This window comes from Nannobrachium achirus (genome assembly GCF_963921795.1).
Source record: "Nannobrachium achirus genome assembly, chromosome: 17".
Taxonomy (NCBI): Eukaryota; Metazoa; Chordata; class Actinopteri; order Myctophiformes; family Myctophidae; genus Nannobrachium; species Nannobrachium achirus.
Genome location: NC_137824.1, coordinates 22,259,745 through 22,403,923, shown reverse-complemented (window position 1 = coordinate 22,403,923; position 144,179 = coordinate 22,259,745). Strand labels below are relative to the sequence as shown.

General features: G+C 40.7%; 4 protein-coding genes across 4 annotated transcripts in view; all 4 read left to right on the top strand.

The window, feature by feature from the left end:
- The window catches only part of gabra4 (gamma-aminobutyric acid type A receptor subunit alpha4), a gene marked incomplete at both ends in the record, with an annotated part of 15,423 nt that extends 6,771 nt beyond the window's left edge, over positions 1-8,652 (top strand). Inside the window, 3 exons of the mRNA XM_080745681.1 lie at positions 1,481-1,633; positions 6,183-6,439; positions 8,092-8,652. Coding sequence (XP_080601807.1) covers positions 1,481-1,633; positions 6,183-6,439; positions 8,092-8,652 — 971 coding nt within the window. The remainder of the gene's footprint in view (positions 1-1,480; positions 1,634-6,182; positions 6,440-8,091) is intronic.
- A 14,710-nt stretch (positions 8,653-23,362) lies between these two features.
- Positions 23,363-53,293, top strand: gabra2b (gamma-aminobutyric acid type A receptor subunit alpha2b; the record flags this gene model as incomplete). Its single annotated transcript, XM_080746584.1, has 10 exons — positions 23,363-23,404; positions 26,766-26,845; positions 27,867-27,982; positions 36,756-36,823; positions 39,481-39,701; positions 41,313-41,395; positions 42,093-42,236; positions 49,760-49,912; positions 50,939-51,141; positions 52,985-53,293. The coding sequence occupies 10 exons, from the start codon at positions 23,363-23,365 to the stop codon at positions 53,291-53,293; spliced, it is 1,419 nt and encodes a 472-aa protein (XP_080602710.1).
- Positions 53,294-60,643: 7,350 nt separating this feature from the next.
- guf1 (GTP binding elongation factor GUF1) lies at positions 60,644-72,310 on the top strand (the record flags this gene model as incomplete). The annotated part of the gene is made up of 17 exons (XM_080745459.1): positions 60,644-60,933; positions 61,180-61,291; positions 61,635-61,783; positions 63,684-63,764; positions 64,075-64,152; positions 64,370-64,453; positions 65,095-65,159; positions 65,398-65,601; positions 66,376-66,515; positions 67,745-67,868; positions 69,337-69,469; positions 69,975-70,118; positions 70,263-70,396; positions 70,664-70,765; positions 71,354-71,473; positions 72,045-72,081; positions 72,179-72,310. Exons 1-17 carry the CDS (start codon positions 60,739-60,741, stop codon positions 72,308-72,310), a joined length of 2,034 nt encoding a protein of 677 aa, XP_080601585.1. The 5' UTR covers positions 60,644-60,738.
- Positions 72,311-73,349: 1,039 nt separating this feature from the next.
- pigg (phosphatidylinositol glycan anchor biosynthesis class G (EMM blood group)) lies at positions 73,350-138,025 on the top strand. Its single transcript, XM_080745837.1, has 13 exons — positions 73,350-73,664; positions 74,288-74,493; positions 78,141-78,350; positions 78,999-79,187; positions 82,749-82,887; positions 83,980-84,192; positions 89,426-89,643; positions 91,323-91,607; positions 116,241-116,662; positions 118,011-118,202; positions 128,444-128,753; positions 133,351-133,514; positions 137,105-138,025. Exons 1-13 carry the CDS (start codon positions 73,511-73,513, stop codon positions 137,325-137,327), a joined length of 2,925 nt encoding a protein of 974 aa, XP_080601963.1. The 5' UTR covers positions 73,350-73,510; the 3' UTR covers positions 137,328-138,025.
- Positions 138,026-144,179: the final 6,154 nt, after the last annotated feature.

The following is a 144,179-nucleotide window of genomic DNA, read 5'->3' as shown; positions in this document are numbered from 1 at the left end:
CCCCCAGCTTGAAGGAGTACGTGCAGTGACAAATATTACCGACTTCCTTCACCCGAACACGGGCCAATTGTGTTCATATAGATGCTCCTGTATAATTCTTGAACCGAGAGAAAAATAGAAAAAAGAAAAAGTGTGGAAGTCCATTTCAGAATAAGAACAATCAAGCTTTCGTATAAAATATATGTCAGAAATGGCTATGGAGTGTACGAAAATAAACGCTGTTGTTGTATGTTTCTGCAAACCACGGATATGTTGAATCTAGCCGTTTCAAAGTAGTCACACCACATGGTGTGGGCATTGGCTCGTCCACGCCTCCCGAGGCTCGCGCCTGCTGCTGCCGTTTCAGCTGCCTTCAGATTGCTTACTGACAGGCTTGGAATCACTTATATTGTACTTCAAAAAACTGTTCTTAACTTGGAACTCGGACTTGGACTTGGATTTTCAGAAACGTACAGTGCCAACGCTTTTTCTGGGACCAGGCATAGACCACTTTTTTTTTTTTTTATTACAAACAAAGTTAAAACAAATTCAAAACTTTGAACCCTTTCAAAAGTATCAGTCCCCAAAAATGCTCATTTTAAGATGGCACCATTTTGTCTACTTACCGTTATTTGTATTGTTTGTACAGCCAGTAAAACTATATTCTGATTGGCAGACTGTACCAGCCCCTTGAAATCAATCATTGCAGACATGATAACTGGAGCCATTTAAAGGGTTTAAATTCTAACACTGCAAATCTGGCTGATTGGAAGCATTTACACAATTGTTATGGGAGCCGTGCGAACAGAAAACAAATCATTTGAGGAACGTTGTGAAAATGGATGGGAGTTTTTTTTTATCCCCTCCAGGCTGGAAAGGTGGATGTTTTCAGTCCTGTCTGTCTGTCTTTCCGTCTGTCTGTCTGTCTGTCTGTCTGTCTGTCTGTCTGTCTGTCTGTCTGTCTGTCTGTCTGTCTGTCTGTCACCACTGAACCGATCGGCTTGAAACTGTCTTCACTTCACTTCTGCATAATAAAGATAGCCTGATGAGGGTCTAAAAAAGACGTTATGATTTCCCATTAAAATACTTTTTTTTATTTGAAGACAAGTGTGCAAGAGACTTGCTTTTCACTTCTGCCCTATAACTCAAACGCACAAAGTTGCACCGTCTGTCGTACAAACTGTATTTCCACCGCAGCTTCCTCGCATCCCGACAGCTGTGCCACATGACACAGAACTGGGCAATACTGTATGAGAAACTGTATGAGAAGTCAAACCCAATCAAATGTTTGTAACACTTAAAGTCTGGCTATAGCCTACGTACAGTATACAGTATGCGTCTTTTAACACCATACACAGTAAAATATTTAGTGTTCATTTTACCATATAACTCACAGGTCCATTTGGTTCTATTTGTACCTTCTTCAGAGCTCAATTAACACTGGGGCTTTTACTGTGTGTCTTTGTTCATTTGGCTAATGCTATTTTTGTTTCTCCCTCAGGTGAATATGTGGTGATGACAGTGTACTTCCACCTGAAACGTAAAATGGGCTACTTCATGATACAGACTTACATCCCCTGCATAATGACAGTAATCCTCTCACAAGTGTCCTTCTGGATAAATAAAGAATCGGTCCCAGCACGGACCGTTTTCGGTACGTATAACCCGCAAATCCTTTCCTGGCTTCAGGTTGACAGAGCTATCAGTGTTGCCGTACCTAAACCCTCCAGAACCAATGTGGTGGTTGGCTGATTGTGTGGAAGGATGCTGGTTTTGTTCATCATTACATAAAATTCAGCTCAATGTTTTAAAACTGGTTAGTTAAGGATGTAGTAGACAGAGGAGCAATGAACAAGGATACATTCACTTAGTTTATGGTTTGCTGTGATTATGTGAAATGCACAAAATGTGCTAAAAATTGATTGGGTGGAAATAATAATTCCAAGGATTTCCTTGATATAGTCACTTTTCAATGTACAGTAGATTTGACAGTTATATTCTTGTTTACATATAAAGTACTCCCACTACCAGCTATAGTGAGACTACAGTATGTAAAAACAAAATAGTCAAATGCCTTCAAGGTACTTGCCATGTACACGCTTTAAGGAATCACTGCTGCGCTGTCACAGTGAGTAACATGTACTGTATTTAACAGTGACTCAGATGCGGTGCCTTCGCCCAAATGCGGGCTCTATTCTTTCATCAAGGCTAAACTGCCTGCCACAGTATCTGACAGGGGCGCCATGGCAGCGGAAACATTGCTATAACAGGCGAGCATGTGTTGTGGCATTGGAATTTGTGCTGTTCTTTGCGTGTGAATGTTTGGGGTTGTGATGGATAGAGTGTGGCAGAGTGTGTGTGTGTGTGTGTGTGTGTGTGTGTGTGTGTGTGTGTGTGTGTGTGTGTGTGTGTGTGTGTGTGTGTGTGTGTGTGTGTGTGTGTGTGTGTGTGAGAGAGCATGGAAGAGCACTTTGTTAGGACGATGAGCAGGATAGAAATAGGCTTATGGTGGGACCATTTGGAGGGGTCCCCCTACTGGTTTGGATTGAAAGGTATTCTCTGAACAAGCTCTCTCGGTGTTGCACTGTGAGATTTATCTTCTAAATCTGTCATCGCCAGACATTGAAGCTGATGAGATAAATTGAAGAGTTATAGTCCCAAATGCTATAGGGTACATCACATTTGAAAGAAGAGTATTGTTTGATAAAGTTGTACATAGCTTGTAGCCTTTACTTTTTCCAAATGGTCAATATCTCATTTTGGAATAAAACTCTTTATTTAATACCAGAGGGCTTCATGCATGCAGACACATTAGCACCACAAATGAGAAAGCCTGTCCATCTCTAATATCGTCATTAAAAGGATTCCCAGATTAGTTGGCTTAGAGACCAATCATCTCATATGACGATTGGACTGACTGCATGCCTGATTTGGACAATTAACTTAATGAAACTGCCCTGTATTTGAGTTAACCACTTACAGTAAAGGACACCTTTTTTTTTATGAACAAGGGTTCATATTTTAGATTGTGATTCGAGAAAAGAAAAAGTGAGTGTTATAATGTTTTCATTTTCAGTTCTATCGTTTCAGCACGTTTAGCGTGCTAAAATGTGAGGGGTATGCGTACGCATGGGGGCATGTGTACAAGTGGCTAAATATGTCTTTTTAGACACAATTAGCCTAGCCCTATTCACAGGCCGCCCACTCAGCATCCCCCTGGTGCTGAAGTCACGTTTTGAAGGGTAAAACCCTGCTAAAAGCCCATAGAGTTAACACAGAAATCGCAAATTTAATGCAATTTCCGAATAGTAAAGTATAAAATACGGCTAGCATTATCAAGAATACAAGATAGTAAAAGGCACAAAGCATTATAATTTACTTTACCGTTCGAAATAATGATTTGTTGGCTTTAAGTCCAGCTATTTCTGTATTAATTTCCCCTTCAAAACCGACGTCAGCACCAGGAAGTTGCTGAGAAATTTGCTGAGTGGGCGGGCCATGAATAGGGCTAATAAGCCTTTCTTTATTGCTATTTGCAGTAACCCCAGAAGTCACATCTGCCCATGAAAGATTGCGGTGCATCATGGGAATGGGCTTATTCTGTGTAAAAAAGACATATTTAGCCACTTGTACGCATGTCATTGTAATTAATCTCTAAAACGATAGAAAGGAGTAAATGTAAAGATTTTAACTCTCATCTATTATATTCTTTAATTACAATCTAAAATATGAACCCTTGTTGTAAAAAAACAAAGTTGTCCTTTAAGCCCTATTTTATACTTTTGGATTTTATTATTTATTCATTTTTTTGGAAAATGTAATTTCTTTTTCTTTGTATTTGAAAGTCGACATGCCAGAATAGGGATGCCAGGTTGAAGGTGGTTAATATTCTAGATGTGAAGCCTAGCAGCTCACTTGCCAACATCATGCTGCGCCTTTTTGATTGACAGGTAATTATGTGGCGGTCACATAAGGGCAAAGAGGATAAATTCCTGTTGGTCGAGCACTCTGACGCACAGATTGATCTCCATTGAACATAAGGGAGATTTTCTGCAAATCATATTATTTCTATTAATAAATAATTCCAAAGATGGTTGAGTTGGAGGAAGCTTATAAACCCAAACCCTTTTTATTAGGGAATTCAAGTAAAGTTACAGAAACATATGTGCATTTTTGCATGTACAATCGAGTCCTTATTATTATTATTTTTTTTAAGAAACCCACGTCTCTGCATGGAAGAGAAGTTCGAAAAGAACAGAAATAATAGTAAATTGGGGATTGTATACACAGGTTATACTCTTCTGTTATTGTTTTTTATTGATTCTTTTACATACATTTATACATTATAAAAAAAAAAAAAATCTTATATGATGAAAAATATAGAGAGAACAGTTATGGTGTCGTCTACTACTACTGCTGCTGCTACATACTGATAAATACAGTATGTTAAATATTTACATTATTTACAATGAGAAACATGATGGTTTCGGAGTCAGTTCACTTTTACTCGACTACATCTAACTATTCATATACTGAATGTCTGCATTTGACCCTCTGTCTGCATGCTGACATCAGGCATGCTGACATCACTGATACTACACCGTGCATGCTGAAACAATGCGTACATCACAGACAGGTATTGCACAACTGGACGTCAGTGGTGACTGTTCTGCCCAACGGGCACTGGGCTGGGTCCTTACTTCTGAGACTCCTACATTCAATCCCTCATACTGTGCATACCTGAACCCCCCGGGCACAGGACTAGTTAGATATCATTTAAATAAAATGCTAATTTTATAACATGATAAAACATCTTTATTGATCCCATGAGGGGAATTCAGTTTCAGCTTCACCCAGCTGATGGCTGCTTAGCCCAGCAGGGGAGCTATGAGGGGTTAAAGGGCCGTTTATAGTTACGTATGCGTGATTTTGTTTACTTTTTTGGGTGAGAGAGTACGTACGGTAGATCCGTCGACATGCATAGTTCCTCTCTCCGTTATTTACGTGCCGACCCACTCTCCGCTCCAATTCTGCTCCCGTTGGGGCCGCGCGCCACATGGAGGTGGTTTTTTAGCCAAAATATGTAACCACATAATTTCTTGACCCAACGACCGACATGATGTATTGTTTGGTATAAGCTGCTGTCTGTCGGCAACATTATCGTGGTAAATGCAACTCCGCGAGGGACAGAGGTACAGATTAACCACCCGGACTGAGTAATTATAGCAAAACACAGCGCACTGCGCTGTTGGAGGACAGGCGGTGTGAGTGTGTGCGCGCACGCTTGCGTTTGTGTGTATGTTTTCTCATGCCAATAAAGCCGTTTGAGCTGTGAGGAGTTCAGACGTCCTCTCAGTGTTTGCAATGATGTAATTTTTTTCCCGTTTCTTGCTAAATTATATTTCTTGTTGTTGGGACACATAGTTTCATCTCCCCCTCCGTTTCTTGTGTATTCCTGCAGTCCTTATGTACTACTATGCATGGTACTTAAGAGTCTTGCTCTGGGATATGTCGACTGGGCAGAACAGAGGGGCGAACCAGCAACCTTACCTTCCGAATACCGATTCCCAGATCTATGCACTCAGCAAAAGGCTGATAACAGCCATGGCCAATAATAATAGATCCTTCTTTTTTTAAGATTTGTTTTTGGGCTTTAATACCTTTATTGATAGGACAGTAGACTAACAGGGAATGGGGGGAGAGATGGTTAGTGACACGCAGCAAACGTCGTCCGGATCATGAATCGAACCGGCGACGCTGCCAGGCATCCATGCCTACCGGTATGTGGCAATGCCCAAGTGGTATGCGCCTGGACCAGTAGGCCAGCGGGCGCCCCAGCTCCTTCACTTGTTACTATGTTATCACATACCGGTACATACATTATTTACCAAAATGGGAAATGAAACAGGAATGATAAAAGGACTGAGAGGGTGATAAGGGTTATCAGCCCTGGGGCTGGTAACCTTTATCAGCCTTAGAGCTGATACAGCTGTAATTCAACAATCAGTACAAGGTAAAGTGCCACAGCGGGCTGAACGGTCACTGTGGGCGACAAACACGGTTGTTTATTGATAAAATGCATTTTTCCTTTGCATTAAATAAAAAGGCTATACTGTAGGTATGTGTGATAACCTCTTGGGCAACAATGAATGTCTGGGTGATAATCTATTTATACTAATTACGGTATTTTCTTTTCTCTGAAGGCATTACCACCGTCCTGACAATGACCACACTCAGCATCAGTGCCCGCCACTCCCTCCCCAAGGTGTCCTATGCCACTGCGATGGACTGGTTCATCGCTGTATGCTTCGCCTTCGTCTTTTCTGCCCTCATTGAATTTGCAGCTGTTAACTACTTCACCAATGCACAGATTGAGAGGGACAAAAAGAAACCAGCCAGGTGTCCAAACGCCCCCCAATGCACGCCTGTCAAGGACAAGGACATAGGAGAAGCACTGCAGGTGAAGATTTTCATTGAACTCAGTGTTACCTAAATAACCTAATCATGAGTACTTTGGTTTAGAGCCATGTTCTAGACATTCCGCGATACAGGACCACACCAATGTATGGAACAATATTATGCTTTGGTATTGCTCTGTCTTCAGACAGTAAAATCCGAAGTGTTCATTTAACTCTGAAAGTGTAGATTGACCTGTAAGGGTTACTATTCACTATTTTGTCCATGCCTTACCCCTTATCCCTAAAGCTCTTTGCCTTTTTTTTACTATTTTGAACTCACATTTATTACTATAGGACAAAGAGTAGCAAAACACAGACAATATGAATCACACTAAAATACATAAGACATTTATGCTATACAAGCTCTCGTATTTAAGCTCTCGTACTTGTATTATTCCTTATACCGTGTATCTACACTGTAGGTGGCCATAATCATTTGCTTGGCAAAACTAAATGAACGCTGTAATGGTACACCATTATTTAAATAAAATAAATTCAGGTGACCAGTGGTGTAGATGAAACTCAATGCAATGCATATGTTAGTTTCATTCTGACTCCTTTAAGTTGCCCTCAAGTACAAATCCCAGTGTGGAGTAATCGTGCCTGGATACAGTTTAGTGACAACAGCATTTCAGTGGATTAGCAGGTTGCCACGGCAACGGAACCCGGGCACATCTGTACTGTACATTATAGTTTTCAGTATGACTCTTGTGCTGGGGGGGATTAATACACTTTTCCTCGAGAGCAAGGCCCTGTTGGAGCTACTGCAGAGCAAGGCAACAGGGGTCAGAGTGTGTTGGTGCTCCCAGATTCTAAGCCTTTTTACCCCTTCACATGGTGTCACAAAAAGCTGTCCCACGATTTCCCCTGTTGCACATGGGACACAATAACATTGAATCCTTTCAGTGGGCTTTGAGGGAGGGATTATTTCTGCAAATGCGGTGGTACTGTACCAGCATCTCACTCGCCCTGCTTGAAAACATCAGCTTTCAAAGGCTAAGCCCCTTTGATGCTATACTGCATTACCGCCCGATACAGCGCTACCTACTTTATATCCTAAGCTTGTGTGAAATGAGTGAAATCCTTGGTAAGTGACATCTGTATTGCACACAGTACGGTATGCTTCCAGATAAGGGCCAGCTGTGTCAAGATAGAAGAAGACTGTAATCAGATCAATATGATGAGCTTTATATGACCTTACCAAGTTCTTACAAAGAAACAAGTATGACTTTGAAGTATGAAATACTCATAGAGTAGGAGCATGGAGAGAATTAATCCAAATTAGGTGTACTTAGGTGACTTGTTATTGCTAAAAGTATACCACTTAGGCATTGCCACATAGGCATGGATGCCTGGCGGCGTTGCCGGTTCGATTCCCGATCCGGACAACCTTTTCCGCGTGTCACTCTCCATCTCTCCCCCCATTTCCTTTCAGTCTACTATCCTATCAATAAAGTCATAAAAGCCGAAAAAAATAATCTTGAAAAAATATATATATTATTGTGATTATAGGCCCAGGTCTTCTCCATGCTATAGGAGTGTCATGGGAGAAGAAGAATCAGTGATAGAAGAAAAGTAGTCCACAATACCATTTCAACAATACTTCTTCATGTATCCTGTAACTACATTGCGGTACTTTTCTCTTCCATTACAGATAAATCGAGATACAAACGGCAACTTGAGGAAACGGGCAAATTTCATGTCTCAGCCAGAACTACGGGACCCCAGTACGAGAGCCCAGTACGGCACTTACACCTCAGGAGGGGAGTTGAGGCAGCTGCGGTCCTCCGCCACAGGGACCAATGGCAGCGCTTCCACACTCTCGCACTCCAGCCCGGAGAAGTCGGACAGCCAGCTGAGTGTACTCAGCATGGCCTGCTCCTCCTCCAACCTGTTGGAAACAAACACTCCCCAAGCGCCTCCACCTTCCGCACCAGACGTGACACGCGTGGACACGCCGTCCAAGCAGCACGCCAGCACCACCTCTCTCCAGTACCTCATAGGGCCCAGGCTGGAGCGAATCCAGACGCTGGGGACTAAAAGAGAGCCAAAGCAGTCGCCATGTTCTCAGCCCAGCACTGTCGGTATGGGAGGAACCAGTAAAATTGACAAGTATGCAAGAATCCTGTTCCCAGTGTCGTTTGGGGCATTTAATATGGTCTACTGGGTAGTGTACTTATCCAAAGACACACTGGTGGGACACAAAGGTGGTTAATTCACCAGGAGCATGGATGAACGATAATTTCCTATAAAACATTAAAGGGATTATTGGATCTTTTCAGAGGCCAGCAGGAAACTATTATCTGTGCGCAAGTGCTTCCACATCCTGGAAAACACAAGGAGACTACATTTATTTCACTTTCTTAAGGTCCTCAGACGGCAAGCATGGGAACAAAATCAGCTAAACCTAAAAACATGACAACGGGAAGATTCACAATGGATTATACAATGGAATATGTCCCTTTCCTCTTTATAATCATGCTACTTCTGACTTCAACCGCACCATCAAGGCTTCGACTCCCTGATGAGTATTTCTTGCCCACCACCGAAATAAAGCATGAGATTCTTTTAATTTTCCTATTTTTGTACCTTGCACCTGGCAAGAGGTTTGGCGTTGTGTACACTGATCTCCTGAAAGTTTGATGAGTCTGTTTTGTTACGTCTCCTTGTCTTAGGTTAAAGGTTTATATTGACTATCATAGTTTTACTTACATGGAAGCCATGCTTTATTCCAGTAAGTAACCCAGGATGGAAATATTTATGAATTTGACACTGGTAACTCAACAACTAAATTTAAAGACACATTTTCTGTTTGGAAGGAATTGTTCAATAAAGAAGTGGCAAAGTTATAATAGTTGAATACCGGACATTAAAACCTATTTAAGTCACAATAATTAAATAGTTATTAGTTTATGGTTGGACTGAGCATTCAGAAGCCAACTGTATGGTGCAAATATTTTTTACTATAAAGTGGTGTCAGTCCTACCATGTGCATGGTAACCTTGAACTGTACTGTACATAACTTGTCAAATCATCCTGCATATACACAATATATTATCGCAACAATGTATCCTGAAATACTAAAACTGCGACATTTTATGACTCAATCTAGTATTAACAGACTGGTAATGACAAAATATTTTATTTTATATATTTGCTTTCCTGCCATGATGGGTTACCAAAATGTAGACAGAGATTGTTCAATAGAATAAAATACTCTAAAGACACAATTAAAATGAGTTTACTGTCAGAATTGCAGCAGACGCTGATAAGGGCTGTTTGTAGTGATTGAAATTACGCTGACATGAACAATAAAAGATTATCTGAGCTGTTTGTTTTATGCAGATAATAGCGTTAATCTACTTCCCAAGACTTCCCATATCCCTTTATGTTAAAATCTAATTGTATTATGGTTTGTTTCACGGCATCACTGTTGAAGTTTGGAACCATTTATCGCCATATTCGCCATTGGTAACAAATAATGTTTGAGGACTGACGGGCTAAAGAGCATAATGAAGAGCGGGGGGGAAGTGACAACAATATCAAAGGCTGTGTTATTATCTGCTCTTCTTCCCTGACCCAATTGAAATGTTATACCCCCACTAGCATCCACTTTCCCATTGCCTTTTTATTTTTCCATCTACACGATTTGAGCATCTCTATAATGCAGCACTCCATCTGCACAGGGATCTGTCTTGTCGATACTGTAGGTGTTTGAGTCGTGATGGAGATGCCTTGTTTCGTGCTCTAATAGCCGTATCATCCACATAGGTCATTGTTGTTCCCTTGCAAGCTGCTCTGTTTGTCTAATAGGAGTTATGTTTCTACTACGGCAGCCAAAAACACACAGGCTGATGGACAGGTCGAGCTGTCCGCCACCGCCATTCACCTCTTCCAAACGCACTCATGTGTGAAATTGATTTTGCTCTTGTTACCTCCATTTGGTCTCTGTTCTCTCTCTCCCCCCCCCCCCTCTCTCTCGTGCACGCACGCACGCACGCACGCACGCACGCACGCACGCACGCACGCACGCACGCACGCACACACACACACACACACACACACACACACACACACACTCACTCACGCTCTCTCTTTCACTCTCCCTTTCTTTCTTTTTCTCTGTTCACCCCTCTCTGTCTTGTCTGTGTACAAAGCAGACACATGATAATGCTGTGACATTCGCATGCTGGTGAGGACCCTGTCAACAACATATTTATGCATTTGTTCTTTTTCATCCTAAACTGCTCTAAATATCAGTGTACAGTATGATTGATTGAGGAGGTACCAGTGGTGGGTGGTCTTGTGTTTTTCAGCAATCCTGGGCAACATTAGAGACAGATCTGTGATCCTGGGCAACATTAGAGACAGATCTGTGACTGCAAGTGCAACGTCAACATGCTATTTTGTCAAATGAAACAGCTCAGGTTGGTAGTGATGAAAACTCTTTGTGTTGACCCAACCTTTACATTAATTCATTGCTATTCATAATCTGTTTATTTTGTTCATTTGCAGAAGTTGCTATAACATTATTTGATGAAATTAATAAATATTAAACTTCAGCATGTTGCTGCATAATATGACATCTTTTGAAGTTTTGGCACAGAAATGTTGGCATACTCCTCTAATTGTGCTTGTTACTGTATGTCAACAAGACTGTCTAACCTTCAGCTTAGCCACACAAATAATGAGTATTAACTGAAACTGTTTAATCATTCAACTTCTGCCTACACTGCCTATTCTGTTACCTGTGTTAGTACAGTATCTCAGCTCAACAGCTCATCTATGTCAACATGATGTAAAGTGTTTAACCACAATATGGTCTAATGTGGATCAGTGGATAAAGCAGAATACATTTTCACTGGGGACATCCCTTCTGAAAGTATCTAGATTAATGCTGTTATCTGTGTTTATTATGTCTGATGTTATGGCAGCTCAAAAGAAATTTCAGAAGAAATGCTTCAGGATTTACCTTCTTTGTTAGCCTGGCTTGTTCAGCTTGACTCCACCCACTCATTGAGTATACTGCTGCTTCAGTCAGAGGATCAGGCTATGTTAAGAATGCTGGCAATATTTTACAGCTTACATTATTCAGATGTAATCAAAGACTTTAGTTAGAGCAGCGTTTCCCAATGTGTGGGCCAGGGACCACTGGTGGGCCATGAGGATATTGCAAGTGGGTCCCAAAACACAACGATTTGAAGGGCAATATAACATTAATCATAAAAGAATAATACAAAAAAGATGTCATGGTATTTATTTTCTTTAAAACCGAATGGCGTCTGGGTGGTCAGATGGGTGGGTCTCAAACACTTAAGATTTTCAATTGGCCCTGATCCAGAAAAGGTTGGAACCACTGGGTTAGAGCAATATCTACAATAATGTAACCAAATTTGACCCAAGGATTTTTGGCCATAGGCTAGAATCCAAAATCCAAAATTGTCAAAATGTCAAATTAGCCGCTATTGAGCACGCTTTAGAAAATTCTGCTATGGTATCACTTGAAACTGAAAGTAAACATCAATCATCATCATCAGTCACCTGGCTTTCACTATGGGTGCGTGATGAAAATATACAGAGGATTTTACTGCAGTGATGTGGCGCCCAGCATAGCCTATTTTTGTGACAAGGGTGTTGATATATTTATTTTCTATTTTATCCCTGTGCATTGCCACTGCTCACCAAAAAAGCATGACATTCACATTTATTTATTTATTTATGAACAGACTTTCACCCTTGTGTAATTTAAGGAAACATAGTTTGACAACTTGCAGATTAGGTGGAATTAATGCAGCACTTTTGTAAGGATACCATGCAGCCTAGTAGTCTGGTAGTGGCGTGGCAGTGTCTCAGGTAGAGTGGCTGTCTGGTTTCAATCCCCAGCTCTTCCTGAATTTGTTTCGGGGGTCCTCGAGCAAGACACTGAACCCTGGTCCCTAACGGCTCCCGATGAGCAGGTTGATGCTTCGCATGGTTGCCTTTGCAGTCAGTGTGTTGAAGACGGTGTGTGTAAATATGTGAATGTAAGGTACTCTAGATCAGTGGTTCTCAACCTTTTCAGGCCGTGACCCCCAAAATAATCATATTTTAACTGGGGACCCCCTCACCCTGACAAGCACTAAGAGTTGAGGCATTACATTTGGTATAACAAGGTTCTGCGAAAATAGCAGATCTAAATGCTCACAACGCCTCGTGTTGCGAGGTGTTGTAAGCATGTAGATCTGCTATTTTCACAATTTCTGCCTCTAATATTTGACAATTTGTCTAATGTTTAATTTGTCATTTTAGAGTTATTGAAAAGTCCTTACATTGTCACTTTAGAAATTTGCAGATACCCTCTATGCTCTATACACTTAAACTTTATGTTGGTTTGTTTACTGTTGAATGATAAAACATTGTTGCACATTAGGTTAATCATCTGGGGACCCCCCAAAATAATTTGGGGACCCCCCTAGGTGTCCCGACCCACAGGATGAGAACCACTACTCTAGATAATTATCCATACCATTTATTCAGTAATCAGGAGAGGTTACTCCATTCCAGTGATGTGCACTGTGCAGGTATAAATGTAAAACAATCCATTCCTGCACACACTGATTACCTTTGCATTGAATTGATTAGAAACAGATTCATGTTCCTCAAGAAGAAGGCAACCAAAACATTGATGTGTTTTTAATAAATTCAATGCAGAGGTAGTCAGTGTGTGTGAACATATATATTACAATCTATCATAATATTTTCAATCCAAGTTAAAAGAGATTCAAACTTTTGTAATTGCAATATAGTAGCCTACAGTAATGCAGTATAGTAGGCTACAGTAGTGTGCTCAGCAGTCAATCAAACAGAGAGGATGTCAGTACTGTTGTTACTTGAGCAGCCAAGGTCGAGTACATATCGCTGACCCTTGTTTCCAGACAGCCTGGATGATTAAACTGGCAGGACCAAACCTATTGGGATAACATCACAAAAACCTGAACATGACTGATTAAGTTACACAATTGGCCGTCCAGCTGTGCGGCACCGCTTCCTCATAATCATGGAAAGTACAATTTACGTAACACAAATTTGTTCCAAATATTCTGTTCCATGTTTAAACCAAAGAAATGGCTCAAACAGTTCCGTTTCTGCATGGCTGTCAAATCCGCTCAACTCAAGTTTCAATCTAACTGCTAAGCAGCACTGCTATGTTTGATATTTCACACACTTTATCTTAAAATAACTGCTGTTGACACAGTCACCGTCGACACGTGAGCAGAGGGGGGAAAGCACAACATTCAGCCCATGAGAAAATCACAGAAGTCTCAAGCAAATATATCTGAATGAATGGTTGCTCTTTTCACTGAAAAGCGCTTACATTTTCTGACAATGTTCCCCCAGGCTGTGTCTGGGTCTGGGATAAATTTCCTTAATTAACATTAGTGTATGGGTGTTTTACTCCCAACACTGGGTTATAGTGATTTGGGCACTTTAAGATGATTTCTAAGTAAGCCATAGAGCATGCCCAAACATATACCCACCTTGGTGTATTAGATCAGATGTCAGAACAAAAAAAAATACTTTTCAGACCATCAGGGGTTGATGGTGAGAATGTGATAAGTGGCTAGTGTCTGCATCTGACAATTCAGCATTAATGTCCCTCTTCACTCAAAAACATATTTATTCTAAAGCTAACTACTCTTACTTGGAGGCATGACTTTGACTATTCAAAGAGCATCCTTTTCATATTCTTCCAGTCACCGGAGGTCACCGAACTCTCTGTACTTCCTTAACATCCAAAACAATCATTGGAAAGCTAAGACTGCCCATCTCACTTTGCATTCTGTGCCTGTGTGACTTATTCAGGAGACCAGGAGAAGTTTTGCAGAAGTGGAGAAATGAATGTGGTGGGTAGATGAGGGGTTGAAGGGAACGAGTCTGGATGGGTCAAGCACTAATCCGACCAATATGCATATACGGTAGGCATGTGGAGATCTGTTTGTACAGAACCGCCGTATATGCCCATATGATTGTTTAAGTAAATGCAGCGACTTTTGACAATTGCAACTAAGTTTCTTCCTTTTTTTTTACATGTTGCTCAACATACTGTAAATAAGTTTAGGCCTATGACTCTAGCTTCAAACAGATGATTCAGTGTCCAACACTGAGTCTTTGGAAATCATACACAGACAGACAGATAAAGAAATCTCCATATGTGGGCATAAAAGGGACACAGACAGACAGACAGACAGACAGACAGACAGACAGACAGACAGACAGACAGACAGACAGACAGACAGACAGACAAAGTACAATGGGTACTCTGACAACAGGTACACCAGTAAGACGCCCTAAGGGCGAGAAGCAACATGGTCACGTGCACATGGGCGGGTAACAGCAGACTGCGCTTTGGCAGCTGGGTGCTTTGGCATGGGATCAACTTTGACCCAAAAAATGCACAGACCTGGTTGGTTGTTCAAGTGCGCCAAAATGTGGCCATTCCCAAATATGGAGATGAGGCTTCTGACATCATAGATGTTTGACGTCATAGACCACATGAAACTGACACAATATGTCCATCAGGAATCTCCATATATGGGCATAAAAGGGATTTAACAGGGAATCATCTAGGAATGCCATATAATATGGACTAAATATTGACGTTTGCGGGCCGGGTAGGGCCTCAGGCCAGCCCAGTTAGGACCAGGCCCGTTGAGAACGTTGAGCTGGTCGAGTCATCATTGTGATGTCAGAACAGGTCAGCTATATCCTTCTGCTGAGCAGGTCAAGGCATCATTGTGATGTCAGAACAGGTCAGTGCAAATGAATTCTGTCTTGGCCATTCATTTGCATCATTGTGATGTCAGAACAGGTCAGTGCAAATGCAATCTATCTTGGCCATTCATTTGCAACATCATTGCGATGTCAGAGCATGAGGTGTGACAAACAGACAGACAGACAGACAGACAGACAGACAGACAGACAGACAGACAGACAGACAGACAGACAGACAGACAGACAGACAGACAGACAGACAGACAGACAGACAAGCGGACAGACATAAGCTGGAGGTTTTCATAATAGCGACATACGGTCGCACTAACCGGGTGGGGCATACAGTAGGCCTACATTCCCAACTTGCATTGTTCCCGAGTAGTCTTCCTATATTATTAATGTAATTATTCTTTAAGGGGCCATGCCCGAAGTCCTGCAAAGTCTGTAATTTGTTAAGTTTCCATAAAATGCTCATAGGAACTAGCCTGGAAGACTGCACAGCATTACTTTTAGTCTGATGATTCAATTAAATCAGTTGCCTGCCAGGAGTAGCACTCAGTTAAGCTGCATGCGTGCAGCTAAGCATGCATGACCACAAGATGGATAGCTAACCTGATCAGCTTTTTGGGTCAAATGGAAATTTGGGGCTAAAATGTATTTCAGTCTTTGGATGAACTATCACTTTAAGATAGGCTATTTGATCATTTACACAAAATAAGCTTTAATATAGTGCAATAAAATGTCAGTATCAGCTATGAATCAAGCAATAGTATTGTTATCCTTTGGAAATCAGTCTGTGTGTGTGTGTGTGTGTGTGTGTGTGTGTGTGTGTGTGTGTGTGTGTGTGTGTGTGTGTGTGTGTGTGTGTGTGTGTGTGTGTGTGTGTGTGTGTGTGTGTGTGTGTGTGTGTGTGTGTGTGTGTGAACCTCTAGTCTAGTCTAGATAAAAGATAAAAGGCTACTATGTATGTATGTGTATTTGCCCCCTGTCCATCTGTGCAGGTATCTGATCGACATGAAACCTGCACATTAACACACCCTGGATGCCCCACATTTTTCACATTAGCCTGTTAAAGCACGCACAACCAGGAGGCCAATTTTTTTATAAAGACAATGTACTGACCTCAATCCTTCTATGTGTAACGGACGTGATGCAAACCCCCCCTCCCGAGCTTTGAACCCAGGCCTCCCGTGTCAAAGTCCAATATCATTCTTAACCATCACTCCAACAGGAATATTTCTATGGAGTGAGGGAGATACTAGACTTTTGAGGTTTCAAGGCTAGGGCTGCAACTCTCTCCGTCACATATGCATGAGGAGACCAAGTCACTTCTTTTCACCTGACAGGGGGGAGTTTCCCTGGGATGTAGCGTGTGGAAGGAACATGTTATTCCAACCAGTTCCTTTCCCCTCCATCAGGGGGAGGCAGTATGGAGACCAGGATTACTGCATGTTTTTAGGAGACACGGTAGGAACACTTGTGTTTCCTGATGATGTCTCCTAGAGGGAGCATAGAGCGAGAAAAGTGGGGGATCAAGATTATTCAGGACTTTCTCACATCCCACCACCATACATATTTCAATTCAGCCCAATTGTGCTGGTGCTAACAGGTTTGATAACACTAAAACAAGCCACTTCACATTAATAACAATACAATTAACAGTAACTCAAACTCAAAACGACACAATACACTCCCACAAATCTTAGCAATAACTTCATCAACATTAATGTTCAACTTCTACAGATTCCATGCACTCACCCCAATAATGACTGATGTGATGAGTTGCGAACATTGCTGGCCCATAATAACCTGGCTGACCTGGCGGAGACCATGTGTTCTGAGGAATAACAACTGACAATTGAATAAGCAATTCAATTGTCCATTCATCTCACACTGAGGCCAGTACAGAAAGTAATTTTGCTCTTTGAGAATTGTCCACGTTGCCATCCCCCAAGTGACATATCTTATAACACCACACCACCTAGTGGCTTTTTAGACTCAGTTTTTATTGGGATCTGTTTGATGAAGGAAAACGGGTTTCTGAAATGTATTTATTTATTACAGGAATGTGGTCTGGAAGAACATTATTTTCAAACTAACAATGTGGAGGAATTTAATATTATGAATATATTCAATATATTAATTGGATAAATGTGAAAAAAAAAATTGTGTATCATTTTCCCAAAAGTCAGAGGTCACTTCTTTACATGTTGAAACAGGAAGATACAGGTGTAGCGGAGGTTGATAGACTATGAGAATATTGTGATTTGAACAAGGCGGAGAATGCAATTCATATATTGCATTCTCATACAAAGGACAATAGTTATATTGTCCTTTGTATCATGATCAGAGAGAAAAAAAAATGTAAGTCCAAACTCCTGATTTAAATATATAAAACTATTAGTGAGAACAGTGCTTTAATTGAATTTATTTTTATATGTCATTTTCCCATTTTCAGAATATCTTTCTAATGTGTGGGATACTGTAGTGTTGAAAAGAATAGGAGCCTATAAGAAAAAGGCCACTTTACATACCCTTATGAGTTCAACCTGGCACTGCTTCACTCGCCTGTTTTCAGTTTTCTCCGCTTTCTTTTTTTCTTAGCACAAATAACATGCTCTATCACAGGTGGTCACCAGGCTGACTCAGCACCATGGACAGCTCTCCGCTCCATAAGAGCCATCATCACTTCAAGTCCTAAATGATATTGTTAAATAATGTATTATGAATTATAGTGCTTTTATGATACATCAGTTCCCTTAGACTGTTCCCTTTATCCGGCATATGGTTTATTATTATTTATTCATTAAATCTTTGGACAAATCACATTTAATTTGCAATAATATTTAGTGCAATGCTTACTTGAAATGAAACTGTCTTAAAATGAAAATTATGAAGTTGACCATTGTGTGTCCATTTTGTTCTTCCTCATACAAGTTGGGTGAGCAACACCAAAGAGTATGAAGTAAGTCAATATAAAATGACCAACAATGAACCAACCACCAATATGAAAATGGAAATCCTCACAGAGTATACTTACTGTAGGAACAACAGAATTGGCTCAGGATGATGGAAACAGTATGAACAGCAAAACAATTGCAGAAACTAGAGAAGTGCATTTGGTTTAGTTTCCTTGGTAACCTGGGGTAAATTAGCAATAGCAAGAATGCAGAACCACTGGGAATAAATAGCAATGCCAAGGTTATGGAGTCATCTGAATTATGTAACATACAAATAGGATAAAAAAATGTATGCAGATCTACAGTAATTGATTACTATTTGTCTGTATCCAACCTGAGTATTTCCTTTATTAAATTAATCCTCTAGTCAGTTAATCTATAATATAGATTTTAGATAGTTCACATATGATGTGAACTCTCCTTGAACTCCTCTACAACATGTTTACTGCCCTACAACGGTGGGGCATTTCAGTGGAGTTCCCATTTCAAATAAACAGGAGGAAAAAATCAATATACAAAATTACAAATAGAGATAAAGATGAATGATTTATGCGTCTTGAATCATGACCTGTATTGACGGTACTTAGGAGCATAATTTTTGGAGGGAGATAAGAAAACAATTTATCATCCTTTAGAATATATAATATATATATATATATATATATATATATATAATATCATGAAATGACGCAATCGAATATTTATAGATGTTAGATATCCAAAGTGCATTATGCTAATGTTCAGTACAACTAAATTGTACATTAATGCATCCATCTGTTGCCATCTTCCATTATGTCATATAATTCCCGATGTCGGACAATTAATAATAGTATTCTAACTGTAAGACACATCTTTAGGTTAGTCATTAAACTTCATGTTAATATTGTATTCATATTGTATTGTGTTGTATTGTATACATGAAAGATACCAATGGAAAACTGATCTACAAAGATGACATTTTCATGTGAGTTTTCTCAGGAAATGCATGATTACTCATTTACACAGAGCACATGTGAACAAGAAGGCCATCTGCACCCTTCCTTCTGTGAAAAAGAGGACAGAAAAAAGAAGGAAACAGAGGAATCAAGAAGGAGGGTCTATTTGTCACTTACATTTAAATTTATATAGTGCCTTTATCCAAGGTGCTTTACAGAGATTGTGCATTACATTCACAGACCGATGGCGGAGGAAATGCAAGACTGCGCATCGAGAGCAATTGGGGTTCAGCCTCTTGCTCAAAGACACTTTGACAGTAACTCTGTGGGAGCATGGGATTGAACTGGGAACCTTCCAGGTGCCAAGCGTTCACTCTACCCCTGAGCCACTGCCTCCCATAGGTTCAAGCAGATCAATTTAATGTAACAGGCATCAGGGCTGATAAATAATCCCCGGATAAAAACCAAATAGAACAAATGTATAAAATATGGTCCACAGATGGAATGAAGGAACTAGTAAAGACTGCCTCAATATCGGAATTGCTCTGATTCCATATTAAATTGTTCAGTTTGTTAGAACAAGGATAGTTCATGATAGATAGATAGATAGATACCGGTAGATAGATAGATAGATAGATAGATAGGTAGGTAACTAGGTAGGTAGGTAGATAGATAGATAGATAGATAGATAGATAGATAGATAGATAGATAGATAGATAGATAGATAGATAGATAGATAGATAACAGGAACAGGTGACCTATCGCTTTAAGAGTTTCAGCCTCTTTCGGTGTGCTCCTCATTTTTTCTCTCTCACAACATTTGTCTTCTGCCATGCACTGCTTGTTGCCGAGGTAACTGGCTTGAGAAAGCTTTAGCGTTTATCAGCATCGCCTGTTGAATCAACTGATGCTGCTGACATTCTAAGTGCTGTGTTTGTCACTGGAGACAACAACTATCACTGTACTGTACTATATTGAGCTATTATTCCTTATTCCTTATGTCTGGAAAGTTTTTCAAGCAACAAAGTTAGAGCGATAGGCCTACTGAGTGATATCCTCTCATTAAAAATACATTTTCTCAGTTTCTCTTGCTCATTCTTTCAATCAGATGTTATCAGGAGAATAAATACGCTTTCAAATCTCCCTCAATGAAGGCTAAGTACAATAATTTCAAAGAAACATTGGCCAAAAAGAAGATAATTACGACACTGAATTGATTACATTCTTCTTTGTTTATGTGTCCTTCAACAGTCAATTTAGTATGTGTGTAACTGTGTACCTCTAAGTATTGTTTAGAATTTGTGAACCATTTACAATGTGTAAAATTGTCTTGGAATCATTGAACTGAGATATGACATCTTCCCGGTCAAATGTTACAATCTGTTACAATCTGGACTCCACTGACATTGTAGATAAGGTTGAATCACCAGACTCCTATCATATCTGCCTGGAATTCTACCGTCAAATAAGCTTTATGAAAATGAAGTGCAACAGTTCAGCATTATGGTGCCTCTCCAGCAGATGATGCTGTGATCAAAGTGTGTGTGTACTGTACAGTGTGTGTGTGTGTGTGTGTGTGTGTGTGTGTGTGTGTGTGTGCGTGCGTGCGTGCGTGCGTGCGTGCGTGCGTGCGTGCGTGCGTGCGTGCGTGTGTGTGTGTGTGTGACTGTACAGTGTATCTGTGAACTCACTGAACTGTGTCATCCAGGGCAGGAATTTCATGGAGGCCATGAAGTCCATGGCCTTTGTTGCCCCTCAGTTTGGCCGTGTGCCCCTCAAACCAATGGCATGACCTGAGGCCACAGTGGCCTTAATGCCCCAGCTGACTGTACCACTTTCTTGTCAATATGTAAACAGTAGACAACGGTGTCTCTTTCTTGTCATGAAGACACCAGTGTGTCTTTTGTTAAGATTCTGAAATCTTAACTCCCCAGAGTCCCCATCTTTAAACCAATCCAGTGACTTTGATTGGTGCTGGGCTGATTAGGTTATCATCCCCAACCCTTAAATTCAACAAATTCTTTCAATGGACTAAAATCGTGTTTTATTTGATGGCCTTCCTGCCCTGGCATTTGGCCTTTGTGCCCTCAAAAAATGGACAACCTCAAAGGCCAAGTGGCCTTGCCCCTAAAATGACAGAATTCCAGGCCTGGTGTCATCACATGGTTACTAAAATGTGTTTCTATTCTATTCTATTAAGACTGTACTTAAGTGCACTTACTGTAAGTATAGTACTCAAGTAAATGTATTTTGTTACCGTCCACGACTGCATATCATTTTGTTGATGGTTGATTATTGATTTATTGACTGTCATGTACCTGCTCCTCTATAAACTGCAACATCAATCAATTCTCTAACATCATTAACTGCAATTGTCACTCCCTTGGTATCTTTGTTGCCCCATATAACTTCTAGTCAATAAGATATGCTGTAAAAGGAGAACTATACCTTTTTGAGCAGTGCTAACTGCTCCTATACATCTGGCTTTGTTAAGGTGGCCTATCTCCAAGATGTATGGGAACCTTGCAATGAAAGCTCGTGCACAAGGATAAAGCTTAAATAACATTATTTTTTAATTTAAAGTTTATGTGTATAGCACAAAAGGCAAATCAAAGTGTTTTGCACAAGGCATAATACAGGCATTTTAAAATATATAAAATATAAAACAAAATAAATAAAAGATGCATGGGAAAGATAAGCTTTAAAGACACATTCAGCAATAACCTCATATTCATCAGGAGTATCATATTGTGTGTTGTATTATGTTTCTGTTCAGGTACCAACATGAGGAGGGGACCCAGACTCAGGGTCAGGATTCAGAATCATTTTTGGGGTTTTGATGAGATATCAGGTGAGTTGAAAGGGAATACCACTCATTTTCAACATTGAACTATGTCATTAATATACCTTAGATTCTACAAGCTCACAACGCCTCACAGCGCGAGGCGTTGTGACGCTGCGAGGCGTTGTGAGCTTGTAGATCGTCATTTTTTTGGCTCAGATGTTTGGTGTAGAGGGAAAAGAAGAGCAGACTAGTTGACAGTTCAAGTGGTTGAATATATTAATCCAACAGATGATAGTGCTGTCAAACAAGTCTGATCTGTATAAGAAATCCATGAACATTTTAAATCTGCAACACAATTCTTTACGTTATGTAGTGGGGGTCCCTGCTTCATCTCTCTCTCAGCTAAGGGGTCCTTGGCCTGAAAATGTTGAAGACCCCTGACCTACACGTTTGGAGTTACCAATGGATGAGTAGCCTATCTGAAGGGAAGCAAATTCAATGGAGAGAGGACACAAGTGGGGAATGTATAATCTTCAACTCATGGTAAACACATCTACATCTTTGTTACCTGAATCATGGTCTATCTATGGGTTCCATGCAGCACAGGGCTTTATTGCAATACGTTGCATCAGTTTAGTACCAGCATGTCCCAAATGAGCACGATGAGTGACGCTGCATATTGATCAATTTCACTTGAGAAGATGGGAAGGATGGAGATAACAGCAACATGACATTATTTAACACTGACTGATAGCAATCACACAGATTTAACAAATTCCCCTTCTGTACAACACCCATTACAATGATACAATTGGGGACAGGAGAAATTACCCCTCAGTTACAGTATATCTGTGTCATGGACCGTATTTACATGGCATCTTTCTCCAAAGCGCTTTAGAAAGCATTTCACCTTCAACACATTCACACACACTTTAGTACCCTGATCGGGTCAACCTGCTCATCAGGAGCGGTCTGTGTCTTGCTCAAGGCAGCCAGGAGGAGCCAGGGATCGAACAGGGAACCTTCCAATTAACTTCCTGAGCCGCTGTCATAATGTCTTCCTAGTTTCTAGTTTCAGTAGCCAGTATACAGCAGTTATAATAGTTAGTAACGCACATAATTTGTTTGGACATTATTCTTGAGCACTATATTCAATTAAAACAGCTTGTGTAAAAATAAATTCAAGCAAGCCAAAGAGTACATCTTCGTGATGTCACTGAGTGATCACATGACCCCACAATCAATCCTCCGGTTCTAGGCAACACAGAATGGGGGGACTTTTTTGCTTATTTCCACCCAATAATTCTAAGTAGATCTTCTATTTTTTGGCGTCCCCCCTGTAGTAACTCTGAAGACCCCCTAGGGGTCCCGGACCCCCTGTTGAAGACCTCTGGTGTAGGTCCATTTGAATCCACTTTCAGAGTTAAATGAACACTTGAAACTATACTGTAAATTTTGTCTATTTTGCCAGACAGGATTCAGTGCCCAAGGGCCATGGTGATTGAGATAAACTGCCTCATTGATCACCTGTCACAGGTATGGATTAAGGCTGGGATCAATGGAACCGCCTTCTGGACCTGAGTGGTGTCAGGGGGAAGTCTCTGAGCCTGATAATGGGCCTGTGTTTGTGTGTGTGTGTGTGTGTGTGTGTGTGTGTGTGTGTGTGCGTGCGTGCGTGCGTGTGTGCACGCGTGTGTGTGCGTGTGCGCACGCGCGTGTGTGCGCGCGCGCGCGTGTGTGTGTGTGTGTGTGTGTGTGTGTGTGTGCGCGCATTTGCTTGTGCGTGTGTGCGTATGTGCGTGTGTGTGTGTGTGTGTGTGTGTGTGTGTGTGTGTGTGTGTGTGTGTGTGTGTGTGTGTGTGTGTGTGTGTGCATGCCTTCATAGTGAAATTGTACATTACAAGATTCATATAGGCCAATTGTATTGTGTTTTGCTAAATTATATTCATCTGTGTTAAATTAATTTGTATACCGTTAATACATTTACTGTGAAATAAAAACATTAATAGAATAATGGTAAGGACCTTTGACAAAAGCAAGCAATAACGTGTAGTTATCGTTGGAAACAAATTGACACCCCATGTCCTTAGAGCTTAGACCCTCATTCAGGCAAGGAAAAACACCTAAAGAAAACCCCCTTTCTGTGATAAAAAAGAGGAGAAACCCTGGGAAGGCTCACAAAAAAACAGGCATACAAAATTGCTTTGTGGGCAATATTTAAATGCGAAACAAACTCAGCGTACAATCGCAGGGCATAATGAGGGGATTAACATGTATAACAATCTGAGTGTAGTAATAAATAAAACATTAAGAGAGTCAAACTATGAAATTACATGGAAAGGCCTTTCAATACAAGTACATTTTAAGAATGGATTTAAAAGAAGATTTATAATATGATTTATCAAGCCTGTGCACCACAGACAGGTGATTCAGAGTCGAGGAGACCTCAAAGGTATTCAGTCACCCTTTTGTCTTCAGTCTCCACTCGGGAACAACCACCCTGAGGGCCTCAGCCCTCAGGCTATAAGGGGTTACTAACTCACAAATGTAATCAGTGGCCAGCCCATAAAGTGCCTTAATGGTAATCAATCAAATCGTATAATCAATCCTAAAGCAGACAGGCTTTAGTGGGGAAGTTAAAATAGGAGTAATATGTTCTCTTCTTGTGGTTTTATACATCCACCAGCAGTGTTCTGTACAATTTACAGTGAGGCATGTTAAACGTCATCGTTAAAATGGTCAGCATTTCTGTAGCATCTTTATATCACACTTCATACACGTTATGGATTCAGTGTCTAGCTTGCTCCAGGACAGTTCAGCATGAAGCCAGGACTAGCCAGCCTTTTGTTTTCTAAACAACCACTTTGACTCTATACAGAGACACAGCCACCTTATTGCAATAGTCAAGGCTCATAAGTGCATGTATGAGGATTCTGGTGTCTTTAAAATTGAAAATGGATCTGATCCTCTATTCCTGTGATGATAAAACATGTCTGACTCTGAACAAGTGTGTTAAAGTGGCTCTCAAAATTTAGGTTGGGATCAATTAATACACCATGTTTTTTTGGCAACAGGCTATATGTTTATAGGCAGACACCTATGGAGCATACTTGCTGTACATCAAATAGTGAAAATACAAGACACATTGTAGATTTGTAGATCTGTTATTTTCGCAGAATGTTCACCTTTTTTTTGCTGATGTTCACCTAAAGCAGACATATTCTTTCAGAAATCTTAATTTAAACTAACACTGCAAACTTGATTGACAGGTATGTAAAGTCAACTTCAACAACGTTGAACAAGAAGATTTTATAAAATCAGGAGGTGCTCTTTTGTTTGCTTATAAGTGCAAGACATTTGTTGGGTTATGATCAAAAGAGGACAAGCCTATTACTCCCATAATGTAGTACAATATTGTGTAGTAAAAAAAAGATAGGCAAAGAGTAACTTGTGAGTGTGACACATAATTATGAAGTCTAATACGGTGTATCTTGCTCTCAATTTAAAAGTATTACCATTGTGCAATAAGCAAGAGACAATTAATTGCCCAAAGGTTGTAAAATAAATAAATCAATAAAAATGCTGCTTATAGCCTATTAATCTCACATCTCATATTCCCACCCAGCAATGTAGTGTCAGTCAGTGGAGTTATCTACAATGAGATGTGAAATCCATACAATTTAAAATGCAGTTTCACTATCAACCTCAACACCTGATCAGTTTTAGAGGGACATATATTGTGCACATATAATCTTCACAGCATATCGAACATAGAGTGCAGTCCAGAGGCGTCAATTGGGTATGGCAAGCTATGGCAGCTGCCATACCTTGGCTACAGGGGGGAAATAATAAAATGTACTTTTCATCGTGCCTGTTTCTAATTAAGGTATGGCAACATGACTGGTGTCTTGTACACCAGCCATGTTGCCATACCTTAGCTTTTTCTGAACTGACGCCACTGGTGCAGTCTCGTGAGACCTTTCAGTGAACAGGCTACAAAACTATCTTTAGGACCCTGTGTGTATCTTCTGCCTCATCCTTTGTAGTTTTGTGTTGAGAGATGAGGGAGACTGAGATGTGCTTCTTATCACGAATCACATCGAGCTGTTAACAAATGGAGAGGCTACAGTGCAATTTAAAAAAACAAACAAGGATCACTCCAGCTTCAATTATAATTTTCTACTTTGTTTTTTGTAGGTCTAACTTATTTTCTGAAACTATGAGGGCGCTTACATTTCGGCTGTACAACTGCAATTGGCTGAGACAGTAATATAGTGGCGGTTAGCTTTGTTCTTATGATAGACTTGCGCTCAATTAAATATATTTAAAGGGAGAGAGCGTCGAATTGCGCGGAACTTTTTTTTTCTCCTTCCACGGTTTGGCTGCTACTTTCTTCACTTCAGGTTAGTATGCTTTTTCCTTTAAATACGTAGGCTAGTTTTTGTTTATTGTGATTTGTTTATTTGTGTATCCAGATTGCTCTGTCGCGTGGGAGAGAAGCCCATGGCCCGCTTTGCGTTAATAAAAGTAGCCTATTTGCAGGATTCCCTGCTCACAACTAGGCTACACATGGAAACGTTTGATCAACTTGAGCAGATATATGTTTTTCCACGTGAATTCTCATTTAGTGCGAGCAAGCAACGTGTCAGTGCATACTAATTAGTAGCTATATCAATTGGTGTCTCCTCTTTACGCAAAGGCTGGATGTGGGAATAAGCAGATCAATTATCCACTTATCCACTACAGCAAGTAGGTCTATTTCTAAAAGGATAATTGGATTAAAAAAAGAATTAAGGCCTATCAGAATCGCTGATAAAAACTGCACAAAGCCCCGCGCGTCGCGGTGTGATAATTGAACGTGTCTTCATTGCCTCTCTCTTCTTGTGTGTAGGAGTAGCTTCATGCAGCCATGGGGAATAGGGAGTGCGCTTCCACACTTCTGATCTGTCTCGCGTTGACAGCGCTCTGGCAAACGAGGTAAGATGTTTGAATGGAGAATTCCTTAAAGGAATCTGTTTTGATGATCACTCGTCATCATCTTTCACTGGAATTCTTCAACCATGTTGGACTTCAAATCACGTTTCATGATGGAACACGATGGAACATGGGCAGTCTGGGCACGATGCATTGATACATTTAGACCTACTGTTAGTTGAGAACATGAAAAAGAACAGTGCTTTATTCACATTTCCCAATACATGTGACCTGACTTTGACCCTCCAAATCTACAAGTAATGTGACAATGTTTGTTGTAGGAATAATCTGAATTAATTTACCATAAAGCTCCATCCCTGAACACATTTGCATATTCAGTTGTGTTTTAGCCTCCAACTGTCCAAGATCAGATGGCACACAAATGTTCTGCCTTGATCTGGGTTGTCCTTGTAGAAGTGTGTGTGTGTGTGTGTGTGTGTGTGTGTGTGTGTGTGTGTGTGTGTGTGCGCGTGCGTGCGTGCGTGCGTGCGTGTGTGTGTGCGTGTGTGTGTGCGTGCATGCATGCGCGTGTGTGCGTGCGTGTGTGTGCGCTTGCATGTGTTTGTGGGTTGCACTTGCATCTAATTGCTCATGTTCAACAATAACCTCTTTACCAAACCAGGCCATAGAAAACAATAATAATAGATAGTGGCCTAGTTACATTGAAAAAGATTGAAAAAGATAGCCCTGACATATCAGAGATGGTCACCTCAAATCACAGAAGTGTACACTGTATGATTTATAGGGCCTGCATTTCCAGAGGGCTCAAAATTAAGTTCTCAGATCCCAGAGCCATCACTACACCTGCTCTTATCGTAGATAAGGCTACCTCTGGAACTCTGAGGAATCCGACTATTACAGAGCTTCAGTCAAATACTAAATTAAACACCATTACCTAAATTAAACACGTGACGCCAGGTGAATGACATTACATGGCAGAACGGAAAATGTACAGTATAGACTAGAGTTCAGAAGCAGTTAATGGTTGGTCTTCTTACAGTGTTATCTGGACTCTGTTGATTAGGCCAGTGAATGCTGATCCTGCAACCGATGCCTTCAAAAACAACATAACCCTGTTCACAAGAATTCTGGACAGACTGCTGGATGGCTACGATAATCGTCTGCGGCCTGGTATTGGGGGTAAGGAAGAGCTTTAATATTCACCTTATGAACATACTGTATACTGTGTGTGACTGTGTTTGTGCGTGTGTGAGTGTGTCAGGGCCGGATCTCCCCATAGGCAAGGGGGGGCATTGCCCCCCTAAATGCCCTGTCTGCCCCACCAAACAAGATGGCATGAAAAAATAAAAATATATATATTTCGTTTTTTTTTTTTTATATTATGCTACAGCTGTCGCACCACCAAAACCAACACCATTTCATTATATATACATTTTAAAAACTCCGATCGCCAATGCCATCTCTCTCCCTCTGTACCTCAAAAGAAGTAAAACAAATAATAATGTTCCAGCCAGGCCAGCAGCTCCGCCCCCGATATGCGTTGAATGCGTAGGAGGGAACAGCAGTCAGTCTCGTCTCGACAGACAAGTACACGCACCACTTCTGGTTGCCAACTAACTTCAGTTTTGTCCAGCGCATTAAGGAACTAATCGAGAGAAGGAACAGTTTGTTTTTTAGTTGTGCTTGCAGCTTGTTTCACTTTAACTTCTGTTCTCTTTCTCTGGCTCTTTCGGTCAATATGCGTCGATTTCTGGTTTCTAAACCTCGCGACGCGAGTAGCACTGCTGCTACGGCTCCAGTCAGTCCAGAGGCAGGCTCCGAGCCGTCGTCGACTCGGGGTACAGCTGCTCCTCGACCCGACCCAAACCCTAACCCCCAATTGAGTTCCACAAGCACGGCAACAAGCTGAAAGCGTCGCCGTTCGCAACGCAGCAGCGGCCGCCGACAACAGCACACAGGGAGCAGGACTGGAGGTAGAGCTGCTGCTCCTCGACCCGACCCAAACCCTAACCCCCAATTGAGTTCCACAAGCACGGCAACACAAGCTGAAAGCTTCGCCATACACGATACAGCAGTGGCCGCTGCTAACAGCACTGGCTTAAGCACAACAGCACCATCACAGCCCGCTAATCTTGTTTTTCCAAAACGTCATTTTGGCAAGACAGCACGCGCATTCAGCCCGGGCTGGTACCGTGGAGGAAGACCATGGCTGGAATATTCAGTGAAGCTAGATGCGTGCTTTTGTTTTCCTTGTCGCAAATTTGGAGGAAATATAATGTCATTGTCTGTCTAGTGTCATGTCTGTCTGTCTGTCTGTCTGTCTATCTAGTGTCATATCAGTGTATCAATCTATCCATCCAGTATCATATCTATCATCCATCTAGTGTCATCTCAGTGTCTCAATCTATCCAGTATCATATCTATCATCCATCTAGTCTCATAGTGTATCAATCTATATCTATCAGTTATAGTATCGTTTGCATTCATCTTTGTCAATCACATCAGTTTATATAGCTATCACACCAGTAACATGTCTGTCTTTTGTCATCACATTATTTATCATTTCTTTAACCTTTTGTTGTTTTTTTTGTGTTTTTTTTGAGCGGTGGTCACAACGCTCCTATACGTGGCTGTGTGTGTGGGTCTGTCTGTCTCCGTCCGTGTCTGTATGTAGCCTAAACTTCGGCGCGTAACTAGTGCCGCACCATTTACGCCACTCGCGCAATATATACATCAAAATGTGCGGCTCGGCCGGGAATGGTGTGCTATTACCTTTCGTTCCGATCCGCCTTACCATGCCGACGTAATCGGCAAAAACGACGCTTAATTGTCCCCATTGACTTATAATGGGACAATGCAAGAAATCACTTTCAAGTATTTTTCTCTCGTAAACCATTGGAGCTACAGTTTCAAACCTCGGAGAGGAGATTCATAATGATTTTAAGAATGAATCGAAAAATAATTACATCACTCGGCCTCATGGTGGCGCTATAACGGCCCACTTTACGTTTTGCCCCGTAACTCTTGAACCGTAGATCGGAAAATTAAAATTCTTTTTTCCCTGGATTCCTTGGGTCAAGACGCATCTCCCCATATAGGCCACGCCCATTTGCGGCAGGATAGATTTTCCGCCATCTTGAATTTTCTCCAAAACACACTTTTTGCTCCTTTTCCTACATATTTTCTTCAAATGTCACAAAAATCGGTACACATGATCTATGAGGTGGGTAAACCACCGCTCAGTTCACACGGGTGTGATTGTTTTCTTTTTTTTTTTACTTTTTTGTGTATTTTATTTCTTAAGTTCTGTGACTTGTACTGTACACAGCATGGTGTGGTGTGTCATTGGTATAAGTGTGCCAAAATGCATAGGTTTTTATGCATTTCTGGCGTTATGACCCCCTAAAAAGGTTGCCCCCCTGGCATTTCCTCTCGCCCCACCTACTACTAGAGCTTACATCCGGCCCTGGAGTGTGTTTAGTTTTGGGGCTTTTATGCCTTTATTGATAGGATAGTAGACTGACAGGAAACGGGGGGAGAGACGGGGAGTGACACGCGGCAAAGGTCGTCCAGATCGGGAATCGAACCGGTGCCGCCGCCAGGCATCCATGCCTATGTGGCAATGCCTGGACCAGTTGGCCAGCGGCGCATTCTCAGCACTCTAGAGTTTCCTAAAATAATACTACCATTAAAGTGGTTCCTAAACTTCTTAGCTGGAGACCCGAAAGAGAAATTTGATGTCTCCCGGGAACCCAAAGCTAGAGGAAATAGCAGATCTACAAGCTCACAAAGTGTCACATCGTCAAAAGTATGGCATTTCTTTGGTCCCGACTCCCGACCCACTGTTTGGGAAACACTGTACTACTGTATAACATCACTCACATGCAACGTACTGTAATTCATCTTCAGAATCCATCTCAAGAATTTGTGGTTGTAAACAATGATGAATGAATTTTGCAGTAAATACGTTTCAGCCTCTTGGCACCCTTGCCATGTCTGAAAGAACACTGCCCTTACAGTGGTAATGTGTTTAATCACAATCACAATGTGTTGTTGAGACTAGGGCTGTCACAATTTTTACATAATCGTCTAATCGCAGTTATTTTGTGATAATCGTCATAATCTTTTACATGTTGAAACATGTATATGATCAAATATTTAAATAATAGTGGAAATAGCAGATATACAAGCTCACAACGCATCACGATGCGGCGCGTTGTGAGCTTGTAGATCGGCTATTTCCACTATCAACGTTCTTTTTAAAGTGTAAAGTTGTCAAATAAGGTATGTCCTTTATTTCATTGTATATTTAGGTTATGCGTCATAAATTCCATGTGCAACTTCAAAGCCTACAAGCCAAACAGAAATGTAATCGTCAACGACAAAAACACAATTAAATCGTTAATCGTAATTATTTGAGTGCAATTAATCGTCATCGTAAAATGTCATAATTGTGACAGCCCTAGTTGAGACAGAAGAATGATACCTTCTCATATGGATTCAGTACAGCCTTTGTGGCTCTCGATCCATCCTCACCTCCCCGATCATCCTCCATGTTTGGCATCTCATTTCCAACTGGCCCCTCACCCCAAAGCTGAGCTCCTCCCTCAGGATTTGATGCCACTTGAAATTCAAATTCATAGGCCATCAGCCCAGCCCTGGAGCTGCCATATGGGGATAGACCTCCTTTAGCTTGACGGTAGACTTTGCAAACGCTGGACTGATAGCGTGCTGTATTTGCTATTAGCGAATGAAGTTCATTGTCATTCGTTCTGCCCCCGGTTAAATTCGCAGAATAAAATTTGTATTACATTATCTAATCCCTTGTTCCAGATTAGGCTATTATAATTTAAAATAGCCAATTTTATGTATTTATTGGTTGGTTTGTTTGTTTGTTTGTTTTTTGTTTATTTATTGATTCATATTTTAGCATAGTCCTGGAATATCAGTGATTTCACCAGAGATGGTCAGTGAATTCCAGGTTTATAGCATTGAATAGATTAAACCTATTTTTGGACTGTAAATCCAATTCACTGGAGAGCCTCTGTGAAAAGAAACTAAGAGAAAGTGAAATTGGAACAGACATAAGTGCACAAGGCTTTGGCAAAACCCAGGCAAACTGAGCTCACTGAATCCACAAATACTGTTCCCTTTAAGGTCAAGTGGATCCTTATTCCCTCTAAGAGGGTAATTCTGTTGGTTTTCCTATGAGAGAGGAGTTCAGCTGGTGAGGCAACCTCCACTGTGACTTGTGTTGCTGTGTATCATTCCTGGACATGCGGGCTTCTCTACTGTATGTACATGCAGCTCAAACCTTACTTTCAATTCTCCAAAGCGTACCGCAAACAATGAATATGTGAGATCTGTGGCTCATACAATAGGTTTGATATAAAAGTGGTGATATGAACCCAAGTTTAAAGGGAAAGGGGACATAATAGCATTCATAAGTTCAGGAATGCAGATTTAAACCCTTTATCCTATTTAAGGGTTCATTTAAAATACTCCCTACAAAATGTATTTTGAAATTCAAATTCAGATATTTCATAAACCAGGTGCTGTAGGCATTGATATATGAGTTAAAATATATCAGATTTCATTTAGTTTTAATGCAAGCCACTTTGGGAAAGTGCACTCAACGAAAGCAGTGTGTCCCTCTGATTTATGGCAGTAATCTTTCACTGATTTCTGTATGCCACTGGACAGTTTGATTTGTAACCATAAACATACAGTTCTCTGGACGGCAAAGCTTCTACACTGATGTACACTGATGTAATGACTCCAGCAACAATCAATTAGTGAAGCCTTAAAAGATGAGTCTAGAGAATGTCTGAGGCAGAGATCTCGTGGGGGTAGCAAGAAAATGATGGATGAATGAAGTAATTGAGGCTACATAGTACACACATTTTATCCTGCATTAATTCATTGCCAAACATAGCTATAGAGGGCATGTGAGTGACATCATCATCATACCCGGAAGTTATGCGGGAACGCCTACTGAATGGCAAAAAACTACTTCCTGGCCTTGACAGCCCATACATCCAAAAAGAAAATTCCTATCTGATTGCATTAAATGACGTTAAACTATGTGAAACTTGTTTGCCACTCCCTTTGCCACTCGATTTGCCTTTGACTTTATGCATGCTTATACCCTCTATAGAATATGCTTTAAACAGGCCATCGTGAAATCTTCCATTTTCTTTATTCACAGAAAATCCATTATTTTCTCAGTGAACTGTCTAGATTCAAAACTACTCAAGTTTAGCAATGAGTCAAATAGGCTATTTGAAAGCATATGTTCTGTTTAGAATGTTTGCAGTGAATCCAAAGAGAAATCTCTTACACGTTCTTTGTAATCATGCCAGGGTGATGCTGCAACCAGCCAACCACCACATCATCATTAGTGATCTTGCAAGAAAACTCTGTCTTATTTCTGTGAAAGCAAAGATTCTATCCAGACCCAGACTGACATAATGTAACTGCTACCTCACCACACACAATGATCCAGGCGAATAATTCCAAAATGCCATGAAATACACAATCAATCTGCGTCATCAATTTTCATTTTGAATTCCACTTGCCTTTTTATATTGTTCATGTGTTTTAACAGTATGCATGAGAAAATGAAACGGATTATAGATATTAGCCACCTTGATATGGCTTGGTCCTTCTGACCCATCCCAATTAAAAACATTTTTCTTTTCTGCCCAAACTGTCAGCTGTAAAATTAACGTTTGGATACACAGTGGGACTTGTATAATTTCTCAACACAGGCAGGTCACCTCTGACAAATTAGAGATGCCTCAGTGAGCCCATCTGTACCAAATGGTTCACATTGGACTAAAAGCACACATTTATGGGTGTTCTTGCTGAATAAATGAACTTTAAGTATGAATGTTCCTATAAATAAGTAGCCTTACACCCCAAGGCATTAAATGCACTCTGGATCTTTTTAAATAGTAAACAGGATTTCCCCCCAAGGGCTGTTCTTTTGTTGGTTTGCCACTGCAAGGATGTGTCATTTGTATAAATACCGTTGTGTTTGTGCTTTGGAATTAAAATGCACATGCACCGGAACTGCCATGTAGGTGGTCTTTTATGGAACTTTATTTGCCCTGTGGTTTGTACGTTGTGGTAGAACTATTTGTTAAGGTTATGATGTACTGTACTGTATAAGGCAATGCTATTTTACATAGCAGAGATTAGTGAGTGTGAACTGTCTTTAAAGGATAAAAATGAAACTAGTAAAGCATATGTGACTACTAATAGGCCTAATGCATCTTCTTTTCCTAAAGGTAAGCAGGATGATGTGATATTATTTCATGGCAATTTGTACTGTGTTTTACTCATGTTAAACCAGTCAAAAATCCATGCACTCACCTTGGTACAAGGATCTAACCACGTGGGTGATGTCTTTGTATTAGTCGTCATTGAGCCATTTTGCAGTGCAAGAAAACCCTCATTCATTCATTGATTTTATATCTTGTGAAGTATATCTGGTGTATATACTGTACTCTAGTAGTCAGCTTTACCGTATTATCCTGCTATCTGCCAGAATCTTATTATTTACATCAAGGGTCTTCAACGGGGGGTCCGGGACCCCTAGGGGGTCCTCAGAGTTACTACAGGGGGTCCTCCAAATCTTTGTGTGTTAGAAACGTTTCTTCTCCTTTTTTATATGCATGCACTTGAACCCTAGTGTCCATATCCTCAGAACTTTAGCCAAAAATAGCAGATCTACAAGCTCACAACACCTCGCGCTGCAAGGCGTTGTGAGCTTATAGATTGGCTATTTTCGGCAAAGAGGTTTGGTGTAGAGGGGAAAAGGGGCAGACCAAGTACAGAGTGAAAGGTCAAGTTTACTAAGTATTGACGGTTCAAGTGGTTAAATATCTGAAAACACAAATTGACATGAATGCAAAATACACTGATGATTGTGCTGTCAAACAATTAAACTATATGAAATCTATGAAAAGGTTGTGGGGGTCCCTGCTTCATCTCTCTCTCAACTAAGGGGTCCTTGGCCTGAAAACGTTGAAGACCCCTGATTTACATGATCTCATTGATAAGAGAGCATTTTCATTATATGTTTGTGTGCTTGTGGAACTGAGGAGTGCCTTGTGTTGCATTGCCTCTCCTTGCATCAGAGCACTTTACTTAAGAGTAATGATCTCTTTAGATTACAAAATGAGATGCTATTTTCCCTGTAGTACAGTGTAAAGTAAAACATAAAAGCTTTTTTGAATTGACCAAGCTTAAGAGACCTAGCTGCTGAAAGAGACAGTGTAGTGAATGCAAAAGGACTTAATGCAGTGACTCGGTACGACCAACTGAAGATTGTCTGAAAGTTGTTACACATCGCTTCACGAGACCTTTGCACCCCTCATCTCTATTGCATCAGTGTGAGCATTTAGGACACGTTTTATATGCTTGAATCAGTAGCTTACATGGCATTATGGCAGCTCTTTCCCTTGTAATTATCTTTCAGTGTGCCAACCACTCCAGTGTAAGTCAAATTAACTACACACAATCAAATTCCCACTGCCCACAACTGCAAGACAATATGGGTAATTGACATCACGTTTGACGCCTCGGCATGTGTTTTGGACCGTTTCAGCAGAATTGTGTAGTCCTCTGTGAATGGTCTACTTTCCTTGGGGTGTAAATAAATGAAATCAGCTCAACAGTTTATGCTCCCATTTGGAAAATGTAATAGTGGTAGCTTATCGAGCCACCAGCCTCTTCCTCAGAGCCTTGGTAGCTCGAAACGTTACCACAATAACATTTTGCAAATGGGAGCATAAACTGGTGTGCGGATTTCATTTCTTTTCATCACATGTTATTGAACCTTTGATCCAGCACCCAGCCTAGTAGGTCTAGGATGTGCATGTCTTCTGCCTTTTCTCTACTTTCCTTGGGACACATACATACAGTACAGTACATTCATATATATTGTATGAGAGGCCGTGTAGGACTTAAATAATGAGACACTTTGACACAAGCTAACAAGACACTCTTACACATACTACTCAAATGATTTCACATACATACACTCTGTAAATCATCTGAACACTACACATACAGTACATAGTATGTGAAAAACATCATACACACATACATACTGTATGCAATTCTTACATGCATACAAGTTAAACATTTATACATATCTATCTGAAACACTCAATATATATGGCTGAACAACTGAATGTCTTGTATTGTATATGATTTTAAAATAAAAGAATATGTTTAGATACATGTGCAAACGTTTCACATGTATTCATACAAGTAATTTCAGTAGTATAATAATCTTTATTAATAGAGCACCTTTCACACATAAATGTAGTTCAATGTTAAAAACATAGGTCAAACAAAGCAAAGTTCAAATCTAATCAAGTCAAGAGTGAAAAGGCTTTCAATAACAATTATAAATCATTTCAGTGCTAGGCCTACAGTATGTATGCCTTTTCTATTTGGTTATTTCGATTTCTATTTAGTTTGGGGTATCAATGGTCACTTTGGACACAAATGACATGACATCCAACGTTTTTGACTTCATTACCCAAGATTCTCTGCAAGCATGTCTGGTGAGGACGCGCTGTGATTGGCCGGTCGCTTTGACTGTCAGTTCTGCCTTGGTGCCTTGGCAAATGCCTGGATGAAACTCATAGATGATTGTTATTGCTTAAACATGTAACTTTATAATTTTGTGGGACATAATATGCCTATAATAGTTGTAAAAAAAGGACATAGTGCTGTTTTAAGAACAAATGAACATAAAACCAAATGAACATTTGGTTACAACTGGTGACTGAAGTCAAGCTGCACCTGACTGGACTGGAAAGTGACCACTGACCAGTTACTAGTTGAAACCAGAAGAACAAACTGTTAGATAATAATAAATAGATAAACCATCTTGATGTGTGGAATCTTAAAATGTTCTTTTGTTTTCATACAGATCGTGTAACAGAGGTTAAGACAAACATCTATGTCACCAGTTTTGGACCGGTTTCAGACACAGATATGGTGAGACCAAATACAGGACATTCATTCCTGTTTATTCTTCATGTATCCAGTCGTCTTCCTTTTCTTGTATGTCTTCAGCTGAGGCCCTTCCATGTTCATTTTTCAGTGGGAGGATGGTGAAGGAGATGTTCTTCTCACATTAATTACCAGTGGTGGAAGTAAAAGTATCAATACTGCAATATCGAAATACTCTAGGCTGCACCCACACCAAAGTACCTATGAGGGTGGATTCCCCATTCCGCCAATGCATTTCAATGGATTTCTGCAAAAAAAAAAAAAAAACGCCCCATTCTCATTGAAACGCATTGGTGAAACGGGGAATCCACTCTCATACAGTAGGTACTTTGGTGTGGGTGCAGCCTTACAAGTAAAAGTCCGGAATTCAAAATGTACTTGAGTAAAAGCATTGATAACAAAATGTACTTAAAGTACCAAAAGTAAAAGTACTATTATGAAGAATGTCTAAATTGTGTAAAAGTCTTTTGAAAATAGCAGATCTACAAGTGACGTGTTGTGAGCTTGTAGATTGGCTACTTTCAAATAGCCAAGTTTAAACAGGGTTCAAGTGGTAAATGTATGTTTTGTAATAATAATCAAAATCCACAAAGTAACTCAAGTTTTCAAATAAATAGGCTATAGTGGAGTGAAAGTACAATATTTGGATCCGAGATGTAGTGGAGTAGAAGTAAAAGTAAAGTACAAATATCTCAACATTGTACTTAAGTACAGTACTTAAGTAAATGTACTTAGTTACTTTACACCACTGTTCATTACTGTGTTCCTGGAGCGCCTCATCATCACAAACATTCTCTCTGTATTCTCTCCATGCCCCCCCACCCCTCACCCCCATACTGTTTCTTTTTCTCTCTCATGATCCCTCCTCTCACTCTCTCAGTTCCCTGTCTCCCTGTGTTCCTCTTTCGTCTCTCTCTTGCTCAGGCGTGTCGCACCAAATTCTGGGCCTTGGGTACAAGGATTCACTGCGGCCCCCCCAAAGAATGTTCTTCATACGGGTGGGGGTTTAACCCATTTAGACTGGGAACGCATTATTACGCAATATTTTGTGTTTTAACTATTGTAAAATAGCAGATCTAAGCTCACTGCAAGCTTGTAGATCTGCTATTTTTGAAAAATCGTGAAACATTTGTGCAAGTCTTTGAATATTTCAAAGGTTTTTTGAAGAAACAAAAAAAATATATACACCGGTATATATGTTTCTCTGCCAGTGGTGCTCAAACTTCTTCATGTGACCCCCCCAGAAGAAATTTGAGATAAAAAAAAAATACAAATTTTTAAAGTGCCACGCTGTGAGCTTGTATATCTGCTATTCTTCAATAGCTAAGGTAAAATAATTAAGGCCCCTCCACCTTGGGCCCTAGTAACTCAGTCCCACTTCCCCCCCCCTTGTGACGCCCCTGCTCTTGCTCTTCCCCACCACCGTCTCTTCTGATGTGAGACAATTGCTTCTCCATGCAAGGGAATGATGACTATTCCTCTGACAATGTTCATCTGATACATTATTGAAAACACTCTCATTAGTCAAGTCAGTTCTATGTTTATCTACAGCTTTTCTATTAGTCATTCCGAAACATCCGCTCATCTACTCATCTGATCATAATCATCAGGGCCCCTTAAAATATATACATCCTCTAGTCTTAAGCCTTTTATTGAACAGTTGATTTAATGGTTATGATGCTGGAACACAATGCAATGGTCCTCTCAATAGAAAATAGACTATTACTTGATAAGGGCACAAGTCTTGAATTCAATAACCTATAAACTAAAGCGCTACTATATCCTATTTGTAGAATTGTCTCCATGGAAACATGTGGGGAATTATGGCATCATAATTTATTCATGGGAAATGTGCATTTATGGGACAGTGGTGAGTTATAGAAACTGGCACATGGCTGGCAGCAAGTGATTTGGGTGAGGCATTGTGTCCAATAAAATTAAACTAGGACAAAGGATATTCTCCTCTGAGCCTCTGATTGATTTATTCACATGCAGTGGGTTTTATGGGATACAGGGCCAATAGTAGCCAAAGCTGAAAAGTGAAAAATGAATAAATAGCCTCTAGTCAGGGGCAAATTTGTCCATATTCACACGGTGGCCGTAGTGCTCTTGAGTTTGACTCTATTCATCTAGATTCAAAGAGCAACACTTGCAAAGAAATAACACAACAGCCTGGAGGTCTTTTTTTTTGTAATAGGCTACAAATGGGAATCTCTCACGTCACGCACATTCACACTACGCCTAGGCAGTGGCGTCAGTTCAGCAAAAGCTAGGGTATGGCAAAGATGGGAGTCCTCATGGAAAAGAGGTATTACATTTTGTATAACACGGTTCTATTGTGAAAATAGCAGATCTACATGCTCACAACGCCTCGCGCTGCGAGGCGTTGTGAGCAACGCCCCTGCGCCTAGGAAGTAATTGCATAGTTTTCAAATTGTCCTGTTACAGGACCACCAGGAGGCAGATTATTAGCAAAACAACTTTTTGGATGTTTATCCTTTTTTTTTGTCCTGACATCACAGAAATCGGTACACATTATCTCTATATCTATTCTGATACATTTGTTTGTGATTTTGTATTAATTTGTCCTTTGCTACAATGATAGTGCTGTTTGTCTGTTCTTTTACTTACCTTCTCTACAGGAGTACACAATAGATGTTTTCTTTCGGCAAAGCTGGAAAGATGAAAGATTGAAATTTGATGGACCAATGAACATTTTGCGCCTCAACAATTTAATGGCAAGTAAAATCTGGACCCCAGACACCTTCTTCCACAATGGGAAAAAGTCTGTAGCTCACAACATGACCATGCCAAATAAACTCTTGAGGATACAAGATGACGGGACCCTTCTCTACACCATGAGGTAAATAAAGTTGAAATAACTGTCTCTCTTTCCTTATCTCTTTCCTCATCTTTATTTCACACCATAAACGGTGGTGCCAAAAAGAAAACTATACTGTTGTATTATTACTCCTAATAGTTTTAGTTTTGTTTTCCTTGTCAGTAGGCAAAGAAAGACACTCAAATTGGCTTCACTTTTGGCCAACAAGTCTTGAACCGTAAACAATCACAAACTGTTGTATTTGTATCTGTATTGTAACAGAACATAGATTTTCATGTAGGGATGGCAAATCTAACTAAAATAGCAACTACAATTAACACAACAGTAAAATAAATAGTGTGGGAGCAACCCTGAGTCATGCTGGGAAATCTTTCCCCGACAAATGGCACATCCTGGGCCGCTACAGTATATTGTCCGTGTGTTATGGTTACGTATGGCTGTTTTCTTTTTACATAGACACACGTAATTCAAAATTATTCAAGATTTTTCAAACACTCAAGATTTTTTTTTTTAATTTTCAAAAATAGCAGATGTACTACAGTAGCTCGCAGTGTGGCACAAAGTGACGCACTGTATACAATACAGTATCTGTTTATCAGTATCTATAATAACCAATGCTAAAATCTAAAATGGCGCAGATGCTTTCCCGGTTTAAATGGGTTAAAAAGTGCCTGACTCAATGGTTATCACCCCTCAGTCAGCAAAGCTCTTTGCCACCTGTCTCATTAGCATAAAAATACTTTGGACATATTGGACGATGCAATATATACAATACCTCCATTAGACCATTATACATAGTACCTCTTCTCTATGGAATCACTTGAAACATCTTCTCATACCATTTCTTGCTTTATGCAACGTTGTCATCTTTCTCTCTCTGTGCCTCCGTAACTGCATTATTATAGTACAATGCTGAAAATGCAGTGCGTGGTCAGAGAGCATTCTGGGTTCATCAATTTGAATAAAACATCACCCTAGCCCTTTTGTGGGGTGGGATAGACTGAAATTTACAACTGCCTACAATGCAATATTATCAACGGTAGGACAGTCTTATCAAAGATGCAATCTTCTTCTAGGCATTACAGATCCCAGAATGAACAATGTGAGAAAAGCTCACAGTGCCCTTTCCTTTGATGACTAGCTGCCTTTATGCTGTTTACTTTTCATGCAGGGGCGTCACACCAAATTCTGGGCCCTGGGTACAAGGATTCACTGCGGGTCCCCCATGAATGTTAACTATTGAAAAATAGCAGATATACAAGATCACAGCGCGGCACCGAGTGCCGCGCTGCGAGCTTGTAGATCTGCTATTTTTGAAAAATCGTGAAAATGTGTGCCAAGAAACCTATGTTTCCATGTCAGTGATGCTCAAACTTTTTCATGTGAAGGACCCCCCCCCCATCTCAAAATATTTAGTTCCAGGGACCCCCCAGAAGCAAAATTTGAGTTACAAATGTTCACTTAAAAAATACATATATTCAAAGATTTGCTCACATTTTCACGACTTTTCAAAAATAGCAGAGTTACTAGGGCCCTGGTAACTCAGTCCCACTTTCCTACCCCTTGTGACGCCCCTGTTTTCATGTACCGTATTTACAAACTCATCTTCATATTTGTGTTCATTTGATGCAGGTTAACAGTTCATGCTGAGTGTCCCATGCATTTAGAGGACTTCCCCATGGACTTCCACTCCTGCCCCCTGAAATTTGGCAGCTGTGAGTAACTTTGTTCGTGAGGATGATGATGGTGAAGACGACAATGATGATATTAACGCCATAAATATATATTATTTATATATATTTGTTGTGAAAGTTTGTCGTGGAAGACTACTCATGCAAACATCAGTAGTAGAATGTGTACACCAACCAAACAGTGTTGAAAGCAACATACATTCTTTTGATAGCGAGTTTAAGCTCGCTACGGCAACGGCAGATGACAACGGTAATCGGAAATGATCCGCGCTCGATAGATAAACCTGCCGTCGCCGCGGCCGCCTCTACTACGGCAGAAGGTACCTTCCCACGTAGCGCCTACTCCGTCTGCTGCGTGTACGCGTCGCCATGGGAACCACAGCGTTCAGTGAAAGGGGTGGGAACCCGTCGCCGCCGAGGCTTTGTTTAACCATTTTGATCGATACGGCGATTACGTCATAGCAGCCGTAGTCCGCCTGGCGTTGCCGTATTGAAAACCATCTAGCTTAAACTCGCTAATAAGAATTAGAAAGATTGGTTGGGTTTTTCAAATGTTATATTCATTTCTGAATGGAAATACAAATCTTTTTTTCTATGTGTTGAGATTAAGATTTCTCATGAGTTGAAATTTACAATTGTATATATTTTACTTACTATAAGTATAAAATATAATTTGGGCCAGATTATGCTGTATTTCCTCAATATTTGGATCCTTTTTCAGATGCCTACACCATGTCAGAGGTGACCTATGCATGGACTAAAAATGCCTCGGACTCAGTGGTAGTGGAAGAAGAGAGCTCCCGTTTGAACCAGTATGATCTGCTTGGACAAACAGTGGGACAAGAAACCATAAAATCAAGTACAGGTAAGGTTTGTGTGTGTGTAGTTTTGCATTCGCCCCATAGTTCCTCATGGATTCCCTCTTCTGATAGCCACAGACTGCTTTTGCATCAGCAATAAATCATTCCATTTAAAGTTTGAGATGGCTGAACTGCCTATATTCCACAAATGCAGTGATTGATACTCAAACAAATTAAATAATCAGAAATTAGCCTGGCCAGTGCAATGCATCATCCAAATGGACAAGTTTGTTCGCTGTGCTTAGCCGTTGGTTGCTTTTTATGCTATTGATTTATTGGTTATGAAAAAACGCAAAGAAATGTTTGTCCTGGATGTTTTAGCTTGACATGATTTGACTAATGGGATTTTTGCTTCTGGAGGTTCCTGCAAATATGAATTGTTCCATCTTCATTTTGTAACCAAGTCATTTAGTATGAGTTTGCAAAGTATGCAAACCATGACAGCTAGACTACAGCTCCAACACTGCTCACACATTACAGGAAACCCCCTTTAGAGAGCAATATGGTCATGGTTCTTTGGTAAAGGGAATTCCCTAGCCCATACAGACGTTGATGGGAATGAAAGAATAAAATAGTATGTAGACTGGATGTTTGAGGTATCATACCACCACAATACAAGGGAGAGATGGGGAACAGTAGAGAGAGAGCATGAGGGAGTTATGTGAGAGATGCTGCAACAGAAGAGAGCATTACTGTAGGTGGGAGTTGTAGCTGTCATCGGCAGGAGCGTCACAAGGGAAGGGGGGGGGGGGATCGGGACTGAATTACTAGGGCCCAAGGTGGAGGGGCCTTAATTATTTTATACTTTATACTTTAGCTATTGAAAAATAGCAGATCTACAAGCTCACGACTCACGAGTGCCGCACTGCGAGCTTGTAGATCTGTTATTTTTGAAAAGTCGTGAAAATGTGTGCAAATCTTTGAATTTATGTATTTTTTAAGTGAACATTTGTAACTCAAATTTTGCTTCTGGGGGGGTCCCTGGAACTATATTTTGAGATGGGGGTCCGTGGCCAAATACATATCGTTTTGGGAGTCCTTGACATGAAAAAGTTTGAGCACCACTGACAGAAACATACGTTTTTTTTTCTTTTTTTTTCAAAAAACCTTAGAAGGAATTAAAATATTCAAAGACTTGAACACATTTTTAATATTTTTCAAAAATAGCAGATCTACAAGCTCGCAGCTCTGTGAGCTTGTATATCTGCTATTTTTCAATAGTTAAAGCACAAAATGCGAGTGAATCCTTGTACCCAGGGCCCAGAATTTGGTGCGACACCCCTGGTCATCGGCACAATAGAGGGAGCTCCGAAATAAAGGAATGGCTGCTATGTTCTTAAGTGATGGCACTGTCTTATGTTGGAGCTCAAAATACAACCTGCTACCGGTACCTGTCTCACAGAAGTGCACTGGTGCATTAACTGCCAAAGGAAGGCTGTGCACTGAAGCAGGGGCATTTCTACCCAAAGGGGGCTGGAGAGAAATCAGCAAGCAAATCCAACAGGGAACAGATGAATTTGTGACAGGCTGATTTGAGCCACGTTTAAAATGTTGGAGAAGGGACTATCAACGTGTGGCACTGGTAGTGCCTAGAGATTGTGACGCGTTAGTGGCTCCCATCTGGACCACAAGTGTTCCTGCTGGCCAAGGATTAAATCCAACAAGAGTCTTTTCCTCCTGTGCCATCTCTCCGTCAGCTTTCCCAGTGTTTGTCTCATTACAAAATGTCCATGGGAGTGGATAAATTACACTTCAAATACTAAAGAAATTTGCCCGGAGAGCATTTATTGTAACAGAGGCTTTTTGCCATAGAAATCTACAACTACTGAGCATTATGTCTCAAGGATTGCTGCTGTGGGGATTGAACCAGAGACCATCACTGTACGGTAATCATAAGGCCACCCTGTGTGAGCATGAATGCAATGGGCCATGTCTGGTCTTGCTTTGAATGTAATTAGTATAACAGTAAGAAGCCAATGTGAAGGGGCAAAATTGTTGTTACTGCACAATCACTCCTTTAGGTTCTAGATCTAGATGAAAGCTGGAGCTGGGTTCTCTTAATTGCTGAAGTGCTCCACTACTATTCCCACTAGGTATGGAATAGATTACCACTAAGAGAAGTTCCCAGGTGGGTGTTCTCAACTATCAAGGGAGTCCGTGCCACAATTTTTCTTTCTTTCTTTCTTTCTTTCTTTCTTTCTTTCTTTCTTTCTTTCTTTGATAGTTAGAGATAGGAAATATGGAATCGAACCGGGGACATCAGGCATTAGAGTCGTATGTGTCGTATGTACCATTCAGCTACGATGTCACGCCTCCATGCCTCAATTTCATTGAGCCACAATATCCTTTCATCTGAACTAAATGTTCCTATCTAGGTTAAGTGCTGTATGATGTAGGAATAAAAGACAGAAATGTCTTGCCACTAACCATTTTCATTTTGTTTAACCAGTCACTCCACATTTCCTGACTGGCTGAATTTAAATTAATCATTCAATACCACAGTGTCAGTGTTTGGTGTAGCATACCAACAAACTAGGTCATTTGGCATACAGTAGATGAGTAAGCTCTAAGGTTTCACGATGGGGGGAAACCTGTATGAATAGCACACTTTCACAGTATAGACAATACTTTTCAGGTATATTTATCTAATTGTCAGTTGTCACACAGTGATAGTCAATCTTTACTAGACAAAACACCAATTAAAAGAGATACAGTAGCTTGATAGATATAATAATCATGCTGTACCATGGCTATGAAGTCAAATGCCTTTGTGCAGCTCTTAATCACTCCATAGCTAACAGAAAAACTGCTAGGCTGCAAAGTCTACAGAAATCACAAGGTAGAAACAATCAGTGACAAAACATTTATGATGGATTTTCCCTATTTAAATCCAGGTAAAATAAAATAACACAAAATAATATTAACTTAAGTTGTCAGTGTGTCTCTAGGGCAATGAATCAGGCACAAAGAACAGGTAGTGCTAGTGCTGCAGAACGATGAGTTTGACAAACTTGAGAAGAAAGAAATTGTATATTGTGATGAAATCACAGCAGTTGTTTGGCCCGACGCACAGGTCTGAGTTATTGCAAATACAGAGGAGATAATTACAGCAGTCTGCGCAAGACGAGCAATTTGTTATTTCAACCGTACAGACAATTTAACGTGCCAGGATGTTATCCCATCCTATATTAAAATTGCCTTGAGGGTGGGTTGACCATGAATGATTGATTGACAGTGGATGTGGAATCCAAACTTGGCACAAACACTGTTCAGGGGACAAATTAGTCAAGAAGGCCTGTTCACGGCCAAGGCGCTGCGCATTGCCTGCCTGCATCACACCTGCTACTAATGTCCAGTGATAGTCAGAGATGACACCAGTGGCCACATGTGGTCAGGGGTGCACCATTGTTCCAATCCACACCAAACTTGGCACATAGTAGCTACAGTACCGGTATATAGAGGAAATCCAGTTGAGAATGACTGGTTTCAGACACCTTCCATTTCATGTAGGCCAGCTCTCCGTCACTAAAACGTCCTATTCAGCAGCAACTGCTACATCATATTGCCCCGTATAAAAGGATCTGCCCTCTCTTTGATAGCTTTCATTGTATAGGCTTCACCAGACAACTAGTCTAGTTATGTCGCCATCCTACATCTGTGGCCACGAAGTGATTATCATCTTCATGCTATAATTACTATCTTCCCGCACTAAGTGAAGGGATCTTAAGCTCGAGAGAATTCAGTCTCATCTCATGGATCCCTCCTCCCCCATCCACAACAAGTCATTGGAGCAGGCATGCAAATTCAATTACGGAAGATATACACAGTAAAATCCAGAGTGTTAGTTGAACCCCTTTTACATCCATCACAGTGTAAAGATTGACCATGGGGCTACTCTCCATTTTTACGACTTCGATTAACCTCAGTGAGGAGTTCCATAGTGTACTAAGAGGGCACTTCTCATGTTTTTTAAAATTCCACCGCTGGGAATGTAGCGCATAAGAGTGTGTGTGTGTGTGTGTGTGTGTGTGTGTGTGTGTGTGTGTGTGTGTGTGTGTGTGTGTGTGTGTGTGTGTGTGTGTGTGTGTGTGTGTGTGTGTGTGTGTGTGTGTGTGTGTGTGTGTGTGTGTGTGTGTGTGTGTGTGTGTGTGTGTGTGTGTGTGTGTGCACGCATGCGTGTGCGTGCGCGCGTGTGTGTATAGTACAGTACGTGTTAGAGAGAGTCTTCGTATTCACAAAACCAGTGAAAATGGAGGCAGCACCACAACTAGTACGCAAAAAAAGAGAAGAGAAAGCTATGGGGATTAGTCCTTGGAATCGACCCACCCCCGCTGCTGAAAAGGACTTCCCCCGTGCCAAGTGGCAGTATGTATCAAGGCCTTCACTTTCAGAATCGCAGCAAATGAGCTATGTTTCTCTGTTCTGTTGCCATGGGTAACACATCTTTTTCTTCTCATGTCTAATCTTGGCTTCTCTTTGAGATATCTCTCCATTTGGAAGCTCTGCTTGTTACTGCAGCATTGGCAATGTTTCACAGCCTTGTCAGGCACGAGGCGTTGCTAGAAGTGGTGACAGAATCGTAATGTGGCGTATTCTATGTGTGGATGCTGGATTATTTTATATTTTAAAAAACTACTCTCTAGTAGTATAAGGCTACTCTAATCCCTGCCAAATATCTTAAAGCTGCATCCTGGAGGATATATTACATAGAAGACTAAAAGCGTTTTATTGACAAGATATGATTTACAGTCACCTCCACCTCCTCATCAAGAAATGACAGCGTTGCTATGGAATGATGAGGTCTGGTTGGTATGACCAGTGGTTTGAAAATATGCTCTGCTAGTTGTGATGCGTACAAATAGTGTATGTTATTGTGCATTGGAGGAGAGGCAAACTTACGTATGCATTATTAATCACAAACAATGTTTTAGTACCGTGGACATGACTCATTTGGGAGTATGTTGTCATGTTGATGAATGTATATGTTGTTGTTAATTTAACATCGGCTTGTTCTGACAAATTGCATGCATGCAATTGGCTGCCGGTAATACAGTACAGTACATCCTGTAACCTGGAGGGACAGGGGTGTAACTAGCACATTACAATTGGCTAAAAAATCCATACAGTAATACTGTATGAGGACTTGAAATTTAAGTGGTTTGTTGGCAGGTTTGTTAAATTGATTACAAATAGAACAGAATAAAAACCTGAACCCAAAGACCTCAAAGCTTTGCTGAAGGAGGAATTTTAAGGTCTGAGGAACAAGAATGCACAGGAAATAATTGACACAATCCAGAATGAACTAGGACAGTAGACCTCTTCTCACAATTACTTAAGTTCAGTCAGATAACTCACGAATGGATTGACATTTTATTTATAAAATGTCATTAATCACAAATGTGAACATTATATTTGATCTTGGCATTTAGGCTCTTCTTTATATTATTCTCTGATCATAACATTAGAGGACCAACATTTAATACATTATATAAAACAAACGGTAAAGAAGCCCATACGAACTTTCATTGACAATGACAGTATAATAACAGTGAATGAGGTTGCTGGTCAGTGTATGTCACATATACCGGTATATCACATCAGATGCTTGTGTGTGTAAACCTCTTTGGCACATCTGCCTGAACTAGCTTGAAAGCTATGCACCATTTGTCCGGGAATTTGTGCAGGCACAAATTGTAGACACGTAGCAAATATAAACACAACCATGTCATGTCCACTGTCCGCAGACCCTCTTGCTAAGTGGAACGTGACAGTCAGACTAGCGGAGATGTGCACAGCTCCTGTTTCACACAACTAGGAAATGCATGACTATACAGTATGTGGGAATTACTCTCAAGATACTATTTCAGTTCATCTTCAAAAATCTAAAAGCCTTGCTAGTGACCCCTTGAGGCTTTGCTGATCGTTACACCCAACCAGACCAAAGTGGTTTGGAACCTAAAGTAAATAAAACATCTACTGATGCACAAACTTGGACACATCATCAGTGTTGTACCCTGGAGTCACTGGGTATTTCGGGTCTTGCAACAGACACCCTCCTCCAGGTGACCGACCGGGGCTGATCAGACCCTGGCCCAATGGCCCATGCCCAAGTGGCATACTACTGCCCCCACTGTCTCTTGGGGCTTAGAGACAGTCAGTGACGAAGATGGCTGATGGCTGGTGAGATATTAGCAGCAGGTGTTGGCAACAATAGGAGACTCTCTAGGCACTGTGGGTTGCCTCCGGGCCTGGCTCCTCCTCCGTCTGACCAGAAGTGAGCATTCTTCTGTGCGTTGTGTCGTTGTTACCGCTGAACAACAGCAAACATCTCATTCTGCCTTGATGGATTTTGAAACCCTCCTTGCAGGTTTTACCACAGTCTGTAGCTTTTGGGTTCTTCCTCATGGAAGAAGTGGTTTGGGCTGGCAATCCTCTCCACCCCGGGTCGCCGCCTCTCCGGCCGTCCTCTGTCTCTCCAGATGTCACAACTCTCTTCGCAGTCGTCACCTAACCAAGATTGTCATCCTTAGGCCCCCAAAAGCTTTAGAGTGAAATTCATTTATAATAATAAAAATACTACAATTAAAAAAATCTACAAAGTACCTGTAAAACAGAGAATAGTACATTTTTGGGTAAGTGTGACACTAGAGGAAAGGCCATGAAAATAAGTAGAGATTTTCCTGCAATTTGCCTGTTATATTATTAGTGTGCGCCAAACTGACATTTCTGCCTGACGATAGTGCTTGGGGAAATGTCATGGGGTCACTCAAATGTTTAGTTCTATTTGCTGTTCAAAAAGTAAGCAGTCACTAACCCCAATGGAAACCGGACTGTGTATGCCAGTTCTGTGCTATGAATTGGCAGGCTTCAACGTCCTATATCACTCTACTGTACATGTTGATATGTTCACTATCCAAAGATTTGTCTCTATAGGGTGTGCCAAATGTAGTTCTAAGAGCGGCCATTTCTTGGGTAAACACAGCCTTACACAGGTGTTCTGATTAGACTATAGCATTAGTTCTATGCAATCAAACAATTGAAACACCTTTGTTTTTACCCAAGAAATGGCCGCTAAGGACTACAATGACGTAGGCGCTGGCACACACTATAGCCTGTCTATCTGGTTGCACCAGATATAATGACAATCCTTTATTACAGTGTTTCTCAAACTTTCAAATTTCAAGGTCTCCCCTTAACTCTGACAGTATACAAATGGAACCAAATGAACCCGTTAGGGTTCATTTGGTTCCATTTGTACACTGTCAGAGTTACAGACCTGTATGGGTCCATTTAGACCCCCCTAAAGGAACCCTGGAGTTCCTGGAATCCACTTTGAGAACCACTGCTTTATTAAATCCCTTCCCCACATTGCCTCGTGCCTTATACACACACACAACTCCAAAACAATGTCTTCATCCCATGCCCCAGACAGACAGAAAGACATTTTTGTTATATTCATTTTTCCAAAACCTTTGTTATGTTCACTATGGCATTCTCACCTCTGTGACCTTTTCATTTTACCGTGCAGGTGAATATACAGTCATGACAGCTCATTTCCATTTGAAGAGGAAGATAGGCTACTTCGTCATCCAGACCTACCTTCCATGCATAATGACTGTCATACTGTCTCAAGTGTCTTTCTGGTTGAACAGAGAGTCAGTGCCAGCGAGGACAGTGTTTGGTAAGTGTACATTTACTGTGGATGGTCAGTATGTAAGATGGCAGCAGCAGTTCAACACCGCCATCTGTACTGTAGCTTAGGTTAAAAGTAATTGAAGTGAGGTGGCATTCGTATGGGTTGAATTGATATAAACTGTGAATATAAATATAAACTCAGTCTAACCCCTTTGGCGGAGGGGTTAGACAGAGGTAATAATAATAATAATGTAGCAGTAGTAACAGCATGTTTGGTAAATGCTTGTCTTTTATTTTTTATCCTCATTCATACATTTTCTTCCACATATTTACAAGTACACCATGTCAGTTATAGTACAATTAACCCATAGCACAAAATCCTGGAACACTCAGTTTGATGGGTCTGTTTTCTTCAAAAATGTCAAAATATAAAAATATAATGCCCTCAGTCAAATGAAAACGGGTATAACTCCCAAGTTGTTTAAAGGTCAAGCAGAACCAACGTCAATGACCCGAGAGAGTCAGCTTGGGGAAAAACAAGGTATGGAAGACTAATACAATATATGTGACTGGACGGAGCATATAAGGTCGAAACCAATTCTTCTACGCCAGCGATTAAAGCATTGTCAAAGGTCAGTGGACATTAGGGTCGATGGGGCAATAATAAACTCAAGTCCTGACTTGACTAGATTAGTTTTACTGGCTGAGGTCAAGGTGATGTAATTTTCACCCGTGTAATTCTGTGATTTTACTCCCATGTGGAAAACACATTATTTGTAATTATTACAGAGCATGATGCACCCCATGGGAATAATGGAATTATACTTACTACTAGACACGTAACCTACTTATTTTCAGCAAGATCTTAAAGCCTCTGTCAATTTGGGGTGTGTACAGTGCACAAAATATCTCCCACTTCAGATGTTATAGATGCTTGCTGTGTCTTGCATCCAGCAAGACAATCTTCTTAATCTATAAATAGCATAACACTTTAGCATAACATCATTAGGGAAGCTCTCAGTCTGGGGGGATTAACTGAACCTGACACTATTTTTCATTCCTTTATTTGCAGGCGTAACCACCGTTCTCACAATGACCACTCTGAGCATCAGTGCACGGAACTCCCTTCCCAAGGTCGCCTATGCCACCGCCATGGACTGGTTCATTGCCGTATGCTATGCCTTTGTCTTCTCGGCTTTGATTGAGTTTGCCACAGTTAATTATTTCACAAAGCGTGGCTGGGCTTGGGACGGAAAGAGCATTGTGAATGACAAGGTAACGTGTTCTCTTTTTTTTTCTCCAAAGAAAATCAATAGAGATGTGCATTGAGGAATGGAATTGTTCGCTGTATATTGTTACCCATGAGGCGAGGTTTAGAGGGTGAGAAAACTACTGATTGGACTCCTAGTTCTGTGTGTGTGTGTGTGACATTTTGTTTAGGGCCAGTTCTAGGACTCAGGTGGCCCTAAGCAAGATTATATTAGGTGGCCCCCCACTGACGGACGCACAAAAAAAGGAGGCAGAAATAGTGAAAATAGCCGATCTACCGGTACATGCTCACATTGCCAGGCGTTGTGAGCAATCTGCTATTTTCACAATAGAACCGTACAAAATGTAATGCCTCAACTCTTAGTGCTCGTCCGGGTGGGGGGTCCCAGCAGTTAAAATATGCACTGCACCTGCATAGGGCATGATTGTGAGATAAGAGCCATGCACGGAATGCTTCACATTCTTCCGTATGAAATGCATATGATTCCCATATGGTAGGCTACATATAATTTAATTAATTATTTGGATGCACCTGATTCCAATAATCTGTATTGATGTGATTACTATGGAGTGCATAGGATAGCCTTGTGTGGTCGCCGTTTGACAGGTAACACCAGTGTCACAGTCGCATAATAATTAAATGACAAAGGGATAATATGCAAACATGGACAGTCTGACAGCAGAATTGAGCGTAGGCGAAATGGCTCTTCAACAGCGGTGAATGGGCCAGACAGGGTAGGTGAAAACACTCTCCTCCACGGCGAAAGTGCCAGGCGAAAAGACCAAATCCATTAAGGCGAAAAAGCCGATCTACATGCTCACAACGCCTTGCGTTGCGAGGCGTTGTGAGCATGTAGATCTGCTATTTTCACAATTTCTGCCTCTAATATTTCACGATTTGCCCAATGTTTAATTTCTCATTTTAGAGGTATTAAAAAGTCCTTAAATTGTCACATTAGAAATGTGAATACACCCTCTATACACTTGAAGGAGGACTTTGCCACTTTTCAACCCATCTTCATATAATAGGTCCTCACTAATGTTCATAATAAAATAGCAGAAATTCTACTCGGTCCAAGTCTCTTAGGAGAGCTGTGGGAAGTTCAGAAATCCATCGTCTTGTGACATCATCATTTTCCAAAAAGAATTATTTAATCAATATTTTTGAAAAAAATATTTCGATTTTTATTATCGTGAGACCAATGGCTTCCACTTTAACATTGCAACTTTTCAGGAGTAGAAAGCCTGCATTTTCTATTAGCTTGGATTCCCAAACGATGATGTCACAAGACGATGGGTTTCTGACCTGACCACAACCCTCCAATGAGGAGAAAAAATAAATAAAAGCTATTTTTAGTGAGGACCAATTATATGAAGATAGGTTGAAAAGTGGTGAAGTACTCCTTTAAACTTTATGTTGGTTTGTCTGCTTTTGAGTGAGAAAACATTGTTGCACGTTAGGTTAATCATCTGGGCACCCCCCAAAATAAGTTGGGGACGCCCCTAGCTGGAGGTCTCGACCCCAAGGTTGAGAACCACTGGTTTAGATAGAGATAAATTAATAGCCAGTCACAGTACAGTATAGTGTTCCAACCTAGGGCATCAGTATCTAACATTATACAGTAGCAGCTCTCTTTTATCGCTGTATGTGTGTGGGTACACGTACACACACATCTACCAGTCTAATTAGAGCTTCAAACTGCAATGATGTATTTGATATAATCTCTTTTGTTACAGCTTGATGCAGCAATGGGCCTGGATGAGTTTTTTAATCAACAGCTGTTGTTGTTAATGATAACTATCATTTCAATCTTTTATGTTGTTCCATAACAATTTGTTCTCTCGACAGAAAAAGGAGCGGGCCTCTGCCGTCAAGAAGAACAACGCCTATGCTGTCGCCGTTGCCAACTATGCACCGAATATCACCAAGGACGCCACCATGCTACCAACCATTGCCAAAGGCGGTTCTGCCGATCCCAGTAAGGCCAAAGCAGACGCTAAAGCCCAAGAGAGCAAGAAGACATTCAACAGTGTTAGCAAAATTGACAGGATTTCGAGGATAATGTTCCCCGTACTTTTCGGAAGCTTCAACTTAGTCTACTGGGCCACCTACTTGAACAGAGAACCTGTCATAAAGGATATGGTCCCCTCTAATTAGGGGCCTGTTTCTTGTATCCCAGTTTGAGGATTAAAAGACCAAATACTTCCAGTAACTGCATACACAGAGCTTTACAGAGTCAAGGCCTGGATTGCATCCTCTATCCTCTCCTGTTTTCTACATTACCGTCTGCAGCACTTTTGAAAATGGCATTTGTAAATGTGTATGTATATTTATATGAATGGGTTAATTGTGATATCTTCAGTGATTATTTCTAGAGTGCTTGTTTCCTATTAAACGTATGGTTGCAGATATATAAGTAAATACAAATGACTTTGAGAACTCACTATTAACATATTTATTTAAAATCCTTTCTAAATGTATTGAATTCTTCTTTTGTCTTGTTATTGGATAATAACATTTTCATTATGTGATGAGGGGGCTGATTATATTATATGTGTCATAGCCAGTGACCTGACTCTTTTGTTCTGACCAAGCCAATGCAAAAATATATGTGTACAATATTGTGTTAATAGGTGGAAATAGTTTTATTGTTGTGGTCTGCAGTTATGGACTTGTGTGTATTGTATAAATACTGTAAGTCTGTCCTCCAGAATTATTACAACACTTAGAGCTGAAAAGGCTGTAACAGTTAACACGATATACTGTGTACAGTATGAAAATACATACTGTAATATATAGACTTTAAAGCTCAGGTAATATTTTATTGTTTGAGGAAGGAAGAAGGAGAGATGTAAGGAGGGAATAAATCAACAAAGAAAGGGAAGAATGAAAATACATGTTTCCATGCATAAAGTATGGTCTGCCTTTTGTAGAGTTTCATAGACTGGAGTTTTGTGGGCATTTGGCTTAACTTTACAGGATAAAATCAAGCTGAACAACCAAAAAGAGTATATTAATTAAAAAGCAGAAGTTGTTTGAAAGGTCGTAACAAAGCACAGAAAGTGTAGCATAAAACCATATGAAGTGCATTCACTCTCATAGCACCTGCCAGAGGTTATCACACTTAAGTCACACTGCTGAAGTGCCGATCCGACCAATATGTCTGAGTCATAGTGTTGGGGGCTTTGTCAGAGTACCCATTGTACCCGTCTGTGTCCCTTTTGTGCCCATATACGGCGATATCTGATGCCATCAGTATATGCCCATATATTAGAATGCCCAGATATGGGCATATTGGTTTGAGCAGTGGTGGTGGGCACTGCACTCCCTTGAGTCCTTGCCTTTGAGTTTGAAGTCAACCGGTCCCACAGAATGGAGAAGAACTGCTGCTTCACAAGCATATCAATATATCATAGTCATTTATTTAGAAAATAATATCAGTCATTGGCTCCCCTTGTGGTAAAGTTCAAATCCGGATGGTGTACCATGTATACAGCAGGCTCTGTTGGTCTTTTTCTGCGAGTAGGCCAACAAATAACTCAATTAATTGTGTGTATTAGATATGTCTCACGTGTCTCCATAGCCTTTATTTCATTATGAATGTAAACATCACATGCACTTCTTTAACAAATGCATTCATAAAGTATTCAACACTTTAGAAAAAAGTCTTATTTTTTAAGGTGCTAATAATTCTGGAGGACACTGTACCAATGGTCTGGGACACACTAGTCCATTTAGACCTGTTGACCCAATATGACCTTGAATAAATTCCGAGTTCATAAAAGTGAAAGTTTATTATAACTGAAACCATATATTTTGGATCTCATTGGCTCATGGACATACAAATCCAATAAGCGTGTGATAGATATGTCAGATCATGTTTGGATTCTGTTGCCCGCACCTGCACAAGTATGCTTAATTCCTGATTTATACTTAGTTGTATGACATGTCGCAGGCTGAAAATAGTTTATCTATAAGCTCTCAATCCAATCCATAATGTGTTGTGAGCATACTGATAGTTGATAGATAGATCTGTTATTTCAGTCCATGACACCATCATACAACAGAGCTTAAATTAGGCATAAGACTATTGTGCATAATGTGCTCAATGTTTATTATTCCTATAGAGCTCTTAAATTATCTTCCTTGTGCTGAGTGGGGTATTACCTCATAGTGAGACAACCTTTGTGAGTGCTATACGTGCTGGAGCAAACTTTTTTCTCTCTGTTTCTTAAGTGGTTAAGTTAAATTACATCTACACAGCCAAGCATGATTTGCAAAGTGAAATCGGTTTATCATATTATATATTTACCATAAAATCAATAGGGGATGTTCAGGGCATATAAGATGTAAAAGTAAAATGTAGACATTCATCTTATCTATTGAAGAAAACAAGTGTTATGAAAATGGGTATATGGTTATTGATTTGAGCAGCCTCTGGAAAAGTAAGATAACAAAGAGTCATGGTATGGAACTCCAAAACTTGAAGCAGTAAAACAAAGCAGCAAGGTGTAGCGACCACCCTATATGAGATAGGATACCTCATCAAGAGTGTTGGATAGCTGTATTCAATTACAGCTTCATATCAGTTCCTATGGATTATTCAATGTAATTTTCCCTATAACAAAACATGAATTGAGTTAATAAAGCTTATTTTTGAACAAACTGCATGCATTTGATGATGCTTGTTTTTTTTATTTGTAATAATAAGTTATGTTGTATAATATATATTTTATTTTCAATTCTATATTCTCCAAAGTACTGACTGAATCCTAAAACAAGACTTAAAATGATTTTTCAGACAGTGTGTGCTTTGTTGATTATGTATAAACTGTTTCTAATAAAACAATTCCAAAGCATATTATCTGGTTTGTTGTCATATATGAGGACTTGTCATGTGAACTGAAGTACAATTCTATTCTTGGCTCTACTAACCTTGCTCTGACACTTTCATGTGACAGTGTGCTTTTTGTTTGCTGCAAATAGGCTACTAATTATTTCCCCAGATACATGTGTTATTTTCCTGATTTACAACAAAAGATAATAGACACACACTGACAGTGCCCTAAAATGCACATTTATAAATTTATACCGTAACTACACATAAGTTAAAGTCAAACCACTGATTTTAAGATATATAGAAATGCTTCAACATCTAAAGAAAGCAGAATTAATGTGCTTTAATAATTCAAAGTGCTTAATAAATGATAATATAATAATAATTCCTAGGAGGAATCATTTTTGTTATGTTCAGAAATAATATTCTGCTTCAATCATCAGCTGACCGTGTTTAAAACACTGTAATTCTTAGTGGTCTAAAGTGAACATCCTTGATGTGCAGACACATGATGTGTTTGTGTAAGCTCAAACAATATAAATATAAAATGGAATATAGGCATATATACACACACACACACACACACACACACACACACACACACACACACACACACACACACACACACACACACACACACACACACACACACACACACACACACACACTGTATATATAACTTAATATTATGGATTCCATTGCAACCAGCATCAGTGGATAAAAATAATCATAATTCCTATTCCTATAACGTTGGATCCATCCAACATGATAAAGTTGGTGACTTCTGCTGAGTGCTGACTGACAGCGCAGTCCAGCCTGTCAGTGGGACAGAGCGGAGAGTGTGCAGGCAGCGGCGGACATCAAAGGGCTACAGACGCGCGGCTGCATTGAGGCCGTTAATTAACGTTTGATTGAGAACTCCCTGTGCCTCCATTTGAAAAAAGTAGACTAGGCTACTATTTGAATTCTGTACACACGCACTATATTGTTGTTTGCATTGCTGTAGAATCCAAATAAGGACACTAATTGGACCATCAAGACATATAGCCTGTCTAGTGTCTACACATTTAAACCTCGTAGGCTTTAAACACAAGCGCCGCTACTTCAAATGTTAAAGGATTTTGGATTTAAAGGTCTTGCAACATTGTTGCAGTTTTCTGACATGCTGGCCCAGGTGTGAATGTCAACACAGGGTCGTGGCTTTTAAGTGTGTCACAAAATATCACACAATTTGACACAAATGAAACGCAAAGATAAAAGGATAGCATGTACTGTATGTTAAGGCGAAGATGAACTTAATGTGAACTTAAGAGAACATGGCACGCGCGCACGTAGACGCGCGCACTAAATACTGAGTATAGCTAAGAATCTAGAGCATAGGTCTAAAACGTATTTAAACCAAATTAAATCACTTACCCAACCTTTAAACCACTGATTTTAAGACATGTAATGCACACACAAGAAAGCAGAATGAAGGGGCATTTAATGTGCTTAATAACAGAAAACAATAGTTTTGCGTTAAGGACACAAATCGGACCACACTCTCAAGACATGTGCACTTTTAATTAAACCCTAGAGTAGCCTATGCTTTAAAGTTTAAACACAAGCGCCGCTACTTCAAACGTTCTTTAAATGATTGGATTTAAAGGTCGTCTTGTTCTTAATTGCAACATTTGTTGCAGTTTTTAACGTTCTTTAAATGATTGGATTTAAAGGTCGTCTTGTTCTTAATTGCAACATTTGTTGCAGTTTTTAAATGAGCCTGGCCCAGGTGTCAATGTCATCGCAGGGTCGTGGCTTTTAATGGCGCCACAAACATCAGAAGTTCTGATGTTACTGATTAGTCCTAATTGTTCCGATTTAGGACTAATCAGTAATCACACAAATGAAACGTACAGAGACCACGATAAAATAATATGAACTGAAATTAATACTTTGACACACGCACAGCGCGCGCGTTCATGTGTGTTTAAAGTTTAAACAAACCCCTGTTTGAATACACAGACTTTAAAAACACCTTATAGGCTATATCATGTTTAGGGTTAGGCCTACTAGTGAAACAGACTAAATATGACAACAAATAATTGTTTTACTGACCTAGCCTATACTCCATTTCCAAACAAATGGCAAATAATTGCACGTTCTAAACGTGCAGTCAGTGTAATGCCCGTTTCGTTAATTAGGACAGAAAGATCAGGTGCGAGCGCACGCACGCAGCGATGGATGGCTCTGACTGACAGGTGACCCGCGGCTGACCCATCAACATCAAAGGGAACGGCCTTTTAAACTCTGATCAGCGCAGCTAGACATTTAAACATTGTTGCAATATAAAGGGAACGGACTTTTAAACTCTGATCAGCGCAGCCAGACATTTAAACAGTGTTGCAATTTGCAGCGTCGCTAATCAAGACAGGCACAGGATCAAAGGGGGTCCGCGACCTCTTATACACAGCCCAGTGGCCCCGACGTGCATTCTGCACACTACTACAACTCCTGAAGACACCCACGTGAAGACATCGATCTCCCCAAAAATGACATCCAGGGACGACGTGAGACGACGTGTCGCCGCCGGACAGACGTCCCATGATATCCCCGAACCCGACCATGGCTTCTTCGACATGTGGCACGACTACATGAACCTGGGGAGAGCCTTTGAACAACTGCACGTCGCGGTGGGTGCAGACTTGGCGGCCGGAGGAGACCCCTGCAACAACAACTACACTCTGGGATGGGCCGGGCGGAGCACTCTGGACATTGAGGACAATCCCAAACCCGTCCGTTTCCAGGAGGAGGAGGACGATGTGAACTCCGTGGAGAGCATGATCGCCCTCAGTCCGGCCAGCAAGAGCAGCCTTTCTGACATGGTTGGTGATCGTCGTCAACGACCCCGCTATGTGTCGGTCAACTCGGTGGAGACAGAGAGTGTGAGCCGCTCCGTCAGCCCGGCCACCAGCCGTTCTACCGCGACCCTCAGCCCGGCCAGCAGCGTCTCAGAGGTCGGCGTTGGAGTTGGACACAACCGTCGACCCCGCCCTACTTACTGCCGCTTCTGCAAACAGAACGGAGAGACGGCCGAGGTCTACACGTCGCACCGCCTGAGGACCGGCGACGGATCGAGGGTCACCTGCCCCATCCTGAGGAACTACACCTGCCCCACCTGCAACGCCACCGGGGACAAGGCGCACACGCGCCGCTACTGTCCACTGGCGCAAGCCCACGGCAGACGCGAGGTGCTGGAGACGGCAGCAGGAGGACTGTGGGTTCCCTACTCACGCCTGTCTGTTTGAGGAGGGAGATCACGAAACAAAGTGAGAAGTTCTTGCTCACCAACGGACACACGAGAGAGACTGTACATACCGTAGTTTAAAACAGACAAGGAAGCATAGGTTCTAAAGTTGTATTGGCGATTGTGTATATAGGCCTAGCCTCCTAGGCCATGCATGTGATTGTGATTCTCAAACTTTTACATTTCAAGGTCTCCCCTTAACTCTGACATGATACAAATGGAACCAAATGGACCCGCTAGGGTTCATTTGGTTCCATTAGTATGCTGTTAGAGTTACAGGCTTGTATGGGTCCATTTAGACCCCCATAAAGGTACCCACAGTCCCTGGAATCCACTGGCCTAGGATACCTTCCTCATAGGCTGCATGTTGAGAGAAGATGTCGTTTTTGTTCACATTGCCAGATCCTTGTATGTTATAACTTAAGTTGTCTACCTTCTATAACCCAGTTGATGTTCTTGAGAAAATGTAGCTATATTTATATTTTTGATACCTCCCCTTACGCTTTTATAAAAGTGTTTAAAAAGCTGCACTTTGTAGAGATTTTAACGCAATTGAGACAATGCATGTTAAGTTCTTGAGAGAATGTAGCTATATTTTTGTACACATATTTTTGATACCCCTTTACCCTTTTATAAAAGTGTTTAAAAAGCTGCACTTTGTAGAGATTTTAACGCAGTTGAGACAATTCATGTTATGTTCTTGAGAAAATGTAGCTATATTTTTGTACACATATTTTTGATACCCCTTTACCCTTTTATAAAAGTGTTTAAAAAGCTGCACTTGAGAGATTTTATCCCAATTGATACAATTCATGTTATGTTCTTGAGAAAATGTAGCTATATTTGTGTACACATATTTTTGATATGATCAATAAATATTGTCATATTTCGTATACGTTTCATGTTTTTCTATTTGTTGCTATTTATAATTAGGCTGGTTCTGAATGCAAGAGTAGCCTATAAGCAGGTCAATAAATGAATCGGAAAACAGACAATGAATAAACTGACTTAAAAGCCCAGCATCTGGGATTATTTGATGGCCTAAACATGCACACTTAAACTGCAACCTTTAAAAAATAAATGTTCATGGGAATGAATGAATGAATGTAAAAATAGATGAATGTTATGTCAGTGGCAAAATATTGATGGAAATGTAGGTCTAAATGACAAGCCTACTGAAATGTGTCTAAACTGCAGGAAATCTTTTTAGAAGAACAAGGACTCAACTCTGAGTCAACCAGACAACCACATTTCCCAGAATACATTGCGCGTGACCTGTCACCTCAAAATGGCAGCCTCCATGAAGCTCTTGACGTTGGGTTCTTTCTAGGGCTTTACATTTATTTTAAATAATGTTATTTAATATTGCGGACGAAGTCACATTTTCTAGCTGGGCAAAATATGCAGTGATGCGCCACAGTAGGCTATGCATTATTATTTGGTGATCTCAGTTAATGAGACTGTACTTTTATTCTAAACATGTCATACTGCATTTTGAGACGATGGCACGAAATGCCAATTTTAAGACGTCTTTTAGAGTTAAAAATGTATAGAAAGAAGATCCAAAGCTATAGCACAAACCATATAACTTTAAGACACAGATGGATAAAACACCTACCAATAATCTCAAGCAGATTTAAACTGCTACACAGTGATACATCACAAACAAACAAGGTAAGGAACTGGATGAAGTTCTTTATGAATGACATGTTAATGTAATTGTAACATGTATTGCATTATAATGTATTATGTAGGCTATACAATCAATGCATATTGACCATCAGTAATATCCGATATCAGCATAGATGAGTGATAGAGAATTTAAAAGACTAATGTGAATACTGTTGCACTTTGCTATTCAAAACAGAACATTTGATTTAGGGTTTTCTGTGCCAAATTGTGGCACTGTTTACTTTGTAGGATGCTGATGACCTGTCCAAGTTCCCTGTCGAAAGAATCAGGAATTTTAGCATCATTGCTCATATTGACCATGGAAAAAGCACTTTGGCTGACAGACTGCTGGAAATGACAGGTAGGCCTGAGGTTGCTCATAAGCGTTTCCATGTTGAAAACCTTTCCTACTTTTTCAAACATTGTGTAAATAGCTGATATACAAGCTCACAACTGTGAGCTTGTAGATAGGTATAAAATGATTAATTAGGGCCTATTTTAGCCATAGTTCATTATTTATTTTGATTATTGGTATCGGCCGTTGTCAGTCATTTCTTTGTGTCAAGTGTCATATCTGCCCCATGCAAAATATATTTTTTTTTACAATGCCGAAAAGCCAAACAGAAATGCAACTTTTTTGCATTTACACAATTCATCGTCAAGTAAAGTGTCAAGCTTGTGACAGCCATATCCCTGGTAAACAGGTGCCATATCAACGACTGCGAAGAACAAGCAGGTGCTCGACAAGCTCCAGGTGGAGAGAGAGCGAGGGATAACAGTAAAGGCCCAGACGGCCTCATTGTTTTACACCCATCAGGGTCAACAGTATCTCTTGAACCTTATCGACACACCAGTAAGTCAACACTTCATTCTTATTGTCTCCGCCAGGCAGGGTTCCCACGGTCATGAAATTCCTGGAAATATTTTGAAATTAGAAAAATATTTTTCCAGTACTGGAAAAGTTTTGGAATTGATCAAGGGTCCTGGATAAAATAGCTATGCATTGTCTTTGGTTATTGCTTTTTTTAATACCTCTGAAATGACAAATTAAACATTGGCCAAATTGTCAAATATTAGAGGCAGAAATTGTGAAAAAGAAAAATTCCTCAAAAATTCCTCAACTCCCTAGTTAAAATATGATTATTTCAGGGGTCACAGCCTGAAAAGGTTGAGAACCACTGGCATACACTACCTGTCTTTGGGCATTGCGCATAGGAGTAAGCGACTCGTTATTGAGCTGAATTATTGTATATAGTCATGGAAATCGGGTTAAAAATTCTGGAAACGTTTTGGAAATTAATTGGTAAAGATGTGTGGGAACCCTGGCCACGCTGAGGTGTGGCTGAGTCACGTCCGTCTGTGTGTGTGTGTTCATGTGTCTGCCCGTGTGTCCGGACGTCTGTGAACAGCTAATCTCCTGTCAATCGACGTGAAACTGTGCACACACACTCCCTGGAGGACATAGCAGAACCTCTGCCCCCAAATCTTTGCCGTGAAAGTTCACACACGCCTGTAAACACAAACTGTATTCTACACTCCTACAAATCAACATATTGTATCTGTGTCATAGCTTCATCAAGATTAATCTCTCAACTTCTACACATTCCATCACCTCTAGTGCCTGAATTCCGAACATTGCTGGCCCACATTAGCCTCCCTGACCTGGTGTAAACCTGTGCTCAGAGGAGCACTTTTTCTAGTTTATATCTGTTTATATCTGATTTCTTCCGGTTGTAGATATGGGATGTTTCTAGAGATGCAGGGTGCTTGCTTGCACAGGGCTTGCACAGGTCTGGACAAGTATGGAATTATGTATCCATGTTTATGTTTTCCAGACCTGGACGAAATATGTCAATGAAATCTTGAAAAAGTTTGGATTCTGAAAAAAAAAAGGGAATTCACTGAAAAACAGTGCTTATTTTCAAAACCTGAAAATTGTCCACATATGCACTCTAGTGTTTGTTGTGATAACTGCATGGATGTCTGCTTTTAATTTGGGCAGCATTTCTAATTCAATAAAAGGACTGCAGTATAATTATTGTATTTAGTGAAATTATGCAATGTCTGAGTCTGCACCTTACTGTTAGCCCGATGAACCTTTTTTTTACCGGTAGGTTTTTTGTTTTCAAACCTATTGCATCACAAATACAGTATTAAAACCACTCCACACCAAAATCAAACAAAAAGCAAACACACTTGTCTCAGAAAACAATAAAAAGTAGAGGTCTTGAATAAAAATATCATTTTGGAATAAAGTTTGGAATTCATATTTGGGAAAAGACCAAGCCCCCTGTGGATGACTATATGGTAATACGTTTGTTTGAATAGTGTGTGCCAGCACCTACGTCATTGTAGTCCTTAGCGGCCATTTCTTGGGTAAAAACACAGGTGTTTCAATTGTTTGATTGCATAGAACTAATGCTATAGTCTAATCAGAACACCTGTGTAAGGCTTTGTTTACCCAAGAAATGTCCGCTCTTAGAACTACATTTGGCACACCCTATACACCACAGTGGCTTTATATAATACTGTGTATTACATAAAAGGCCAAGAATTGATGAATGTGCTAATACAGTGTGGACAAAAGCAGATTGCCAGGTTAATCATTTTGTCTCAGCTTTCTATTAAATTTAGTTCTCATGAATGTTTTATTCAATATTCTTTGTTCAAGATAGTTTATTTATTGCAATTGTAAGATTTTATTACCTGTAAAACATGTATTTTTTCCATTCATAATATGTTACTCTGCCCAGGGTCATGTCGACTTCAGTTATGAGGTGTCCAGATCAATTTCAGCATGCCAAGGGGTTCTACTTATTGTCGATGCCAACCAAGTAAGTGCTTTGCCCTCAATATGTATGGTGCTGAGTAGTTGATTTAGACCTGACCCTAAAGTTCTCTGAATAAAGTCAAATATTATTCAAAAATTACAAAAACAAATATGTTGCGACATAATATACATGGACTGTACTACACTAAAATGTGTTCCCGGCCTGGGAATTTGGGGATAGTGTTACGTAGCCATTAGTGGACTGTTACTGTCATATTATTTGTTACCAGCTGTTCCTGGTTGATTTATATGGATTTATATGGAAATACATAGTGAATGCTACTTTGCTAACATAAATGTTTATTGACGTGAAGGGCATTCAGGCACAGACGGTGGCTAACTTCTACCTGGCTTTCGAAGCTCAGCTGACAATTATCCCCGTCATCAACAAGGTACACTCTTGCACAAGGATAATATCCTTCTGTATGTGATTGCAGAGTGGGGACATCCCCAGACTGACTTTAATGGGATTGGACAGTCAATCTTAACACCTAGGTCACTCTGCCATTCCACTTAGTCATTCAGATCCACCAGTGATTTGATTTTAAGGCCACATGGTACTTTTTTGAATAGAGGCAAGTCACTAACCTCTGACATATTCTTCTTCAGATTGATTTGAAGAACGCTGACCCAGAGAGGGTCGAGAAACAGATTGAGAAGGTGTTTGATATTCCATGTGAAGAATGCATCAGGGTGAGTTCGAGTATGCACAAATTGTTTTTTATACTGTCTAGGACCATACCAGTGTCAAAGCTTTGGGCAGTTATCGTACCAAAACACAAGACAAGATCATTTCACCGTTAATTTTCCTAATTTGTTTAGTGCGTCTTTTCTCCAGGGACAATATTTGTTCAGAGTAGACATAAAAAAAACTCTTTATAATGCATTAAAATGCAACGATAGCGTAACTTTGACAAATAATAACTGCACAATTATATGTAGTGTATACTAGCATGCAGTTGCAGTACCTATCTTGATCAACTTGATCAATCAGTGGATTCCTCAAATATCAAGGAAACCACAGTAGACTGGAAAATCAAGTACTGTATAAACAAGTCATTGTCAATGGTTTAAACAGGCAGACCACTGTTATGGTCCTTTTTATGTTCTTATTTCCAATTATTTGGTAGGCAACTGTAAGTCTCATGATATCTTACTTCACTGTTTATCATTGAATTCTAGCAATATTGTTGTTTTCTTGCCATCATTACATTTTCTGCTCAGCTTGTGTTTGCATTGATGCTTTTGTAGATATGCAAAATGTTTTTCAGTTCTCTGTATAGATGTATAATATGAACTGACATTGAAGAACGCAATTGATTTCATTTTCTAAGATTTCAGCTAAACTTGGAACAAATGTTGATCAAGTGCTGCAAGAGGTTGTCAACAGAATTCCACCGTAAGTATTGCTGATTTTTCTTAAATGTTAAATGCTGTAATGAATGATGTTACTGACTGAATGGCCCGAGTGCTGATTTCTTTTTAATATTTATACTTTATTAAACTCTTTGAAATCTACATTGTCTGTAGTCTTTCAACTTGAACATCTTTTTTTCTTTGAGATACTCCTCCATTTCCTGCATTTCTTCCATTTTAAACATGAAATGATTTTCATGTACTTTTTTGTCCATTCTCAGACCCACTGCTAGACGTGATGAGCCGTTTAAAGCTCTGGTATTTGACTCCAATTTTGACCACTACAGAGGTGTGGTAGCTAACATTGCTGTGTTTGGAGGCCATGTCAGAAAAGGGGACAAGATTGTATCGGCGTACCTTGGCAAAAGCTACGAGGTCAATGAGCTGGGCCTGCTCCGACCAGATGAGTATCCAACGAACAGGTTGTAAGTAGCTTTTATCCGCATTTCACTTCTCTTATTTAGCACATTATTATCCAGAGTTGACATGACATTATCATTCACCTCTTACAGTGGAGGGTCTGTGTGTCTGGATGTAGTACCGGGTTTAGAAATATACAGTATATTCTTTTTATTATTGCAAATCTCTTCCTAGAACTGACGTTCAAGTTGGTACCACCAAGAGAAAGTAGTTTAGTTGTATGCATTGTAATGTGTGTAATAGATGGGGTTAACCTCATGAATCCTAGCATCGTTTTTCTGGACATTTCTGTCGAAATAGCTGATCAAGCTCACAATAGGTTTAAAGTGGTTAATCAGAAAAGAATCTCAGCAAACCATCCTGTTTATGCAAAATTAGCCAGCACATTTCCTTGATGGTCACTTGCTAGAGTTCATGAGTTTGGCCACACTTTTCATGAAGTGCCACTGCCAATGAAGTTGCCAACTCATTTGGTTCCTGGCTGGCACTGCTCTGTGCAGCAAAATAACGATGATCACACAAGCCAGTGTCATACGTTATTGCTTTGTTTTAATGAAAATAAAGAAATAAACACATTTAAAAAATAAAACCGGTTTTACCTGCACCATGTCATTTATCTGTTTATTAAAAAAATGTCTGTTTTCACTGTGTAATATTCTAGAACAATGGTTCTCAGTGTGGGGTCCAGGGACTCTCAGGGTTCCTTGAGGGGCTTAACGATTGTGTTATTGAGAACCACTTTTCTAGAGTTTAACTCACTTGCATGATCTGATGTGCAGGTATGCAGGCCAAGTGGGCTACATTATAGCAGGGATGAAAGACGTGAAGGAAGCCCAGATTGGTGACACTCTTTATCATCAGCACAATCCAGTAGAGTCACTTCCGGGGTTTAAGCCTGCCAAAGCCATGGTGTTCGCTGGTGAGCAGAAATTCTCGCTTGACTTCCACTTTTTAGAATTAGAGGTCAATTCACAGCTGTTAGTTTTAGCATACACTCTCCAGAGAGACTTTCAAGTGCAAGATCAGTATAAAATGGTATGAACCCTAGTCGACAATAATGTCAGGGTAAATGGTCACATACAGTAAGTAGAGTGCAAAGAAAACAGTTATCTGCTTCAAAGGAGGCCACTCTCTCTCACATAGAGATTTCATTACATTTTGGATTGACCAATATCCAATATGACCAATATGCCCAGCAGACTTACTCGGGCACGTCGATGCAAGTTGGGAATCCAATGCTTCACCCGGTTATGCAATACAATTGTACCCTTTATCAGAGTACCTGTTGTACACGTCTGTCTGTCTGTCTGTGACCCCTTTATGCCCATATGGAGATCTCTGTATCTGTCTGTCTGTGTGTCAGAGTACCCGTTGTATCCGTCTGTCTGTGACCCATCCATTCCCATATGAGATCTCTGTATCTGTCTGTTTGTCTGCCTGTGTCAATTTTATGCCCACAACAGTTCATTACAATAAGGACACCATGTAAAATGGTTACTGTGTATACTGTACTAATTTCCTTTTGCCCTGCATTATGCATGCTCTGTTGAGGGTATAAAGTGTTTCATATTGTTGTTCATTATTGATGGTGTTTCTTTTGAGGCTGCCAGTTCTGCATGGGCAATTTAGCTGCACTGATTGGTCAGCTGTCATATAACTCAAAAGAAGATAAGAACTTTGGCTTGCACTCATTGGTCAGCTGCTGTATAACCCACAGCAGCTGACCAATCGGCACAAGTTTGTCACTCTTGCGTTCCTTTTAGCACTTCCCTCCCCACTGGCAAATAAAGGCTGAGTATGAGTTATCATAGTCACTGCCAGCCCTTAATAATTAATCTTGCCATGCACAAAGATCTTTACTGTCTTCCTACAGTATGTACAGCATTAGGTTTTCTGTGAATACATAGAGCATAACAATTGCTATTGTGCTTTTGTTCTAGGCTGGAATAAAGGCTAGACAGGTTGACATAATGTACCTCTTCAATGTTTATTCAGTGTTTGTGATGAATAATGACTCCAGTCAGGAGCTGGTTAGCTTTTTGTACATTCAGTGGTTTGCAAATAAACAATGCATGGACTAATGGTTGTTGCTTATGTTCTCTCTCTCTCTCCCTCTGATTCTTATTTTCTTTTTCCTCCTTTCCCCAGGGATGTACCCAATGGACCAGTCAGAATATCCTGTTCTTCGCAGTGCCATTGAGAGGCTAACCCTGAACGATTCCAGTGTCACAGTGCAGAGGGACAGCAGTATGGCTTTGGGAGCAGGCTGGAGGTTAGTAGGAACACAAATGCAACATACTAATAGTTAAAACAGTTGTACAAAACTGTTATAAGATAAAGGTAAATGGCTTGTTCTGATTGCTCTTCGATGATTTAATTTAGCAAAATGTCCAGTTTAAAATGAAAGACAACAAATGAATGTGGAGTTTCTCAGTCTATAATAATAATATCTGGAATTTACATATCGGTTTTCTGAGTACCTAAAGCCGCTTTACAAGTGTGAGGGGGGCCAGGGGGAGAGGGTAGGTAACAACAGCAACTTTATTAGAAAGGCAATTGTGAATAGCTGGGTTTTCTGGGCGGTTTTGAATGTAGGGAGGGAGGCGGCATCTCTGATGCGTTTGGGGAGTGCATTCCAGAGGGAGGGTGACAGTGGCCGCACTGTCTCCCTAGGTTCGGCGGCTGGTCTTGCAGACCTTGAGGAGGCCGGCCTTGCTGGACCTGTGGGAACAGGACGGAACATGTGGCTCTAGGAGGTCAGAGAGGTAGTGAGAGAAAGCGTTTCGGCAGCAGAGAACGTCAGGGAGGGCCGGAGACGGGCAATGTCCTGGAGACAAAAGAATGCTCTTTTGGTAAAAGGAAGGGTGTCGATGTTGAGTGAGAAGTCCTGGGTGGATCGGGTGAGGGAGTCGGAGCCGATGATGATTTATTGCAGTCGAGTTTGAGAAAATTCTTTTGCATCCAGGTTTTATGAGGCAGATGTATTCTTGTTTTTAAGACAAGTAAGTGCACATTCTTTCAGGTTATGCCTCTGCCAGATGTCGCAGGGGTAAAGTTCCTGCCCATTACTGTGGAGAATGGAGTTTGATTCCTCCACAGTGCCTTAGAGTTGGCCGGGCGCACCAACCATATTGACAGGTGGGAAGCTAGGCAGGGAGGAGGTGATATCTGTCGCTGCTGCACTACCAATGTCTAGGTTGTTCAGGTAGCCTGTGTGTTCCTCTGCATAGCGTTAACGTCATCCCGATGTAACTCATCACTGTCAGGTGAAAAGAAGTGGCTGGTGACTTGCTTGTGTATTGCAGGAGACATGTGGTTATCTCCACCCTCCCAGATCAAACAGTAGTGGTTGATAGTGACAGAGACTGCACTATACTCTTGGGGTACATTCATAATGACTAAAATTGGGACGAAATTGAAGAAATAAACGATGGGTCTAATATTGGAATGGATTCCCTTTGCAGTAAGTACGTGGAGGCCAGTCTGGAGCCGTACACCATATTTGGGATGGCTGACCCCTTCGCTGCCATGTTGTAAAAACTGTGGGAGCTATACTGTATCATACATACACAGGACAGGGGACATACAGACTTTCAGATTTATTGTTGGCATTTTATGCTGCTTTATTTCAGACAATGTTGAGGGAACGTTTTCTGTAAAAAAAACATTAGGGCTACTTGCAAACCAAATCTGATAATAAGGGGGTCCACTTTATTACAGTCTTTTCATTCTCCTTGCAGACTTGGCTTCCTGGGTCTTCTTCATATGGAGGTGTTTAATCAAAGGCTAGAGCAGGAGTATAATGCCTCTGTCATAGTAACAGCACCCACTGTACCCTACAAAGCGATCCTGTCCTCAGCCAAACTCATTAAGGTAAGAGCCAGTTTCAGCTTGCATTGTGTATATTGGACAGGAACAGTGATATCAGACGCTACACTGTTTGGACTAATTTACCTGATTGTAGTTAAAAGGGGACTTCTGCCAGTTTTATAGCATGCCTCGTGTGTGAAAAGTGAAAGCCAGTTGAAATTCTGGCTTTAATCCGATTTTTCTCTCTTAGTCAGATAGATTTGCTGAAGGACTGGCCTTCACTTTGACCACTCACACCTTATATACTTTGTTGACTGGAGTCTAGACCCAGAGGTCTATACTTGATCCCCTCCTTTTTCCCTCTACACCTAATCTCTAGGATAAAAATCTTTAAGCTCACAATGCCATGCGCTGTGAGCTTGTAGATCTGCTGTTCTCACCGAATGTTCACCTATTTGCGCTGAATGTTTGCCTATTTTGACATGCCTAAAATTGGGACTCTTTTTTAAAAATAAGTCCAATATTGTAGCTTTGTCATGTGACTAAATAACAGAGGTTGTTCTTTTAGCAACATGGCAGTGAGGAGATCACCATAGTCAACCCTGCTCAGTTCCCAGACAAATCAGTGGTGTCAGAGTATCTGGAGCCCATGGTGTTGGGGACTATCCTTTCTCCAGACATGTACACGGGCAAGATTATGACACTCTGCTTGGTAAGCTCTATACTTTATGTTTGCATTGATTGTTGATTCCTTCTCATGTGAATTCTACATTTTTGGACAAAAGTAATGCTCAATATTGATGGATGCAAAAAAGCATGTCAAAGTTACATACTTGATTTTGTTTTTGTCTCAAAGAACCGCAGAGCCATCCAGCAGAATATGGTGTACATCGATGACCATCGTGTTATGATGAAGTACCTCTTCCCTCTAAATGAAATTGTGGTCGACTTCTACGACCTTCTCAAATCAATGTCATCTGGATATGCCAGGTAAAACTAAAGATTGTATCTATATTACACAAACTAAGAATTAGTGGGAGGATTTTTATGTTTTATTTACAAATGTTTTTCAAACTAGTAGTTCTCATACTTTGAAGAATTTCCATCTCCGTTATAGTTATGTGCGCATGCATTTATATTTTTAGTAGATATTAAAGATACTTCTGTTCATTATATTTGTCATTGTACATATTTGCAGTAACTCTGAAAGCTTCTACCTTCAAATAGGCCTGATTTTGGTTTATTTATTCTACCTAGCTTTGACTATGAAAATGCTGGTTACCAGCCAGCTAACTTGGTTAAGATGGATATTCTGTTGAATGGTCTGCCTGTGGAGGAACTCACCACAATCGTGCACAGGTACGTTTCAAATAGTGATATTTGTGTTACGTGTTGTGCAATATCATTGTTACTTTTTTTTTTTTTTCTTTTTTTTTTACTAAATTTTTATCCCACGATTTTTGTAACCCATTTTTCACCCGGTGCCAATTGCCTAAGCTGTAATCCTGGGCTCTGCTCTCCCTCTGCCAACCTGGGGAGGGCCCCGAACTGAGCTCATGCTTCCTTCAGTGCATGAGGAGTGAGCAGGCCGCTTCTTGTCACCTGACAGGGGGAGCTTCCCCGGTTGGACGTAGCGCGTGGAAGGAACACGTTATTCCAACCAGTTCCATTCCCCTCCATCAGGCGCCCCGGCTGGCCAGGGGGAGGCATTATAGAGACCAGGATTACTGCATGTTTTTGTGAGGGTATCTACTCTAGGAGATACGGGGAGAACATGCAAACTCCACACAGAAAGGCCCTTTTGCCAACCCCACCTAGGGGTAGTTACTTTCTTCTGACAGTTTTTCTCAGCCTGTGTTACTGTTGTGTGTACTACTGCCTTTACATGAGTGAGTGACAAATTAAACCTTGAATCGTGATTCAGAGAAGTGTATATTTTGATTACAGAGAACGGGCGTACGTTTTTGGGAAAGCCATGTGTGAGCGGCTGAAAGACTCCATTCCAAGGCAAATGTTTGAGATTGCTGTACAAGCAGCCATTGGGAGCAAGGTTCTCGCCAGGGAGACGTAAGTGTACAACATTGTCCTATCTGAAATAATTAGATAAAAAAAAGTGTTTGCATTTTTTATTGTTTGCATTTTCTTGCTCTAAAATATGTAATCTCTCTGATACATTTTGTCATTCTTTGAAACCTGAAGCTACATTATAGCACACAACATAGTCAGTAAAAGTCTCATTTATGCACTATAGATGTGTTCAAATCGTGTGTTGATTTAATTTTATTAAATTAGATGTATCATTTCAATTAGCATTGTGTGAACTGATATGTAAAGCCTGGTCACAAATATCAGCGGTTTGCAAGAATAGCCATGGGCAAACAACCACATACATGCACGTAAAGTTATGACTCTGAGGAAGATGCAGTAGCATCAAAATGTCAGTCAATACTTTTTGACTGGGTACCTTATTAAAAGATTAAGAAGCTTCACTTCACTTGTCCAAGCTGCTCCAGTGTCTTCTCTACATACTGTATCCTGTGTTGTCCTGCTCCTGTGATGCTGAGGCTTGGCATTATGATCCCTTTCTACTCAACACTGTGTGATGTATTTGATGTATCTCTCTTGTTGTCTCTTTCAGAATTAAAGCTTACAGGAAAAATGTCCTTGCTAAATGTGTAAGTAGACATTTCTTCTTGAAATCTTTGAATCTTCAGATAATAGTACAAGTACAAGTTCCAAACATGGTAACACCTTTTTTTGTTTTTTTTGTAGTATGGAGGTGACATCACACGGAAGATGAAATTACTGAAAAAACAGGCTGAGGGTAAAAAGAAGATGCGGCGTATTGGCAATGTGGAAGTTCCCAAAGACGCCTTCATAAATGTTCTGAAGAGAAAAGACTAATAGAAGAACATTTAATGTTGCTGTTATTTAAGGTGATTCGCTGCTTAATGTGTCTTTATTATGAAAGACGTGTCTGACGAAGGAATAATTAAGAGATTATTCTCTAAATAAAGTGGTTATTGGTGTTTCAAACTGCAGTCCTTGTGCCATGGTTTTAAATACAGTTTTTCATTAATGTCATGTCCCACACACTGGAGTTTTTACCACTGATGTCTGGGAGCCTGCCTGTTTGTGAATGGGAGAAATAGGGTACAGTATCGTGTCAAAGGCTGTGTCTAACCTCAACACAGGATCTAAATGTCTTCATTGAAGAGCAGGAAGACCAAACATAAACAACAACAAGAAGGTTATATTGTAGGCCTACATACTACAGATTGGACAAAATACATGCTAAAGCTCAGCTACATTACACAAACTGAGTTACAGGACATGTAAGTAATCTAACCTGTATGATTAAATACAACAGTCCACTAGATGGCAGCAGCAGGCAGCTGGAATGATCATTCTGGAGACAAACCCACTTGTTCTGGGATGGGATTATTTCCACAATGGGAAAGTGCAACAAAAGTGGATCACTTTTCACTTGCGTACCATTATTAGTAGCTTCGTTTTGTTATACACATGAGTCAGACCACAATGAAAACCAGCCCTTTAGTGTAGGGATTTGTGTTATGCTTTTAGCACAATTTGTATATTAATTGTACCACTGTACGTTTTTGTAAACGGTTAATAAAGTATTCAACCAACCAATCAATCAGCGTGATTTTCGGTGACAAAAAACTATAACAAAGGCACTTTAAAACACACTTATAGTGTATGGAGGTTATTGGTGTAAAAAATAATAAGAGGGTAGCAGCTGTTAGGCAGGGGATGGGCATGGTTGGGCCGTTGAGCTGAGGGTTTGAGTCTAAACACTACCCGTAGTTTCCAAAACCCGGAAGCCGCTCATAACAAATACTGCTGCTTCTAAGTAGCGACGAGCAGAAATGTGATTTATTTTTGTTTCTGTATTGTCGAACAGCTATAATAAAAGACACTCCATTCAATTTAAGCGCGTTCCGGTTTTAGATTATGTCTCTTGTCTATGAAATAGAATTTTGGCCAGCTATCTGCTGTGATGCACTAAACAGCGACCAGTCAAGCTAGCTATTAGTACATAATACATTATCTGCTTGACGTTACCATCACTCAACCAACAAGATGAAAGTGCGTTCATCTGTTTTTGCCTCTTTCATTCTTATATTTGAGGTGTTTGGCGTTGCCCTCTTTCTGAGGGGATTTTTCCCTGTTCCTGTCAAGTCCTCTTTACCATCTAAGAACAAGCTGTCAGACATGCCAACAGAGCCAGCGACAGGTAAGGAAATAGGAATACATACTGACTACTGTACACTGTGTACACAGTATGCAGTCAGTGTTGGGCAATATTACTCAGGACTCACTCAGGAGTGTAATATGTTAGGCTACTTATTACATATTACTCAATACTCCTAATAAGACTATTATGTATTATATATGAATATCAAGAGTAATATTATATTACACATTACTTTCGCCCCCCCCCCCCCCCCCCCCCCCCACACACACACACACACACACACACACACACTAGCAATACAAAGAAGAGATGTACAACAACAGAATCTGTTTAGTAAGCTCATCATAATAAGAGTCACCAAATCAGCCAAAATGTCTGTAAAATATAGCAGCAATCTCTCTTGACCTTTTAAACGACATGTTTTCAAAAGACAGCCAAAGTAAACCAGAGTAATATGTAATACCGGTAGGCCTATATACATTTTGTTTTACAAAGTAATATGTTATACACTTATACTACTCGTTACTGTGTAAGAGTAATGTAATAATAATATTACAGTAATATTTACTAGTAACTAGTTACTGCCCAACACTGAAGTACCGTATGTGTCATTCTTTTCTGGCCATGCAATAAGCTTACATGACGTTTGAAACTCATTTCAGGGGTCTCCCACAACTCATCTCAGCATCCTCAGCCCATCTTTAACAGAGTGGTTATAATGCTAGTTGATGCTCTCCGGGAGGACTTTGTATTTGGCCCCAATGGGCGGACACACATGCCATACACAAGACATCTGGTTGAACAGGGCTCAACGCACAGCTTCATAGCTAAAGCAAGAGCCCCCACAGTTACCATGCCTAGAATTAAGGTAAGACAATTGCCTTTCAAATGATATACTGTATATATTATAAGTAGTCATCTGACTATACAAGTGACACCCTCCCCTGTACTATTTGCAAACTGTTAATAAAGTATTCAATCAAAACCCCCATGAACCAATTAAGTCTTGGATCTTGGATGTACATATCCAAAACAAGCGGTGGTCGTGCTGGTGGGGCAAGACAGAATGATGATTTGGGGCAAATAGGGCTATCAATTTCTTATACATTATTACCTTATTTCCCACTTGCAGTTGACTATCTTAAAGGTAACATTCTAGCCTTCAACCATTTCCTTTCCTGTTTTTTTTAATACAAAGAATCCATCTGTTTTGAACTTTAGATTAAGTGTTAACTTTTTCAGCTATTGCTATAAGGATAAAATGCTTGTCATTGAAATTAATTGAGTCCTCCTAAGTGACAATTCCCTCATCAGTCGCTAAATCGCACTGTTTTAAAGAAAAAAGAGTTGAGCCGGAAGGCAAAACTCTCTGTCTAGTCTACTGAGCAATCTTCGTTCCTACTCTCGTGTGTGAGTCATGACCGAAAGGTTGCGGGTACAAGCGGCCGAAATGAGTTTTCTGGTATCTCCCTTAGAGATAGGGTGAGAAGTTCAGTCACCCGAGAGGGACTTGGAAGTAGAATTGCTGCTTCTACACGTCTTGGAAAGGAGTCAGCTTAGGTGGTTCGGGCATCTAGTACGGATTCCTCCCGAGCGCCTTCCTAGGAAGGTTTTCTATGCACATCCCACTGGGAGGAGACCTTGTGGCAACCAAAGACCAGATGGAGGGATTATATCTCCACACTGGCCTGGGAATGCCTCAGGAGTCGGTATACTCCCAGAGGGAGTGGAGGAAGTTGCTCAGGATAAGGAACTCTGGAAGTCTCAGTTGGAACTGTTACTGAATGGATGGATATTCTAATTCTATAGTCAAACCTACCATATCAGATGTTTCATGGCATTGCATTGCTTAAGGATGGAATTACATCACTGAGCTCATGGTGCTTTTTTTAAAATGGTCTCTTGTGTTTATGGTCGACATTATGATATATCGGTATCCTATCGTCATCATTGTACGGTATTTAGATGGCAGTTTGACATTTTGATTGTGAATTGGAAAAGCAATGTGTGCATTGGTCATGATACAGACACTTCTATTATTTATGGGATTTTAAACTATGCTAATGTGTTTTTGTAATAATCAAACAAGGATATCTATTTACCAGGATGTTGGTTAGGGCAGTATTTCTCAACCTTTTCAGGCAGCGACCGCCAAAATAATCACATTTTAACTGGGGACCCCCCAACCTGAGAGTTGAGTCATTATATTTTGTATAACGTGGTTCTATTGTGAAAATAGCCGATCTACATGCTCACAACGTTGCAAGGCGTTGTGTGCATGTAGATCGTCTATTTTCTCAATTTCTGCTTCTAATATTTGACAATTTGGCCAATGTTTAATTTGTCATTTTAGAGGTATTAAAAAGTCCTTAAATTGTAACTTTAGAAATGTGCAGATACCCTCTATAGTCTATACACTTAAACTTGATGTCGGTTTGTTTACTGTTGAGTGAGAAAACAATGTTGCAATTAAGTTAATCATCTGGGGACCCCCCAAAATAATTTAGAGACCCCCCCCCCCTGGGGGTCCCGACCCACAGGTTGAGAACCACTGGGTTAGGATACATGCTTTATGAATTGTTTCATGGCAGAACTAAGATTTGTTGTTAGACCAGCAGGAGGCAGTGCAGGACAATTGTCATGTCACACAGCGCCATCACTGCATTGCACCCAGTTGACTAGTATGACACAGCCAACTACCCCAAATTATAATTTTTCAGTCACAGCTTTTAATTCATACAGACATTACACCAACAGTTCTAGAACGTGATACACAATTTATAGTTATACGACCACACCTTTGTGTCTGCATATTCATAATTTATTTGTATTTGTTCAACAACGTATTTGCATACATTTGCGTTAGGATTGGGCCGCAGCAGGTAACTATGCTGGAAGCACTACCCTGAGGTTTTGCTGCATCATCCTCCCATTAAATTTGATGGGTCCATTTGAGACAGGAGAGGGAAAGAGGGTTCTCATTTCCACTTCTCCCGTATTCACAGATAGTTAATTAAAAAATAGCTCTCGAACTGACACAAAAAGGGGAAATACCCTCCAGACGAGCTTGGCCCCATCAGTGAATTCAATTAAAACAACAATGCTGATTGCCTCACCTGGGCATAGTGAATGTAGGCCCAAATGCAATGGACCAGGCAGTCGGTGAAATTGTCAACCTCCTGGATTAACATCTTTTCCACACAGCATTATGAGTACTGAGCAGTTGATTTGTCAACAGAGTGATGAAGAGCCTGGTATTTTGGCCACGACAAGAGTCTGGGTTGTTATGAAGGGAACGCCAGAAATAATTCACACTCTTTCTAAATGCTGATGCCCTCTCCCTTTCTCACTTGCTCTTTATGTCTGTGCTTCCGTCTTGCTGTCTCTCGCACGTGCGCTCCCAGTCTCTAATGGATACCGAACAGGAAATTTCCCCCAAAAAATATCCTCCAGACGAACAGGCTCCAGAGGCCACCTGAGCTGCCCCCAGCTGTTTGTGGGAAGTGCTCATATTTGAGTGTCTGTGTACTTGTACTTTCTACTGTGACAAGTCCCCACTGGCACTGCTTGTGCTGCTGAACCCTGCTTGATCCAAGGCTGTATAGGAAAAGCTACGATTAGGTATTTCTTCACAATGTGTTACATTTTTCTCCCCAGTCGGTTGCTTACTTTGTTCTTAAACACAAAGCTGTGTGTTCTACGGAATCAGATCTTTAATTTGCATCACCTCTCAGTCACCTCAGTAAGTCAACTGGTTACGATGCACTATGGAAAGTAGTCTCTTTAAAACAGCCTATCTTCTTCAAAACATCTGGCTTCAGATCCATTCCTAATAATAGACTACAGCGAGAGAGTTTTTTCCCCCCAAGTACAGCTAGGCATCTCCTACGCAATAGGTATTATTTTTGGTTGCATCTCCTAGCTACAGTATGTGTACGAATGAGGCTCTGCTCTCTCCCACCACTATAGTATATCAGGGGCCCAATGTATTTTCAGACCAGGGCAGGGACCCCCACTACATTGTATACAATTGTGTTGTAGATTAAACCTTTTCATGGATGTCATACTGTAGATAGCTTCATAGACCCTTTTGTTTGATAGCACTATTATTAGTGTTTTAGTTTGTTTACTTTGTTCACACATCTGACATTTAGCCACTTAAACCATGAATACATGGAAAACTTGACCTTTGGCTCTCTACTTGGTCTGCTCTTTTTTTCCCTCTACACCAAATCTCTTCGCTGAAAATAGCCAATCTACAAGCTCACAAGAGTCACAAAACATCGCAGCATGACACGTTGTAAGCTTGTTGATCTGCTATTTTCGGCGAATGTTCCCCTCAGAATAGCCATGCTAGTGTCAAGTGGTTAATGACAAACAAACAAAAAATCACAAATTTGGTGCTCCACCCCATGATGTAAAGAAAGTTAGAGAATCACCTAAGAAATCAAGACATTAGTTGAATACTGTATTTTTCAAAGGTGATGACAGCAACAACAAAATATCCCTCTGTAGGCTATTACCACTGGCAGCATCCCGGGCTTCATTGATGTGATAATGAACCTGAATTCACCCGCTCTGCTGGAAGATAACCTCATATGGCAGGCCAAAACAGCTGGGAAGAGGATAGTGTTCTATGGAGATGACACCTGGGTGCGCCTCTTCCCCAAACATTTCATGGAATATGATGGCACTACCTCCTTCTTTGTATCCGACTTCACTGAGGTATGTTTTTTTTATTTTTATGTGACCAGGGGTTGGTCTTTTACCTTTCAACGAGTTCAAAAGGGGAGCACGCACATCCAAAAACATAGTAGTACCAGGTGCTGGGCAAAAATACGTACAATGAAAGGAGAGGATGTCCGCACACTGGATAGAAGCTCCCAGGAGTAGTACTTTATTTTAAAAACAGCGTGACAACGTTTGACCCCTCTCGGGGTCTTCATCAGGTCTAAGACTGATGAAGACCGTCACGCTGTTGTCACGCTGTTTTTAAAATAAAGTACTACTCCTGGGAGCTTCTATCCAGTGTGCGGACATCCTCTCCTTTCTTTTACCTTTCAGCCATGTATTGTACTGTAGGTGATGCTCTTATCCACAGCGACTTGTGAGCTGTAAAAGGCTCCTGTTCAGAACACTCAGCCACCATGTGCAATACGCTCTAGGTAGTGTAAGTTGCTTTGGATAAAAGCATCCACAAAATAGCTCCATTTGGTTACATGTGTACACTGTCATAGGTTAAATTCACTCTCGGGATTTGTATCTCAACTGCTGTGCTGTCTTTAGCGACTGAATTTTCCTTGTGGGACCAACAAAGGTCTTATCTTAGTACAGTGTAGGATTAACCATTCTCTGTACATTTACCTCATGTAGGTTGACAACAATGTGACTCGTCACCTGGACAGCACTCTGAAGAGGGACGACTGGGATATACTGATCCTGCACTACCTTGGGCTGGACCACATTGGCCACATTAGTGGACCTCACAGCTCCCTCATCCAGCCCAAACTACTGGAAATGGACGATGTACTGAAAAAAATCCACGGTTCCCTCGTTTCAAAGGTGCTTTCTCATTCCCTGTGTGCCTTTTTTTTACAGAGCTTGCAAAGTGAAGAATTCTCCCGAGTGATTTTAAGACGGTTAAAATGACTATAGTACTAGAGTCCCGAACTAAGCGGGCTCTTCGGGTATAGACTCACAGAAAAAAGTCTTAAATGGTGCGCAGAACACGTTTTAGCGTTTTTAATTGACCGCACTGACAAACTGACACGCTTCAGCTCCTCAGGCCTTCATCAGCATATTTCTTTTTTCCATTTTGTGAAAGGTGTGTTTTCACAACACTGATAAAGGCCCAAAGAGCCGAAACATGTCCGTCTGTCAGAATGCTGTTGAGATAAATTAAAAACGCTAAAACCTCCTCTGTGAGTGGAGACCGTTTCTTAAGACTGGTTTTAATTCGGTACGATCCGTTTCAGTACAGCCTTGTGTTATTAATACTTTAAAGCCTTCCTCCAATCATGATAAAGTGGGGGGCGGCCTTGTTGTGCATAAGGCCTGCCCCCACTTGGCCATGATTGGAGGAAGGCCCCACTCTATCCTGATTGGAGGAAAACTTGTCACCCAACACTTTTGGTGGAGAAACTTAATTAAACTGCTTTTTTCTCCTCACAGGAGATAAGGCTTAGGTCCAAATATGGACCAACCATTCTATAGTAACTAGTACTCAGAACATAGACACATTTTGTTATTATTTGAATTTATTGAAATCACTTAACCTACGTTTAACTGACAAATATGCATAAGCAAACGTTTTTAAATGTATATTTGTATTGTTTTGATAACATCACTATAGTTTCCCAGAAGAAGGATACTTTTGGAGTTGTTTCGTTTGTGTTGAAGAGATGATCAGATTATTCAGGTTACTCAGAGAACAATGTACAGTAATTGACATATCTGTACAAAAACTGGCATACCAGACTGATTGAGGTGTTTTAGAACTTACAACCACGACTTGGCCCAAATAGAGTGGAAATATTGGTTGGTCATAAGAAATAGGTATATGACAGTCTATATAATGATTACCGGTATGCAGTTACACTCTTTTCCAGCTCTGTTGATTGGGCCTTAATGGACACCCACAGTATAGTTTTATCTCATAAATCTAAATGTTTTTTTTAAATATGTTGGAAGGAATGCAGCAGTTTAGTTTGAATTTGGATTGGCAGGCACATTTATTATGATCCCACTCTAAGCTTTTTCTAAGGGTGTAGAATGACCAAATCTTAGGATTTTTAATGGTACCAAGTGTATATCTCTTGTAAAGGTAAAGCACGTAGCTGGAAATTTCAGCAGCACCATATTTCACTATGTGCCCTAGTCGTTAGAGCATCTTGTTAAAAATGTGTCTTGCCAAGTGCTTAACTGCAACTGTGTTTTCTGGCCAGTGGCAGGCGCGTAGCTTTTGGCGCTCATCTCCTAGCAAGTCTTCTTTGAATGAAATGTGTTTGAAAGCTTTTGCGGTTCTTACGTGCAGCCACCGGTGTGACCTAAATATAGACACAGCCCAGTGGGGTCCCGCAGGATGTCTTAGAAGCTTCAACACTGTTTTCTCTGATAAACCTGTGCTCCCAATGAGTTTCGGGAGAGGGGGTGTATAATAAATCTCAGTAACACACCGCGTTGTACTGCACACTTAAACAAACTGCCTTTTGAAGGGAATGATGCAGGGAGTTAGAGCAGGAAGGCATTCAAATGACAGCTCTCGAGCTTCACTTAGCGGAACCATGCTCGCCTGTTTCAGCTCTGCTCTTAAGAGCATAATTTGCTCCACCTGCAGAGCTAGCTGCCACAATGTCTTCCTTGAAATCTCAAACGTTCCATTTTAACCCATTAAGACCTGAGGCCGATTCTACAAATGCCTTCTAAATCAGTAGTTCTCAAACCTTTTCATGTCAATGACCCCAACATGATAAGTACAGTATTTGGCCACGGACCCCCATCTGAAAATGTTTTCAGCAATCTTTCTTTTCTTTTTTCAAACACTTTCAAGATGTTTTATTATTGTTTTTTATTTTCTATAGCAGAGGCATATACAGTAGGAAAGGCCCAGACACATTGAAAGTGTCAGATGTTCGTGTCATCAAACGCACTTGACTGACTTAACTTGACATGTGTTCAGTGATGCTCGAGTCAGTGGTGCTCTCAGTGTGTGAGGAGTCAGGACCTTAACTCTACAAGGCCCCACACAGGGCCTCTGGATATAGAATGTTGGTAGGGATGTAAGAATATAGCTCTAACATTTGTTGAAATAGACAGGTAATACATAATAATATATTACCTGAGTAAACTTGTGCATTGATTTTAAAAGTCTCTCATAAAGTCATAAAGACATGCTTACAGACATCACATGTTTAGTCTTTAGGCACATATAGTACGTACTAGACTTATTAAAAAAGTGTGCATGCACACGCTTGTTCTTTAGTGCCATTAAGTGGTAAGAAACTAGATCTAGGACAGTGGATGAGTACTGTAAATCACCACACATTAAACTGAACATAATATTGGAGATTAAGTCGCTACAGCCATCCCTCTTACATTATTGCATTATTTAGTTTTCATTACACTTTCTAATACTAGCAGTAGCTGAAGAAATGCTACCATAATGTTTTCATTTGGGGTTTTGATTTAATCTTAATTGACACACACTCTCTTATAGTGCACTGTGCCAATGCAAGTCCTTTGGAGAGTTCTGTAGAGTGTAGCAGAGATTTGGTTTTGTATGTAAACATTTGTACTCATGTTGCCAAAATAGTTCTTAACACCGAGAGGACCCTGTCAAATTAATTTCCCTGGCAGTTTATTATGCGTTGAGTTGAAAGGGAATTATGGAGCACAGAATCCCCGACATGATCAAAGTGTGCCATCTTCCATAAACGAGTCACCCTGTGTGTCTGTTTGCTTCTTGCTATCTTGAAATTCTTAAGACGGAAAAAGAGTCAAAGTATACCGGGTGCCACTTGTCATCATGACTGTATTTCCCCAGGCAACAGTTTGATTGGTTCCTTTTCTGGAGGTATTGAAGCCCTCCTTCCACACATTGAAAGACAAGACAAATCTAAATATCTTATGAAACTATTTAGTAAATTATTGGAAGTAACCATTGCAGTTTTATTTTGGGGAAAATAGCTTATTTAGCAAATGTTGGGTCCCCGGTGTTGCAAGCCTCTCTGCCATGAAGAGAGTTATTATAAACTCAGAGCTTTGTGCAATGCTCTATTAAGTACAGATAACCACTTAAACCCTTTATACGTACAGTAGTTGACCAGAGTCCCCCAGGGGTCTATACTAGGACGCTTCCTTAGGGTGTGATAATATGAAAATAACTGAGAGTCTACTGCATCTCCTGTCATACTATACCTTCCACCATAACAAAGTCATACAAATGCATTGCATTACAACATCTACTCAATAACAATTGTCTTTTGTTGGCAGTGTAAGCCAGATGCAAGCCAATAATATTTTCTAGCAATTGTGACTGCTATTTTCACTGAATGTTCACCCCACAAGAGGGATGCTAGCGTTCATGTGGTTAAGTCTATCGATTTGTTTTTGTTTTCTCCCCAGGAAGAAGAGAGCTCCTTGCCCTACCTGCTGGTTCTGTGTGGAGACCATGGCATGTCAGAGACTGGCAGCCACGGGGGCTCGTCAGAACCGGAGATCAACACTCCTCTCGTGCTTATCAGCCCTGCATTCAAGAGAAAAGGTAAATCAACCGTTTACTCAGCCAACATCTGTTGTGTTTCATTAAACCAAATGTAAATAATTAAAACACACACTAACTTACTGTATACTTACATTTGGATTTTAACTGTCAAATAAGAACATGATGACAGAAGAAGGGGTTGGCAACACATTCTACTTCCAATTAAACTGAAAGTCAGGATCCTGATTATTCAAACTTGGCTCCCTTTCAAATGGCAGCTGTGCATAATGTGGGATCCATGAAAGAATATGAATAGGATAGTGTTTGAACAAGAGTTTTTTTTAGTCCCCCAGTATATGTTCGGCTGCAAAAATGTAATATCCTTACTTGACATACTCACTTGTCACCTAAGGGGGGTGTGTCATCTCGGCGTAAACTTACTATACCACAAACAGAAGCTCATTAACATAACTTTGTGTTGCTATATGTTGGTGAACATGGTGTTGTGACTGTGATAATTGCTCCCTTCTCAGTCATCGCCTGTTTCATTCCTTGCCTGGATTTATTTTTGGAGCAGCAATGTTAATTAAGGATTTACAGTTTTAGCAGTGATTTGTTGCTACAGAGTTGAGGGCTTTGCTAACACTGAGCCAGCCCCCCGTCCCCCATCCCTCCACACAGACACACACGCACGCACGCACGCACACACACACACACACACACACACACACACACACACACACGCGCGCTAAGTCGCTAACGGCACAGTACTCTTGCCTAATGTTGTATGATGAAAAATCCCGTTCACAGATTCGGAAGTGATGAAGGCCTTTTTTGTTGCTATTAGTAAGCTCTCTCTAGTTACTGTTCTGTTGGCTGGAGTGACCGGAGATTGCACTTCCCAAGGGGGATTTCGAGGGGGCTAGCCTTCTCCAAATCCAGTAAAGCTTGCATTGCTTGGAGGAATATGTATCAGACAGTGGGGTTTATTTATGTACATAATTATGTCAGTTATGTGTCAAGGCTGACTATAGGATGAGTCAACTTCAGCTCAATATACTTTTGTGTCGAGCGACACTTGACATTATTGTGTGTGTTATGTCTGCATTCTTAAACTCGCGTGGTGTTTTGGTTTGTTTCCTGATTTTAAAGTGGGGATGGAGAAGCCTGGGACAGTGGAGCAGGTGGATCTGACTCCCACCCTGGCCCTGGGTCTCGGCCTGCCCATCTCTCAGAACAGTGTGGGCCGTGTCATCCCGGCGGTCCTGGAGGAGACGTTGCTGAGGGACCAGCTGCGCTTCCTGCACCTCAATGGCCACCAGCTCAGCTGCCTGCTCAAAGACAGCATACCAGAATATGAAAAAGGTTGGTTGCAGTTTGGCTGTATATGTTATCATAAGGAATCAGAATCACTTCCTTTGACAAAGGTGTGTAATTGGCATTTAATACAACTCAGTAAGAAGGGATGAAACTGACATTTGCAAGTGACCTCATCGCTCAAGGAATTTACACAAAACAGTTGCTGCAGGTGGTTTACACAAACCACACAAACCACACAAATTTACACAAAACAGTTGCTGCAGGTGGTTTTGGTAGAATTCACAGCTGAGAAGAGACAGATTGTTCAGAGCACAAACAAACCAAAGCACGGAGTGCATAACTGTGACCTTTTAATGATTTACTGATGGCTGCATACAAAAAAAGGTGAGGCTTGCCAGCAGAAACTTCAGTGTTCTGAGCCAGGTCCCCCCACACTGTTGTTAAACACCATTTTGTTGTTCGTTGAGGAATTCCTCTTATTTTTTATTTTTTAACTCATCCAGTGCCTATCCCGAACAAGTACGCCTTTTCTTCGGCAAAAAACATGAGCTCACCCTGAGCTGCTTGGACCAACGTGGGTGGTCCTGGCTCGTCCAGCGCTTTCCAACGAGCCATTTTAGATGGTCCGACGATTTATTCCATTGAAAATGGTTTAAAATAAAGTTTAGACCCCCCCCCAATGTTCACTGAATGTTCACTGTCGGCGGCGCGACGTATTCCAGTGTGCCTATCCCGAACTAGTTCGGCTTTTTTTAATAAAATGAATAAAATAATCCGAGGCCGCACCAAGCCTGGCTCTAAATTTTCAATCTAGGCCGCCGACCGAAAGCCCTTTCCACCGGCCCGTAATCGGGTAACGCCGCCGAATCGCGCCGCCGAATCCAATACAAAGTCACATCTTTAGAGAGCATTTTCTCTGAACTGTGTTCTAATCTTAGCGTGAACGTTTTATTTACGGCTTAAATCGCCGAATATCTATCTTCTAAATGAGCTATCAGCCTAGCCTATAGCTATCTGTAGCCATTTCCATCCGGGTCCTTTTCATCCCATGCACAAACGTGAGCACGCACGTGACTGCAACGTGGGTCCCTGTATGTTACTACGCTCGTCTATGAGAGAGACCCCTGCCACTCAACAGACCTTGGGCGCCCCCAAGTGGCCCAGCACTGGAAGCGTTAAGCGGTTGTTTGCAGCAAATGGTTCACCGGACGTGTGAATCAAACCAGGTGCTCGCTGTCAGGCATTAGAGCCTATGTGTTACATGCCCTGACCTGAATTCCTCGTGGACAGTTTTGTCTAATTAGCTTAAAGTGTTGATCAGATCCTATTTTCCTATTGTCTTTTTTAATATAAGGCCATGGGTATGTGATGTGAAATATAGGCCTATATACAGAGACTTTAATAACTAATATCCATTGAAGTGATTGCTTCATGATTTTAATGATGAATTAGAAGTTGGAGGTGTTCAATTTAACTGTCAGGTTGCATCAGCTGGGTTCATCAGCTGTTTCCTGTGGTTCTTTTATGACTCTTCCTCTCTGGTGCATCCAGAGGAAACTGTGCCGTGCGGTACTTTAGCGTATACTGTGCAGCTAACTCAAACTCGTAAACATGACAAGTAAAAAGGGCCCACGGAAACACAAAACACTACCACAAAAGAGCTTAATTTATGGGTTTAAATGTTGAATCCCTCAAAATGTCTGTCTGCCCTGGAGGAGTACACCACACTCTGACTACTCCCTGGTTATTTTTTATACATGATGTTTTCTGTACGCAGGCACACTATTTACTTATTATATTCCAGAGTTGTCCGATATACTGCTAGTCAATGTCATCCGTCTTGCAACTGGAATACCTGGTCACATTTAAAATATACTCTTGGTGCTTTAGTTTGTTTCGTTTTTTTGACCCAATTTTGTCGTTTTGCCAATTCACTTTTAACAATGAACTATTTACGATGTCTCTGTCGCTGCTAACCCCCATAATTGGCTTGGGGAAGTTGGGGAGGGTGTAGACAAGACAACCACGTCTCTTCCGATACTCATGGAGTTTGCAGATGCTTCTTTTCCCCTGACAGTGAACAGAGTTTCACTCCTTATGCTCATAATGCCTCATTTCGCTCATAGCTCCAATAGTGTATAGTCCAGCGCTATGAGCCACGGCTTTTCTCACACAGAATAAATTAGGCTTAATGCTTGAGGAGGAACATGCCAGCACGCCTAGATCAATTACCTGTCCCACCTAGGAGTCTCTAGTGCAGTAAAACAAAACAATTCCCTGCCGGTTTCCCACTAGCAGACATGGCCTTAGTTGCATTTGTTGGAGTGCCCGGCCATCCCAGAGGCACTTTGGATTAATCGAACCGAAATCTCCACAATGGTGGGCGAGTACTTTACCCCTGCGCCACAATGGATACCCTTCTTTGAAAAAAGTAAACCTATGAATTTTGCCACTTTTTCAAACTTGATTTGATTCTAGAAATAACTTGCTTGCAACTTGCATGTTATTCTGCCAACACATTTTCCAGTCTATTTTGGTCTTTTGTTTCCATAGCAATGTGGCTATTTTTCAAGGTGATAAAGTGAAAGAGAAATTATTCAACTCTACCTACTTTTGGTGCTGTGGCTTGTTAAATCTGTTGGCATATACGATACTGTATGTCTGTGTTATTTTTACATTGATATAGTTTATGTTGGTACATAGTTAATTGTGGCAGCTTATTTAAAACCATTATGATATTTGACATTGCTATCAAGTCAGATATTGGGGTTTCTTTTCTTTTTTTTACTGTTTGTTTATTGGATTTTGACAGAAGCATTCATTATACATACATAATATAGTTTTGTCCCCAAATGAAAAGCTCAAAAGGACCAGGGTCTTACAAGACAAAAGTGAAGTAAGATACAAATAAAAATAAAAACAACAATACAAGACCAAAAACAGAAACATCTGTCAGCTGAACCATCAGTGGTTCCCAAACTTTTTAGTTCAAGACCCAAAAGAGAGTTAAGACGTTTTGCCTGGGACCCAAACTCTTAATTATTATAATTTTTTAATACATGGAATTTCCTTTTTGGTTTTTTTTAAATGTATTTAAAAAAATAAGAAGGGGCAGAGGGGAAAATCTTTTCTCTAAATATTTATTATTTTTAATATAAGAAAAGAAATGGGATTTTTACTTTGGTCATGACCCTTAGAAATTGGTCCGTGACCCACAAATGGGTCCCGACCCACTGTTTGGGAACCACTGACTCCCGTCACGACGCCTTAATAACGCTACACCACCAGACCTCACACAATACCCTAATCTGGAATGAAAGGAAAGTTTATCCTCTGCACATAGTAGAAGAAAGGGCTAGATATTGGAGTACTGAAGTCTTTCTTCTTTCATACTGATGAAACGTGGTCACTCTGGGGTCATTGTTGTTTTTCATGTGTGCAAATAATATATTTACACTACTTAACTCACAGCTGGATTTTCTTTGAATTTTTGTTTACAGCCACAGCATGCAGCCTCTGACAAACGGGACGCTTTTCGGCTACTCAGGCCACGAGTGATGCCAAAACGCGTCCGTTTGTCAGAGCCTGCTGCTGCGGTAAATAAATAATTCACAGAAAATTGTGAGTGCGGAGCGTTTCTATAGGCCAATTGTTCACTGAGAGTCTGTCCTTCTCTTAAACTATTGACAGTAGAGCACTGGTTCCCAAACACTGGAGCGGAACCCACTTGAGGGTCGCGGACACATTTGTATGGGTCCCTTAATTTTTTTGTTTACTACAGTTTTGTTTTTTATTATTATTATTTCAAAACATTTTCAAAAAGCAAAAGTTTTTCAAGAATAAAAAAAGAAATGCAATGACTAAGTAATTTCATTAATAAATAAAAGAAAACTGTAAGAAAAATTCCATAATTTGTGTGCGAAGCAATGCGTTGTGAGCTTGTAGATCTGCTGGTTTCACTAGTTTGGGTCCCTGGCAAACATTTAATCTCTTTTTTTAAAGAGTTTGGGAACCGCTCAGCTCGGGACTTCCTTCACAAGCACTTGAAGTGTGTTTTGTTGTTGTGGTTTTTACTTTAATTCATCAAGGAGATGTTGGCTGAACACTGCCCTTTTATAGCAATTTCACAGTCATATAGTTTCACACATTCTCAGTCTGATTATAAATGGTAAATGGTGCATTTATATAGCGCCTTTATCCAAGGGACTTTACAGAGATTGTTCATTGTACATTCACCCATTCACAATTTCACCCACACATTAATACACCGATGGCAGAGGAAACCATGCAAGGCACCAACCTGCTCATCGGGAGCAATTGGGGGTCTTGCTCAAAGACACACTAACTCTGGGGGAGCCCGGGATCGAACTGGGAATGCTCTGTGTTCTAAGACGGCCTCTCTACCCCTTAGCCACTGCCACCCCTATTATATTCTGTTGGACCGCCTTGCCCAAGGTCACCACAGTTGTGTGTCGAGGAAAGTGGAAATTAACCACTCTCATTTTCCCAGATTGTCTGGAATTCAAACAGAATCTTTCGGTCACAAGACTTCTGTTCGAGCAGCCTGAACCACTTAAACCTTACAGAATATACTATTACTTCAGTTGATTGAAATCACCCAAGGGCTTTTTTCCCTCTCTACTGTCTACTCACAAAATCTCTTCACTGAAAATATACGATCTACAAGCTCATGACATGTCGCAGTGTGAGGCGCTGTGAGCTTGTAGAGCTGCTATATTGCCAAATGTTCACATATTATGACATGCCCAGAATAGGGATACAAAGGTTCTTGTGGTTAATGAAGGTGTATGTGAACAGCAATTATTGAGCCTTTATTGATCAAATGTGACTTTAATTAGCTGATAGCAGCATGCATACTGCATATCCATCCATCCTCAACTGAGTATCCGTTATATTAGTATAATATTTCAGAATAATGCTATAAATGTCTTGTTATAACAATCAACGGTATTTTGGTCAGTTCTTATCTCCACCAATGTAGTTTGACCGACAGGGGTTATATTTTCAGACCATTCTGTTGCCATTCTTGCTTGATTGTCTGTTGACTTGAGAACTGATGGTGGGAATGATCAATAGACTGTCACTGCCCAGAAGAGATGATTAACTATTGGATCTCAAAGTTAAGGGTCACGGTCAGAGTCAAAATCAAGAATGAGAGTGTGGATTGTCATGAAACTTGGTGACTATTCCATACAAAATGAAGACCATCAAATACCAGCGCCAATACCAATCCATCTTCTATCTGCTCCATCCACAGAGGCAGGTTTTGAGCAGTTCCGTGTGGCAGAGAAATCTCATGGGAGTTGGATGAAACTTTACCTAGAGGGAAACACCTCTGAGGTGCTGACCAACATGGGCAAAAAGGTTCTGAAGCAGTACATCGAGGCCCTGGCCGCCATGAGTGCTGCCCTCAGCAAGCAGTTGGGCAAATACGACATGTACTCCATGATCACCGGCATGGTCTTCGTTTTCCAGGTGAGTGTACAGGGTTCCCACGGTCATGAAATTCCTGGAAATATTTTGAAATTAGAAAAATATTTTTCCAGTCCTGGAAAAGTTTTGGAATTGATCAAGGGTCCTGGAAGGTCCTGGAAAAATAGCTATGCATTGTCTTTGGTTATTGATTTTGTTAATACCTCTGAAATGACAAATTCAACATTGGCCAAATTGTCAAATATTAGAGGCAGAAATTGTGCCTCAACGCGAGGCATTGTGAGCATGTAGATCTGCTATTTTCACAATAGAACAGTGTTATACAAAATTCCTCAACTCTTAGTGCTCGCCAGTTAAAACATGATTATTTCGGGGGTCACGGCCTGAAAAGGTTGAGAACCTCTGACATACACTGCCTGTCTTTGAGCATTGCGCATACAAGTAAGCGACCTGTTATTGAGCTGAATTATTGTTATATTGTCCTGGAAATTGGGTTAAATATTCTGGAAAAGTTTTGGAATAGTTTTGGAAATTAATTGATAAAAATGTGTGGGAACCCTGAGTGTAATGCTTTTGAAACAGCTTAACCACTTACTAACCTACCGTAACTATATATACTGTATTGACTGGGGTCCCCCAGGGGTCTATACTTGGCCCCCTCCTTTTCTACCCACTACACCAAATGTCTTTGCTGAAAGTGTCCCATTTACCTGCTCACAACTCGTCGCAATGTGATGTAGATTTGCTATTTGTTGTACTGTATGTGTTAATCAGCCTGATATGATTTATATCATTTTAACATTTTGGAACCTTGCTAAAAAACAAAGCTGTTGTTTATGTTCCACTCAAACAATGGTGTATAGGGGTACCATTTAAGAGGAACATTAGCTCCGTTTGTTTAATTCAATCTTGTATTGCTTCAAAGTAATTTTGAGATAGACACAGCCAACTGCTTGATTGCCCCTAATCAATCCGAGTCAACAGGACAGCCTTGTTAAACACATTTTGCAATTGCATTTTCAAGCTGCCAATAACTATTGACATTGTCAACCAGTAGGTGACCTACCTAACCTCACACCAGGGTTGAAATATTTGAGTGGCAGTAGTGTATATGTTACAGTTAGTTTGAGAAACCAGTTAGATTGGGAAAGGAGCGCTTGTTTTTGTTCACCTGGATGTGGAAGAAGCCCATGCATTAGTCCCAGGCTGGTGAATGCTAACCTGGTGAATGCTACTATGCCTAAATCTAACCCTAACGTCAGGAAAACTATGCCTAAACCTAACCCTAACCTCAGTAAAACTATGCCTAAACCTAACCCTAATCCTAACCTCAGTAAAACTATGCCTAAACCTAACCCTTATCCTAACCCTAACCTCAGTCAAATTATTTCTAGTTCCCCGAAGGAGGCGCCGCCTGCTCCATCTTGTGCCCAAAAACGAGCGCTCCTGTTCTCAATCTAACTGAATCTCAAACTAACTGTGACAAATGCATCTCCAACTGCTGCATATGTGCTAGTTGTCTTGTACTAACATACTCTTACCATACAAATTGATAAAATAGCATGTTGTTCATTAAAATAAGTCCTGGATTGTAACTTTTAAACTGTCATCAGTTGCACTGCAGTGAACCAAATGTTAATCAAGGAGTTAAGGACTTGAATAAGTGAACTATTATGAACTTTTCCACTGTCTTTCTCTCTCTCTTCCTCTTTGAATGTCAGCTCCTCATGGTCCTACTCCTGGCTATGCCCGAGGCCCTGAGTGGAGCGGCAGAAGTGGACCTCCCAGTCCTCTCGGCACTGCTCTCCCTGCCTTTCTACCTTCTATGCCTGCTCCTTGCCTCAGTGCACGTCCTGGTATGCACATCTGCCGGGAGCTCCTGCTACTTCTGTAGCCTCTCCTGGGGTCTAGTCTTTACCGCCGTTGCCTTCTCATCGGCAATGTTCTGTATCCTGGTCTCTATGGCAACAAGACGGCTTCCCCAGGGATGGAAGATTCCGGGCAAGGTAAGCTTTGCCCCCACATTGGGACCTATTTGAACAGATAATGTACCTCATAGATATATCCTTATGAATAGACATGGCATAACACAGCCTGGCAAATGAGTATCAGAAAAGACATTTGGTTTTAAAAATGTTACTTTGTATAAGAGAAAATGTGAGTAAGCTATTCAAGCAGTCTTTATTAACTCCAAATGTAAAACATGTTACTACAGAAACTAATAGCTACAGAAAACATAGTGTATTAGACACACACATTAGATCAACATATCAACACAACTTAAATAAAGCATTTAAATGCACAAGAGTAATGAGTATGGAGAAACATGGGATGTAGGGTTGCACCTTTTACAGGTACAGTATGTGCCACGCGGATGAGTTTACAGCATGTGGAATAGGTCAGATATTCAGCCTGTATTTGTAACCTGAAAGCATTGGGTCAGACTTTACCCACAAGGGGTGACCAGGGCTATCTATGCGGCTCTCACCTTTGTGTTGGACTTTTCATACATAGACATTAGTGAGTGTGGTCTGCTGAATGCCAATGACCCTTTTCCCCACTTTCATAATGTTACAGTGGTTTGTTAAATGTTGAGATGCTGGGGAAGTTCTTCGAAAAAGCCCTCTAAATTCTTCAAGTTTTCACAAGCTTTTTGAAGACTGTAGTGAGTCCAAAGAAAATCACTCAAACAAATAGCAGTATGAAAGAAGAACTGGCAATTGAATCCAATTTGACTTGATACTTTGATGGACATCATTAAAGGGGCCACACCATGCTTTTAAAAATATATATTTTATATAAATATTGGTCCATAATACGGTTTTATACAGGTTTTAGCCTAAACAACCACTCTGGTATTGACATTGTCTTTGGGCTAAAATTGGAACGATACAATGGCACCATACTAATCTTCTCTGTATCATTCGAATTTTAGCATGGCACCATGCTAATCTTCCCTGTATCGTTCTAATTTTAGCACCACTTACCCCGCCCACCCCATATTCTCAATAGAATCCACCCCAAAAGTACCACCCCGAACAAATGAGTGAATGGACTAGAGTCACCCTTAAAATCTGGAAGAAAATAAGATCGTCCTTTGGAGTATCTGGACAGATCATTTCATTAACACATATTGGATATATAAAGGAGTTTATACCCAATCAATTAGATGCAGGTTTTAGAAATTGGACAGCACATGGTCTCACAAGTATACACCAACTATGTGGGAGGGATGGCCTTAAATCATTTGAACAACTGAAAATTGAATTTGACCTCCCTAAGACGGATTTCTATAGATACCTGCAGCTAAGACACTTTTTAACAAATCATAAAGATTGGAAGAATGCCATGAAACCCACCCCAATAGAAGAACTTCTGTTAATATTCGAATTTGATGAGGAGAGGAGGGTAATTAGAGACTTTTATCAACTTTTTCTAGATCTGTCTCCTAACAATTCCATATATATAAAGGAAAAATGGGAAGCCGAATTGGGTATAGACATACCATCAGATCAATGGGAAGAGATATGCAGTGAAGCACACTTGGTAACTAATTCGAATACTTGGAGGGAATTTAAATGGAAAGTGATAACTAGATTTTTTAGGACGCCGGTGATTATGGCTAAAATGGGACCGACTCATTCTAATAGGTGCTGGAGGGACTGCGGGGCACATATTGGTAACCACACTCATATATTCTGGACCTGTCCCAAGTTAAGACTATTTTGGAAGGAGATCTCTGAGGCACTGAAGGAAGTCTTTGGTCAAGCTTTTGATGTAGATCCCATGGTAATGTTGTTGGGAATGGTACCTGAGGGAATAGAGGGCAGAGCCAAAATATATTTACTCCATATACTACTCACAGCGGCCATAAAATGTATTACAATTAAGTGGTTGAAACCGGACCCTCCAACATACAACATGTGGGTGGCTAAGGTACGTGAAATTTATCAAGTGGAACAAATTACTTACGCCCTAAGACTTCAATCGGACTTGTTCTTTAAAAGATGGACTCCAGCTACACCAATTTTGATGGATCAAACTTCTTCTGTTCCCTCAAATATAAATGTTTTGATTTCTCATTCTGCCCCAGCTCTCTCAATACCTTCCCACTTAGACTCTCTCTCCTCTGCCATATTCACATAGAATTCACATAGAATACACTGTTCTACTGTATCATCTATTCCTAATGTGCGTTTTTCGAATGTGCTTTTGGTTTGTTTGTTTGTTCGTTTGCTTTTTTGCCAAATAATCTCTATTTCCTTTTTTTTTTCTACAAGTGGTATACAGCTGAAAAATGTATAAGAAAAAAAAAACAAAAAAAACAGTTGTGAAAATATGTTTATTATATTTGTACAAGTTGCCAAAACTGAAATAAAAACAAAGTTCAAAAAAAAAAAAGTACCACCCCCTTCTCTTCAGTGGCCAGGAAACTGAAGTGGAGGGGCGGTACTATGGAAATTAGCCCCCCGTGACATAGAATGGGGCCGATTTCAAAAGAGTAACGTTCAGACGCGCCCATTCAGAAAATCACTGAAACGAAAGGCATGGCTTAGAGTTAATGAATTGTTTGAGAGAGAGACTGGGAAGAACAAAAAAATAGAAACAAATGAAAAATGTGAAATTCATGGTGTAGTCCCTTTAACACTTTTCTCTTCAATGTCCTGCGATGCCATGGTCTCCATAGACTTCCATGTAATTTATAGTGCACGGATCGTGCACGCCCATGCCTAGATGATGCACCACGTGTGTGCACACTGTTCACAGCTTTCAAACAAAAAAATCCGCTTGGAAATCCGTTCAGGCATTCATGATTTATCAGCCGTTATGTTTTCTTCAGATGTAAACAAACATGGCTGCCATGTTTGAAAGAATGGGTTGGTATGGGGATTAAACATGCAATTTCGCGATCGCGATCATGCCTAATACATTTCTGGAGGTCCAAAAAACATTTTTGAAAAAAACAAAAACAAACACAGGGGTGGTACCTATTCAAACTCGGGAAACTCGGGGTTGGCACCAGATGTGTTAATTGAGTGGTCCATGGTGGTGGTCCATGGTGGAGTTAGTAAGGAAGAATTGTGACGAGTATTAGCCTACAGTAGGAAAATGTATTCTCTATTCCTAACTACCCTTTTGAATAATATCGACATTAAGAAATCGCTGTTAAGTGTTTTGTGGTTGCATCTGATGAAGTCTGTTTAATTACAAACGGGGATAATGTGTCTTTGATGATTGATGTAAACAGCACAGTAACACTTTTCCAGTGTATAAAGGCTAATTTATACAGGCATATTTTTACAACTAAAACAATGTTGATAGGGTTTGGCAACTAAGTATAATTTAATACGAACTTTTAATCTAGAGTGTTATTGTTTTGTTTTGTTTTTCTTTCATAATTGAATTCTATTGACATTCTGGTTCAGTAGACTTTAGGTTGTTGAAACCATTAATGACATTTTAGCAGGGGCGTAGGAGTTAATTTGACATGGGGGACACATTTGCTACCCAGCCTCTTCCTTGTGACAATCTCACTTGTGCCTGACAGAGGACTAGCAAGCAACACCACAATGACGCTGGTATCTGCATCTGGTGTTGTCAAGCATCTCCTGAAGTAATAGCCTACTTATCTCATTTTCACCTGTTGGTCTGCCTCTCTCCCTCTCTCTGCCTGTCTGTCTCCTCTATCTGGCTATCTGTATCATGATCTTGCTCCTGCATGACATTAGTTTCTACAACAATAAACCTTCTAGATGCAGATCATTTCATCAAATAACCAAAAATGTATCAGGCCAGAACTCAACCACATTGCATACAATACAGTATGTGTTCATTATGGATTTGTCATACAGATGTTTTATTTTGTGTAAAGCAGAAAAATGCTAGTGGTGCAAGGTCTGCAAAACTGTCACAATACAACACAACAATAACAACAATAGTGTCTGGAAATATTATTAACAAGAAGTGTAAAAAATAAAGTAATAATGATAAAATGCAATAAAAGGAATACTAATAAGGAATCCGATTGATCAAGATAATGTGTGTGCTCGTTCCAAGGACATAGGCTTTGTTTTAACATTGGCAGGGACAGCTGCTTCCTTGTTTTAAATGTGCACTTGCATTAATGTGTGCACTCGGATACTACCACCTCTGTGTTCAAAGCAGAACAGAACAGAACAGAACACGTCATAGCTAAGTTATAAGACCTCACCTAAGAGTAAGACCCTGGGCCCTATCTTCTGCCCGGTGCAAAGTGGCGCTAACGGGCAGCGTGATTGTCATTGCTATCTTCTGACTGGCGCCGTTTTTACACCTGGTATCCATTGTCTAAATACCAAGTGATCTGTGCGTGCCTAATACTGCCTATACGTCCCATGGGTGTGTTGGTCTTAAAATTAGGTGTGGTTTGTCACTATCATGGTGCACCGATATTTAATGCAACAGATTTTGCGCTCTGCGCTTCAGCACGTTAAGAGCAGCTCTGAGGTGATGCCACAGACATTTCTTACTTACTATTTAGACTGCGCAAAGCTCGATAGATAAAAGGTAACCATTAAATCCGGTCTCCCGATGCACAGAGTGCACAGCCATCCACTATGCTTTAGAAACAACTGAGAGATATGTGAAGGTGACACATGGTCATTTGTCTCTTGGACATGAGGAGATACCAGGCTCCAGGAGGAAGATGTGAATTTTTAACAGCATCACCTACGTTACTAGTCCACTCTTTTCTATCACAATCTATCAGAATTCAGCACAATAACTGTCATGTTCAACATGTTAGAAGACATTTCCAAGGGCCTCCACATTGAGGCAAACAAATACATTCTGATCTGGGCCACATGCCATGTACTAGGCTTTATGACCTTAAAATGTGCTGTCTAACTTGGACACACCCCTGACACAATTTGCACCCTGCATTTTAAATAGGGCCCTACGTGTCTCTCTCACTCTCCAGTCTTCCTGCCCTTAATTAATTCATTATTGCGACCGTAGGTCGCAAGTTTACTATGAGAAACGTCACAGCTTGTCCGTGTCTGTCTGGACGTGTAGACGTGTACACATTTTTACGTTCTATGGGTTTGTCGCTCTGACATCATGCTCTGATGTCACTGTGATGTCCGGCCCATCTTGTGCAAGTATCCATGTATCTCTGAAGAGATACATGCCACTGTGGTTCCCTTGACACATCACTGTGACATCACAGGTGATATCACAGGTGACATCACCTATGTAAAAGTCCATATATGGGTATTCCCCAGAATCCCTTTTATGCCCATAATGAAGATCCCTGATGTCATCGATATATATATATCACTGGCCAGATGGCCAAGACATGGCCCATATCTGTGTTGCTGGTTCAGATAGGGATCTCCATGTATGGGCATAAAAGATATTGTATGTTGTGATGTCATGGGAACCACTCTAACAGAATCCCCTTTATGCCAATATATGGAGATCCCTGATGTCATCAATATTAAGCCCATATCTAACAGGACTTCATATGGGAATGCCCATATATGGAGGAAGACAGCCCATTTATGTGTGGCTGGTTCAGACAGGGATCTCCATGTATGGGCATAAGAGGGATGTACTGTATACAGTACTTGGATCTCCATTTATGGGTACCAGGGGTCTCCATATTGGGTAACTGATCCGATATACACCAGTAAGACTCCCTAATCGGGAGATAAGCGACCGTTGGTCGCTTATCTCCACAAATAGGCCAAAAGTTTGTTTTACCAATTATTACACTCTATGTGAACATTTACATCAACAAATCCCAAGTACTATGCAGAACGACCCATTTCAAGTTTTTAATGTACAACAATATTTAGAAAATAGGTCTACAAGCTGACAGTCCTCGTCCCTTATATTCCCATAGGTTATATGGAGATCTCAGTGTTTGTCAGTCCTTGTTCATTTATGCCCATATATGGACATCTCTATATCTACTGTAACAGTCCTTGTCCCTTTATGCCCATATATGGAGATCTCTTAACTGTAAGTCCTTGTCCCTTTTATGCCCATATATGGATATTCCTGATGTCATCAGTATATGAACATATATGGGCTTTCTGATATGCCCATATATGGAGATCTCTTAACTGTAAGCCCTTGTCCCTTTTATGCCCATATATGGATATCCCTGATGTCATCCGTATATGCCCATATATGGGCTTTCTAATATGCCCATATATGGAGATCTCTGTATCTCCATATATGGGTATAAAAGGATACTTCAGGTCTGACATCAGGTTTGTTTATATTGGGTTGCTAGGTTTGACATCACAAACTCTATGGGCCATCTGACCTAGAAATCTATATTTGGGCATAGATGACTCATCGTGACCTCATCACACGTCGACCGCACGTGTGACCGACGGACGGCCGGTGGAGGTTTTCATACTAAACTGCGACCTTACGGTCGCAACTAAACTGCGACCTTACGGTCGCAATCACTGGCCAGATGGCGAGGTCGCATGTCGCCCTGAGGCGTCTTACTAGTATATATATATATATATATATATATATATATATATATATATATATATATATATACTGTGTGTGTGTGTGTGTGTGTGTGTGTGTGTGTGTGTGTGTGTGTGTGTGTAATAAAACTAAAGCATAACCTCCAGTGTTATAATTAGGGATGTCCCGATACCACTTTTTTGCTGACCGAGTACAAGTACGAGTACTTCATTTTGAGTACTCGCCGATACCGAGTACCGATACGAGTACAATTAATAATACAAAATGTCTTTAAATTGCGTTTTCTTTTTTTTTTCTTTTTTTTATCAGATGTTCCTCACTTTCTGGCTGTATAACACATTAAATTGCATTGCTTTCCCAGAACATGGCACAACTGCCACACATTTCACTTTTTTTTTTCAGGTTTAGCCCATGGAAATTCCTGTACTGTGCATGATCTTCTAGATCTGCTATGCTCAAACATTTTGTATTTTTACTTTTGATACTTTATATAGAGAGAGAAAGGCGAAGTGGCGGAACACACAGGGTACTCGGGCGCTTTGTGAGCAGTATCGGACGAGTACCGATACCGCAAAATAGGCCGGTATCGGGGCGAGTACCGATACCACGAGTACCGATACCGCATCCCTAGTTATAATCACTAAACTATTATAAGACCTCACACACTGCAGCCCCACCTGACTTTCTGCAGCTTGTGCCTGCATTCTCCTGGAAAAGAAAAATATATTTACTGCAAAATAGACTAGCTGAGCTGAGCTATTGTTTAAATTTACTTTGAGGAGTTTTTTTTTTCTGAACTCTGTGAAAAATGCTTACCTACACCTGTGGTTCCCAAACTGTGCCGAGACACACTGGTTTGCCGTGAGACCAGGTGTGCCTTGGGGTTTTGGGTTACCCATACTCCTGCCTTCCAGTTCCATCGTATTACTGTAATTCATTCATTAGCATCCATTTTCTGTATAAACTTCCAAATAACAAATACAAATATTCCTAACTAAATTAATGATAATCAGGCATTGACACTAAGGCTTGCCCACCTGCCCCCGGCAGGTAAATAAAACCTTCGGGCAGGTGAAGTTTGCTTTCAGGTTGCCCGACCGGGCAAGTGCTAATTTGAGAGGGGACACAACCGTTTATAAACACAACACCAGATATCTGTCTAAACACTTCTGGTCTGTGGAATGTAACAAGTGTGAAACCATAGACATATTCAATCATAGCTATGTAGGTATTTGGATTTGGAGTTATTGAGGTATGACATTTGTTACTGCACAGCCCAGAAAGTAAAGTAATAAGTGTTAAACTGAGCGGTAATTAAAATCTTACCTATCATTTTATAATGGACAATTTACTTTTCGGGCAAGCGGGCATGACCTTTGGGCAAGTAGAACATGACCTGTACTTGCCCGACGGGCAAGTGCTTCTGAGACCTTAGTGTCAACCCCTGGATAATGAATTATAAATAATAAAAACCATGGGGCATGAATCAAGTACCAAAATGTGTGTATTTGGGGAGAGAGAGGCTGGGGTAATAGGGGGAGCCAATAAAAAAAGTCTGCCTAATGCTTTCATTTAAAGTTTAAATGAAAGGATTGCATTACAGCAAGCAGGGTTGGTTTTAAACCAACTCTGCTTGCTGTATTTAAAAACATAATCCCTCAAAATAAAACCCTTGGTACTGCATTAACAGACATCATCATAAAATTAGGAGAAGTACCAATATCAAACGACTTCAATTCTGCTTAGTAGTGCTAGGTGTCACATTACTCATGCTCTGCATTACTTGTGCACTCTGTGTGAGCGCGCGCACACACACACACACACACACACACACACACACACACACACACACACACACACACACACACACACACACACACACACACACACACACAGTGCTCTAGGAGATGCAATCTAACTCGGGATGATTAAGCTCTTTATACAGTAGCCTACATATCCCTACATTATATAACCCTCCTTAGAATACAGCAAAGTGACCTTGGCTCGCATGCAAATTCAGCATAATGTATTATGAGTGCAAACACCTTTAACGAGAATAAATAATTTTTCACATTTACCGGTATGTGTACAGTACTTACTGTAGATAATATTTACATCTCATTTAGATGTCTCACAAACAGCATACAACAACCAGACATTGCAAGCAAACAACAGAACATTTGATAATCCAGAATCAAATGTACAGGGATTGACTTTAAGGGAAATTGTGACTTTTAAGATCACTGGCCCCACCATTGTAACCACTGGCTCAGGGCCATTAGGCTACTTTTGAATCTGCAAATAACATTCAAGACTTGACCCTTTTAACGGACAAAATGAACTGATACATGCAGTACTAATTATCTATAAACGCACAAAATCTGTCTGGGTATGCCTGTGTGACTGTTTACCCTGGCCTGCATATCTCGACCAATTGACTTCAAATTTGGCCTGTTTATCACAGAGGTCCCAAGGGACTGGAGTGCCAATTGGGTTGTTGGTCGGATCATTGCTTTTCCAGAACTCTGTGTGTGTGTGTGTGTGTGTGTGTGTGTGTGTGTGTGTGTGTGTGTGTGTGTGTGTGTGTGTGTGTGTGTGTGTGTGTGTGTGTGTGTGTGTGTGTGTGTGTGTGTGTGTGTGTGTGTGTGTGTGTGTGTGTGTGTGTGTGTGTGTCTTAGTTTCATGCCCATATACAGTATGGAGACATGACATTACCAGTAAGACGCCTAAGGCGAGGTCGTGCCGTCTGTCTTGTCCATATATGGATTCTGTCGTCTGACATCATACATACAATCACTTTTATGCCCATATATGGAGATTCCTTTTATGCCCATATATGGAGATCCCTGCTCTGAGTATCTGACATCACTGTGATGTCACAGTGATGTGCCAGCCTTTTATGCCCATATATGGAGATCCTTGCTCTTAGTATCTGACATCACTGTGATGTCACCTGTGATGTCACAGTGATGTGTCAGTGGAACCACAGTGTCAGGCGTTGAGATACGGTCAAGCTGTGACGGTTCACATACTAAACTGTGACCTACAGTCGCAATAATCCTGACATCATGGACTGTCCTCCAAGTACTTACTATGATAGCATGAAGTACTCGGACAATGGGTACAACGGGTATTGCATAACTGAAGGGGCATGGCGTTCCCAATGCATGATGTGCATCGACTGGCCTCCAAGTAGTATGATAATGGGACTGTACTAATTACTCTGACAAAGGCTACAACGGGCATTGAATAACTGAGGTCCATGCATTCGCAGCAGTCCTTGCCCTAGTTTATTTAAAGACGTAATTCTAAGTTGGAAGATATTCTCACATTATTTCTTAAAGCCTGAAACTATCTGACAGTTGACATGTACTCCAAATAACACTGTGTTTGGCAAATACAGTGCTTCTGTCCTTCTGTCCTTCTCTCCCTTCACATACAACTTGTATTTTCAAGGAGGCCAAACCCTGTAGTGGAGAACCTTTATACTACACAACATCTGCTACCTATTCCATATCATGTGTAATAAGTACCTATATAACTACTAGAACTAGCTACTATAAACTATACTGTAAAGCAATTGTCCATTGTCATTCTGATTGGCAGGAGGGTGAAATACCTGCTATAAGGATTGTTTTTATTAATATACCTTATGCTTGCCTGTCATTGTCAGGAGACAGGAGATAGAGATTTAATGGTTAGGTATAGGCTGCATTTGGATTATAGCACACACAGGATACAGTAGGCATTCTCTTAGTCCTGCATTATTATTAAAGCATACATACTGTACACATAATAGACATTCATGTTGTGGTTAATCAGTTATTATGGGCTACCCCCATTCCCCACCAAGCACGTTGATTATACTTTTACTTTGAATATGATTAAAATATATTATTTTACAATGCCCTCATAGTACTCTGATAAGGTCTGTACTGTAAACATTCACAGTCTGTACGCAATAGTCACCGCCATGTTTTTCACTGGCGTAGGTTCCAGAGGTAGAAATGCCATTCATTTCTCCATAGATGTTTCAGAAAATCATTATGATGAGTTTTAAGCCTGTGATAAATCATGACCATAAAACATTTGATTATGTTCATAAAAATTGTAACACGAGCTCCACCAATCAGAGACGTTGCTGCTACACATTAGGATTGTAGATAGTGAAGGATTTCTCCTTGACATCACAAATTAAACATGTTTTTCTTATAACTAGATCGGTTGCATACTGTACAGTACATACGAATGTCTTCTATAGGAGCATAATATAGCATAATAGTTGTTACAACATTATATATAGTTAATAATAAAATCCTCTATGGAGAGAAGAGAAATGGGATTTTTGCTTCCAGAAACTCACCGTCGAGCTCTATACCCATTGTTTCCGCTGTCAGTGTGCAGTACTTGGAGGCCAGTCTATGATGTCAAGACTATGACATCACAGGAGTGATCTCCATTAATGGGCGTAAAAGGGACAAACACAGAGTGTTTTCATTTGTCGTTTTTTTAGACAGCTGCTGATCAGACCAACTTCCCTCTTGGCAGTGCACTCCTACTGTACTTGGTTCAGGCCAAGTTTGAAGTCGGTAGGTCAGAGAGTTCTTGATATTTGAGGAGAAACACACCCACACACTGCATTTATAGATGGATAACTCTCGACACCGCGTCATGTTGGGAACATTTCCTGAACACATGCATTGGGGAGATCATTAACCAAATTAACCGACACAAGCAAGATTAAGTCGGCACGATGTTCCAAATGTCGGTTTCGATAGATTTTCGGTTCATTGCCAAGCCCTACTTCCTGTACAGTTATAGTGCAGCCCTTTGTACTGGAGGCTGAAAAAGCACAACTCATGAAATGAAGGCTGCACATCAGAATTAATTAAAGCTGGATTTATACTTAAATATAGCCAATCTACATCTACAAGCTCACAATGTATCACATAGCTGTAGCGACGAGCTGTTAGCAGCTTTTAAATGGGCTCGATTCAGTGAGTCACACGGTCATACGATTACGTGTAATTTAAGCATGACAAGTCCTTCTCCTACACTGCTGTGACATTATCCTATAGTATTATACCTCAAATGTTCTATACTTAACTCTCTTGACCGCATTTGTCGGCATTGATCTGCAGATCTGACAACAGACCTCATTCGTAGGTGCATTATATTCAAGCCAACTCCAGCATCTTGCTATTGTGGCTGAAACGTAGCACTTCCTGTTCCGGTGACTTTTATTTTCTTCCAAACTTGTTTTTGCTTGGTGTTTGGTCTTTTGTTGGTGGATTTTAACACAAAGAAACGCAGTGCTATGTCACTGCAAGTTGTGCTCCATGGAACTCCGGACTCAGAGCAGATGGCTCTGTCTTGCCTTTGAATCAAGTATGAGACATCGAGCTCACGTAACACTTTGTTGTTGCGATTATTTACCCGACCAAAAGTATGAATGTGACAAAAGTCATTGACAAAACACCAGTACAACTAGAATTCTTTTTTTAAGGCAATATTTTAACTGGCCTACACTGGCAACTGTAAGGTGCGTTTTGCATTTATAAGGTTGATCCCTGATACAGAAAGCCAAATCTAGTCTACAGAGACAGATTGGCTGCTCTACAGTCTATATTGTTTATTCAAACATGAAAAGAATGTCCTCTGGAATCTTGTCATTCAATGATTATCTCAATGGGAAAATAATAAAATTAAGGCATGTAAATGCATTTACGAGAAATGTTCCGACTTATAATAATTAATAATTACATTGATTATGTTTTCATTGCTGCTCCTCGAACCGGTTTGGAGCCCTAGTTCTAAGTGATAATTAATAAGACATTTATTAAAATAAAATGCACAGACTGCATATCCTATCTGCTTGAGCCACTTTTTCTATAGCTACAGGGCCCTGAAAGCAAAATTCCAGTCACAGTTGTAGGACACAAAATCCATGTGGCACCTAATATAGTGATAAGACCAGTTGCCCCATTGCTTGTGCCATGGGGAAGGATATTATCCTTTCCAGCCTTTGTCACTTATCCCACCTTTCAAGTCATCTGCCAATCAGATGGCAGTTCCCGCCCGCCCTTGGTGACCCATCACCTATACCTTTCAGTTTAAAGTGAAATTGTCTCCATGGGGCTTTAAAGGCATGGATTGGCTCGTCCTATTGAATTGTAGTTGACATTTCAGACATTGCAGGGTATAACAGGAGTTGGCAGGCAATATTCCTTAAAGACAAACATACTGTTGTGGAAAGAGAGTCTTACTTAATGATCACTCAGGTGGTGATCTCTTTAAAATACCCACAAGATCAGCCCTCTTTATCACGGTGTCTCTTCCTGATTTAATTTATCCTTAAAGGTTACTTCTCATTTCCCTTCTGGGAACTATGAGAAAGTGCTCTCACAGCGGAAACATAAAAAAAGACCTTGGACCGTTAACTTAGCAAGTGTATCAATTTCACAGAAAAGTGCTAAATCTAGACCCTTGAGGAGGAATAGAAAGTACACATATCCTTGAACCAGGTCACTTATTCATTTTAAGACTTGGTTTGTCAAACAAATTACAATTAAAAGTCCAAACAAACAAATAAATAAACATTATACAATTTACATTTAATAACATAACATAATGTACAAATTAATATAAATGTAATATTATATTTATTTCTAACCCTATGTCTGGATAAAGTGCACCATGGTGTTTTTCATGCATTTGAATGACACATTCTCACACACAGAAGAATACTGGAACTTGACAGCATGGGAGACAAGCCAGCATCCACAATCCAAAAGATGCAAACCTGCTGAGCAAAGCTATTGAAAGAGGCATTTCAATTAAAATGCTGCAAACCTGGCTTTTAGGGGGAGTAATGCCAATTAGGGCTGCCCTCAACGATATTCTTAGCCGACTATAGCCATAGTAATTTGTAGACTAATGTAGATAGATAGATAGATACCTTTATTATCCCAAGGGGGAAATTTAGTTGTCCAGTTGTAGCACAGCAGTATACAGTTATTTACAAAGTTACAGAGAAGTAGGAAAAAATAGATAAGAGTAAAAACAAGAGCAGTACAGTACCAAAAAAGAGAAGGTGCATCAATAGAGGGGGCGAATTAAATATAAGTATATATACATAAAGTGTCTTACAAAAAGAGACCAAAGCAGTCAATGCTAGTTAGTGCAACAAGTATCTCACTGTCATTGTTAAACAAGACACATACTCAAAAACTACCAACACAACCTAATAGTGCAATGTCGAAAAACAGTGCGAAAAAAACAACAGAAACAGCTCAGAGCAGAAGAAACTAGGCAGCGTGTCACTGCAAGACGCACATGAGCACTCTCCCTGGAAGGTCCTTAGAGGTCAAAGTCAATACAGCAATAGTTCCAACTTAATAGTGCAAAGTAAAAAAAAACAGTGCGAAAAAACAAAACAATAACAGCTCAGAGAAGAAGAAACTAGGAAGCATGTCACCGCAAGACGCACATGAGCACTTTCCCTGGAAGGTCCTTAGAGGTCAAAGTCAATACAGCAATAGTTCCGTCAGTCTAAGTTAGGAACGAAGTCCTTTTCATTCGTCCGTTATGTGCCTCGTTGTACAGCTTAAGGGCAGCCGGTACAAAAGATTTTCCTAATCTCTCGCATCTCCGTCCTGGGTAGGCAAAGCGGTCGTTTCCTCTCTTACTCCAGTAGCTGGTGATCTCAAGATGGAGGGGGTGGGAGGAGTTCTCCAAGATGGAGTCCAGCTTCCTCGCTGATCACACCCTGGTTACTTCCTCCACCCCCTGCAGAGAGGACCCAACGACAGAGCCTGCTTTCCTCACCAGTCTGTTTAGGTTTAACGTGTCACCTGCTCTGTTGTTGCCACCCCAGCATGTTATACCAAAGAAGAGGACACTTGCCATGACAGACTGGTAGAACATCTGTAACATCCTTTTGCACACACCAAACGATCTCAGTCTTCTCAGGAGGAACAGCCTGCTTTTCCCCTTGCTGTGAATCGCCTGCGTGTTGTCCGACCAGTCCAGTGAACTATTCAGGTGTACTCCGAGGAATTTGTAGTTATCCACGAACTCAACCACCTCTCCGTTAATGGTGCTTGGCACCGGGGGGACTCTCTTGGAAGTACGGAAGTCCACCACCATCTCCTTGGTCTTGCTTGAGTTGAGCCTGAGATGGTTAGCCTCGCTCCACTGCACAAAGTCCCTAACCACACCATCGTGCTCAGCCGTGTTGTCACCCGAGATCTTGCTGACCACCACAGTATCATCTGAGAACTTCTGCAGATGACAGGTCTTGGAATTGAAGCGGAAGTCCGATGTATAGAGAGTGAACAGGAAGGGTGAGAGCACAGTTCCCTGAGGGGCCCCCGTGTTGCTCACCAGCACATCAGACCGACAGCTCTGCAGTCTCACAAACTGTGGTCTTTCTGAAAGGTAGTCTGTGATCCATGCCACAAAGCCCTTGTCCACCCCCATCAGCGCAAGCTTCTCCGCAAGCAGAGCCGGTTGGATAGTGTTGAAAGCACTGGAGAAGTCAAAAAACATAATTCTGACCGTGCTGCCCAGATCTTCCAGGTGGGTGAAAGCCTTGTGGAGCATGTAGGTGATGGCATCATCAACTCCAATGTCAGCCTGGTAGGCAAACTGAAGGGGGTCCTGGTGATCACTGACCGCCGGTCTCAGTTGGTTTAGAACCAGCCGTTCAAAGGCCTTCATGACCTGTGATGTCAGGGCGACCGGTCTGTAGTCATTGAGGACCGAGGGACGGGTCTTCTTAGGCACTGGTACAATGCAGGAGGACTTCCACAGCTGTGGTACCTTCCCCGTCCTCAGGGAGAGGTTGAAGAGATGCGTAAAGGGGACAGCGAGCTGCTCTGCGCAAACCTTAAGCACCTTAGAGTTGATGTTATCAGGTCCCGCTGCTTTCCTGGTGTTGACTTTTCCGAGATGGCGCCTCACTTGCTCGGTGGTGAGAATCAGGGGAGGTGAAGGAGCAGGGGGAGGGACAGGAACAGGAGAGGGGGGTGCGGGGTGGGAGGGGGGATGCGGGGTGGGTTGGGGGGGGAGAAGGTGCAGGGGAGGAAACAGGGCGGCAACCGAGGTCACCGTTTGACCCAGCAGCTGCTTGTTGAACACTAACAGGAGCTCCGTCGAACCGATTGAAAAATCGGTTCGACGGAGTCGATGTCTTAATTGATTTACTGTAATTGTCAAATCTGTCAACTTGTGTTTGTTGTATACAGAACAATCATGTAGAGACCAGCCTCTCCAGGTTGGTAAGGTGGAGAACTGAGCATTCTAAAGGTCATTTCACAATGCCTACTTGCTGTTGAAATTCATCAACTGGTACACCTAAAGGTTATGTAGTTTACACTATACATATACTCTACATGGGGAAAAACATTTTGTTTGAACATATTGACCAATTAGATGCTATAGGCAACACACTATTGTTTTCGGTCTGAGAACAGCAAAGTGAACCTGCTTTTTTTTAACCTTTTGACTGATGTTATCCGGGTTGTAAAGCTGGATATCTTGGACCATATAATCCAGTCAGACAGGATTGGTCATGCTTCACTTGACATCACAATAAATAATGTAAACGGTCAGAATTCAGTTCCCAATGGATTCCTCACGATTCGCGTCAGTGTAACCACACAGACACTTGTATCCTTCTAGTTATTATTATGATTATTTGTCTATGAGGGGACAGCTCTAGTGCGAGTTGTGAGAATTAATTTCCAACAGTCTGAAATGACTGCATGAATGGATCTTCACAATCACAAATGGATGCAGTACCATATTATATATACAGTATTTTCTGGACTATAAGGCGCACCTGACTATAAGGCGCACTGTCAATGAATGGTCTATTTTCAAACTGTTTTCATATATAAGGCGCACCTGACTATAAGGCGCACATAATAGACGCTACTGTTGCGTTATGCATCAAACAGATGGAGCTGTGCTAAAGGGAATGTCAATGTCAATGAATGATCCATATATAAGGCGCACTGGACTATAAGGCGCACTGTAGTTTTTTGAGAAAATTAAAGGCTTTTAAGTGCGCCTTATAGTCCGGAAAATACGGTAGGTCTGATTGTTAATACTAATTATTATATCTATTGAGGGAGAAGAATGCACTTGAAGAGGTTGAAGGCCCAGTAATTAATTTATATGTATATATACTGCACAGAGGTTTATTGAGCCCTGCCCGTTTTATTGCATCAACTGTAAAGCTCATTCTTGTCAGCAACTACGGTAGCTAAAAATGCAGATGCTTTTAACTCATAATAAATGAGCGATCATATAACTCCTATTTTAGCAACCTTACAGTGGCTTCTAGTTACTTGGTTGATGTTATAATCAATTTTAAGATTTTATTGATTCTTTTAAAAGCATGGCATGGCATGGCTACGTATTACATCAGAGAGCATCTAGCTTATAGCCTTTGATCTACAGACAAAGCTCCCCTGAGCTTTACTTCAAAGGTAGAAGCCGACTGGGCATTTGCAAAAAGTGCACCTGCTGTACACTTAGGAGAAACCTGTATCATCATTTATGTCAGAAGTGGAGTCCCATTTAAAACTTGCATTTGACCGAAAATGTGTTTTCATTGTTTAAATGATAGCTGGCTTAATTCTGAAATATATATGTTGGTTGAAAAACATGCCTTTGACATATGTCACTCAACAAAATGTACTTATTTTGACACAGTGCTTTTTCACCAAAGCATGAATTAGGTTTTCACGTTATACCCCAGAGATGGCAGATATTCCCAGAATACATCATGGATGGCATCAGCTTTCCGGCTCGATGGTTTGCCAATTTCGCAGAGTAGGCATGAATAAGCACATTACAGGATATTTGTTGTCTTTATTCTTGCAGTTATCGACAAACGGATCTCCTCTTTGGCCTTCTCCTTTTACACATACCTAGCAGCTCCATCCTCGACATCCTTCTCCCAATAGACATGGTGTTTTCAAATTTCAGCTGATTGTGAACTAGGGACGACCACCCTAACTAAGAATCAACCTGGGGACTGTTGTGTCGGGTGGGCTAAGATTAGTTGTTTTTTTCTATGCTTACCATAGTAGTGAACAGGGACTCACATCGTTTTTGGTTCCAACCTAGCCCTGTACATATTCTCTTGTTGATCCCCTTTTGTAGTTGTTCAGCTTTTCGAATTGAAGCTCTAGTTTCATCAAATGGCCACTGAGAATGATAATGAAAAATAAATACATTATAATGATTTAATTCCACCTACATTACCTACTGTATACTACCTACACTATCTCTCATCATCACTGTCGCACTTCACTCATATATACAGTATATCCTGCACCACTCTTACAGTACATTGTACAACTCGACTTCCTCATACAGTGCACTCCTCTGTCAGCACACTGTCATATGCTTTCTGTAAGTCAACAAAGACACAATGCAACTCCTTCTGACCTTCTCCATACTTCTCCATCAGCACTCTCAAAGTAAACAGCGCATGTTTTCAGTTTTGCTCTTACCTGGCATTAAACCACATTGCTTCTTGCTAAATGTCACCTCTCCTCTCCTCTCCTCTCCTCTTAGCCTAGTTCCACTATTCTTTCTTATAAGTTCATAATGGTTTAGCTGATCAACTGTATGCCTCTGTAGTTACTATACACTATACAGCCCTGCTCCTCGCCCATATCCTTGAAAATTGGTACTTCTCCACTCCTTGGGCATCATCTCACTTTCCAGAATAGATTTTGTTTATTTGAGAGGGAGATAGTGTTACCCTGTCTTGCATAGCCAGACGATCAGAGATCTCCTACTGACATAAATTCAATTTATGGTCTAAAACTGGGTGGAAATGTAAAAATAGCTGCATTGCAGTACCATTGGCAGTTCACATTGGGACGGTGATATGATTTGTTTTCAAAGCAGTGGGCGTAGGTTTGTCAGCGGCCATACTCGCTGCTGTTCTAGAATCTAGCCCATATATTACATTTACATTCCACCACCAGACGTATCAACAGGCAGAGCTCTCGGATTGTCTGGTTACTTGAGATAGATTAGTGTTATAAACAATCTAATTAATAACTCCATGCCATCTCTCTCATAAACTTCTCCATGCCTCCACAGGTATGTAATCTGGTCCAACCAGATTCACTATACCTGGTTTACTGTCACCGCACCATCAAACCCTCTCTGTGTTATTTTCTTTATTCATCACACAAAGTACTCCATTCATCTTCTCAGCACTCTCTCCATCGTTTATCCCATAGTTAAGAAGTGTGGAAAGGTTTGGCTTCACACGGAACACATTCAGAGCAAAGTTATATCAGGAATATTAGATGACAATAAATAAAAGTACTGTAATACCAAACTTCCATTATAACTTTTTAATCAGTCTAAAGGAGAGTGAAAGTATCAAACTTTTCTGATAGGATGAGAAAAGCCAGTATTTTAAAAGAGCAAGCTTGGCAGTCTTAAACATTCCAATTAAAGAAAAGTAAGTCAGAGAGATAACAACTGTGTTACGAATAGATGCCTTGCGTAGATTGTCTGGCAGTATTACAAATCATATACAGACAAGACATGCAATATATTTACCAAGAATGGCTGAAGTATGCTGATTATGCAATTGATAACACTTGATAACACTTGAAGGAAATCACTCTGATCTGTGTCATTTACACTGAAGGAAGGCAACCTTTTAAGGCAACAACCTTCTCATTGGGAGCAGTTAGGGGCTAAATATTACTAAGACAGGAGGAGCTGGGGATTGAACAAATAACTTTCTGATTCCTAACCAGCAGCTCTACCTCCTGAGTCCTGAGCCACTGAGTTTTCCCACCATCACATTTCTTGATCTAACTTGCTAACTCATAGCAAGATAGACATAAATATGCAAATTGATTTATGCAAAAGAGGAGGACTAAGCCTTAGAAATGTGGAATTGTATAATGTTGTTTATAGGATTTCAAAATTGGCCAAATCACTAGAGGGGAGAAAAAGGAGTAGGGCAGGAATAGGTGGAGCTGGATTTAATTATTACAGCTCCCTTTGGTTCAGCAGACTTCTTGCTTAAACCAGTAAGACTCCCTAATCGTGAGATAAGCAACCGTCAGGTTGCATACACAAACTTTAGAAGCCAATGGTAACCAATCAGGAGGGGATATGGGAAATGGGACAGATCCATGTTGATGACATGACTTTAGAGATACTGTGTACCGCTTTGCGTGATTTTAGGGCAAAATACTGTATGTAGGAGCAGTGTCCAAAATGTGTTTTGCAAGAATCGGCCTCATGGTGGTGCTAGGAGAGGGCCATGTGAGAAATGAGGGGTGGAGGTTGTGGTTTGGCAACCAAGGAGTGTGTGTGCAAAGTTTGGCATGGATAGCGGCAACAGTGGCAGAGATACGTATGAGGTGGGCAAAGGTCTGACGTGTGACAGACAGATAGACTGACTGACAGACTGACTGACTGACAGACTGACAGACTGACAGACTGCCGGTGGAGGAGGAAAAAGAAATAAAAGGAGATGGCTATGGGTACACACAGGACATCAATCCTCTTCTTCTCATCTGCCTTTGTCCGGGACACGAAACTTGGCCTACATCTTGGCACAAAGCGCTCAAAGTTAGTTGTATGCCCAGAGTCACATTTGCGTATATCTTTGCACCAAGCACTCAATGTTTGTTTTACTCCCAGGGTCACATTGGCCTCGCTTAATGAAACTAACTCATAAATAGCACGCACCGCTCACTTCACACTACAGTAGGTGTGATTTTTTTTCTTTTTTTTATCTATGCAAGATACAATATAAGCAATTTCTGTATTAAGCAATTTCTGTTAGAACATATGCTTCTCTCTGGCTCAACCTTGAAATAGGTCCAGAAAAGGCTAACTGCGTTTCTGAGATATAAAGTATTTACTTGGAATGCCCACAAACACTAATTCCATTTGCCAAATAAAGCGATATGCCTCTGTGGAAAATATTTTTGATTGATTTGTTTTTCTTGTACATTTTCAGAACGGATAGCATTTTAATCATAAAGGATTCTGTGTAAAGTGAACAGTGTGAATGTATAATATTTGTGTGAACTTAAATCATCCCTAGGGCTGTAGTTGTAGAAAACAAATGCTCATTTAAAACTCACATTAAGAAACTCTTTCATTGGCTTGGTGGATGCTCAGTAGATAAATAAAACGGGATAGCTACAAAGGTCTCTTCTGAGCTGTATGGTCTCTGTAATAGCTTCGCTGTTTGGACAGGTACATTAGGAGCGTGGATGCTTGTAATACATATTTATCAAAACAATATAGATTTCTAAGATTATTAAACACCATTAGGGAACAGAGCGAGACATTTATGGACATGGCTGGGTGTATAGAATATAAAATGCGTATAATAGTACCGTATATATGTGTACAGACTACAAATGAGCATAGAATTATTTAGCATTGACTATCAGATTGATTCTAACTGTTCTAAACATGATCAAATTGGAACTTCCCTTTGGCATTTAAGTTCTCAATTTTATCATGGATCTGATGATAACCCACTAGAACATACAGTAATTGAGCCTGCAATATGTCATATCATGACACATGCATTAAAGTACACCCTTAGCCATGATATAATCATGATATACCATGGCCTCTTGTGTATTATTGCTCATCTGTGGCGCATTAGATGGTAATGGTGTACAGCTTTTCATGTATCGTGTGGTTTTGAGTGTCTGACAATATCACTTCCCTAATGGGTGAACATGGAAGATGTGGTGGTCAGGGTATGAGGTGATTTTGCCTGCTTGCGTTCTAGACCTGAAGTCGCATACATACATGTAGGCCCTACACGTAGAAGGTGGGCAGGTCACAACTGATAATTCTCTGTGCTGACTGCATGATGCATTGCAGTCTGGCCCTGTCCTGTGTACTTCCCTACCTAAAAGAGACAGTGATGGAAGAGGTGAGGATAAGATTCAATGACGGCCATGTAGAACTGGGCCATCATTGTCTATTCTTTGTTTTACAAGAACATTCTCAAAGAGAACACCAGCACTCACGGAGCAGTCTTTTAAGGTACTTTTTATTTGGTATATATTAAGGTCGGCAAGCTATGCTGCAGAGCAGCCAGCAACAACGAACGCGTTTCGGCGTTACACCTTCATCAGCGTTGTATACTGAGGGCAAGGGAAGTCATAGTGTCACATTTTATAGTGTCCTGTACGAACGACAACTTCCTCCGTCCGTGTAGCAAACAACTCCCAACCAACATAGTACAATAACATTCATATTATTCTAGCTCTATACACTTCAAAATTTACAATACACATGAGTGAAAAAAAACATATGTCTAAATACATAAGAGTCTGAGGGGCACGGTGGCGCAGTGGTTAGCCTCACAGCTAGAAGGTCCTGGGTTCGATTCCCGCCGGGGGAAGCTGTGAGCACGGGGGCGTGTTCCTCCCTCCGCGTCATCAGCGCCCACACCCTAGGTGGGGTTGGCGGGCCTTTCTGTGTGGAGTTTGCATGTTCTCCCTGTGTGTCCTAGGGCAGATGCCCTCACAAAAACATGCAGTAGTCCTGGTTTCTATACTACCTCCCCCTAGCCAGCCAGGTGCTCCCCAATTCCCCTGGCGCGGCAGGGGGAGAGTGGAAACCAGGACTACAGGTTAGGTAGTTGGCACTGGGTGAGAAAATGGGTTGCAAAACCGTGGGATAAAAATATAAAAAAAAAAACCCATAAGAGTCTGAGTCTGTTCCAGGCTTTATGCCTAACGCGCAATGTGAAAAAGAAAAGGAGAATGAAGACCGAGGAGTAGACTTCATATCATAATAGCCTATTAGAGAACTGTATTTCTTTGCTGTTTAATAATAATTGTGATTTGTGTATACTGTATGAGTTTTCTATTTTGCCCTACATGCAGATAAAGCTTGAATTGATATTTCTATAGAGGACCTTAAATGATTAATCTTAGTTTGGCTATTTTTGTCCCTTTGTCTTAAAACATAACTTTAACGACAACCTTTTGAGAGGGGGCTGGACAGACATAAACAGAGTATTAAGAAGAGAGTATAATAAGACATACTGTTCTCTTTGAGAATGTTCTTGTAAAGTTACGTTTCCTGACCCTGTACCCGGTAAGACGTTCAGTTTTGTTGAAACGAGTTGGAGTTGTGCGCGCACCTCTGTTCAAACATATTCTTTGTTTTCCCTTTAACTGTCTATGGAGGTGCATTCTCTGCTGCAGTGGTTCTCAAAGTGGGGTCTAGGGGAGGGGGTTCCAGAGGGTACCTTATGCTACAAGCTCACACAATGCTTCACTATGTGAGCTAGCTTGTAGATCTGCTATTTTTGAAAACCTTTTGACATAGAAATCTTTTATGGGGGTCCCTGGTAGGGAAGCACTGAAAGGAAAATTCTTGGCCGAAACCGAATACAGAATATAGGAAACACTTGGCCGAAAACCGAATGCCGAATACCATTGACCATTGCTGTCATGGCTGTGCCTCTGTTGTAGAGCTACATGATTGTTGTAGAGCTACATGATTATGGCAAAAAGTAGAAGGGTCCATATTGAGTTATTTAAAACATATATTTATTTATTGTGTAGAATTATTTATTTACTATTGTGTAGTACATTTTTAATAAAAGACAAACTATGTCTCAAAATATTAACATGCCATACAGTTGAATTATTGCATAATAAAGAAATATCAATGTATAAAATAAATTATGAAAAAAAAATGTATTTATATTGAATATCCTATACATTATTCGGTATCAGTATTCGGTAATATTCGGTATTTGGTATTCGGTACTATTCGGTAATAATTATTCGGCCGTAAAATCAAACCTAACCGAAACTGAATATGCGTTTTTTTGGCACTATTTGGCCGAATATTTTCGGTGGCTGAATATTCGGTGCATCACTAGTCCCTGGCAGTTGCTTTGCTGTACCTCTTTAGTGATTTAGTGAGTTGGGTTGACTGAGTGTTGCCTCTTAGAAGATCTTTCAATACTTTTGATTTGAAAAGTATTTTAAAGCAAATCAAGTAGATATCCTTGAGCACGCAACATTCTCACAACACATTGCATTGTGAGCTTTTAGATTAACTTTTGTATTTTGCTATTTTTGAGTGACACCGCTATACGCCAAAATATAAAATAGGGCTTGTGGTTAATCACACAAATCACTATTCACATTTTTTTCATGTCAATTCGTTGAAAATGAAACGCTGCCCGATTATCGAAAAAGTAATAAATAGAATAGGTCACAACTCACTTATTACATGTATTGATGCTGGTATGATCCCTTAACTCTTCCTGTGCCGATCCCGAACTAGTTCGGCTTTATTTCAATCCAATACAATTTTTTTTTTATTAATTCACTTACCCCGAGCTGCTTGTAGAGTCGTGGGTGGTCCTGGCTCGCTAGCCGCTAGCCAGCTAGCCATTCTACTCTGTCCGACGATATATTCCATTAAAAATGGTTTAAAATACATTTTTGAGCTCCCCAATGTTCACCCAATGTTCGGCGCCGCTTCCGATGAGTATACGAGTGTGCCGATCCCGAAGTAGTTCGGCTTTTTTTAATGAAATGAATAAAATGATAAGAGGCCTTCTGAAGCCTGGCCTGATTTTTCTAGCTACTAGCCGAAAGCTAGCAACCTCCCGGCCGGCCGTTATTTGCGAACGAAATCGCCAATCTCCGTCTAATCCAATGAAAGACCACATCTTTGAAGGCTTATATCTCTGGATTGTGTCTTTAGGGAAGCGGCGCAAGGTTTATTTACGGCGAAATCGCCCAAAGATGATCTTTTAGATGACAAAATGGGAATAGCCATTCTGTTAGCATTATCATCCGGGACCTTTCCATGACGTGCATGAACGTGAGCACGTGAGGTCCTGGAAGGTGAGGTCCTGGAAGCTAAAGCGCTCGCCTATGAGAGATACCCTGGCATTCTATGGCCCCTAGAGGGCGCTGGCACTAAATGAGTTGAGAAGGAATGTGTACAAGTTCTACACAAAGTTCATTGTACTGTACACATTGGTTTACGCAGGTTGTATCTTTGCTGTAGGTGTGTTAACCATTCAAACGATGTCAAAGCACGATGTTAACAAAAACACTCTATGGTGTCTTATGTAGTCTCCATCCCAGGGCAGCGAGTGGTCCCTCTCGGAGCTGGACATGGTGTTGCTGGTGGGGACGGTGGGCCACACCCTCAGCTTGGCGGCCAGCAGCTTTGTGGAGGAGGAACACCAGACCTGGTACTTCCTGCTCAACACACTCTGCCTCGCCGTCTTCCAGGACGTCTGTCGGAAGTACTTCCGAGAACAACGCAGTGGCTCTGGCGACGAGACCGGCGACCACCTCCTCCCCACCAAAGGTTGTCATCATCCCTCCCATAGCACTTCCTCCAGCTATTCCCCCTCGGGGATCTTCTCTGAGAGGTGGCTGGCTTTGGCCACCCCGCCTTTCACCCTGACCTGCTGCCGCCTGCTGCGCTCTCTCAACCAGACGGGGGTGCAGTGGGCTCATGTTCCGGACGTGGGACACTGGCTTAACAGGTGTGTTGGATTGTTGAACTATATAGATTTTCTTTGTATTACATGGATCGTCCCATCATCCCCTAAGTTTTTCAGAAAACTGTTAGGATTTGGAAGGCATTTTTTTAATCTGCTTCAGGTCTAAATAGTTGAATTCAAAACCAGAGAAAGCAGTCCTCTGTTTCCCTTTAAAATTACCTTTCTCTTTACAGAAGTTCTCTATCGATATGTTCCCACACTTTCATTATTTGGTCACACATGCTAGCCCCTAGGAACAAATGTAATTCCCATAACGTCTAGGGGATATAAATGTTTCTGTATTATAACCTTTTTCCTGGCTAGTGTCGCCCTTTTCCTCTTAAAGTCTGCTTATTGCTGGTGTGGCGGAGAGAGTCGCAGCCCCAGCCTTGAAGCCTCAAAAGTCTAGTATCTCCCTCGTTCCATAGGGATATCCCTTTTGAGTGATGGTTAAGATATTGGACTTTCACACGGGAGGCCCGGGTTCAAAGCCCGGGTGGGGAGGTTTGGATCACCTCCGTTACACTGGGATAATCAAATATAGATATAGTGAGTTGCTAACGTTATCCCAACGTGCAAAATTCTTGGACTCTTTGATCCAGCAGCCAGCCAGTGCAAAGGCACCTCTCCTTTTTTTGAAGGATCCTCTGGGGTCTCTGTGTACAGTAACTTCAACCCACAAAGTCCTCAATCGGGTCAAATATTGAAGATGTTTGCCCTGAAAGAAGTATTGCAGGAGGATACAATTGACTTTGTTTCCTCTGATATCTTACTCTTGACCATGTCCCAATAAATAGAGGAGTCAGACTTGTAAGATTTAAATACATTTAAAAAGAAAATCTGTTTAAGGTAGGTAGTTCTTTCACAGTTAAGCTGTGTGCTGAATCACATTTTCATCACGAACCATTAGAAGCTAAAGGTTCAAATAAAACCATCCAAATAATGCAAGTTAATTTAAATTTCAAAGGACACCTCCTTGAGATGACTCCACCTTTGTTCCCAGCCCCTATAAAAGTGATGTTTTTTCTATCATTCTGTTAAACCCTGATGAAGACTGGCAACAGTCAAAACGTTGGTTAAATAAATTATTTGCATCGTGGCTGAAGAGTTGTGCAGCCTCTTCCTTCTCATTCAGTGTTATCTGCTTGGTCAGCACCTCACTCACTTAGGTGTGCGCTCCTCCTTATGTGCTTTCAAAACATGACAGTTGACCATATTCACCCCATTGAAAAACCCCACCATCGGGTTGGGTTTCTCTCCCAACTCCGATAATGAAGTAAGAAAAAATAATTCTGCCTCGTGAATACGTTGAATGACACGTGACGGTATGTGTCTCTCTGTCTCTCCCCAGCTCTGAACACAAAGTGGTCCTCTCCCTGGTAGCTGCCTTCTCTTTGGTTCTCATTTACTTATTGGTTCAGCGACGCTGTTCCTGGGTGTCCAAGATTGCCCTGGCCCTGGGACTTTTGGGCGTCTACAGCTACAGGGCGGCAGTCGGGAACGTCTTGTTCCCTTGGCAACATGCTGGCCGAAACATGTCCAAGTAAGTCTGCGTAAAGCTCTTAACTGTGATTTATATTGACCATGTTGATTTGCCAAGAGTCACAAGCTTGTGCAGTTCACTGTTAGACAGTTTTATCTATTGTTAGCCTCATAGCATAATTGCCTTACTCGCTTTTTGGTCAAATTGACATCTTTGCCAGTAGGTCTACTCTCCTAACACTGCATCATTTTGCCTTATTGCCTATGTCCTCCCTAAGCCAATCAGAATGCTTGTTACAGTCCAAAAATTACTTGGACAGGAAGTGCCTTCAAGTTTTTTGATTGATTGATTGAAGAATTTATTAGAAGTTTGCAATAGAAAAAAGTACAGTTTCATGACAGTACAAATCACTGGTACAAGGTCATCTAAAAGGAGATCCTAGAAAGCCGAGGCTTATTTCCACAGGAACCACACTTTAAGTATCTCATATAACATTGAAAGACAGACGGATAGAACATAGTACTTTATCTAGGATAATATCAGTTTCAAAAGCATAACATCAAATACAAAAGGCAGAATACAAAGAAAAGGGGGGGGGGGAGCATGGGGGCTTAGTCTATTTACAAGTCACGGGTAGCTGCTGTCTGAAGGTGACTTTTCATACCAATTTTGAAGGAGGCTAGGGATTTGCTCTCCTTTAGGGCTTGTGGAAGGGCGTTCCACATGTTGATGGTATAGCAGGAGAACGAGTTAGCGCCTTGTTTAGTGTTAAATCTACGCTGATGATGATTAGTGGAGCTGCCTCTGGTGTTATGCCTCTGGTGTTAAGTCAACTTCTTGACTTTGAATGTAACAAGCATTCTGATAGGATGGCAATAAGGCAGGATGAATCAGCAGTGTTGTTAGGAGAGTAGAGTTAGGCAGATATTTGAGTCGAAGGCAAATGGAAAGCCTGGGTTCCTGAGGCTAGCCAATTATAAATAAAGGCAGATGAACATGACTTAAGGCTTGGACACACTGTACGATATTTAAGTGGTCGGCGATTATCGGATCGTTAGAGTATTTCACACTACACAAGTGTCTTTTTTTAAATCAGCTGTCATAATATCACTCTATGAGATTGATCACCGGCAAGGGATCCCACACTGCCAGATATTTCACCAGGATGCGATCTAGACCCGAGACATATAGACAACATTTGTTTTTATTCCAATGAAAAAGTGAAAGGCTCCCGTGGCCGTGATATGTGCGTGCAGCGAGGCAGGACGCAAATGATTTTCATTCTTGCGCGCACACACACACACACACACACACACACACACACACACACACACACACACACACACACACACACACACAGAGAAACGCTCAGGAAGGGATCGCCGAGCGCTATTATCGCGGCCAGATCTTCTCGCAGTGGCTTTCACACACAATGAGCAAAACCTCTGTGAGCAAAGAGTGATCTTGCGGCAGATCAGCGGTTTTGTTGGCGAGTGGTCGGCGACAGAATAATCGGTTTAAAGTCAGGCAGTGTGTATGAGCCCTTAGGCAGAGAGGTTTTTTTTTTCTTTTTTTTCTCTACTGAAAACCTTTCAATATGAGTCAGGCAATTCTGCTATGAGGGTAATGTTATGGTTCATGTTCATGTTATGGTTGTGTAGAAGCAACTGTGTATGGGCTGGCTCTGCAGTATGTGCCACAGGGATCATGGGTTCAGACCCCACACTCCTTTCGCCATGCTGAGGCGTTTAGTGTTGCCTCGTCAAATGCACCATGCTATTGCTCCTTCATGTCCTCATTAATTAACAATGTCATGTTGTCACTGTACCGGCAGAAACCGTGTATGTCCAAAAGAGTAACTTTTCAGGTAATGGAAAAAAGAAACAATGTGTTCCAATGGATCCAGCATTGTTATTTTGTAGTCACAACTTGCTCTTGTTAATACATTTAATTGATTCAATATTTGTAACACCCACAGTGAGACTTAATACTGTCTATTTTCCCTAATTTGCACTAAACCGTCATAGGACAAAGTATAAAATAGGACATTCTTTTTATGAAAGAAAAAAAAAACATAAAAAGATGAAATATTGAGTTACAAGGTTTCTGCCCAGACAGCATCTATATCATACATTTCAAGTAGACACAGTCCAGGTGATCTAGCGGTTGGAGTGAACGTTTCATAAACAAAACATCCAAGGGTCCATCCCTGAAATAGCCATGTGTCCGATTGAAGTGCCCTTGAACTCTTGTGAAATCACTGACACAAACAATTATTTAGTGCTCTGCCAATGGAATAATAACAGAAAATGTGAAATGTTGAATAAAACAACATTGTATCCTGTTAAGCTGTTAGATTAACCATCTGTTACATAATCACCCCTGCCACTGCCATGAGGGTTGTTCCAGTGCATGCATATGTTTAATGTTTTAGCACATTGCAGAATATGCATGATTATTTTTGTCATCCATCAACTACAAAGTGATGAAATCAATGTTCTTGCATCCAATGAGTGTGAATATTTAATTGGCACAGAGTAAGCTTTTACTAACTCCATCAGAAAATACTGACTGTAGGAAATACTGACTGCAGCGAGCTCCTGTCTCATTCGCCTGACCTCTTCTCGTCCAACGCCAGAAGCTGGCCTGCTCTAACCTTCCCTGTCCTTGGCAGTCTCTCTTACTTGCACATCTAATTAAAAGCTCAACCCCTCACCCCTGCCTATGCACAAACACCTGATTCAAGCCAAGAAGGAAGCTCATTTCTTTTAACAGATGACTGACAAGGTTGCATTGCACTAGTTATTCATTCAGACTGCATGGCGCGCTCTCTCCTGTGGCCCTCACCCACAAGCATTTATTATAAACGTAGTCTTAATTTGGACTTTTAGACATTTTAAGTTCCGTCAGACAATTAAACTTAAACTTCAATTTAGAGTCTATTGTCACATCACCAGATTGCTGGTGTAAAACAGTGGGTGAAATTATTGCGGCAGACTTTTGTCCACCATCTGAGGTGTCAAATCTGAATATTGAGTGAAGAGAGGCCATATTGTCTCAATTATGCTCTGATGGAAGCAGATGCGCCTTCTATTTGCAAGGTAATTGACAAGTATGTTGAACATGCTTTGAATTTCAAATAGAGAATCTATACAATAATGAGAGAAAATATCCCGTGAGGTTCCCTTTTCGACCTGGTTTTTGAACACTAATCATCCAGTTGATTCACTAATATATTCAATTTAACCAGCATAATCTTCTTTAAACGCAAGACAAAAAGTTATATTCTTGTTCTATTCTGTTTCTGTTTTCTGTTCTATTTTTCCACTAATTCCCCTCCTCTAGCACGGTATTTAATATGCAGCAAAGGATTCAGTAGCTGACCCTACGTCAAATTCTGGTCCACTGTGTTTTTCCTAGCCGAGTGTTCCTCCAGAACAGAGGCCCCATCTCACACACACACACATCCCTTTGTGCCAGCTGCATAACTGTACAGTTGCTTTTTTCAACATGGCTAATGGGTTAGGGAAGAGCGGACACTTTAAATAGTCTAATGAGATACAGAACTTGGTTGGAAGTCACCTCACATCCGTCACAGGCACACTTGCACCCACAAGATGACAGTTTTGGTTTTTCAAACTTGCCATTTTGCCTGTTAAAACACAAACTCTGATCCAGATGAAAACATCATAAACTATACAAGAGTATAGTCATGTGTAAATTTTTGAGCGGTGCTAACCGCTCCAATACTTTGCGGCTTGATGTAAGTTTGATGTAAGTTTCCTAAAGGTTTTCCCCATTCATATGATGCAGAACATTGAAAAGCACAAGTGCTTTAGAAGGTTTCTGGGCATCCTGGTGGTGCAGAAGTAGTGGTCATGCACACTACTACCATGGAAACTTACAGTATTTACTCCACGCTGCGTCCAGCTTGGACGGTCCAAGGAAGGGTGTCACTGCATTAGCAACTCCTACAGTACACCTAACTGTACAAAAGGATAGAGTGTTCTCTGCACACAGTGGGGTCGCACCAAATTCTGGGTACAAGGAACGCATTATTATTAACCATTAAAAAATAGCAGGTATAGATCTGCAATTTTTTTTCTTTTTTTTCGTGAGAATGTGTGCAAGTCTTTGAATATTTCAATTTCTTCTAAGGTTTTTTGAAAAACCTATGTTTCTATGTCAGTGGTGCTCAAACATTTTCATGTGAAGGACCCCCAAAATGACATGTATTTGGCCACGGACCCCCATCTCAAAATATTTAGTTCCAGGGACCCCTCCCCCCCCCAGAAGCAAAATTTGAGTTACACATTTTTGCTTAAAAAAATACATATATTCAAAGATTTGCACACATTTTCACGACTTTTCAAAAATAGCAGATCTACAAGCTCGCAGCGTGGCACTCGCTGCGGCGCTGTGAGCTTGTATATTTGCTATTTTTCGATTGCTAAAGTATAAAATAATTAAGGCCCCTCCACCTTGGGCCCTAGTAACTCAGTCCCACTCCCCCCCCCCCCCTTGTGACGCCCCTGTCTGCACACATTATGCCCTCCCGGTGAAACACCTCGCTGTCAGCTGAAAAGAAGTGGCTGGCGAGGTCACGTGTATTAGGAGAAGACACGTGGTTGTCTTGTCACCCTCCCTAAGAAGACCCATCAGTAGGCGTCAGCAGTGACAATTGGGAATTGGCATAACTAGGGACGATCACACACTGATGCGTCGCTTGAAAAAAACGTTGTTTTCCTATATCCTGGCATCCATTCTTGAGCTGCGTGTTGCACAATACTAGCATTTTATTTAGACATGCACAAAAGTTTCAATATGCTCAACTTTTCAGTGCAAGGCACAGAGTCTCTCGCTGTTTTGATGTTGGTAGATATGGTAGAATAGCGAGATATTGGCAAATGCAGATGAAAGTTTGATATTGGACTCAAGACTCAAAGTCTGCTAACTCAAAGCTTTCCCAGTGATTTATCATTTTATCACCAGATTATGCATTCAGGCGCCCCACGCTGTTTGGCCCACTGCGCTTATTTGCCAATGCATTTATAAAGGGTCTGCACCTGTAGTGATGCTTCTCGGTGTGATCACTCAATAAATTGAAGGAATGTTTCTGTTTGTTGTTTCATATCTATATTCTGTTTTGAACGTATGCACCTGCACAAAATATAAGCCATTTAGTCTTGTACTGCTTTATCTAAAACAGCTTGTTCTGTAGGTAGTTCATTTGGAAATATTCATGCATTCAAATCCCTCTTAAAAATGCTAATGTATTCAAACTCCCTTCAAAAACACCTGTGAACCACGCTACTTTTTCCTCTGTCTCGTACGCACGTACGCACACATACACAAACACGCACACAGATATAAAGAAACTATTGGTACACTTGGGAGGATTGTCAGCTGACTTCAATTAAATGCATTAATTATCCAACAAGCAGTCCTAAGCTTAACCCTCAATGCCACATGCTTATCTGTAAAACTGCAGTAACTTATCCTAATTCTATGTCCAACACTAATTACCCACCATTAAACACCATCAAAGATAACCAGCAAAATGTGTTCACTCGCAACCATTTTCCTCATATTTCTGTCCTACAACAATATACAAACACAAATACATTACCCAGAATACCCACAATTGCTCATTTAATTGTATTGCCCTTGGTTTGTGTACACCGTTTCATAAAGCCAGCAAATCCAATTACTTAATTTCATCTTTCTATCCAACTCATGCTCCTCTTCAAAGGTCTGCATATAGTTATAGGCATTGTGACTGATGAGCAGCATTTACTGTAACAGAGCTTTTACTTCATCAAACTCACAACACGTACTGTCCACTAAGCGCAGAATGATCTAATGCCTTCCCATATTGATAGATGAATGCATTGTGTATGCATCAAGTCACAGACTCCAAGATGAAGAATTAAGACAATAGAGTGGGCGGTCCTCCTTTCCCCTCACACATCTCTTCATGAAACCTTTCCCCTGGCGATGAATTCCTTTTGGCTGATGTAGGTGATTAATGTAGGTGCTACACCAAAGATGTTCAGGGGGCCGGGCGCTGCCTTAACTATCTTGCTTACGCATTCTTGGTGGAGCACCGGGGCTTGTTTCCAAGGTAACATGCAAGTGAAAGCCAGTCAGCTCATCTATACAGCAGCTTGACAAGCTGCCATTTTCTGTCCACAGTTGCTGCCGCTAGCATTGTGTGACCTGAAAATAAGCGGAAATTGATCTGTCTAGTCATGCTTTGTCACTGGCGAAGTGGTGTCAACATCAAAGTAGAAATAGCCAGTTAGAAATAAATACATTCTGGCCACACCAGATGGGAAAGTCGCTCTCTTTCGATCGACCATCATTTCGACCGGAGGGTTAGCGACTCACTCCACGGAGGTTAGGGTGAGGGTTAGAGTCGGGGTGTCGAAAAGATGACATGTAGTAACAGTGACACGCTCCCCCCACCACATATCTGTAATAGAACCCTGAATAGATTACTGTGTAGTTTTGTTTTATTAGGCAAACAGTGTTTGCTTATTATTTGAGTGTACAGTATAGTATGATTAACTACTTATATTTATAATGTGTTCTGTTTTATTCCTTGGTGGTGGTGGTTGTTGTTGTTATTATTATACTTTATTATTCAGAAGTAAAGCTTGCACATTTTACCAAAAAAAATAAAAGATGTCAACTGAAGCTTTGCCTAATACAATTTCAACACTTACTCAAAATAACATTTCTATTTTGTGAAGTCTTAACTGATTTAATTGCCTCCCCATCATTTACATTGCTAGAAGGATCTAGTGTTCACATCTACCTTGTACAGAGTACATAACAATTGTACAGACACATAAGAAATTGCAAATGGCTAGTACTGCCTAGGAAATCTTGCCCTTTCTGCACTGAAGATGTGTTTGTGTTGCTTGCATTAATGTGTCCCTGATCTCTCATATTTTTCACCCATCATGCGTTTGAATCCCCTTTTTGGAAAAGCGATGGACTTGACAAACTGTGTTCCTGTAACCTAACTATGCTTAATGTATGTGATCTGGAGGGTATTCTGCCATTTTATTATCCCTCACAAACCTCATAACCTCTTCTGCCCATCTCATCCCGAAAGACAGGTCCAAGTAGATAACACTTTCTGGCCAGACCCTTTAACGCAGTTCTATGCTGGTTTTGTTAAACACACACGTACATCACACCGAAAGAATATTCAGCAATGCCCATTGCCCTCTAACCAGCAAGTCAAGCTCAGACCTGTATTATAGCTGTGGTGTTTAGCATAAATTCAAATCATGGCAGAGGTTTTTGGCCTTTCCTTTGCATAAAATAGTTATGACTATAATACATGCCTTATTGTTGGGGGAATTGAGAATAATAAAAAATGGTGCCCAATGGAGTCTATTACGGCTCTCTGTCCTTCTGTAGTAACGGGTTTCCATAAAACACTGTGATTAATAATACATGGCCAATACCACCTGGCCTTACTCAGCTCCTTCTTGGCCAGCTACACTCCTACACTCTAGACGAGACCTGTATACCAGAACAAAAGAAGTTTGTCCCTGGAGTCGATGTTGTCCTGGATCAACTTGCATGCGTGACTCGACGCAATGACTAAATCAAGCCTTAGACATTGCCTTATACTGTAGTTGAGACATGTGACTCTTCAATTGTTTGCAGGAGTATGTTGAGTTTTTGTCAAACTTACCATTTTGTGACAAGAAGCTTGGCAGCACTTTGTGTGTTTTTCTTTTGTTACAGTATTGATTTATGCTTTACACCCTGTATATTTTGTAAATGTCATGAGCTTTCCTATCAACATCTTAACAGTGTCATCATAGAGTAATACATTCTTCATACACAGTTAGAACTGCAACCTCTCGAGGGGCACGGTGGCGCAGTGTTTAGCACTTCGCCTCACAGCTAGAAGGTCCTGGGTTCGATTCCCGCCGGGGGACGCTGTGGGCGCGTTCCTCCCTCCGCGTCATCAGCGCCCACACCCTAGGTGGGGTTGGCGATAAGGCCTTTCTGTGTGGAGTTTGCATGTTCTCCCCGTGTCTCCTAGGGTAGATGCCCTCACAAAAACATGCAGTAGTCCTGGTTTCTATACTACCTCCCCCTAGCAAGCCAGGTGCTCCCCAATTCCCCTGGCGCGGCAGGGGGAGAGCGGAAACCAGGACTACAGGTTAGGTAGTTGGCACTGGGTGAGAAAAATGGGTTGCAAAAAAACGTGGGATAAAAATTATTAAAAGAAAAAAAATCTTAACAGTGTCATAGAGTAATACATTCTTCATACACAGTTAGAACTGCAACCTCTCATCACAGAGCAGTAAATTGAAGAAACCCCTTTAATGAAAAGTTTCTCCGGATAACAGCATCTGCTAAATGCCTAAAATGTAATGCAGGCTAAACATAATTGCCTTCATAATGAAGAGCACTTTCCCTTCTAAGATTCAATCTGCTACATTGTGTGCATATCAATTACCGATAGATGAAAAGAGGTTTCCTGGTGAGTAAGAGTCGCACCACTGATCCGACCAATGTGCCCAGATACTGTATAGATATCTCTGTCAGTCCTTATGCACATATATGGAGATTAATGATGCCATTAGCATTAGCCCATATAGGGGCATGGCCCCTTTTGTGACCATGTATGGAACCGAAGCCCCTGACAACCCATTGAGGTTTTACAACACACTCCATAATAAAGGGTATGTGTGTGACATCATCATCAGACCCGCCTGAGTGGCAAAGAACTACTTTCTGGCCTTGACAGCCCATACACCCAAAAAGAAAAGTCCTATCTGATTGCATTAAACGACATTAAACTCACTTATCCACTCGATTTGCCATTCACTTTATGCATGCGCATACCCCCTATTGTGTTACTGTTATGGCTTGCTGAGTCATAGTGACTTGAGCGTGACAACATGGTCCATTGGCCAGACGGGCCTTCTTTAAACCAATTTTAATATAAGAAGAAGATACAGTGTAAATTCACAATCTAAACAGAATGAAACATTAATAATACTTCAAAATAGATTCCTTCGATTTCAACACTAGTGGCTTCAACAAGTTATCGCTTCAAAATACATGTAAAGCACACGTTAACTCAGTCTGCGTAATCGATGAAGTTGACAGTAGTAGACTCGGGCACGGGGAGGGAAAGATTCATACTTTAGCTGCTCGAGTGACACCCCGCTAAAATATTCATGCTAATTTACCATGCGGCATACAATAACAGATTTGTAAGCTTATCAGGGATTGAAAAACAGGGTGTGTCATTCTGTCTTCTCAGGAATTAGAATGAAAAATGAAATGACATATAATGACTTTCCGTTTTCCCGCCTTTGGTGCATGTATTATTAATATTAACAATGTGCCATTTATCAAATGAGCAGGGAACTCTGAGGCAGTGATGTATGATGGGGGTTTTTTTTTTTGTGGTAGAAGTCATGCATTTGGATTGTAAAGACATGCAAATTTAACTAGTTCTGCTGTCGGTGATTGAGGGGGAAATGTTTAAAGCTGCAAACACAAGCTTATTTTACTGAATGTTAATTCAATATAACTAGGACATGTGCAATAGTTGTAGGTGTTCTCCATACAATTTCATTGAGTAATTTAGACCCTGGTGTTGGGTAGGAGGACACCTACTGTTTTCCAAGTAGCCCTGTCTGAAATGTATAATCCCTTCATAAATACAGTCTCACCCCTGTTTAAACAGAGATTCTCTCTTGACTGAGCGCTAACCCGGCCTAGCATTCTTGTTGTTACATTTGCAGTTACCTCTGTCCTCCAGGAGAGGACATAAAACGCACGGGTTGTAGCTTTATTTTCTTTCCCCATCTACTGTCAATAATATAATCATTCCATCTTTCATCTGGTGAAATATGCCGCTAGTTTCAGTCCTCTTGATTCAAGTCTTGGGAGACGTTCATTTTTTCTTTCACAAACGTCCCATACTGTATGAAATATCATTGAAATGTTGTGAAAGTGACTGCCTGGGTGAGATATATATTTGTAACCAGTAAGACTCCCTAATCGGGAGATGTAACCTCATGGTGGCGCTAGAAGAGGGGAATGTGAGAAATCAGGGGTGGAGGTTGTGGTTTGCCAGCCAAGGAGTGTGTGTGCAAAGTCTGGCATGGATGGAGGCAACGGTGGTGGAGATATGAGTAGGGGAAAAGTGTGACGTGATGGACAGATTGACTGACAGACTGACTGACAGCCGGTGGAGGTTTTGCTTGTCCTAAGAATGATACCTGTCCCCATCTTTTTTTGTTTGTTTGTAGGGGAACAGTGGAGGCACGCTTCGTTTACGTCTTTGTGCTGGGAATCCTCTTCACCGGCACTAAGGACCTGCTGCGTTCCCAAATCATCACAGTGGATGCTCGGCTGAAGAGCAGGGGCTTGTGGGAGATTTACAGCGGCCTGGTTCTGTTGGTGTCCCTGTTGTTCCGTGCTCACAATCTGCCCGTTCTGTGCGGCTGTCTGTTGATCCAGTCACTTATGGCTCAGTTCATCTGGAAGAAACTGCACTATGACGCTGCCCAGACCACCATCATGCACTACTGGTTTGGTCAGGCTTTCTTCTTCTTCCAGGTAAGACATTTTCAAAATTAATGTGAAACTAGAAAGATGCAATTGGAAATTGTGGTTGCACACTTGCACTCATCAATATTAAGCCTATATCTTGGAATGCTCATATATGGACATACTGTTTCAGTCTTCATGTGGTCTATGATGTCGGACAGCTATGATGTCAGTCCTCTCCTCATTTGGGAAAAGTAACATTTTTGCATTTTCCCATTCAAGAAAATTAATTCACGATTAAAATAATATAAATTAAACTATATATAAAACATATCTCTTAGCAAAATGAAGCCGGTCGATTTCACATATGGCCCAAGTGCGTGCTACCAAAACTGTGGGCGGAGTAGCGCGGCAAAATAAAGTTTATCTACAAAGAAGGAAAGATGGATGAAATAAAGTCGGACAAGTACTACAGTATAGTCTGTTGCCCTACAGGGGCAACCTCACTAAACAGCCGATCTACACGCTCACAAGTTAACACCTCACGATTCGACACAAATCAAGAACATCTCTACCTGTAATGACATGTTGAATATGTTATGTATGTAAGACGATTTAATTCTTGATTCTTTTTTTCATATATCTACATTTTATTCCACACATTTTTCACATACAGTTAATTGCATACATTAGTTGCATTGTACCTTCAACATTTGTATGATAAATTACATGAAGTAATTAAGTAAGTACATTTCTCATTGCTCTTAAATTGTCAAGGTTGGTGCTTTGTGGTTTTTCTTTTTTTTTCTTTTTTACTTCCCTTCCCTTTTTCCTCCAGCTCCTCTCTACCACTACCCCCCCCCCCCCCCCCCCCCCCACACACCCATAAAAGCTAAGAAAAGAAAGAGAAAAAGAGAAAAGATTCTCTTTCTTGTGTGTTGGTGTAGTGTGATTAGCTTTGCAGTGAAACACAATAGTTTTAAAGTAACTTTCCACCGTTCCGATAAACCAAGGACATGGGCACAGGGAATATGAGCACTTTGTTGATGCTGCCCACGGAAAGTGGCCTTCCATATGGATCAATAACTCATTGTATTGCATCACCATCACTAGAATTTAATTGTGTTATGTAGACAGTTATTTTCTGAAATGACTAATGAATTCTAAGTAAGAACAATCAAGTTTGATGACTGCTGTCTTATTGCAGCATTATATGCTTATATGGGTCCAAAATCTAATAAAAGGCACATATTCATTGTCTAAAAATGGAATTGTAATAGGGCTTAATTCAGTGGAGTGTACCAGTCCAGACTTTCAGTTTAATTCAGTTTGAGGTAAAGTGGGGTGAACCCACTGAGTGCCGGCTCACTGTGTGGCCCGATAAAAAAAAAAAGAGCAGTTAGAAGGAAGCCAAAAGGACAAAAACAAAATAAATTGGGAAAACACAAACATAGCAGGACAAAGCAGAGAATCCTGGCAAGAAACAAGAACATAGAGGAGTGGACTATTGATGTGAGATGGGTAATACTGTATTTAAAGGCTGGTTTACCTCATTAATTATTAACAATTGGAGCTTTCAGCTATAGATTCTGCTGCGAGCTGGGGAGGTAAATTGTAATGTGGTGGGCGATGCTTGTGCTACTGCTGTAACTGTGTATTGGGACGATGCTTGTTTGCTTTGTTAAACAAGCGGTATCGCTGTTTTTGTCTGGCGATGTACCATACATCCAATATTATCCAGTACGTTCTGAAACTGATTCAGGTCATGATGATACCAATTTCATCCAATCAGAGAAAGAGAGGGAACTCATACAGGAATAATTGAAATTGGAAGTGATGGAAAGGGGGAAAAAATAAGAGCAAATGGAATTGGAACACTATAAAACTGAAGCTGATACATGTTCTCTGTGGGATTCCCCCTGTCCATACTGTTTGCCTAGTATTACCTTCACAAAAGTGAAAGCCATATATGCCAAACAGGGGTTGACACTAAGGTCTCAGAGGCACTTGCCTGTCGGGCAAGTACAGGTTATGTTCTACCTACCCAAAGGTCAAGCCCACTTGCCTGAAAAGTAAATCTTACTGTACACTATAAAAAGATAGATAAAATTACTGTTCAATTTAACACTTTTTATTTTTTACTTTATTTATTTATTTTTGGAGCTTTTTATGCTAAATACCTGCATAGCTAAGCTAAGCTACATTTTGCGCTCTGGCCACATTCAAGTGTTTAGACAGATATCTCATGTTGTGTTTTTAGATGGTTGCGACCCCTCTCAATCAAGCACTTGCAAATTATTGTTAAACATCTGCATTAATTCATTTACAAGACGTTTACACAATTAGATAGTGTAAAATAATTGTTATTTTGATCAATTTTTGCCTCCTATTATCTCTTCTAGCATGGAATTGTGGGCAAAATCTTATCCAACGATAGCAAAATATTCAAAGTTTTAGGTCTGAGAGGCCAAATCTCATCAAATGGTGGTCCGTGGCTCAAATGCCGAATAAATAATGGACCTTGATATGAAAAGGGATGAAAACCACCGTTGTAATGATTCAATCATGGCAGCGTGACCTTTTTCTCACCTGGCAACCATCCTCCAAACATTCAGGGCCAGGTCTGCGTTAAGGAAATGAGATGAAGAACGCTTGTCAAAGGCAGGAATGATAACTGGCCTTAGACTTCACCCCCACCGAGGACAAGCGTATTTGGTTTGCAAATACGTGTTGTCAACACTCAAGCTGGCATCCACATCACTAAAAATTTAATGACCATCTTCACTCTTCAGTCATTAATACTATGACAGGTTTGGGAATAAGCCACCATTGAATAATTGCCACTCCAGGCACCCGGGCATGAAATTATAGACCCCTGAATGATGATATTCTCAACAAAGCTGTAATCCACGGTATCCCTGAAGTGACATAAATTTGATTTAATGTCAGTGCTCTGAAATACCCACATCAGTGCCACACAGAACAGTCATAGTGATTGTTTTGAAGTCGGGCACAGAATCGCTTCAGTTGTCAATGTCGAAGAGGAACTTGCCGTGGTGACATCAGCACACAAACTTACTGACAGCTTATTACAGTTTTACTGTACATACTGGCACACATGGATCAAGGACAAATGGATCTTACATACAGTGCAAAAGAGAACAACATAAGACATGTAGGAATATATACATTATATAGGCCTATACTGTATAAAATCTAAATGATAACGGTGTGTATATATTTGTGTGGTTGACCATTGTCATTAATAGTTGTTGCATTTCCAGAGGAAAGTGTTGACTTGTAGCACATTGGTCCAGTATTAGATATCAGAAGGAATTTATGTCCTGAACAGAATTCCTGCAAGCTGGCTAAGGGATTATCCAGGAGACCAGACTGTCCAAAAACTCACAACTATATGTCGGTTTGGTAGGACATGTTATTTTGCAGTACCCTTATAGGAGCTGTCACCCAACAGTAATAGGCACTCTGGGGAACAGTGCCGAACCTAGTCTAAAAGCTACATTTCTGACACATACAAACATACAGCAAAGTACACCCGAGTAATACTTTTTCATTGCAAGAGCCTAGAGTTTGTTTTCGCAACTATTGATATTAAAAGCCTTGAGGGGAAAAACCGGAATGCTGGGAGTTCAGAATGATTCTGAACCTCCAATTGAAGTGTGTTTGCCAGCCAAACAAAAACATATCATTTCAAGCTCAATTAATGCCACAATTATGTGTGAGCTTGAACAATTTGAAGATGATGCATACAGTACTGTACCGATTATAAACAAGTATATATATATATATAGATATATTTTTTTCCCCATCTTTAATAAAAACTTTAACATTCACCAATAGTTTTTGTGAAATAAACTTTATCTTGTAATGCCCTTATAAAGAAAACGCTTCATATTAACAATAATAAACTTAAATGAATAAAAATGAATTACTCCAACTCACCTAAAATAAATATTGGTCGGAATTTCTGAACCACAAGGAAACGTAAAGGTAGCAGACGTTTTGATAATGAAAAGGTTAAGCACAAAGACATCACATTTCTAACAGCATATCACAGTGTTATTTGGCAGTTTTATATACTGTGGCTGAAAATGTGTTTCTGAGGAAAATAAACCACACATTCACATAATGTAATGTTCTGTATTTCAAACAATAACATTAGTGCTATAAAAAAATAAAGCCTATAACTCAAACGTGACCGCTGTGTGTGCTCCTGCGCATACAGGAGTTTCAGTGGCTCTCATCACGTCAGCTGGGGAGGCTGTTAGCAGAGTGGTGCCTATTACCACTGCCCTTGTCTGGGGATCTAAAGACTAAACAACTGGGCCATTGCGAAGTTGGCACAACCTCTGAATAATGATTTTAAAGGGAAAGTACAGCTCAAAATGCCCCTCCAACTCTGAACATTTCAAATGCCAATCTTGGGATAAACAGACAATCCAGGCAGACACAAAAATCAACAAGGAAGGAAATACAAAAAGCCACTGTAGCTCTTTGCCGGGGGCCTTTTCTTTTTAAACTTCTTCCTACCTGACATCTCTATTTTGGGCATGGGAGGTGAAAATTGTTCTATCCCCCCTAAAATAACTGATCTAATAAGGGTTCAATTATTATCATTATTAATGTGCATTTATTGTACCTGCAGGGGAACTCCAACAACATTGCCACCGTTGACATTTCAGTTGGCTTTGTTGGACTGGAAAGTTACGTGGAAGCACCCGCCATCTTCTTAACGGCACTCAGCACTTACGCAGGACCCCTGCTGTGGGCCTGCCATCTTGTCTGCTACCTCAGCTCAGAGAGAGACAGGTCAGTGGCACGCTTTGAGTGTTTATTTTGATGATGTGTTAAAAAATGTATTTTATGCTGGCTCAGAGTCAAAAACCTCTTAAGAAGTGATTCATGTACTACTAGTCTGCATGTGATTCTTATCAGTATTATAATTTGTTGAGATGGTGCGTTCCCTTGTGTCATGAGAAGTATTAAACCTTTCACTACTTTATTCCCACTGCTTCAATCCTAACCTACAGTAAAGTGCAATATTTAGATTTTGTTTTAACCAATTGACGCCTAGCATCCCTATTCTAGGGTGAACATTCGCAGAAAATAGAAGATCTACAAGCTTACAAGGCAACACATAATTAGCTTATAGATATATAGATATTTTTGGCTAAGTGAAACATTCACTCGGCTCAAGTTTACTAAGTACAGAGGGTTTAAGTGAACTGAACTCTGATGCCTTTTGTTTAATAGTCAGTTCTTAACCTATAAAAGTATATTCATTTTATATGCAAATTAAACTGCAGAGCACTTTGTTCAATCTATCCACATGCCTTTTATTAATAATTCTTGATCGAATGTTTGGACACATTTCAATTATTCATTAATATATGAACAACCAGACAAACCTTAAATTAGAAACGTCCAGCATGCCTCATGTATTTTTCATGCAATACACCAGCTAATATAACACCATATCCAGCTAACATCAGATTATACGCTGCATTACAGTACAGGATACTTTGCCAAGCATTTCCTGTTCTCATTATTCATAGTGTGGTGCCATCCTCAAGAATGCTTTCCCCAGAAACCCCACCTGCGAAATGCACTCAGAGGCCATGATAGATGAAGCTCTAAAATAGCCTGACACAATCTAGCTCTCTTAGAATGAACTCTTGCTCCATCAGCAACATGTCCACACAGAGTGGGGTACTGGAAATGGACTTTGATCAATACCTCCTGAACTGGTCTACCCCCCTTACTGTGCAACTGAACGTAAAGTGATATTTCACTTTGGTCATTCACCACTGTATTTTTTGTTTTGCTTTTAGTCCACGCACAGCGTATATTATATCAGCCTGCAGAAGGCCACAATGGAAAACCACCAAAGTAGCTCTGATCAATATGGCCTAAAATAATCTGACACCATACAGTAAACTAAAAACAAAACAAAACAAAAAAATCACTCCTAGTGTGAAGTGAGCGGTGCCATTTATGAGTTAATTTCATTAAGCGTCACGCGAAGCTTGGGCAAGATGTAGGCCAGATGTACAGTGCATGTGTTATTGCTTTAATGGTTACATTTACATATGTCTGCAAATCTCCCGTTTCATTGGTATAGAAAAATAGCAGATACACAAGCTCACAGACACAGCACGACCGCACCGCAGCTTGTCACGTGCTGTGTGTGCATTTATAGAGCTCGCTCACACTGAACGCTCCAGTCACTCCTCCCACGCTTGTGGATGAAACCACGGCGAGTAGTTAGAGATGAACTGCAGCTCAGATTTGCCCAAAAGACGCCGAAACGAAACGTCATTTAGCCAACAATGGAGCAAGGTAAATTAGTTAATAAAGAAGCGCAGAATTGACGAGTATCGTGCAGCACTGTGTGTAACGGGTTGATGTCAGCAAAGAAAAGGTAGAACGCAATGCATGTTTTGACTGACAGGCAATAACTCAATGTGCTGCTGCTAGGTTTTCCTCTTGTCACTAGTAACAAAATAACTGCAGCTGAGCATATCCACAAGTCTCCCCTTCTCTTCCCCTCTCTCTGTTCTATTATTTCTGCTATGCCAGTCATGTGGATTAGATTTCTAATGGGACGATTTAACTCAAGAATAATTGCAAAAAAGATACAGTGTAGGGCCATCATGAAATAAAATAATTCATGAAGGGTATTTGGGTGCATAGTAAATAAAGGAGGTAGGCTAGTCTTAGTTTAAACCACTTTAAACCTATTTTACACTATATTCATAAATAGCCGATCTACAAGCTATGAGCTTCTATTATTTTATTTTATTTTCTTTATTTATTGTTCTCCAAAAGGTGTAAATTTGGAATAATATGTGGGTCCCTGGCTGGCACAAAATATTTTGAGAAGGGGGTCCGTGACTAAATAGGCCTACATATCAATTTGGGGGTCCCATAAAGCGCGCCCCGGAAAAGTGTCCTCCTTTCTGAGGTCCTGCTGGTGGCCACCCTAGCCAGATGTAGGCCACGTTTTTTCAGCTAGGACATAGCCAGATGTTGGAGCTTAGCTCCTTCCAGGAGCACCGCTCAAAAAGAGTGTTGATGTGCTTTTTTGTTGTTAATTTAGCACTCGTGAGTTTGGTGTGCAGTAAATAAAATAAAAAAAAGTAAAGGTACTTCTGACACGTCTATAAAAACAGGAACATCTGAGGCGGGCAACGTAATTTGTCATCTGGATTATTACTTTCCAAGAAATCTAGAGTCAAAGTGTCCGGCTGTTGTTCATTGGGTTTAATCTAAAATATCCCATTGTGTCCTTGAATCTCGGACTCCAAACTGTACTGCCCCCACTTCCTCCTACTTTATCAGTGTGCTTTTTAGCGTCTTGGGAAAAAGATGTGTTCTTCAGGTTTGAAGTTCCTCCCCCACAGCTAGGACATACAGTAGGCTGCCACTGAGCCCTGACTGAGCAGGGATCCTGCACTCATTTGCTTACATGTTTAAATGGGTCAGATCATTCTTTATTCAAGCCAGGGGATATATTGTACAGTATTTGTTTTGAGTGAGGCCTTTTTTTTTTATATACATTAGCGTTCAACCCTAGCGATTATGTGTTTGCATCCATTGCCTGTACAAAGTATGTGTAGGTGTGTAATAGGTGCATATTGTCACTTGTCGGGCAGAAACCTTGTATCTCCAATTTCAAGTGTGTATGTTTTTTCATCAAGTAAAGCCCTGCTTCATCATACAAGGTTGTCGCACAAAATTAGTGAAAACAGCTGATCTACAAGCACACAACGCCTCGCGGTGCGAGGCGTTGTGTGCTTGTAGATCAGCTATTTTCACTAGTTTAGTTAATTTTTAAAATGATAAATACAAAACAAACGGTCTTGGACATACAAGGTTTCCACCCGACAACGACGATATTCATCACATTACATGTCTGGTTCAAAAATCGAAAATCTTCAAAAGGTCCATGCAGTCATCATTCCTGTGTTTTGATTGCTTTGTTTGTCTTGGTATAAGTTTTCCTTAAGATCACTGCTTCTTTATGAAAATGTGCCTGCAGCCTGGTCTGATTTATGTCAAAAGAAAGTGTGTTCGGATTCTGGTCATGGCTAGACAGGCAAGGCCATTTTGTAGGAATCATTCTAAAGTTGAGTCAGCATTGAACCTTGGAGACAGTTGGATAGATTATGTCTATGAAGCCTCAAAGCATGGCCTTGACTATAGACGATCACTGAATATGCTATGCTCTATTGCTTTTTCACATCGCTGGTATGAATAACAAAGCAAAGTTTGACTTTGAATGCCCTTGAGGCAACAATCTTTCTGTTCTTTTGTCTTTGAAAAAAAGCCATATTATTCTGAATAATATGGATGTTATCGTATAGCACTGTAACATTGTTCCGTCCTCTTCTCTATAGGAGCCCAGTAATGATGGCCCACGGTTGCTACTGTCTGGCCCTGCTGAGGTCCGTGCCGGTGGCCGCCTACATCGTGTTGATAACTGCTCTACGGTACCACCTGTTCATCTGGAGTGTTTTCTCACCCAAACTGCTGTACGAGTCCATGCACATTCTGCTAACTGCTGGGGTCTGCCTCTTCTTTAGTATGATGGAGCAAGGCCACAGTTCCAGCAACTCATAGCCAGGGTTTGGCGGAAAAGACTGAGGACCTTCCATGATTAGCAATATTTAGGCATTTATCTGGAGAGACAAGTAAAGCCTAATTGTGTGCGAGCCAAGCCATGGTTCATGGCTACGGGACGTACTAGATAGAGTCAGCAGTGAGCCTGGGCTTGGCTCACACATTATAAATTAGGCTTAATCTTTCAGCGTCTTCCTCAACAAGACATTGACAGGACACATGGCTATTGAAGGAAACCAAGAATGTTCATTTTGCACACATGGTGCAAAAAGGTGAAGTCAACTTCAGCATATTTTGTGTGCTAGATTTTACGTGTTCATTTGCGGATTAAAGAGCAGGAACTGATCAGAATAAAAATTCAATGAGACACAGATTCAAACATTATTTTCAGTTTTTAACATAAGGATAAGGATTTCCTCAGGGATGTACAGTGAGACCTATTTGGATATAAATGTATGTTTTGTAATTAGGCTCTGTGTTTATATTAATGTGGAATGTGAAAGTACCCAAAGGCTAAACATATAGAGTTGCTTTCATTTGAAGGCATTTTCAACTGCACAGATTCGAAAGAAAATAGTCCCTTTAAATCTATATTAATTAAATTGTCATTTTTAGTATGGAGTCAAAATGATAGGCTACTGCACAAAACTTGCAAAAGTCTGCAATTGAAAAACAAACCCAGAGACTTGATGTATTAGGGCCAGTGTTAAATATATATTTGTAATTCAGCATATTTGTGCTGATTTATTCTCTGAGTCTTCTTGGCTAAAGAGTAGTCTGAGCCAAGTTTGAGTAAATGGTTGGGTGAATTCATATGGGCAAACAATGGTTTTAGTTATAAAATCACCTTCAATTAAAACAAATTCTAAATGAGTCCTTGTAGGCAAAGCACTGAATAGCAGCTTGAAGTCATCTGCAGCTCCTGCTACAGGGATCAAATTAGACATGAGCAACTAAAGTAGCTTCCCCCCCCCCCCCATCTGTAGTGATTTATTCCCCACAGATTTCAGAAGTGAAGAGAAAGTTCTACCAATATAATTTGTGCCTGCCTACCTTGAGGCTCCAGGCTAGTTTAATACCTCAGACCTTTAATCCTCATAGAGATGCATTGAAATGGGAAGCAGTAAGAAAGAGATAACCACGACATCAAGAGCCTGGTGATTATTGTAAATACAAGACACCGAGAATTAAAGCTGGGATTTTGCCATTTAACCTCATACTCATAGCCATTTCACACTCAAGTAAATAACAATAGCAAAAATGCCTGTCCCAACACTAATGTGAGCGCATTGTAATAATGTCAGACCAATTACTTTGCCTATGGCTGTTTTGGTAGATAGACAGATACTGGGAAGGTAGAAAGATAAAGTATGTCCGTCACACTGACTGTTTCATGCCTGTACAGTGTCTGAAGTTTCATCAAACCGTCAGTATCTCACAAGCTCCTTTCTTCTTACAACATGCAGCAACCTGTGAGATCCAGATGGTGCCATCATCACACACTTTGCTTGTATTTTGATACGCCTATATATTATTAACATATTGCCACTAGCTCAACAACACCTGTCCCACGTCAATTCATTCGTTCCTTTGAGTAGTTACAGGCTTGTAGCTATAGTGTCAGCATCCATCTGATGAAAAGTGTGTTATAGATTGTTCTTGATAGGTTTCCACAACGTGTGTTGGTTTTAGGTTGTTGATAACCTTGTGTCAATTCTGATAGCTTTCCTGTGGGATTTGTGCCCTAAAAACTGAAGTGCTGTAGAGAAGATCAAAAGTAACATTTTAGAGCCCCCTTACTGTATATGGAGATATGCTGTGAGAGCCCAAACATGCTTACTCAGTTATTCGTTATGTGAAAGTCCTATGATGTCTATGACATCTGACATCATACCCTTTTATGCCTATACATGGAGATCCCTGTCTGTAGAACCAGCCGTTAGTGTGGTATGTGGCCGATGTGGCCTCCATATATGGGCATTCCCATATGAAGTCCTGTTAGATATGGGCTTAATATTGATGACATCAGGGAACTCCATATATGGGCCTAAAGGATTCTGTTAGTGTGACATCACAGTAAAGCCAGATCGTGATGTCAGAGCAGCAAACCCATTATACATACATACATACTGTAGGACCTACAGTATGTATTCATTTGAAGAAAGGATAGTGTTCAAATCTATAATTTATTTCTGAATAAATCACTACCATCACTTTAATTTCCCAGAACGACCTACAGTTTAGGTCATTCTGGGAAATGAAAGTGATGTCCTACAGTATAGGTCATTCTGTGAAATGAAACTTTCATTATGAAAGTGATGGTGGTAATGATCCACTATATACATAAATGTCAAGTTGTACATCTGTTTCTGTGGCAGGCACAGAGATATACTCATATTATATGAGTATTCCGTCCTGTACATTTATTATATGGGCTGGGCACACCCATTGTCAGTGCAAATCGGCAAATATGCCCATATATGGACTGGACATGCCCACGTCAGCGCAAGTCAGCATTGTTAGGCAATGGTTAGGCCCATATTATGTACATGCCTGATGTCACAGCACATGAATCAGCGTTGTTATGCAATGGTTGACACCGACACAAATTGACGTTGTTAGGCACTCGTTTCTGCTGTGTGAGACTGAGAGGAGAGGAAGAAGGGAGAGAGGGGAAGAGGTGGGTGACATCAGACCCCAGAGCTCAGCACAAGAGAGAGAGAGAGCGGGTGAGGGGGTTGAATCTATTTTACTTACGCAATAACCAGAACTTGAACACGCTGACTGATCAACGCACCATGAAGTGACGTGATGTCAGAACAATAATTCTGGGCGAGATAAAGTGACACATTTTCCGCTTGTATTCTATACTAGAGGTTTGGGCCGTGGATAATCCGTTATATCAGTGCAATATAGCATATACTGTATGCAGTATGCTATACTTGCATCAACTACTGTATATAGATGGTTTATGTGTTTATGTCAGTGGTAAATTCCTTAATTGTGTTTTTAATTTAATGAATGCAACCCTAAAGTTTAAATCATTATTTTCCTTTTGATTTATTGTATAATTTAAATTAAGTTCATTTTTTGGTTTGGCTTTTTGTTGTGTGTTCTTGTCTGGGGAAAATAAGTGGACTGCTGATTTAGCACAAGTAACAATTATTTTACGTTTGATGATGCATTTTGGCATGGCTGATAGTCGATGCTGTAATGGCAAACTTTAACCAAAATGTAAAATGGAAGTGACAGAATGACTACTGATCAAAATATATTTGTAAATCAAGAATATTTTGAGGTTATTGATTCAGTGTATGAGTCCCAAAAGAATAAATTAATGCTCTTTATATTAGTTTATTCTGGGGTTGTTCATATGTATTGTCACATTATTTTTTCACTTTCAGAGGAACAGAAGACACCAGTTCATTTCTCAGCTGTGTATTCTTTAGGGACAATAAATAGCGATGATTGAATCTGGTTTGAAAAACAGATTCTGTTGCAAGGCCAATCTTTACTGAGCAAGGTGATGGGGGAGGGGGGGGGGGGACAATTTGGAGATTAGGTAAGAATTTCTGGTAATTTTTCTAAAGGTTCTGCATGTATATTGGCACTCTCGACCCATTTTTTTTTTAGAACAGTGATCCAAGGGAACAGGATTAAAACTAGGTTTCTCTTATTATGTCCACGGGGCCTAACGGTCGAAGGCCAGAGATCACTATGTTTTCACATCGGTCCATCTGTCTCTCTGTTTGTTTGAATATGAACAACTCCTCTCCAGCACCACTGGAATGATCACTTCCTTGCTTACTGATCACAGTAGGCCAAGGAAGAACCTCCATCCAAACTTTAAAAAATTGGCTTCACCTTTTGGCCTATAACCCTTGAACTGTAGGTTGTACAGTAAAAAAGAAAAGAATAATGTTTACCCTTTTTCTTAGCTCATGCCATTTTGCGTTTTCTTCTAAACACACTTTTTGCAACTACAGTACTCTACTCTTACAGATTTTGTCCAAAGCTCATGCAAATCAACATCTCCTTATCACTGGAGTAATATTATCAACATATTCGTTTGATTTTCTAGTTTCCATTAAGATTGTCTACAAGTAGCTTCCAATGTTTGCTGGAGTGGCCCCTTAAGCAAAGAAAATGTCACGAATCATGAATTCATCACATATTAAGGGGCCTCTAAACAACACTTTTCACTTCCACACATAGGGGACACCACAAATGATCTGTTTGTCGCAGAAACACAACACCAAATTATGTGACGTCAAACAAGGTTTTCACCATTTCCTAATTTGCCTGCAATTTCATGTAACAAATTGTGGCCAGGCCCAACTTCTTGCTTATTTACTTTACTTGGGGCCCATCGCTCCCAGTGGAGCGTTGACGACTCTTCTCCATCCAACACGGCTTTGGGGTGTCCTTTCTGCCTCTCCCCAGTGGTTCCCTGTCTCCTCAGCTCTGCCTCAGGTGTTCTTAGGCTGCCCTCTCTTCTGCTTCCCCTGGGGGTTCCAAGTCAGGTCATGGTGTGTGGTACCACAGATATAAAAATACCTCCCCCGCCGCTGCAGTTCATTGGCGCGCCTGGTCAAGGAGTCCTGGCAGAAATGGCGGAGTGTGGAAGACAGACTGTCACTCAAAAAAACTGCTGGCCAATCACAGCGCGTCTTTTCCGGGACTTTTCCCATTCAATTCAAAGGAGCTTTATTGGCACGTTTACGTTTGTTATATGAGATACTTAAAGTGTGGTTCCTGTGGAAATAAGCCTCGGCTTTCTAGGATCTCCTTTTAGTTGACCTTGTACCAGTGATTTGTACTGTCATGAAACTGTACTTTTTTCTATTGCAAACTTCTAATAAATTCTTCAATCAATCAAAAAAACATGGCCAAAGCAAGTGTCAATACCAGACATGGAGTTGGATCCAGGATTTGGTCACATTCCCGTCTACATTCATTAGACAGATTAATGAATCATGTTACTTACCTGTGGAAAGTGATTCCCAGCGTTCTATTTTCCAATGTGTATCTGTTTGTACAACCCGGAGCTGTACATGAAACGACCATGTTTCTCTCTGGGAACTTAGTTCACAAATCTGAGTGTTTGGTGACAGCTCCAGTTTTGTTTTCATCCAGTTCCTGATGTTGCACGGCTCAGCGTTGCGTATGAGAAAACCCGCCCCATCTGCCTCTGATTGGCCGACCGAATTTCCGCTTCTGTGACGCACAGGGAAGAATTCCGTAATTCTTTTTATTTTTTTTGCCAGGAGTCTTGGACCAGCACCCCCCAGCCGGAAGAGGCGTCTACCTTTCTATGTCTGTGTGTGGTACTGTTTGCTGGTTTCCACAGGGTGTGACCGAGCCGTCCCCACTTTCGTCTCAGTATCTGTTTCTCCACTGGCTCCAGTCTCCCTTGAACTGCAGAGTTCCTCAACTTCTTACAGAAACATATACTGTGTATATGTTATACATACGTACCGGTATACACATATTCGGTTGTGCTCAAAATTATTCAATTTCAAATCTGGTTTATTGGCTAAATTCAGTTTTGAGCATAGTTGAGAAGTTCTAAATCAAAGGAACACATCAAAGGAGCAGCTCCTGCTGCTCAAATTCTCCAGCTAATCTCCTGCTCCGTCCTCCCTCATTTGTGAACAAGACCCTGTGAAACGGCACTACATGTAATTAGTTATTACACAAGCTACATTGTCTCAGAAAACGACACTGCGAGTCCCGCCTTTGAGTTCCAGGCCTTCCTTGAATCCAACCTTACCTCACTTGCACTGCCTCACTCTTTGATGCTCCAGGAGTTGTCCACTAAGTGGCAGATGGCAGTGAGCCATCAAGGTTACTGCAAGTAAAATTTGGAGCCAGCTCCTAATTAAAAATCCCAACCAGTTGCTAGGGGTATTGATCCTTGGACAGCTCGTTTTATGGCCGTAGGATTTGCCTGGGCTCCCCCCTGGCCCCTTTCTGCCACAAACTCTGTATAAATCAAGTGAGAGGAATACAGCCCATTAGAGTGCTGCGCAGTGCTTATTTTTGATTGTTAGGAAATGTGAAGGGAATTGAACTGGCTATTATCATGAAAATACTTTACTCATGCATGGCAGGTATCGAGAATCAGGATGTTAACCCTGTGCAGGCCAGATTTGATTAACAGCTTTATTTTTATTGCTGCCAATTGCGGTTATTATGGGGGATTTTACAACAGCATCTTACAGATTTTCATAATTAAGTAAATTAACAGTTAAAATAATGGAACGAGATGAGCCGAGTGCTTCAGAGGTTTAGCAGCAGGGTGATATCTCCAGTCCTGTGGTGTTTGAGGTGCTCGAAGTTAAAATAGAGTTAAATCATTTAGGGGACCCATCAAGGGAGATTCTTCAAGCACACTCCCGAGCCAAGGAACAGCTAAAAAGCCTTTATTAGGATATGGCTATCACATATTAAAAAACAATAAAAGGCCACTAAAGCCGTCACTCTGTCTTCAGGGCGTGGCTATAAGGGAATGTCACCGTAGGTGCATGTCCTCATACATCCTTGTGACCAAGGGAAGTAGGGAACTAATCATGACAGGCACATACAGTATATATCATCAGGTTCAGTGTAAGCAGAATAACACATTATACATAGTAGATATTGTGTTTTACAAAGTTCATATTGCCCATCTAAAACCTACAAATTGACAACATATAGTGCAAATTGCATTACTCATAATTACAGTTAAAATACTGTAATACCATTTTCAACGTATCTTCGTATAATTGGTCATCATTAATGCTTATTGTCTCTGCCAGGCCAAATGTGTGGCTGAGACAGTTTTCGTGTGTGTGTGTGTGTGTGTGTGTG

What these genes read in the sequence shown, in the direction of transcription:
- pigg (XM_080745837.1), top strand. Translation starts at nt 73,511, where the DNA reads ATGAAAGTGCGTTCATCTGTTTTTGCCTCTTTCATTCTTATATTTGAG. An exon ending in TTGTATCCGACTTCACTGAG is followed by an intron (nt 78,351 to 78,998) that starts GTATGTTTTTTT and finishes TACCTCATGTAG; the next exon opens with GTTGACAACAATGTGACTCG. An exon ending in GATGGAAGATTCCGGGCAAG is followed by an intron (nt 91,608 to 116,240) that starts GTAAGCTTTGCC and finishes TGTCTTATGTAG; the next exon opens with TCTCCATCCCAGGGCAGCGA.